General features: G+C 39.8%; 4 protein-coding genes and 1 long non-coding RNA gene across 12 annotated transcripts; 2 read left to right on the top strand and 3 right to left on the bottom strand.

Annotated features, from left to right (window-relative positions):
• Window positions 1-7,190: 7,190 nt before the first annotated feature.
• On the bottom strand, window positions 7,191-40,616 carry CEP95 (centrosomal protein 95). 3 transcript variants are annotated; one of them, XM_006199320.4, is made up of 20 exons: window positions 40,391-40,616; window positions 38,779-38,907; window positions 37,547-37,654; window positions 35,560-35,670; window positions 32,766-32,871; window positions 31,248-31,363; window positions 22,959-23,090; window positions 22,019-22,212; window positions 20,217-20,329; window positions 19,900-20,029; window positions 19,122-19,275; window positions 14,242-14,381; window positions 13,285-13,374; window positions 12,320-12,449; window positions 11,383-11,552; window positions 11,195-11,269; window positions 9,983-10,135; window positions 8,200-8,346; window positions 7,808-7,879; window positions 7,191-7,527 (listed from the first exon to the last, which is right to left on the bottom strand). In XM_006199320.4, the coding sequence occupies exons 1-20, from the start codon at window positions 40,488-40,490 to the stop codon at window positions 7,351-7,353; spliced, it is 2,547 nt and encodes an 848-aa protein (XP_006199382.3). In that variant the 5' UTR covers window positions 40,491-40,616; the 3' UTR covers window positions 7,191-7,350. The 3 variants fall into 3 exon arrangements, with proteins under 3 accessions (XP_006199382.3, XP_072795523.1, XP_015090687.2); XM_072939422.1 differs by having other exon boundaries at window positions 22,019-22,209; XM_015235201.3 differs by lacking the exon at window positions 12,320-12,449 and having other exon boundaries at window positions 13,281-13,374.
• Window positions 40,546-47,941, top strand: DDX5 (DEAD-box helicase 5). 4 transcript variants are annotated; one of them, XM_015235204.3, is made up of 14 exons: window positions 40,546-40,682; window positions 41,306-41,484; window positions 42,673-42,838; window positions 43,189-43,285; window positions 43,364-43,497; window positions 43,611-43,676; window positions 43,918-44,059; window positions 44,138-44,298; window positions 44,500-44,672; window positions 45,019-45,129; window positions 45,351-45,412; window positions 45,504-45,563; window positions 46,803-47,027; window positions 47,235-47,941. In XM_015235204.3, the coding sequence occupies exons 2-14, from the start codon at window positions 41,441-41,443 to the stop codon at window positions 47,636-47,638; spliced, it is 1,845 nt and encodes a 614-aa protein (XP_015090690.1). In that variant the 5' UTR covers window positions 40,546-40,682; window positions 41,306-41,440; the 3' UTR covers window positions 47,639-47,941. The 4 variants fall into 4 exon arrangements, with proteins under 4 accessions (XP_015090690.1, XP_015090691.1, XP_006199381.1 ...); XM_015235205.3 differs by having other exon boundaries at window positions 40,631-40,756; XM_006199319.2 differs by lacking the exon at window positions 40,546-40,682 and adding an exon at window positions 40,863-41,017.
• Window positions 47,942-50,420: 2,479 nt separating this feature from the next.
• Window positions 50,421-116,787, top strand: POLG2 (DNA polymerase gamma 2, accessory subunit). 3 transcript variants are annotated; one of them, XR_012059791.1, is made up of 11 exons: window positions 50,421-51,136; window positions 54,604-54,730; window positions 54,845-54,950; window positions 55,750-55,923; window positions 57,414-57,554; window positions 59,578-59,658; window positions 61,876-61,976; window positions 63,697-63,814; window positions 66,888-66,978; window positions 89,531-89,621; window positions 116,677-116,787. XR_012059791.1 is itself a non-coding variant. In XM_072939424.1 (10 exons), exons 1-9 carry the CDS (start codon window positions 50,572-50,574, stop codon window positions 66,945-66,947), a joined length of 1,473 nt encoding a protein of 490 aa, XP_072795525.1. In that variant the 5' UTR covers window positions 50,421-50,571; the 3' UTR covers window positions 66,948-66,978; window positions 73,115-73,328. The 3 variants fall into 3 exon arrangements, 2 of the variants coding, with proteins under 2 accessions (XP_072795525.1, XP_006199380.2); XM_072939424.1 differs by lacking the exons at window positions 89,531-89,621; window positions 116,677-116,787 and adding an exon at window positions 73,115-73,328; XM_006199318.4 differs by lacking the exons at window positions 66,888-66,978; window positions 89,531-89,621; window positions 116,677-116,787 and having other exon boundaries at window positions 63,697-63,899.
• Window positions 73,383-89,675, bottom strand: MILR1 (mast cell immunoglobulin like receptor 1). The gene is made up of 9 exons (XM_006199503.4): window positions 89,500-89,675; window positions 85,717-85,986; window positions 82,377-82,661; window positions 80,686-80,796; window positions 75,329-75,418; window positions 74,750-74,806; window positions 74,554-74,622; window positions 74,056-74,136; window positions 73,383-73,713 (listed from the first exon to the last, which is right to left on the bottom strand). The coding sequence occupies exons 1-8, from the start codon at window positions 89,585-89,587 to the stop codon at window positions 74,084-74,086; spliced, it is 1,023 nt and encodes a 340-aa protein (XP_006199565.3). The 5' UTR covers window positions 89,588-89,675; the 3' UTR covers window positions 73,383-73,713; window positions 74,056-74,083.
• LOC140686336 (uncharacterized) lies at window positions 91,562-97,700 on the bottom strand. Its single transcript, XR_012060071.1, has 2 exons — window positions 97,278-97,700; window positions 91,562-91,845 (listed from the first exon to the last, which is right to left on the bottom strand). It is a non-coding gene; the product is annotated as an uncharacterized lncRNA (long non-coding RNA).
• Window positions 116,788-118,432: the final 1,645 nt, after the last annotated feature.

Genomic DNA, 118,432 nt, shown 5'->3' with positions numbered 1-118,432 from the left:
CCACGTAATTTCATGGGGGGCAGAGGTGGAATAAAAGAGGTGGAAATTTCGCTGCTTAAAAAGAAGTTGAGAACTACTTGTGTAGTTTCTACATGTTTAAATTTACTTCATTCAGCCAAATTTGACCGATACATGCAAGCTGGTTATAGTCGTAACTGTAGTGCTGATGTGCTCATGCTGATCTTTCCTTCCCACTTGGTTTTCCTACTGCATTTGTAGGAGTACCGAAGAACATCTTGAAATATACAGAAAAGGTTTCTCTACTGTTTGAGAGTGGTTTTCATGTTTCACAATAACTTACTGGTTGCAGGTCTATCTCTTTTGTATTAAAGCACTAGCTCAGTGTAATTGTGCCTATTATAATCATTCAGTAAAAAGTACATGATGAACACTTTACAGCAATCGTAACTGCAGTAATAATGAAATGCTACTCATCATAATGTACAATATAAAGCAGGCAAATACCATCGCTTTTTGAGTGCCTTTTTAACTTTAATGACTTAATAGAGCTTTAAAAGAAAGAAATTACCCTCCCTTACAGTGTATGATATCACCAATATAATTTATAAAAACATGATGATTGATTTAATTTCATTTTTGAAATTATGTTACCTGATTACTTCCAAATAGGTGCTAAGCAAACAAACCCCCCCAATGTGTCATTGAACTTTGGACTTGCACCTCATGTTTAATGTGAATATTTATTTCCACATGTCCCTCTTAGCTGGGTTTTTTCTAATCCTTCCTCTAGTTGTGTTATTTCAGATATGTGATGTCACATTTCCATCCATTGCCTTTCCATCATGAATGCTTAATTATGAACAGGGGTTACTTTGTAGAGCTCATATGCAGTACAGAGGTGAGGGTCTTGTTTCAGAGGGTCTTATTTCTTGGTGTAAAGAGTTTTTAAATAGTGCTGTGTATAGTGTACATTTTGTTTTGCACATAGTTTGTTGCCCTGAATGGGTTTTATTTTTACCAAGTCTTTTACTTTTTTCCTTGTATTTACAGTCCAGAGCACAAGTTTCCTTTCTTTTAAATGCAGTGTAACTTGCTTTATTTTACAACACTAAGTCCGCTTGCACTTCTCGTGCATTGAGCTGAGTGCATTGATGGGAGTTAGAATGTTCCAGACATCTTTACGCAGCTCCTTCTGCTTCTGTTTTCAGCTGCAGCGCAATCAGTGGTGCCATTTGTGGTATTCAGTGTACTTACGTTTAGGATGATGGTTGTACCAAGTGCTGAGTTGTTGTTTCTAGATGTAATTAGTTCACGTAATGTAATATTCTTCCTTCTCTCAAACTGACTTTAAAACAAAGTTTTATCATTTTCATTGTATTTGTATTTATTACAGAGTGTTTTAGCTTTGATATTCTTTGTATTTTCACTCAGTTGTTACATGAACTTTATCAATAACATCTGTATAAATGGTTTTTAAAAATTAACTATGTATGTGCCCATGCCGAAGTTGAGCAATAAAATGAATGCTGTTTGCACTGTCACAGCATCAAAGTTTTTAAAGAATATTGAGTTTATAATGATTTGTTTTGAATATATTTGATTGGCTCTGTGAAGAGTGACAGCATATGAGCCATAAAATGAGAAGTTTAAGATTCACGGGCCTCCCTTAGCTGATGCCTTTGCCACATCGCAGAGCCTGAGAGCTCAGGACCCTTTCTGTCTCCAGGTGGAGCCAGGAAGGTGCTTGTTGCCTGCAGCCGTGGTGCATCGGTAGGCTGGGAGTGTGGCCTGGAACAGTTGTCCGTCCAGGCGCGGGGGGCGGGGGGGCAGAGCTATGGCAGGGGCCTCATTTGCTACGTTGGTGTTGAGCAGTAAAACCCTCAGAATGAAAAGCAGAGATCAATTGCATTCTTCCAGGAAGCCATGACTTTAAGGGTCGTGATTCACAACTTTGTAAGTGTAGTGGATTAAAGTCCAGCTAAATACATGAGTGGAAAAAGGAATGGATACGATCATGTTTTCAGCCAGGAGAGTCTGTGTCAGTCTCTCTGCGGCACAGGCTATACTGAAAGGAATGTCTGGGAAATGCACTGGACGTGGTGGTGTATGAAAGCTCAGAGTGGTGTCCATTTTTATATCCTTCTGAAATGTATTTTTTTCCTTGTCTCATATTGCCAGTTTATTGGTAGTTATCTAACATTTATTAATTTTAGTACATTAAGGATCTCAGTATTATAATCTGTAATTTACCGGTAAGTTTGATTTGACTAATACGTGATGCTTCTCTACTCTCTGGTGACTTGAGAGGTTTGTGCTATCATTATAATGAAGGTTAACCTGGGCACCCACCTGCATTTGTTTGCACTTTATATCCCAAGTGCTTACAGCAGGATATACACAACAGAACAAGAGCCTAGTAACAGGGCAGAGGTAATTATACAGAAAGAGGGTTAAATCCCTGTTAATATTCTTAGCAAACAAGACAAATCAGATTTAAAGTTACATATTAAAAGGGATTTGCCCTAAATGTGACTCACTCTTTGTTCATTCAGCAGATGTCTGCTGTGCTCCTGCTGTGTGTCAGGGTCTGTACCAGCTGCTAGAGCTGTTGCTGTGGATGGTTGTTAAAAAACTGAAACTTCCAAATTACTGCTTCTAGTGTATGTCTCGGTAGAAGCTGAAGTTCAAACTTAGGCACTCAGAACTCAGTCTTTGTACACCAGGGAGGTCAGTCATGACAAGAGCACAGGGTTAAATACCTCGCCTCAGCAAAACTTCAAATTCCAGACTTGGTCTTTAAAACAGGTGGTTTTGTTCCCCCATTCCCCTTTCCCCATGGCACCTCAGATCCTAGCATAATCTTCTGTGGATATTTAGGCTGGGATTTATCTAGGTTATCAAAACAGAGCTGTAAACTTCTCTGCTGTCTCCCTTACAGTGTTTTATAAGGAAAGGAAGGGGAGAAGCAGCTGTAGCAGCCCATGGGGTGAGCAACGGACCCTTCCAAGATATTTCTCCTGTGACTTAAGTGTTCATGAAGTCTTCTGTTTTTCAGCCCAGGAATTGGGAGTAAAGATGAAGAGCACATCAAACTCAACCTTTGAGACCACTCACTTCTCCAAAGATGATGCTGGCCTGGCAAGAACGTGGAGAACCACTGAGACCAGAAGGACAGTTTTTTTTTTAATTAAGGTAAAACCGACATACCACATTATATCAGTCTTAGGTGTACCACATAATGACTGGGTATTTGTATATACGGTAAAATGATCAGCCCAGTTAGTCTAGTTAACATCCATCACCATACACAATTACAAAATTTTTCCTTGTGGCTTTTAAGATCCCTTTTAGCAACTTTCAAATATGCAATACATTATTAACTATTTTATAACTAAACCTTTGTACCTTTTGGCCCCCCTTCACCCATTTTGCCCACTCCCCACCTCTTGCAACCACCAGTCTGTTCTCTGTATCTACGAGCTCAGTATTGTGGGGTTTTTTCTTTACGTTGTACATATATGAGACCATATGGTATTTATCTTTCTCTGACATATTTTGTTTAGCATAATGCCCTCAAGTTCCATCATGTATGTTGTTGCAAATGACAAGATTTCCCTTTTTTTAAATAGCTGAATAATATTCCTTTGTGTATATATACATCACATTTTCTTCCATCCATCCATCCATGGACACAGGTTGTTTTTGTATCTTGACTGTTGTAAGTAATGCTTCAGTGAACATGGGTGCAGATGCCTTTTCCAGTTAGTGTTTTCATTTTCTTCAGATAAACACCCAGAAGTGAAACTGCTGAGTCATACGGTAGTTCTATTTTTAGATTTTTGAGGAGCCTCCATAGTGGTTGTACCAATTTATATTCCCATCAACAGTGCAGAGTCCCCTTTTCTCCACATATGCGTCAGTGCTCATTTCTTGTCTCTTTGGTAACAGCCAGTCAAACAGTTATGAGATGGTATCTCATGGTTCTGATTTGCATTTCCCTGATTACTGATGTTGAGCACCTTTTCATGTACCTGTTGACATTTCGTGTATCTGGGAAAAAAGTCTCTTCAGTTCCTCTGCCCATTTTATAATTGGATTGTTTGCTATTGAGTTGTAGGAGTGCTTTATGTATTTTGGATATTAACCTCTTATCAACTGTTTCATAAATATTTTCTCCCATTTAGTGGCTGCCTTTTCATTTTGTTGATGTTTCCTTTGCTGTACAGAAACTTTTTGGCTTGATGTAGTACTACTTACAGATTTTTGCTTTGGTATCAGATCCCCCCCAGAAAAATCATCACCAAGACTGATGTCACTGAGCGTAACTACTTTTGTTTTTCTTCTAGTTTTATGGTTCCAGGTCTTCAAGTCTTAAATCCATTCTGAGTTATTTGTGTATGGTGTAAGACAGTGGTCCAGCATCATTCTTCTACCTGTGACTGTTCAATTTTCCCAAAATTATTTATTGAAGAGACTGTCCTTTCCCTATTGTATATTCTTGGCTCACTTGTAAGTTAATTGATCACACATCATGGGTTTATTTTGGGCTCTCTGTTCTGTTCCATTGATCTGTGCGTCTGTATGCCAAGACCATACTACAGAGCTTTGTAATATAGTTTGAAACCAAGGAGCCTCATGCCTCCAGCTTTGTTCTTCAGGGGCAAAGTTTTAAAGGCAGTTCAAGTTTAATGGTTTTTAAGACAAGAAGAAACTGGTCAAATCTATCAAATTCTCTGGGTAATGGTTCAAATAACTTGAAAATGCCAGATAAAACATGTTTTCAGCATGTCTAGATTTGGGATCTAACAGATCCCTCTATAAGCTGCACCTTAAGCCCCAATTTTGGATTCCTTCTTTTGTTTATACCATTTCTCTTAATGATACCATCTTCTGCCCTGCCTTCTTTTTCTCCTCTGCCCTTAGCCATTTTTCAATGCGATTCCTCTTTCCATTGCAAATAAATTTCCCCTACATCCTTTGTTCCTTCACTGAAGGCTCTATTTTCCTGCATTACCTCAACTCTGGTTCTTCCTTTTCCTTCCTGTGTGTTGCAGAAGCAGCAGCTAATTCTCCAGTGCTCCATGTAATGCATACATTAATATAGGTAATATGTACATATACAGTATATGTTACAGTAACGCATATACACAGCTAAACATAATAGTTAAAAAAAAATCACTTAGAGGCTTTAAAAAACCCCAAACGTTAGTATCTTAAAAGTTCTCATTACAAGGGAAAAAATCTGACTGTAAGGTAATGGATGTTAACTAAACTTATGGTAATCATTTTGCAATACATGCATTTATCAAGTCACTGATATATAAAATTGTGTAAGTTTAAGGTGCATGTCATTGGTTATATCTCATTAAAATGGGGGGGGGGTGGCTGTTCATAACCCTTTTTCTCATCCCTAGGTCTTGCTTTCCAGAGGCCACTACTCCCAAATCTTCCGTCAGCGCTTCTAATATTTATTCCCACATTTCTAAATTATATAGTGACAGCGCTCTTCAGTAATTCTGGACATAGCCCCCCAACCTCCCCAGAACAGACTATTTAAAAACTGAGCTCACACCAACCACCTTATTCTGTCACCCTTCCACCCCAGCCCCCTGATACAGTTATAGTTCTGAACTTTTCAAATGTGTGATTATGATGAGTTTTTCCTGTGTTCCTCTGGGCAGACTGGCTTCACATATGATTCCCTCTCTACAGGCAGTTGCCACAACATCCCCCATTTGCTGAGTTACCACTTCGTTTGCTTTCTATTTTCTGAAAATATGTTGCATCTTTTATTTTTGTCTCCTCTCCTATTCTTTGATCTCTGCTTAGCAATCCCATCCCTTTCCTAGTAAATTCCTTCACCCATTCTTTTTGGTTATTCCTAGTTACTTAGTTTGGTAAAGAGCTGGCAGAATTAGCAACTTCAGAGTCCTTTTAAAACATTTTTAAGAAATTAAATAAGCATAATGATGCCTTTATAACAAATTCAAATAGTGGATTATATTAAGCAGAGTGAATGTTTATGTAATTTACCAGAGTCACACCTACTATTAATTGGGGGACTTTTTCAAGACCTTTTCTATATTGTATTGATTATGTTGCATTATATATGATACCCAGTCATACCACAGCTATTAAAATAAAATAGCATCACACTGTATAGTTAAGACTTGCTAGTTTAACTCAAGGATATATTGTACGTATCTTTCTATCTAGATGTTATCATTTTTGTAACATTTTAGAACTTATGTTCTAGCTCATGCATATCTAGCCTTATTTATCTTGTGCATTTTTCCTGTCCTTTCCATTGAGTTGTACACACACACACACACACACACTTTCTCTCTCTCTCTCTGCATATGTATGTATTGCAGCGTGTCTCTCCTCACGATTCTCTGAATTTCACTGATCCACCAACTCTTTAACCCAGGGAAGCCCGTGTGTGCGCAGAGGCCCTACACTGTCAGCTGCCATTCCAAGAGGGCAGCAGTTGGGACCACAGCACTGGACCACTCAGTTGCCTGCTCTTTTCTCCAGGATAATCAGATCCCACCCCATCATGCCTCCTGACCTCTGTCATTGTTCATACATGCCACTCTGTACATGCCCTAGTGTAAAGCACTACACTTCCAAACCTTTCCTGGTGCCTTCTGCCATTCTGTGGCTTTGATCAGTAAAGTTCCTGTATCTTCAACTGCTCTGACGCCCTCCTCCAGCTCCTGGCCTTAACCAAAGCCCTCCACTCCAGAAATGCCACCACCCCTGAGTGGGTCTTTTTCTTCATCTGCCCCAACACCAGAAAGAGGGTTGGTGTACTCTCGCCCACTTCAAGTCCACTGTGCTTCCTCCCACCTGGAATCACTAATACTCTTTTGCATACACACACTGCCTGGCCTTGAACCTGCTGCCTCTCCCAACTGACAGAAGCCATAATGCACAAATTCTCATCTTCCAGCTTCCATGTGAAAGAGCTACACAGGTTTACCACCGTATCTTTAACTCTAATTAATTCTAACCCTAATGACAAGCCTACACGTTAGCCCTTTTCTGAATTAGAGATTTTTTCTTTCTTTTTTTTCTTTTTTTGGTCCTCAACTGCTGTGTTTTACTGTCTTCTGTTCACCTAGAGCAAAAGGCTTCAGGAGCTGGTTGCTCAATCAAAGCTTGTTAATTGCACTTTTAGTCGACTCCTTTTAAACTTTTAGGTCATAAATTCAAAAGCAGTATACTTTAAAAAAAACCCAATTTTTATTTAAAAAGTTATTTCATAAAAAGTATTGGAATGAATATATAGGTAAGTCATTTAGAAATGATTCTTCTGGTTTAGACTGTTTACTGGCTCGATTTCTAGCTCTGCCCTGGTGAAGCCCTCACTTTCTAAGTCTGGCCTCACAGGAAGGGATTTATACTGTACTGAAAGGAAGCCAGATGAAGCCGAGATTTAAAACGTTCGGCTTCCAGTTCCCGGAAGAAAGCATCGTCGTCACTCTGCGTGATCATGTACTGCAGTTGCTGAATCTCCTTCTCCATCTTAGATCTCAGCTCCCTCTTCACCTTATGTAACATCTAAAAGAGAATTCATGTCATCCTGCTATTCACAACACTGATCCCTCATCTATTTTTATTCCCTCTCCACTTTCCTGCTCATCAAGCTTCTGCAATAATTTTAATAATTTAGCAGCAGCTCTTCCAGAGACCCAAACAGGTAAAGTAAAAATCACAGAACAAATGTTCTGAATTGTAAGTGGATCTTAGTCTCCTCTCCATTCCCCTTGCAAAGTGTAATACAGTTGTTTTCTATTTCTTCAAAATGTAAATAAATTATTTCTAGCCTGTTAATTATTACCTGGGCCTGGGATTTCTCTCTGGCTTTGAGTTCTTGACGTTCCTGTGATATGGCTTCTGCCAGCAATGAAAACTGTTACAGGGAAGGAAAAAAACCAAATCTTAAACATTTGTCTATAGTCCAAATATAACAATTCTTAGACCTAATTAGTTCACAGGCTTAAAAATCTTTTATTTCAAAGGAAACAGGGCAATATAGATTCTCTACTATGGTCAAGCACTAGCCTATTTTATTTTAAATTTCAGTCTTGAAAATGGGGTCAGTCCAATCTGTATAGTGACAAGTTCTGAGTTAGTATGTGGAGGTTATTGTTCAACAGACTAAGCTGATGTTTGACACAGGGAGGTCAGGACTAAGCACATCAGAATGTACACTAGCAGCAGTGAGCCCACCTGGTCTTTATAGTAGTTCTCCATTGAGTCCAGTTCATTCTGGTGCTGCCTCTTTTGTTCATCTCGCTTTTCTTTGGCATAGTTTCTTAGATCTCGTAATCTTTGCTTTTGAATCTGTAAACCTTCTTCAAACAGTTTCTTAAATATCTGTCAATTATTTAGTCAGAAAAGTAAAGTTATGCTAAACTTCATGGAGGAATATAATTTTGCTCAGGTGGAGGTATATATACTGATTGTTAATTCAGAGAGATTTTTTAAAGTAACAGCTTTATTGAGATATAATTCACATACCATAAAATGAACCCTTTTAAGATGTATAAATTAGATTTTAGTATATGCAGAGTTGTCCAACAACCGCCACTAATTCTGGAACATTTTCTTCATTCCAAAAAGAAACCCCATAACCATTAGCGAATACTCCCCACTCCCCCCGCCAGCAACCACTCACCTACTGTCTATGCCCACGGGGTCGCCTGTTCTGGACATTTCATGTAAATCGTTATCACATAGTATGTGGCCTTTTGTATCTGGCTTCTTTCACTTGGCATAACGTTTTCAAAGTTCATCTATATGGTAGCCTGAATCAATACTGAAGTACTTTCTATTGCCAAATAATACTCTATTATATGGATGTATCACATTTTGTTTATCCATTCATCAACTGGTGGACATTTTATAAATATGGCTATTATGAATACGCTGCTCTGAACATCTGAGTTATACTGCTGAGTCACATGTTTAACCTTGAGGAACTGCCAGCTTGTGTTCCAAAGTGGCTGCACCATTTTACAACCCTACCAGCCCTGCATAAGGGTTCCAGCTTCTCCATATCCCCACCGACACTTGTCTTTATTTTAGCCACCCTAGTGGGTGAGAATTTCATTGTGGTTCTGATTTGTATTTCGCTACTGACTAATGGTGTTCAGCATCTTTTCCTCTATCCCAAAGATTCTTTACTGCTTTTAGAAAAGAATTCTCAAGCACTCACGTATTCAGGACAAGAACCCCAAAGTAGAAACAAATGCTGCACCTACACGTGTGCATGACTGAGGGCGATGTGGTAACTAGGCCACAGGAAAACAAATTATTCAAAGGATTTGGATATGCTCACTTGTCCTGCATTGACTAGTAAGGCTTCTTGATCAAAGTACAGCTATGCATTTATCAGCCAGCCAGCTGTGTTACCTTCGTGTCAGGTTACTTAACCTCTCAAAGTCTTGGCAGTATCCTCCAGAAACAAGGATAACAGTACGACCCACCTCAGAGTATTTAGTCCAGTTGTAAGTATAATCACCTCAATGTTTTATTCTAGAGATGAAATTTATTGCCAGTCTGGAATCCCAAAGGACTAAGTATTTGAGCTTGATCAGGATGAGACAGCAAATACCTTGTGGAAAGATCTCACAGTACATCAGTCCTACATTATTTTCCTGATTTTATGTGGAATCCTAGGTCATCTAATCACATTTTAAATTCCTGCCTCTTATAACATGCTCCCAAACCCCTAAAGCAGTTGTCCTGGAAAAATACGTACATTCAGGAAGTCAGAGGGAATTAAGATCTCACATTAAGACAAGAGCAGCAGAGATGGAGAACAGACTAGCATGTACTGTGGGGCTAGTAAAATGAGGTATGGACAAGTCAGAGTTCAGCCAGCATTTAGGACTTGCATTTGGATTTTGGATTCAAACTGGGACAAGAGTCACAACAAAGAAGGTAGTCCTAAAAGGTAACAGATAAATTTTACCTTCTTAACAGGGCTGGAAAGAAAAGCCATAGTTACCATTTCTTCTCGGGTCCTCATTCGCATCATTTTTGAACGCAGCTGAACTCTATAATCATCATAATATTTTCGGGCACGAACAATCTGCTGCCGATTTTCTTTTATCTTTGACTGGGTCAACTTCTGTCTATGAATGCGATCCTTGAAGTCTTGCTAAGAAAGGGGAAAAGAGGTAAGGACAAGAAGAAGACAGACTCTAGTGTTATCTGTCCCCACTCCCCCCATGATGTCTTCAGGCAGTAAGCTAGGCACAGAGGGCCACTGGCCTGCTGCCTGGGCACTGAGTGTATAAACAGGACTGTCAGCCCCCAGAAGCCAGTGTTTGGTAGATTCGTTACCTCAGTCACAAGAGCTGCCCCAATGAACCCCCACTGCTGCAGAAAGCAGCAGTGATCCTTGTGGAACTGAGAATCTCATCTCCCAGTTACACCAGGGGTTGCCTAAGCCATGCCCAGGTGCTAGCTTAAAAGGAGTAGCAAACTGGCACTCTACAAGACTTTCAAGCAAAGCTTGGGTTAACAAGGGCATTTATGTCAAAACTAAGGAAATGAAACACTATCTTAAGGTAGTGAGGATGAAATGAAGTCCTGTACATGAAGCCTTCAAACTAGGTGTTTTCCTTTCCCCCACACCAAAGTCCCACATGCAGTTCCTCAGATGGCTTCCCCTTCTTTCTCTGGAACTTTCTCTTTGCTTATCTCTATACTTAATCTTTTCCTCAGGCTCATTGTCTTTGACCTCTGTCCTCTCCATGATTCTCAGAGGATAATATACTATGTAGGATTCTCAATCCAAATTTTAGTGGAGCCATAAACCACCTCAGCTCTCTATTTGGGATCTAAGAAAGATGGGAGAGAACAAAAAAGCACTAAGTTATAACCACCTGGTACCTCAAAGAGGCCATAGAGATAGACCTAAATTAAAATCTCAACCCTGCCTTTGCTGATTACAGTGGGACCCAGGGCAAATTAACATCTCAAGACCTCAGGTTTTCATTTCATAGAAAAATCTGTTACTATAAAGACCAAATGAAACTGGATACAAAACACCGGGCACCTTCCCCCTTCATCAATATTGGTTAAAGACAGATGCTTCCACAGATCAGTGTTAGAGGTAAGAGTCGGTAGGATTATTGCCCAGCTGGTACAAATAAAAGTTAATGATATAACTTACAAATTCAAAATTACAATACCCAACTTGCTCTTGACCTACCAGTCTCCTGTTATGTTCACATTCTTTCTTGACAAGTGCAGTGAGGAGGTCATGCCTCCTCAAGGCTTCTTCTATCTGTAGATGGGACAGAAGAGAAGGAGACTAATAATGCTATTCACTAGATTCTCAAGGATCAGCTCTGCCCCTTCCTGGTTTATATTCCTAGGCTTAATTGACAGTTAACTTACTTCATCCTGGAGTTTCTTCTTTGATTGATTTTCTCTATGTGCATCTCTTTTGAGCTGTTCAATCTGTGCAATTTGCTGTTTCCACATTTTGCTTAGTGTTTGGCCAGAAACAGAGAGAAATGGAAACTGCTCCAACATCAGGGGCAGGAGACTGTGTTCATTCACTTTCACTGCAAGGTAAAAAAAAAAGATGCTCTTAATCCAAGAAACTTGCTGACAGTTTTTAAGAAGAAATACCATCTCACCATCCTGGTAGATCAAAACTTATCTAACTGATGTGGCTTTGAGCCTGAAAAGAACAATTCTAGAAGTATGTTACTACTTTTGCATTCCTTCTTTGATTGGAATAAGCCAACTCCTAGTAAGAATGAAAACAAGCTCCACAGTTCTGACTGATGACATGCTGGCCTTGTGAAGTCCGTCCTGACTGCTCAGCTGACTCAGTGTCTGGGGTAGATGCTCTGTGTGTGGTCAGACTCCTCAGCCCTCCTGGGAGGTAAAGTCTCTGTCTGATGGGATGTAGTTAGAAGGCCAGGAGTCTTTTAAACTGCACCCTGGTGCCAACTGTCAATATACCAAGAGCTGGACAGGCTTTCTGCTTCCTTTGGAGCATCCCTTTGGTTCTACCAATCTCCCAGAAACAAAGAAAAGGCAACCAGCATGAGTGAGCAGAGAGAAGCTAAAGCTGGAGCAGCAGGTCACAGCCCTAGCATTCCTCTGATGCCAATATATTGGTGCATATTTAAGAGTTTTAAATAAATGCCTTATTTAAGAGTTTTAACTCTCTTTACAGAAATCTAGCATATGGCAGTGATAAAAGCAAGAACTTTCTCCAGCTAACTGGTGGATGTTAGTTTTCAGTGCTGTGTCCTTGGAATGCAGCACACACTTTCAAAGGATGCCAGTTTTCCATAAAGTACAATTTTGTGGTTCTTACTTGGAACTGCTTTATTTGGCTTTGGCAAGCCACCTCTTGGACTTGGAGTTGTGGTTTTTTTAGAGTAAATCTTCCAGGGCTGACTACGTTTTGGAGTTCCTTTATGAACAGTTTCTCTGTATATTTTTTCCTTAGAAGCAGATATAAAACAGAATAGAAATGAGAGAAGTCTAATAACTCTTCCATGCATCATCTTAAACATTACATACTGACAAAAATAGCTAACATAATCCCCAGCCAAACCACCGCACTTCGAACTTCTAAAATCTGGTTAGTATTTACCTACTCTAAGTTAAATGCATCTTTTGGTTTCTGGCATCCCTTGGAATTTGAAAAAGCACTGAATCTTTTTCCTGTTTCATAGTTAGCATAGTCCCACACCCTAAATACAGCTTCTAATAATGTTTTGATGTACTTGCTTCTTTGACAACTTTCTTCATGTAGATTTTAAAAGTTCTTAAACAATGTTTAGTAATACCCATACTGTATTTTATATCCTGTTTTGCTTATGAACATTTTAGCGTAAGCATTTTCCCCATACTTTCATTTAGTTTCTGTAAGTATTCTTTAAAAGGTAATGAAAACTTATGCTTTGGGTTTCTTCCAACCAGGCACAGAACTGGGATTTCCTGTCTTCTTACTTCTCCCCTTTAACTTTTGAGCCTAGACTATCTTTTAAAAGCCTTGGTGAACTGTGAAGCAATAGAACCTCTTAAAAACTGATGGAAGTTTTTGGCAGGAACAAAAAATGCTAGTATTCCTTGGTACCATGTCTTGCTACATTTTAGCAACTTGGCTACCCTGTGAATAAAAGAAAATCCCACATCGTGAAATGAAATTCTGCCTTTTTCTAAGGGGCTAATGATTATTAAGGCCCTGTTGTTTTTTCCTTTTAAAAAGATTATTTCTATACTTTCCAGTGGTCTGATCAAATGGCATTTATTACAGTAGAGACTTTTACCCACTGTTTCCTCCTCCTCATTTATTCTTGGAGGTCCAATATTCTCTTGAACTCTATTTCTTCTTAGTTCCTTTTCAAATGCTTCAGTTATGGCCTAGAGGAGAAAAGGCCATGTGATATTATAGTTATTAAAAACATACAAATGAAAATGAAGGAAAAAAAATTCACCCAAGATTATGCTATTCTACTTTTTTTAAAGTTCTTTTCAGGCTATATATCATAAATATATATTACTTAGCAGATATGTAATTGGGACATAAAACTATATAATTTTTTTTTAATGGGGGGAAGTAATTTAGGTTTATTTGTTTATTTAGACAGAGGTCCTGGGAATTGAACCCAGGAAATGTTTGAAATGTTTTGCTATCCCCCTGAGTGGAAGGTGCAAGCTGAGTTACATACTGAGTATGAAACATGTTAGTATAAGATACCTGAATTGGTTTCAGTTTTTTACCAATTTCACCAATGTTGTAAAACATACTATAGCAAACAACTTAGGTGTTCTAAATTCATGCTGCATTTTAGGATCCCTATTTTCAAGCAGAAAGTCTTCCTCAGTAATCATACATTTCCTTGAATCCTAACTCCCTCTCATTTTTGTCTTGGGCACTTGCATCCTATCTGGATCTCAACTGGTGAGTCACATGTAATTCACCTCCAATTCTCCTCATTTCTAAAGTTCTCTCTGAAAATACCAGCCTACTTTGATCTACTTCTAATCCACTGGAGTACTAGGCTATCTCTGACAAGATTACTCTTCTTAGAGCTTCACGAGTGTAAGTTTTATGTTCCCTAATGGGGGACATACAAGTGTCACGGGATTTTATCATCCACTCAGCTCAAGAATGTGAAATGCATTTTAAGCCTTTAATCAACATGCTGCAGCACGTTCACTGTAGCATTTGGCTGAAGGTAAATGGTAACGCCTGCTGCCCAGTGGCAGTCACGAGATGGGACGTACCTTTGCTTGGAACCGGCGGGTATCTGCTTCTTTTGGCTTTCGCTGCCTTTTCCTCTCCATTTGGAACTGTTTGTTTTTGTTAACTGGAGATGGAGAGAGTGAATGAGACCGGGAGGGTGGCTTTCTACGTATGGCAAGTCCTACAACACAAAAGAGACACGTACCATTAGGTCTGAGAGCCAGAAATGTTAAGTTGGCAACCAAATAGTTGGTTTTTACCAAATCCTAAGAGACTGTGAATGTGCTAAATGTACTCTGTTCTGTAACTAATTTCTGTTTGTTTGTATGTTTAGTCATACTAAGCAAACAGACAAATGCACACAGTTATACTCAAAAATGTCTCAGAGAAGTACTATGGTTCTATATTAAACTTTGGGTTGAAAAACGGAGCAACATGTGGAATGCCTGCTGCACACAAAGGCGCTTTTTATATATATATTATATATATAGTTTACGTGTATATATATACACACACACACACTAAGTACCCCTGTTGGTGGAGGCAGAGACAAACGTTAACCCATCTGAGCTACGTCTGCTATTCCTTTACCTATCTAGGTCCCAGGGAGGGGATGTAAGCATGTAACATACCTTATTCTTACAGAGCAGCATGCTTATAAGCAAAAGTTAATGTAGTTCAGCATTTTTAGGCAGTTCCGTTCTTTCCTACTTAGTGATCTAGCTTACTTCCACACTGCCTAAGATACCTGACAAATTACTTCTCTCCACAAACCTTTTTATGTTCCATTGTCTATAGATATGCTTGGGTATCTGCTAGTTGTGAAGAGGGGAACTCCATGCCTTTTTGAAAAAGTGAATAATTCAATATAAGTCAAGGAAATTAACCTTTCTATATAAATTTTCCCAGGGAATTCAAATGTCTGATTTTAATCTTCCTTTTCACTCTTTTAATTCGAATCTTTCAAATTAATTTAGAATTCTAACATGTTAAAGAATTCTAAATCTATTTTAAATGATATTTTTATAACATTTTACTATGTCCACAATGTACTCTTCTTCAGAAACTGAAGACCCAATTTAAATAACATTTTAACTTACAATGTGTTTTCAAAATGTGGTACCACATACATGTGTATAGTAAAGGAAACATGTAGGTTACTGGCTGAGGGTTCCTAGAAATTACCTGAGTCAGATTTGAGGGACGAGAGGTGAAATAATCAAGAGAAGGAAAGAGTATTCTTGGAGTTAAAAAAATGAAGTTAAGGAAGTTTTGGATGAAAAATGAACTGTTGCATTTCCAGCGAAACAAGGGATGACCAAAGGAGATAAAACTGAATAGAAAATACTCAAATTTTAGTCGGTGGAAGACAGAATAATTATTTGAACAAAGAGCAAGAAGCATCTGCAAGGATGTGGCAAACCAGAAACTGTCAAGCGTTGCTGATATGATTAGAAACGCTTTGGAGAGGAATTTGCAATGGTGAAAAAGTCTGAAAACTCTGACCCAGCAATTCTAGTAGATGTAGACCCTAGAGAAACTTTTGCACATGTTACAGGTTGTTCATTGCATTGCAGAGTTATTTGTAGCTATGAAAACTGGAAACAATCCGTATGGCCTGCAATAGGGGAAATATGTGTATGTATATATAAACACACACTCATACAAATGGGGTACACTGTATGAACTTAGTTACACAGTAGTTAAAATGAATGAACTGGAAGAATCAACATAGACTTCTAAAATAACGTTAACAGAAAAAAAGTTGCAGAACACTGTATACAGTATCTATGTAAATTAAAAAAAAACATAAAATGGCACATTTAGACAAGTAACACACAAGCTGGTAAAGCATAAAGAGGGATGAGAGGGCTCCAGGTCAAGATGGCACCACAGAGGCCCCGGACTCACCTCCTCCCATGGACACTGATGTCTATACTACATACTGAACAATTCCCTCCAAGAGGAATCCAGACACTATCTGAGTGACTTACACACATCAGGTAAATGAGAAAAAACACACATCAAAATGGGGTGTGGCATACCCTCATCTACTAGGAGCCATTAGGAATGAAGAAAGTGGCTTAGACAATCGAAGATTTGAGAGACAACCAAGAGTTAGGGATGGGCTGAATGCTAAGATTCATCTCCTGTGCAAGACTACGCCTTCAAGACTGAAAGAATGGCTTTTTACATAATGCTTTTTAATATACACGGAATCAAGAGAAATGAAGAAACAGAAGAGTATGTTCCAAATAAAAGAACAAGATAAAACTAAAGAAACAGATCTTGATGAAATGGATGAAGGATTTACTTGATAAAGAGTTCAAACTGATGGTCATTAAAGTGCTGTGAGATCAGGAGAACAGTGCATGAACAAAGTTGAGAATTTCAATAAACAGAAAATATAAGAAAGTACCAAACAAAACAATTTTTAAATAAAAAATTTGGAAAACTTTTAAAAAACAAATCATAGAGCTCAAGAGTATAATAACTGAACTGAAAAATACAATAATGGGGTTCAACAACAGACTAGATGAAGCAAGAAAAAGAATCAGCCAACTTAGGACAGTGGAATTCACCCGAACATAAGAGAAAAAAGAAAAAAAGAATGAGAAAGGTGAAGATGACTTACAAAACACCATCAAGTGGACCAGTATTCACTTTATAGGGGTCCCAGAAGAAGGGAGAGAGAAAAGGGAAGAAAGCTTATTCAAAGAAATAATGGCTGGAAACATCCCTAATCTAGGGAAAGAAACAAGACATTCAGATCCAGGAAGACCAGAAACTTTAAAATAAAATATATTTAAAGAGACCCTCACTGAGACACATTATAATTAAACTATCAAATTTGAGAGACTCTTGAAAGCAGTAAGAGAAAAGCAACTTGTTACATACAAGGGAGCCTCCATAAGACTATCAACAAATTTTTCAGCACAAACTTCGCAGGTCAGAAGGGAATGGCAGGATATATTAAAATTGTTGGAATAAAAACTGCCAACCAAAAATACTGCTACAGGAATGGCAGGATATATTAAAATTGTTGGAATAAAAACTGCCAACCAAAAATACTCTACCCAGCAAAGCTGTCCTTCAGAATTAAAGGAGAGAGAAAGAGCTTTCCAGACAGCAAAAAGCTGAATGAAGAAGTTCATCAATATTAGAACAGCTTTACATCAAATACTAAAGGGACTTCTTCACACTACACTGAAAAGGTGCTAATTAGTAACAGGAAAACATATGGAAGTATAAATCTCATTGGTAAAGATGAACAGTTGAATTCAGAATACTACTGTAATGATGGTGGGTATATAACATACGAAGTCTAGTACGAAAGTTAAAAGTAGTCAAACTATAGGTATAATAATTTGTTAATGGATACACTAGGGAAAAATGTAAACTGTGACATCAAAAACAAAATGTGATGGGAGAGTAAAAATGTAGAACATCAGTATGCATTAGAACTTAAGTTATTAGCTTAAAACAGACTGTTATAAATGTTTTATATAAGCCTTATGGGTAACCACTTAGCAAAAACCTGTAACAGATACACAAAACATAAAGAGAAAGGAATCCAAGCGTACCTTAAGAGAAAATCATCAAATCACAAAGGAAAAGAGCAAGAGAAGAAGAAAGGAACAAAGGAATTACAAAACAGCCAGAAAACAACAAAATGGCAACACTAAGTCCATACCTATCAGTAAATAAATGGGCCAAAGACACAGTAGCCGACTGGATTAAAAAAAAAAAAGACCCAATTGTATGCTGCCTGTAAGAGACTCACTTTACCTTTAAAGACACAAACTGAAAGTGAAGGGGTGGAAAAAGATATTCTATGCAAATGGAAACCAAAAGAAAGTTGGGTAGCTATACTTCTGTCAGACAAAGCAGATTTTAAGACCAGGACCATAACAAGAGACAAAGGTCATTACATAATGATAAAAGGGTCAATTCATACATAGAATATAATGTTTGTAAGTTTTTGTACCCAACATAAGAACACCTAAATGTATAAAGCAAATATTAACAGACCTAAAGGGAGAAATAACAGTACAATAAAGGTAGGGGACTTCAGTACCTCACTTTCAACAGTGGACAGATCATCCGGACAAGAGATCAATAAGGAAATACTGGACTTAAATTACATGTCAGTCCAGGTAACAGACATTTAAAGAACACTGTATCCCAAAGCAGCAGAATATACATCCTTCTCAAACACACACAAAATATTCTCTGGGACAGATCATATGTTAGGCCACAAAACAAGTCTTTGAAAATTTAAAATGACTAAAATCGTATCAAGCATCTTTTCTGTCCACGATGGTAAGAAACTAGAAATCAATCACAAGAAGAAACTGGGAAATTCACAACTATATAGAGATTAAGCAGTATCCTACTGACCAACCAGTGGGTCAAAGAAGAAATTTTTTAAATCTTGAGAAAAATGAAAATGGAAATACAATACCAAAACTTATGGGATGCAGCAAAAACAGTTCTAAGAGGGACGTTCATAGCAATAAATGCCTGTATTAAAAAATAAGGATATGAGGGGGAAGGGTACAGCTCAGCGGTAGAGCATATGCTTAGCATGCTCTGGATTCAATCCCCAGTACCTCTATTTAAATAAATTAATAAATAAACCTAATTATCCCCCCAAACCAAAACAAACAAAAGACAAAAAATAAGGAAATGATACCCAAAGTCAAGCAACAAAATAAGCATATGGAACTATATCAAACAAAAGGTATAAAGCAAACATAACATCTGCTACTTCTAGATGGTAACAGTACCAGTATTCGATATTATTTCTGATGCTTTCTTGTATTTCTGAAATACTTAAAATGAGAAAGCCACTCATTAGATCAAAGTGGCTAAGTAAGTGGTTCCCAGGGACCTCCTCATCGTGGCCTGAGACAGGTACCTGGCCTCCGCTTCTTCGGCCCACACTCCATGATGCTGTCACTATGCTGAGAAAGCGTCTCATCGTCTCCACTCTCCACCTCTTCATTTACAGTATTCTCCTCTTCATAGCCAGCCTTTTCTTTAATTTGATCACCCAGGGCACTTTTTAACATCTATTGAGAAAATTATTTTTATCAACTTTCATTGATTTCAGCAGAATGCATATTGGAAGTAGACCGATAAAACCTTTTAAAAGCTTTCTCTGATAATTAGGCATACGTTTAGGTACAAGTTTTTAGATGCTTATGCACAGTTTTAAGAAGATGATATATATCAGTGCCACGAACTATTCAGAGTAATAAACTTAAGAGTAAGTCACATAGGGATTTAATACATTTTTTCAATGATATCCCCCAAACTATGGTATTGTACTTTGTGAAAGTCAGCCAGCCATCTAATTTTATACCAAATCTGTCTTTAGTGACAAAGGGAAACTATACAGATATTATCTAAATAGAAATGATTTGATGTAATCATTTATATTAAATGATTCAGTTTTCATCAGAATTCTATAAAAACTTGGATAAATCTGTACCAAATTTGGTCATATCATAAAAGGCTAGGAGATCATTTCTCATCCTATGTTCTACCTGCTTGACTTACAGAAGACTTTCACAGTAACTAAGACACAATTAACTTTCTAGTACCTTAGCTTAGCTTTCACCTTCAAATGAAAATCACTTAAATGCTCACCAACTATGGCAATCTCAGTACAGATTTAAAAAAACAAGACTTGCCCAATCTAGTTCAGAGAGGCGCTGAGATAGTTTCTCTGATACAGCATGTAATTCTTGTTCTGTTAACCTTTCTCCTGCCCTCTGGGAGAAAGGTAAATCCCAGGATGAGACTGCAGCTCTGTTTTCATATCTGTAATAAAAGTGACCATGTGACATTTAAGTAGACAAGAGTACATTACTAAGTTCAAAACAACTATAATATGTGCTTTACCAAATATTTCATACTATTCTCATAGCTAAATTTGGAGAGTATATCCTTAACTCTTCAAATCTCTTTGCAAACAGATTATAAACATTGAAGCCTACAGTAATGTTACCTTTTTCCTTTGGGAAGCTTCCTTGTCCTAGGGCCTTGGACCTGGGCTGTACATATTTCCTGCTTGCTATCTTTAGGCAACTTGGAAGTTAAGCAAGCTCTATTATCTGGTTCCTGTTAAAAAGAGAACAGAGTTGATTTGAAAAATGACACAAAAATAGTAAGATTTGGGGTGCAAGGGGAAGGGAGGACCTATGGCACACAGCAAAGTCCCTTCGTTCTCCATGGTTTTTTTTTTGGAGGGAGTAGGTAATTAGGTTTACTTATTATTATTTTTTTTTAATGGAGGTACTGGGGATTGAACCCAGGACATCCTGCATGCTAGTCATGCACTCTGCCACTGAGCTATACCCTCCCCCTATTCTCCGTGTTTTGCTTTTTTAAAAAAAAACATTTGTCAAAGCACTCTATTGATCCCCAATGCAAAAGGAATGGAATAATGTCTACAAACTTGCACTCAGAAAAAAAATGCGGCTCGGGATACCATTCAAATATAAAGGCAGGTAAAGTACATGTTCTCAAATATGAAAATTTACACATTACAGCTATACCTGGACAATGAAAAAAATGATCAAATGACAAGTAGAGAGCATTAAAATCATTATCTTTCATATCAAAAAGTCAATAGAAACTGTCTAAAACTGAAACAGTTAAAGATAAAACTTCCAAAATATGAAAATAAATTCAACATTTTAACAGTTTATTTCTCAACCTTAGAAGGAATCTTATAAAAAATATTTCTTATGGTAAAGAAACACCTGATGTTTAACCTCTTCAGTTTCACTTCAGTAATTTTTTCTTTTATTTAAATTTAATAGTTTTTAGTAAATAACAAGTATAATCACATTAAAAATTTTTTTTAATTGAAGTTAGTGTCCCGCTTGAGAATTATTTCAAAGCGAGTATTCCCACTTAACTGCTACTCAGGTCACGAAACAGAGTATTACCAGCAGCTCGGAAGCCCCTCACCATCCCCCAAGCCTCCTCCAAATATAACCATTACTCTATAATCCCTTCTTTGTCTTTATCCATCTACCCTTCTGGCTAAACAGATGCACAAAAATGTTTAGAATGATGGTCATCTAATGCTAACTGAACTTTTTCTGAATTGTCTGAATTTTTAATAATGAGAACGTATCATTGTTTATAAATTTACCCTTGGTATATACCTGAGTGTTCTTGTTTCTAGGAAGATAGGGACAGGATGACATATAAGAAAGGATTCTATTTTCAAAGAATAGACGAGTGGAATCAAATAGGCCAAAATATTAACAGCAGTTCATGCTAGATAATAGGAATATGTATGAAAAATTATTTTTCACACTTTCTTATAACTTCGAAAATTGTTAATTATTTAATTAGACCTACAATATGGTTCTGAAGCTAGAATGCCTGAGTTCACATCCTGACTCTGTGTGACCTCAGAAAAGATACTTAACCTCTCTAGTTCAGCTTCCCCATGTGAAATTACAAATGGTACCTACTCCAGAGCTGCGCTGCAAAAAGTAACTTATTCAATACCTGTAAAGTACTTAGAACTGTGCCTGGCACAAAACAAACACTCAGTATGTGTTGACTCTTACTGTTTCCCCTTTTATACATCCATCCCGTCCCTGTCTTCCTAAGTTAAAAACATCACGTGCCCACAGAGGTAAGTTTTAAGTACAGTGCTCTGATTAGTGCAGTTACCCTTACTACCGTTCTAGCAAAGAAATTTTATTTATTTATTTTATTTTTATTTTTTTAGCAGAGACATTTTAATCTATAGTCTCTGTCCAATTGAAAGCAAGCTTTTCCACTTACCAGAGAAAATGCTGTGCCCTGTCCAGTAGAATTCATGGTAGGGGAGCAGTGACTTGAACGCAAGTATTCTTTTCCTATGGGGCAGGGAGCCCGAGGCTCTGAAGGGTGGTAAGGCGGATGTAAAGGAATAGCTGATCGGATAGGCTCCCCTAACTTCCTAGCACTTGGAATCATATCCACAGAAGGAACTTCTGCTAGACAAATTAAAATGGACATTAAGATGAAACTAAGAAATAAATCACGTCATGTATACACATACCTATAGAAACATGTTCACACACACTACTTAGAAATGTATTTTCAACTTGATTTTTAAAAAAGCACACAAAAAACAAACAAAAAAAACATACCAAAAAACCAATTAAATTAGGTACGCATCCTCAGTAAACAAGTAGGAATCTAATTAAATCAGGAAGAAAGTAATTTTAATGTTATTGTTATAAAAATGTTCCCTAAAAAGTTATTTTAAAATATGAAAAATTACTAAGAACCTAAATGGCTTGAAGAATAGCTATATAAATTATGGTTCATCCACATATGATAAAAACAGTTAGCCAATAACAATAATTTTGTATAATACTAACCATATGAAAATCCCAGAGATAGTAAGAAATGAGAATATTTTTCAAGGTATTATAATACGAAGACCACCAACTGATATATTAATTTTTCAGAGACTCTTACTGTCCTAAAGTCTTTCTTTGAAAGGATTTATATAATAAAACAGTGGATGCAAAACATGTGACCAAAGACCAGCTTAAGAAGAAACCCAAGCTCATAATTAATAGTGAACATTTATAAATGAGGTCATGTAAAACCAAAGAATCACATTAAGCGTAGAGCAACGAAAGTAAAAACCCTAATAGCAACAGAACTGTCTCAGGAACTGTCTCCAACTCACAGCAACAGTCTCAAGAATTCATAATGCATTACTACTTACTGTCTTCAACAAAGGATGTCCTGCTCTTGGACAAAAAACTAGAGGAGGGAGGGTTCAACATTTCTTTATGTGAGTTAGAACATGGTAGGGTTGAAGCTTTTTTAGAGTGCATTTCGTTAGGGCCCTGGGCTCCTGGAAAAGAAAATATTAAGGACAAAAATTTTTTGCTACTGAATGTTATAGTAAAAGCCAAGAGTTTCGTAAAAGAGGATAAAAATCTGAAGAACGACATAATCATAGAAATATGTTGGTCTGATTGCTTGAAATAACAATTACTTGTAATAACTATCAGATAGCAAGGTGTAGTTCTGTAGCCCAGAATCATTCATACAGTTTAAAGGCAGTTTTACACAATGTTGCGCACCTTTGCTTTAAAAGTAGGTGCCAGAGTTGTAGAAATGCTGACTATTGCACAGGTGTATCTCTGAGCTAGAGGTCCTGGCTGGTACCATAGTCAAAAATTTATAGGTCAAACAAATTGTTTTGTTTGTCTAATTTTTGAAAGCTTAATATTTTGAATCAGCTTTATAATGTTATTAACATAGAGAGCTATATTAAAATAGCTCTGAAACTGAGGTTACTATCCACTTTGCTCCCTTGGAAATCTACAATACACAAACTCCTCATAAACAAAATGGATTCTTGACTTCCCCTCTCTAACCTTCTTCAATGTAACGAAAGACGTCACCATAAACTAATTCCTCACTTTGAAGGTATGAGAATGTACCCTGAAAACTCACTGTTACAAATATGGTCAACTGATAAAATCACTAAATACAGAAAAACTTACCTTGTACAGATCCCCAAATCCACACAATTTATTCCAAGACACTGTACTTTCAAATTTTTGACATTCATCTGATGTCTTTTAAAAATCAGCAGATACGTTTTTTGTGCTCCTTTACCACAACGCAGTACAACATGACCATTTTTTCACATCAAAAAGTTTTAAATACGTGAATTTCTCTCCATAACACCATATTTTACAAGAATATCATCTAAGACATAATGTTCAAAATTCACAAGTTGGTCCACAGTTTCTCTACTACCTGACACTGAATTTGTCATCAGTTTGACCCCAGGCTAATTAATTTTTATCGGGTCCATTTTCCCTTCAGTTCCTTGAATGACCATTTCACATGCTCTTTCTTTTTGATGGAAATTGCTCCTAAAATCTCATGCTTAGTTATCATCTTGAACTTTTAATTTGTCATACTGAAAGTTACACACTCAAGTATCTCTCCATAACCTTCAGATTGCTTTAGAATGTACTGGTTTATCACTGAAGAGATTGTGAACTTCTCTACTATAAGCATTAATAAAACTTCAACTTACAAGTATCTACACAGTAAATACGAAATACCTCATTTACCCCCCCCAAAAAAGGGGGTGAGGTGGTCCTCGGTAGAACAAATGGGTGTAAGTGGTTAAAAGGTACAAACTTCCAGTTACAAACGTATTAAAATAAATAAGTATGGGGATGTAATGTACAGTATGGTGACTGTAATTAGTTAATACTGCAGTGGGAGTGCCCCGGGTGCTGAAGGCCTCTCAGACTCCTCCTCACGGAGGAGTCTAGCTCACGCCACCTATAGAGCAAGCCCCCTCATTACCCCCTCCCCCACTCAGAGTAGTAGAGTGGCAGTGCTTCCCCCCAGGGGCTGGCCAGATTTGCATCATGATGAGAACCGGCTGTGCATCCTGTTTACAAGGTGTTTACAGAGGAATTTCTCCTCCCCTTATATAAAAGGTTTAAGGAAGGGAGATCAGCCAAGACGGCAGAAGAGAAAGACCCTGCCTGAGCTCACCTCCTCTCACGGGCACACCAAAGTCACAACTATCTGCAGAACAACCATTGATGAAAAAGCCCAGAACCTACTGAAAAAGATTTTCTACAACTAAAGACACAAGGAATCACAATGACGTGGGTACAAGGGGCAAACTCGCGATATCATCAAGTCCCACACCCCTGTGGGTGGCGACCCACAAACTGAAGAATAATTACACTGCAGAGGTCCTCCGGAAAGAGTGAGAGGTCGGGCTCCCCAGCCTGGGGGCCTGCATCAGGAAGATGAGCCCCCAGAGCACCTGGCTTTGAAGGCCAGCAGGGCTTACTTCTGGGACTCCCAGAGGGCTGGAAGAAATAAGAGATTTCACTCTTAAAGGATGGAAACAAAATCTCACACATTCTGGGAAAGCAGCAAAGGAAAAGCAATAAATAACATACAAGGGAACTCCCAAAAGGTTTTCAGCAGAAACTCTGCAGGCCAGAAGGGAGTGGCATGACATACTTAAAGCGATAAAAGGGGAAAATCTACAACCAGTAATATTCTACCCAGCAAGTTTCTCATTCAGATTTGATGGAGAGATCACAAGCTTTTACAGATAAGCAAAGCTAAAAGAATTCAGCACCACCAAACCAGCTTTACAAGAAATGTTCAAAGAAATTCTCTAAGCAAAAAAGAAAAGGCCACAACAAGAAACATGAAAATTCCAATATGAAGAAAGCTCATCAGTAAAGGCATCATACAGTAAAGGTAGGAAACCATCCACACACAAAGCTAGAAGGAAGGTTAAAAGACAAAAGCAGTGAGATCATCGATATCCACAATAAGTAGCTAAGGGATACACAAAACAATTTTATGTGAAATATGACGTCAAAAACAGTAATCATGAGGGGAGGACAGCACAAATGCAGGGTTGTTAAAATACATTTGAAAGAGATCAGCAACTTAAAAGAATCACATATATATAGACTGTTATATAAAAACCTTATGGCAACCACAAACGACAGATCTGTAATAGATACACACAGAAAAAAGAAAAAGAGATCCAAACATAACACTAGAAACAGCCATCAAATCACAAGAGAAAAGGGAAGGAAAAAAAAACGTATGAAAACAACCCTAAAACAATGAACAAAATGGCAATAAGAACATACATATCAATAATTACCATAAATGTAAATGATCTAAATGCTCCAATCAAAAGACAGAGTGGCTATATGGGTATGAAGACAAAACCCATATATGTTGCCTACAAGAAATTCACTTTAGATCTAGGGACATACACAGATGGAAAGTGAAGGGATAGAAAAAGGTAGTCCATGCAAGTGGAAATCAAAAGAAAATCAGGGTAGCAATATTTACAGCAGACAAAAGAGACTTTAAAGACTGCTACAAGAGACAAAGAAGAACATTATATAATGATCAAGAGATCAACCCCAAAAGAAAACATAATTATAAATACATACGCACCCAACACATGAACACTTAAAATAAATATTAACAGACATAAAGGGAGAAATTGACAGTACTCCAATAACAAACAGTAGGGGGCATTAACACCCCACTTACATCAATGGACAGATCATCCAGACAGAAAATCAATCAGTAACACTGACCTTAAATGACACATTAGACCAGATGGGCTTAATAAATAAACAGAAAACATTCAAACCAAAAGCAGCAGAATACACATTCTTTTCAAGTGCACATGGAACATTTTCCAGGACAGATCACATGCTAGGGCCACAAAACAGCCTGGGTAAATTTATCAAGCATCTTTTCCCACAACAACGGTATGAGATTAGAAATCAACTACAAGAAGAAAAATGCAGGATTTCCAGTCAAGATGGCGGAATAGTAGGACCATGAGCTCTCCTCACCTCACAACTGCAGCAAAGCCACAAATGACCACTAAACAACAATCGGGGAAAAAAAAAGACTGGAACCTAGCAAAAAAGATCTTCTTCAACCGTAAAAATAAAGAGGGAACCACAGCAGGATGGTAGGAGGGATGTGCTTGTGATATAATAGGGCCCCATACCCCCGTGGTGGGCAACACACAAGCTGAAGAATGATTAAGTCACAGAGGCCCTCCCATAGGAATGAGAGTTCTGAGCCCCACATCAGGCTCCCCAGCCTGGGGCTCCGGCATTGGCAGGAGGAGGAGACCCCAAGACATCTGGGTTTGAAGGCCAGTGGAGCTTAACTCCAGGAGCCCCACAGGACTGGGGGAAACAGAGTCTTCACTCTCCTGGGAAGTGTACACAGACTCTCACGTGCGCTGGGTCCAAGGGCAGAGGCAGTTATTTCACAGGAACCTGGGCCAGGACCACCTGCTGGTTTTGGAGGATCTCCTGGGGAGGTAGGGGATGGCTGCAGCTCACCCAGAGGACATAAAACCTGGTGGCAGACATTATGGGAGTGTTCATCTACATGAGCTTTTCTGGAGGCTGACACCATGATTGGATCTTTGGCACTAAGACCTAGCCCCACCCAATAGCGTGAAGGCTTAAGGGCTAACAAGCCTCAGGCCAAACAACAGATTGGGTGGGAACACAGCCCCACCCATCAGCAGACTTCCTGAGCCACAGATGCATCTACACATGGCCCTACCCACCAGACGTCCAGGACCAAGCTTCACCCAGCAGTGGGCAGGCACCAACTCCTCCTCCTGCCAGGAAACCTGCTTAAGCCTCTAGTCGAGCCTCATCTACCAGGGGGGCAGATACTAGAAATAAGAAAACAATAATCCCAAAGCCTGTGGAAGGAATCCACAAACACGGGCCAGACTCTACACTGGGACCAGCTGGACCCTGACCCTTGGGTGACAAGAGAGGAGTGTACTTCTGGGACACATAGGACATCTCCCACAGAGGCCACTTCTCCAAGGTCAAGAAACATTACTAACCTACCTAAAAATACAAATAGAAAGATAGACAATATGAGCTGGCAGACGAGTATCTTCCAGGCCAAGGCACAAGATAAAATCCCAGAAGAAATAAGTGATGAGGAGGAAAATATAATTTGAAAAGACACATGCACCCCAGTGTTCACAGCAGCACTATTTACAATAGGCAAGACATAGAAACAACCCAAATGTCTATCAACAGATGAACAGATAAGATGTAGGGGTGTGTGTGTGTGTGTGTGTGTGTGTGTGTGTGTGTGTGTATGTATATATATACACACAATGGAATATAACTCAGCCATAAGAGAGAGTGAAATAATGCCATTAGCAGCTACATGGATGGACCTAGAGATTATCATATTAAGTAAATTAAGACAGAGGAAGACAAATATCATATGATACCATTTATATGTGGAATCTTACATAAAAATACAAATTATATTTACAAACCAGAAACAGATTCACAGATACAGAAAACAAACTGCGGTTACCAAAGGGGGAAAGGGGCGGGAGAATAAATTAGGAGTTTGAGATTAATAGATACACATTACTATATATAAAATAGATAAACAACAGGGTCCTACTGTATAGCACAGGGAACTATGTTCAATTTCCCATAAGCTATAATGGAAAGAATCTGAAAAAAATGTATATTGAATCACTAACACTGTAAATCAACTACACTTCAATAAAAAATAAAATTAAACAAACAACTCAATTAAAAAATGGGCAGAAGATCTGAATAGACATTTTCCCCAAGAAGATATACAGATGTCCAACAGGCACATGAACAGATGCTCAACATTGCTAATCATGAGAGAAATGAAAATTAAAACCACAGTGAGATATTACCTCACACCTGTCAGAATGGCTATCATCAAAAAGAACACAAATAAATATTGGCAAGGATATGGAGAAAAGGGAACCCTTGTACACTGTTGGTGGGAATGTAAATTGGTGCAGCCACTGGAAAATAGTACAGTGGTTTTTCAAAAAACTAAAAGAACCACCATATGACCCAGCAATTACACTCCTGCTACATACATATCCAAAAAAAATGAGAACACTAATTGAAAAGATAAATGCACCCCAATGTTCATAGCAGCATTATTTACAATTGCCAAAATATGGAAATCACCTAAGCGTCCATCAACAGATGAATGGATAAAGATGTATATGTATATACATATATAATGGAATACTACTCAGCCATAAAAAAGAATGAAAATATTGCCATCTGCAACATGATGGACTTGAAGAGTTATTATGGTTAGTGAAGTAAGTCAGAGAAAGACAAATACTGTATGGTATCACTTATATGTGGAATCTAAAAAATAAAACACACTAGTGAATATAACAAAAAGGAAACAGACTCACAGATACACAGAACAAAATAGTGGTTAACAGCAGGGAGAGAAGCAAAAAAACAAAAAAACAGTAGGGAGAGGGGCAAGACAGGTATAGGGGGATAAGAGGTACAAACAATTATGTAGAAAATAAATAAGCTATGAAGACATATTACATAGCACAGGTAATACAGCCAGTATCTATAATAACTATAAAGGAGTGTAACCTACAACTTATATAATACTGTACATCAACTATAGCTCAATAAAAAAATTTTTAAGAAAAAATACTGTATTGTATATTTGAAAGTTACTAAGACAGTACATTTTAAAAGTTCTCATCAGAAGAAAAAAATTTCTTTGTGATGACAGATGTTAATGAGACATATTGTGGTGATCTTTTCACAATACATATCAATATAAAATCATTGTATCATACACCTGTAAAACTAATACAATACTATATGTTACCTATATTACAGTAAAAAAGAAAGATTTATAATCCTGGAATTAAAGCCTAAATGAAATGTCTATAAATGTGTATGATGACACTTATCTGATGACTTAAATTCAACTATAAAAGGAAGTTACCATAGAACATCAAACCCAAACACCTTAGCCTAGCTTTACTCTCAACTTTTCCTCCTTTGCTTTAATTGCATTACAATCTGAATAGTTAAAATCTGAAAACAACTAATTCACTTTTTACAGGTGGAACCTCTGTACATGGCACTTGCTATTACAGAACACCATTTTTAAAATCCCCATTCCCTTCCATCTGACTCTCTGCCTTCAAGAAACATTCCTGCATTACCTACAGTCTGGTCATTCCACTACTTCGCCCATCCCTGTGGCAAGTTCATGTCTTTGGTCAACTCTCTGAACTTCCAGACTTAGGTTCAAACGTAATTCTTTGGAATGGAGTGTCTATTTCTTGGAATCAGAGTATTAATGCTGAAAAGGATTTCAGAGTTGGTTTAATTGAACTCTTTAAATTCATACTTGAAGAAACAGGAGTTCAGAAAAGGATCATATCCAAAGTCACACAGCCAGTAGCAGGGTCTTGATGACAGTGTTGCCCACCTGATTGGCAAAATTTAATGTACTTCATTCTACTCTAGCATTCTTGTTCAAACATTCAAAAAAATACTTACTGTGGGCCTGATGTTTTGCTAATTTCAATTATGATGAATAAGAAAATTCAGCTGAATAATTTTATCATATATTTCGTTATTTGTCTTGTTTATTGACTGTCTCCACAGCTAGAATGTAAGCTCTATGACAGAAGGGATTTGTGTCTGTTTTGTTTACCACCGTATCACCACTGACTGGCATAGGGAAGACACTAAGTAAGTATTTGCTGAACCAATATGAGGTGGCTACTGTCCCTGGAACTCACAGTTTACATAATAGACAAACTCAAAGTTACCGTGCAATGTGAGAATGATGGTACTGAAATAAGGTGAAAAGGCCACACTATATGAATACAGAGACTCAGAAGCCGGGCTATGTATAGAGGGGATTTTCCAAGAACAGAAAGAAAGAGAATCCCAACAAAAGAAACAACAAGAAGACAAGAGAAGAGCAAGGCAATCAAGGTGGGAAGAGCAGGGAGTGTGACTGGTTGGAGTAGGGAAAGGTGAGAGGCTCAAAACGGGCCTGAAAGATATTCAGGCTTATTGTGCATAAGCAGGAGACTGGGATATGGCCTGAAGCCTGGAAGGAAAACTGCCACTGGATGTACAGACTCGGCTGAAACCATAAAAAAAGTGAGTCACCCAGCTCAGGGAACTGCACTTCAGGGGTATCCTGAGTATAATCAGGCTGTTAAGCTGCATCCAGAATTTTCTTCCCAAAGTATCAAGTCCTGCATGTTACATGACAAATTTGCATCCACCTATTTGCCCATGTGCCTGGGCCTCCACTTGACTCACTTTGGACAACTGTTCCTATTTAGTAGGTAATAGTGGTATTGTAGAACTTCAACTCTGATGTCCAGTTAGGACCCTTTCTTCTCAACTTTAAACACTCCTACCAATATATGTACATACATGCATGACTGGGACGTTGTGCTGTACACCAGAAACTGACACATTATAACTGACTGTACTTCAATAAAAAAAATAAAGAAGAATATGAAAACAAAACAAACAAATGAAAACTTTAAACACGCCTAAGTATAACTATTTACATTTTCATAGCTGTACACTGAATAACAATAAATGATATTTAAAGTTTAATTACTCACCATTACTTCTTAGAGAAAACGTGTGTGCTGTGTCTCCAAGTCTAATTATTTCACCAGCAGATTCTGCTTCATCTCCATCCCAAGAAGGGCCCAAGGCTTCAGAGGACAAGGAGCACCTGAAAGAGTTCCCTCACTTACTCAGGGCCTGGCCTGACCACAGACGGCCCTTTCTGTGAGGACCCCGAGAGCAGCTTTAAGCAGCCTGCCTGTGGGTATTCAGAGTGCTCACTGCTGTGTGCAGAAAAGAGACTTTCCCTTCTGCTGCTTATCACCTTGTTGCTGTTTATCTGTTTTGTTCTGACTGACATATGTACGGTGGAAAAAGCTGTGTATAAAGTGTCAAAAATTAAATGTATACGAGAATACACACAGAGAACAACAAACACTGGTTACTTTAAGAGTGTGGAAGTGAAGGGAACTGAGTAGGGTATTAATTCATTAAATATCCCTGTAGTTTCATTTTTGCACTTTTTAAAAAATCTAATAATGAAAAATAAAGACAATTCATCTTACGATGGTCTCCCTTTAAGACACACTTTCCACAATGTACTATTTCTAAACAAGGCTTCACCTGTGCTTTTCAAACCACGACAAACTCCATTAAAAAACTGATAATCAGATATTTAAAAGAAAGTCATAGCATCATGTTCAACCTCTGCTTATCAGAAATACAATCAAACCTCTAAGGACACTTTATTTTGCCTATGAAAGTAGCACAAATTTTATAACTCTGATATTGGTCATTGATACTGGTTCATGAGGGCACTGTAACCTAGCACTTTTATACCGCTGGTGGGTGTATAAATAGTCACAGCCTTTTTGGAAAGCAATTTGGTGACTTTTAATAGCCTTATAATATTCAAGTCTTTGAATGTAACTTAAAGATATGGGTGGGAGGAGGGTGGAGAAAGAACAAAGGTATGTACCACATTAAAAAAATAATATAAAAACACAAAAACACCTACAGGAGTGGTTTAGTAAACTATAACGCACCCATATGAATGGTATGTTATACAGGGATTAAAAATGATTTCAGAGTTTATCAACTTAGGGAAACGGTTTGTGAGTTAAATTTTTAAATGCAAGAAATAAAATTATATAAACAGTATGATTAAATCCAAAAAAGAAAAACACAGTAAAAAGACTAAAGGACAACAAAATGTTAACAAGCAGCTATTTACTTCTGAATGAGAGTTCATCTTTTCTTTTTTTTGCTTCTTTTTTACTTCTCTGCACTTTCCAAGTTTTCTGCAAGGAACATAAACTACTTTGATGATCAAGGGAAAAATTTTAAATTAAGTAGGCGGTTAGTGCTGAGAATGAAGTATTATACACAGCTCGAGGGTCTTAAAACCCCCTTAGGGAGGTCTAAAATACGAGAAGTTAGTAAAATTTTCACATTAGCTTTGTTTTTTGTTTTGTTTTGCTGTCATTCTGATACATGGTGTGCAATTTTAATTCTTAGTAGAAGGAAAAGCATAACTTGTTTTGATTAAATTCATTGACATTGAGTGCTACCTCTCAAAAGAAACTCTTTTCCATGATGATCTGGATTCTTTAGTACTTTCTGGCTCTTCCAAAGGTTCTCCTTGATAGGTTTCTTTAAAACTCTGTCCAGTTTCACCTGTTCAGAACAGATTAAAAACAACACAAAGGAAACCTCAAGTTAATGCAACTGTTTCTCTACAGGGGGTGGCCAGAGGGAAGGACAGTAAAGTACCCTCAACCTTTTCCTGGTAAACTGGGCTCTTGTGAAAGTAAAATTAAGAACCAAATCATTACCTGCAATGAGCATGTACTAGCTGGATAACAAAGAAGCAACATAAGTATTGCTTTAAAAGCAGCGTCTACAGTTGTATTAGTAGTGTTTTATTTTTTTAAGCTAGGTGATAGGTTCATTTATTACTTTTTAAACCTCTTTACCTGTAAGGGATGTTTGAGGCAAGATGACTAGGGCGTGGCTTAGAAAAACATGACTGTGTTAGCCTACCTCAAGCTCCAAGACAATCTTGCCCTAGCCTCAGAGTGAGACCACATCAAGACGTGGATGAAATTTTCCTTAAGACTATCACTCTACTTTCTACCCTAATATACTTGAGAAATACACTTTCACAGCGTCTGTAATGCACTAGGGGAGTGCTATGTGGGTGAAACCTCCTACAATTCAGATCGATCCACTGGATTTCCATCCCACTTCTAGGGATTTCCTGTTTAAGCATCCACCTTCACTTTTTTCTATTTCTATATTCACCAAGCAATATTTTAACATTAATCAATATTCACTGTGTATTTACTCTGGGCTAGGCTCAGTACTAAACTATTTATATGTATCTACTTACTCAACCTTCATTACAACCGTGAGAAAATTTCAGAGGAGAAAACTGAGGCTTAGAGAGCTTCAGCCATACAGTGAGGGACAAAACTCGGTTACACAGTGAGGGGCAGCAACTGGCCCACAGTCGGCCTTCTAATCCCTTGCTCTTAAGTGGTAAATGATAATGCTAGCTCAGGTACCAGGAAGAAACTGCATACCTGACATGACTAGTGGTAATAAAGATTTATTTCCCATTACTAACTGGCATTTTGAAGATTCTGGTCAACTCTAGGTAAATACTGCTATAGAAACCTGGACCTGCAAAGGTGAATATCAGATTTTAGAAAACATTATCCACTATGGTACTACCACATAGGGAGCCCCCATCTGGGCAACTCCCTACAAGCAGCACTAAGCTTAGCACATACTACTGACCTCCCCCTGCGAAGGTCCCCTCCCTGAGCATTTCATCATCCCCAGCTCACTTGTAAATACCTCTCAGGTCTGTCCTCCTCCCTCCATTTCCATTGCCCATCATCCCTCCCTACCTGAGGTCAACCACTACACTGTAAAAACCGCCTCTGTCATTAGAGCACTTCAAATTAATCTCTTACAGGTGGTTTTCTTCCTCCTACTCTTGGCTGCTAAAATGATTAAAAAGTCACAGCGCATCGAAATATCTACTGGAAGCCTTGAATTAGGTGAGTTTTACATGTCATTCCCCGCCCTCCTTTTCCTACAATGTTTTTATTCTATTTACTTATGGCAGTCTCCCTGACTTGAGTTTAGATTCCTTTAAGAGCCATAAACATGGCATGCAGCTTTGACTCTTCCCAGAGTACCTATGTTGGTATTTAATATATATTAAACACTCAAAACTCAAAAAGTTTTTGAAACAGAAAAAGAAATATCCAGTGTGGCAAGCCTTTCAATCTTTCCTTCCAGGACTTACCTCTGTAAGCTTTTAAATCTTTTCAGCAACAAAGATAAAAGTTAGAAAACTATCTCTGACTAAAAAGTTTAAGATTAATTTCAGACATTATAATCACAGCATAGATCTCACCATCAACAATACAAGAATTAGGAATGACAAGCCTAGCCCAATTTTTTTTTTTGTCTTCATTTGTATTAGAATTTATATTAACTGCTATTGCTACTGAAAACTTGTTTTGGATAATTTTACAATAATAGCAAACCAATTCTCAAATGGGTCATATATTATTCCAACCATGATATACAGTGTTATTTACCTGACCAATCAAAAATTAAGACATATAGGATTTTTAAAATTTTTGCAATACGATAAATAGCATTGCATGAAGACCTTCAAGCATCTAACTTTTTTTGGTATTACTTCCTTTGAACAAATCCCTAGAAATTGGATTAATGGAGCCAAAGATTATGAATAGCTCTGATACACTGCTGATCCAGTTTAAATACCACAACTCTTTTGGAAAATAATACGGCCATAATAATCGTTAAATTATCATAAAAAACATAAGCTCAAAATTTCACACAATAAACTATTACAACCTGGGGAACTGAGTTACTTAAGGAGTAAAATAAAAAATATCCAGGATGTCACAAACCTAAGTGTAGGCTGAAGACAGAAACAAACCAACTCTTCTTGCTGATGCCTCTGTACTATTCAAATTTGTAACAGAAATGGCAGTTCTAATATAGGAAATTCTGAAGTAAGTAATTTCATGTAATAGGACAACAAGCAATTTTAGCCAGAATTTAGCTTTCTATTATAGATTAGCTTTAAAGTAATTTACAAGCAACTTCCAAATTGACATAGGACATGATGACAGTCTAGGAGAGAGTTTTCAAGCACATGGAACATGGAGAACTGAAATTTACTTTACAATAAAATGTATTAGATATACTGTATTAGTGATTCTAATTCTTATGAATAAAAATAGGCAAAAGGATAAAAGGCAAAAAGGGACATAACATAGACTATAAACCAAACCAAATTTTTATTCTTAAACTTACTTTTCTCGTGAGATGTTTCACTGATGTGTTCTGTAAGATACTCCAGCAACCCATCAAATATTTCTAGAAGATTCTTAATAGATTCTTTATCTCCTTTCACTATATTTTCTCCTGAACACAGAATACAGAGCTATTAAAAAAATTAACCAAGAAATTGAAAGCCTCATGTTTTTGAAATGGATATAGCACTGTGAAAATATTGTTCAAAATACGATGATTATAAACTAATCCAGGAGAAACAATGATATTATAAATATTAAAAACATTATTGATTATTTGAAGCTTAATTATATCTGAAGAAACAAAGGGGATAATCTTGAATAGTATGTTTGATAATTCACTGGCATAGTCCTTCATCTCTCAAGAAGCAAAATATGTGGCCTTAAGAAAAGATTCTCTAAGATCTATACCAAAATACAAAGCAACTAAGCACAACTTTATTAGGCTGGTTAAAAAAAAAAAAAAACTGCAGTTGGGAACACAGTTTCAGATTACGGGATCCTACTTCTAGACAGTGGTTTGACCTGAAGACAACAGCAGTAGAGAAATACAAAACAAAACCAAAAACCTTGCTGGGGTACTTTCATCCACAATTCCTAATTTTTTTAATTTGTTAACTCCTATTCACTTTGTATAGCTCATGATATTTTTAAATTAAAAACCAACCATGGCTCCCTGCTTATAAAACCCTTCTTAATCTTACTTCACCCCCAACCTCTCTCATCTTACCTCCCACCATATCCACCTTATATCTACAAACTAATCTTTAAAGTGTTCCTAGCACAGTACCTGGCTTATCATAGATTTTTGATAAATTAATTGAAATGTTGACAAGAAATGAGCTGGCAAAAGCATGGAAACTTGACATGCTTAATGCCACCTAAAATGGACTCCCGTCAACATCAGGTATGGATGGAACCTAACTCCTGAGACACTTGAGTTGTCCCTTGGGAGATCATGACTGGCATGAGTTCAAACCAGTATGGGAGAGGCAGAGTAGAAATTCTGTATTTGAGATAATCTAGCCATTCATAACCTCGGTCATGATGCAAAACAAGCCTAAACCAGAAATTTGATATTTTACAACACTACTAGTAAAGCTAGTCAATGTTTGAGCAATTTTTTTTCTGTTTAAAACAATTAAACAAATCTTGTTTTTAAGCCCTGTTTTCTAGCTTAACAAGATAACACAAGCATACCCCAAGGACATACCCAGGACTTCTGGTTTCCAGGATAGGGAGCGTATTCTGCCAACCCAGCAACTAAGACTGCCCTCCAGAATGCAGTGCTTCACCATGCAGGAGAAACTGCCTTAAACAGCTCATAAGGAGTAAAAAGTTGCTTTGCAGTCTACTGGAAGAGGTAAGCAGTTTTGCAACGTTCTATGGGGTAGGTATAAGTTGTCAGGGGTAGCTCGGCATTAAAAAGTTCTACAAACAGACACATCCTTGGTATATAGTATGTTTATACAGTAAGTACAAATACCAGAAATTGCCCTACTAGGGCAATAAAGCCATTCCAAATTGCACAAGAACAGGGAAACCCCAGGATTATCCACTAACAAGGAACACTGTACATAAAGAGCATTGTCAATCATGTTTTACAGCTACAGGGTAGTGCCCTATATGGAGCTATGATAATTTATTTAACCTGTCCCCATTAATGGGTATTTAAGTGTTTCTACTTTTTAGCTACTACAAACAAGGAGCAAGGCAGCTTTAAAGTAACACCAACAGAAAAACATACCTCAAACTACCAGCTAGGATTTTTGTATCTCAGGCATTGCAAACTCAAACTCAGTGTTTGACTCTCCTGGAAAAGCTCTCAAGGATGGATGCCTTAACTATACCAGTCAACTGTCTTGACTCAGTCTTGCTGGTTAGTCTATTTCACAAGCTTACTCATTTGGTTAAACAAAGTCTAGGGTTCTACCTAACAAATTATTTTAGTAAAATGCAAAGTTATCTAATGTTAAGTATATACTAACCTGTTATGTGAGACAAGCTGATCTGCAGGTAATCCAAAGCCAGTGAATCAATTACTGCTTGTACATTGTGAGCTTCATCTTCTTGATTCCTGGGAATAGCTATGAGGTCTGTGGGAAGAAAACTACGTAATTTTGCAACTACCAGAGTCCAAGTTTCCATCTCTGTCTCTGATCAGGCCTCTTAGTAAGGTCAACTGCTACAAAAGTAAGCTCGGCCCAAACAGAGCAGGCTATCAAGTATAGATAAATAGAGCCTGAATTCCACACAGTAAAACCTTTATTGGTTGGGTATTTATTGACTGAATATGGTTAAATATTTATCCAACCATCACACATGTAAAAATGCTCTAAAATAAGCACCATAATAAAGAAAAAGAGGTCCCTAAATTCATGGAGATGCTAATACGCTAAAAAGGGAGGCAATACATGAGGTGAGACTTCAACCCATTAACATGGGCTGCTTTCCATGAGAGAAAAAAAACCCACAAGAAGTGTGAAAGGAGGGTTCTTGTACATCCTGTTAAGGCAGCCTATTAGAATTATTGGCATAAAAGTTTAAAAGATCAGTACAGACCAGAGTGCAGAAAGATTTTATCAACTTAAATTTGGAGTTTGGTATTTGAGGAAGTCGAGTGTTTGGGGGAAGAATAAAAAAAGTATTGTAAAAGCCTGGTCTAATAACTACACGCCTCTGAACTCTCAAGAGGGTTGAGACTAGCATTAACGGTACCAGCTAGAGGCCATCCCATTATTCCCGAAAGTGAAGGGGGCACTGACTCACAGTAATAGAGCAAAAAGAGAGACTACAGATGCTAAATGGCTATAAATTATACAAAGAAACAGAAGCAGCAGAGGAAACTGCTGGATAATGACTCTGAGATATTTAACCAGGGACATAATACAAACACCAGTTCTTATCTATATAATTGGTTAAGTACCAGGACTCAACAAGTTTCCAAATTCCAGTCCATTTTAGAACATGCAAAAGTGCATTTACAGAAAGGGTGTGACTTTGACAGCACTGGGCATGATTAAATAGTTGAGAACCAAAGCTGTTATTATGGGTAGGTCTCATAAGGTATACTTTAAATCAATGAATGCAACATTTAGATAGAAATAAGATGTAGACAAAAGAGAAGACTCTAGATCTTATATATACTACAAGCTCTAACTAAAGGCACTAGAAATTTCTAGCCTAGGACACTATTACTTTCACTTTTTAGTTACCTTACCTGGTACCTTTTCTCCCAAAATGGATTGATAAAGAGCAATAAAAACATTAGCATCACAATCTTCTAGTTCTCGAATCCTGAGATGTATATGACATTTCAAAAGAAGATTATTGGCAATGGTTACCCACTCTGTTGGGAAAGGGAAAAGATCAGCCTTAAATAGTATCAGAGAAAGTTATATACATTCACTTAAAAAACAACTCCCACAAAAAGGGACATTGAATTCTGTAGAAGATAAGGAATTTGACTATTAGAGAATTTCCAAGGCCCTCCTGGGCATGATTTTTGAAAAGATGTATTTAAATTCTTGGGGTGATTTTCAGAATGCTACAATTTCAATGTAGTCAAAACTATAATTCAAATCCAATTTTTACTATTGCAACCTAAAATCTTAAAGTATTTATCATAGTTCTTATTTTACAAGCCATACATAGGTCTTTTCATTTAAAACATATTTACAAGTAAACAGAAATATTACGTCATGAACAAGATGGCTTGTTAATGATAATCTGAGATTACTACTAACTTGTTAATCGATGTTGCTTCAAATTCCCAGTAGCATTAGTCATGTTTTTACCCAATTATCTTGTGCAAGTTGGAATTTCTCTGGTGCCCAAATAGGTGGTGATTAACTGACGCTGTTAAGAACTGGAGTAATGAAACCAGCACTACTGCATTTGTTAAGCTTTTTTAAAAATTATATTTGATGTATATGAAAGGCAAATATGGGAGTATACAGAAACGTCTCCAAATTCAGAGCTACCACATTACCAATATGGTCGAAGTTTCCAGTGTTATCAGCCCCCTTACCCCAGATATTGTTGGGATTAACAAAGTTATTTCACGAATTTCTTGACCACAGGTAATTTAGAAAGCTTGAAACATTTGTTCCCTTAAATGACTGACGATTAAGGGGAAAGTTCTTTTATTCTGTGTTTGTTATCTTCAGTAATGTTCCAGCAATAAATGCGTGTGTTTATGTATATGTGAGACTGTCTTCAAGGCACATTCTCTCTCTCTCTGCCCATGCCCACTCACAGCTGACCAAACCATGACAACTGGTTTGAACGCTGTCCTGGAGAAAAGGATGAAAGCGTCCTAAACAAATCAATTCGCTTTTCATAAGCGGTGCTAGACAAAGCCGGTAACTCTAGAGAGCACTAAAGAGAAAAGTCCACCCCTGCTCTGCTTTGGCAAAGGCATCAACAGATCTTAAGTGTGCCAGTTCCCAAAAGTTCAATACAGTTGCTGGCACGGCCAAAGTCCCCACAATGCAAAAGCGCAGCCCGCCAGTAGTTGGATTCCTCAAAGAAATACCAGTCAGCAGTTTCTGGCTGCTCTTTTTGCAGACAGGATGCGGGAGTGCTACGGGCCTCGCCGAAGGGCCCTTCTATCTTCCACCCCAAAACTGCGCTCGACAGCCTCGAAGCGGACAGGGCGCAGGGCGGAGACACCCTATCCAGAGAACCCGCCGACTACGACCAGGTGTCTGTCACGAGCCCCGCCGGCAGCCCAGACCCGCCCGAAGCCTCAAGATAAAATGGGAAAGGGTGTTTGGGGACTTGCACTGGACTTCAGTCCACACACACCGGGGCTCCGGGCCGAGACTCACCAGCCTCTGAGCCGGCCATGTCGCGGAGGCACGTCGCCGCCGGACTTCCAGGCCGCCGCGCGCAGGACGGTGTCCGGGAAGGGCCGCAGAGCGCAGACATAGCGCCGATAGGAGGGGGAACCACACCAAAGCGCCGGGAAGGAGGGGTGAGAGAGGGAGGGACGTTAAAACGGCTTCTCGCTGCTGATTGGTCACCACAGGAGCACTTCCTTTCGCAGCGCGCGCCAAAGCGGCGGTTTGCGGGCTCTAGATACCATTCTCCTCCTGTCAGACCCCGCTAAGGGGCTCTAGGGTGAGTGAGTTTGACAGTCTGGGTGACCCAGGAGCCCCGGCTGGTCTCCTGGAGGCTTTAGCACGGAACTTCCGGTGAGCTATTTTGTTTTGTATTCCTCCGCCGACGCCAACTGTGGAAGTAGTGCGAACAGTTCATTCGGTGGGCGGGGGCAGCCACGTGACAGTGTCAGGCCCCGCCTTCCGGTATCGCTAGGTTATGGGCGTGAGTGCTCTATGGAGACGTAAACATCTCCGAGTGGACTGTGGGTTGACTGGGGCTGTCCATTTTGCTGTCTGGGCTGGACCTGGAAAAGGGCGGGGTGTCTTCTTTGATGTGTGGAAGACGAGAACAAGGTGAAGCCAAGAGCGTGCAGACTGAAGCAACCCAGTGGTGGGTGGGGGCCCACCGTTGAAAAGACCGAAAATCCGGCGCCTCTGAGGGAGGGGTCGGGGGGAGGGGCGAGAACATGGCGGATCCCGGAATGCCGACGGGCGTTGCGGCCTCTGCGCAGGGGCGGAGTGATTAGGTCATAGAGCGGCTCCCAGCATTCTCTGCGGCGGAGGAGGCGGTCCAGGCTATAAAACCGGCTGCCGGGACGCGGCCGGCACCTCATTCATTTCCACCGGTCTCTTGCCTGGCAGCTCCTGCTCCTGTCATCGCCGTCTCTCCACCGCTGCCGCCCCCGCAAGGCTTCGCCGTCGTCGAAGCCAATTCCAGCGACTTGTCGCACCCAGTTCTCTCCGCTTCGCTTCCCGCCAACCGCAACCATTGACGCCATGTCGGGTTATTCGAGTGACCGAGACCGCGGCCGGGATCGAGGGTGAGTGTGGGAACTGACCTGTCAGGCCCGGCAGTGGGGGATGGGAAGCCGATGAGGGTAGCGGGGGGCGGGGTGGCGGTGGGAGGTTGGCTGCTTCTGTCTTTCTTTGGGCCTCCTCCGTCGACGGTTTGCGCCATTTTGATATTTGTTCTAAACTGACCGAGAGTTCCCTGTTAACGGTCCTCAAGATCGCTTTTTGTTTGGGAGGGCGTATCGCGGCCTCGATTTAGCAGCTGTTGGGAGAATTCTGAGCGTGTTTCGAGGGGAGGAAAGCGCGGTGCTTCGAGGTGGACGAAGTCGCCGCTGTTAGGTGCACCCTTTCGGGAGGTGTTTTAGGGGTCTCGGGAATTCTGTGGGTGCCGAGGGGGCCGCCTAGGAAGCCGTTGATGCGGCGGGGGCAGGAGGATGGCCGGCGCCGCGGGAAGCGGCCATGTGGCTGAGCCGCGAGTACAAAATGCCGGCGTCGGACATGGCGGCGGCGCCTTTGTTACCCCGCCCGGCGGAGGAGCTCAAAATGGCAGCGTCGAGAAAATGTGGCGCAGAGAGAAATGCGAGACAAAGGGGGAAGCGCCGCCCCAGCGGGAACGCCGCCCGGCCGACTCCGCCCGGGCCGGGACTCCTCCCCCGGTTGTCTCCAGCTCCTCCTCCTTTATTCTCGCGTTATATAATTTTCCTACCTTGATCGGGAGCCCTTCTGCGGGTTTCCTCCCAACTGGTTTGCATAAATGTCTCCGAGACCACCTTCCTTGTTCTCTCTCTGCCTGTGCTGCTCCGTTATCCATTAAAACCGAAGCTGCTTTGCTTGAACATGGCTGATAACATCGCTGTTAAGCTTGTTCGTTCTTTATTGTCTCTCGCAGATGTTTAGTTCTTAAGCTCGTGGGAAAGACTGGTATCTTACTATCTCATCCAGCTGTTCTCTCTCCTTGTAATCTGAGCTTCTAGCACTTGGGCAGGCAGTTTTCCGACCTGGTAAATCTCGGGTGGTTGATTTGGGTTCAGTAATGTGTACTTGGTACCATGGGAAATAAGAAGGATGTGGTGGTGTGGGTTTTCAGAGAATTGCCATCACTAAGGACAGCACTGAGTCTTCCATCTCCAGAAGTCTTTCATTGATCTTCAGCATGTGTCAAGGGTGGTAAATCTGTAACATGTTTTAAGATGTAATTTTTTTTTTTTAAATTTTAGGTTTGGTGCACCTCGATTTGGAGGAAGTAGGGCAGGGCCCTTATCGGGAAAGAAGTTTGGAAACCCTGGGGAGAAACTGGTTAAAAAGAAATGGAATCTTGATGAGCTGCCCAAATTTGAGAAGAATTTTTATCAAGAACACCCTGATTTGGCTAGGCGCACAGCAGTGAGTAACTTCATGTGGCTTCATCAGGCTATAACTCAATGAATTTGCAGTAAATAAAAGTGACTAGGAATGTCTTGCAAATGACCAAACTTGAGGAACTCATGCTTTCCCAGTAAGTTTTATTGGGGAAGAGATGCCTCACTTTTGGAGATAGGCACGACTTCGATTTTTCTGTATTTAGAATGGTTGGTGGTTCTTGTCCTACATGAGGTTTTCATGTGTGGATCCAGATTTTTAAAGGCCATCTTAAAGTAGCTAATCAGCTGTACATTTAGGGGCCTGTCAGTTGCATTTTTACTTAAGGGGAGTTGTCGTGAGACTTAGCTGTATTTTTATAATTTGTCTTGTAGCAAGAGGTAGAGACATACAGAAGAAGCAAGGAAATTACGGTTAGAGGTCACAACTGCCCAAAGCCAGTTCTGAATTTTTATGAAGCGAACTTTCCTGGTAAGTGCAAGTTTCTGTCACTTTTTTTAAAATTCCATTTTTTTGGCATTATAATTATTTAATTATCAATAATTACAGCAAATGTCATGGACGTGATTGCAAGGCAGAACTTTACTGAACCCACTGCTATTCAAGCTCAGGGATGGCCAGTTGCTCTAAGTGGATTGGATATGGTTGGGGTAGCACAAACTGGATCTGGAAAAACGTTGTCTGTAAGTTCGGGAGAGCTTTTGAGTTATTCTGTGATGTGTGCTAGAGAAAATGGGTTGGGAATTAAACCAAAAGTATTTTAATATAACTTTTGTTTGCTTTCCTCTTTGAACAGTATTTGTTGCCTGCCATCGTCCATATCAATCATCAGCCATTCCTAGAGAGGGGTGATGGACCTATTGTAAGTATATATATGTAGTCTGTAACTTTGGGTTAGAAGTGTAGAGATTCATAGAATAGGTAGCAAAAGTCAATTTGTGGTGATTTCAACTAGAGACATAAGTTATCCCGTTTAGCTGGAGACATAAAGCTTATTTGGGTATTGGACAGCAAAATAAATTATCTGCTTTTATAACGGTAATAAATCAGTACTTTGGAACCCAGGACTCTTCTCAAAGCTGTTCCACTTTCTCTTTCGTTAGTGCTTGGTGCTGGCACCAACTCGGGAACTAGCCCAACAGGTACAGCAAGTAGCTGCTGAATACTGTAGAGCATGTCGCTTGAAGTCTACTTGCATCTATGGTGGTGCTCCCAAGGGACCACAAATACGTGATTTGGAGAGAGGTGAGTAATCAGTTACCTGTCACTGATGGTGCTAAAAGTTACAGATGTGATGGTTAACATTTGTGTGTTTAATTGAAGGTGTGGAAATTTGTATTGCAACACCTGGAAGACTGATTGACTTTTTAGAATGTGGGAAAACCAATCTAAGGAGAACCACCTACCTTGTCCTTGATGAAGCAGATAGAATGCTTGATATGGGATTTGAACCCCAAATAAGGAAGATTGTGGATCAAATAAGAGTAAGATGCCCTTTAAATGTCTTATTTCTTTAAACTTGGCTCTAAATTCATTGTTAGAACGTATAATGTTTTTTATGTATTAATTATTTTTAGTAGAGGTACTGGGGATTGAACCTAGGACCTCAGGCATGCTAGTGCTCTGTCACTGAGCTATACCCGACTCCCTAATGGTTTTTTTTTTTTAATTCAAAAAATCTTTAGCCTGATAGACAAACCCTAATGTGGAGTGCTACTTGGCCAAAAGAAGTAAGACAGCTTGCTGAAGATTTCCTGAAAGACTACATTCATATAAACATTGGTGCACTAGAATTGAGTGCAAACCACAACATTCTTCAGATTGTGGATGTGTGTCATGATGTAGAAAAGGATGAAAAGTAAGTCTTAACTATAAAAACAACTTTACAAATATGAGCCACAGTTGCGTAAGTTATCTTAAAAGTGACTTTAACTTGAGTGGAATCAGTGTTAATTTGAAATTAAGTCTGTAAGTCATTCTGAATTGTCTTGCTTCCTTCATTCAGGGAATTGGTTATCACTGTATTTACAGAATTCCTATAGAAAAAAGTCTTGGAGTTTATTTAAAGACTAAGGGTAGAATTATTTAAGAGGTTAAGCAGGTGTTTCCTTTTTGACTTGCAGCCATGTGAATTAAAGTTGGTATTTTGCTAACCATAACCATGAACTTTTAGAATTCAGAATTCTTTTTTTTTTTCCCCCAAGACTTATTCGCCTAATGGAAGAGATCATGAGTGAGAAGGAGAATAAAACCATTGTTTTTGTTGAAACCAAAAGAAGATGTGATGAACTTACTAGAAAGATGAGGAGAGATGGGTATGTGGGCTTCTTCCATTGAAGCAGCTGTATTAGAGCTGAGTTTAGCAGAGGGGCAAATTGTAATCACTGGTGATTTGAGTTTTATAGATGGGAATAAACAGGTAGTATAGTTAAGACTGTACATACATTATTTCAAGTGAATGAAATTAAAAGGGTCTGACCTTGATAAAATCTGAAATTTTAAATGTGAATCTACTAATAGAACTTCTTTAATTTAGGTGGCCTGCCATGGGTATCCATGGTGACAAGAGTCAACAGGAACGTGACTGGGTTCTAAATGGTAAGTATTGCAAGGGAAGGGTTCTTTTTTCCTTCAAAACCTATAATTCACTCCCATCAGTGATCTTACATATATATGCGTTCTTTTGTAGAATTCAAACATGGAAAAGCTCCTATTCTGATTGCTACAGATGTGGCCTCCAGAGGGCTAGGTTAGTACAAACTCGAATTCATGGCTTGGTTTTCCAGAAGATCTCCATATAACTTTTTAAAGAAAGTTTATTGCTTTCTTTAACCTCTGCATTTTTTCTAAGTTTTTTTCATATAAAGGTGCAGTCTTTGTGGCAAGGCCTAGGCATGACAATCGGAGGACTCGAGGGGGATGGAGGACTAGTGATCGGCTGGCTGCTTCCAGTCGATTAGAGAGGTGAAAAGCTGAAAGTGTGCCAGTAATCTTCAAAAGGCAGAACATACCACCTCTGCCCCGTAAACTGTTCTCTCCCGGGGGAAAAAAATGGAAGTTATCCTCACAGTTCACTGCCGTGGTATTTCTTCTGTCCCATGCTTTGCATGACTGCCATGGTACAGCATTGTTTCAGAATGTTCACTGTGATCTGTGGGTCTTTGAGTTTCAGTGAGTTTGCTGAAATGTCGAAGAAATATTTCCAAACTTCAATGTTCAATGAAATTTTTGTTCAAGTTTGAAATGGAGAGAGCAGCTTTAAAAGGTACTAAGCCTTTTACAAATTGGTGAGTACTGGCACATAAGATCTAGAGCAGGAGCAACTTCTCACACTTAGTCAGTGGGAAAAAGTGCTTTGAAAGTTCCTCCCTCACCTACACAGTAGTCGTCATGTCGAGACCTGCCAGAGAGAGAGACACATTCTCAAGTGAATCCTGGCTTCTTGGAAGCGCTTGCCTAGACGAGACACAGTGCATAAAAACAACTTTTGGGGGACAGGTATGTTTTTCTTGCAGCTGCGGTTGTAAGGTCTTGGCAAGACAAGCAGTGTGGCCAGAATTTTGAACTTCTGATAAGTGTGTAATGCGAAGGACCACGTACATTTTTGTTTAAAGGTCCTCAAAATGAGCACACAAGGAGGTTGCTGTGAACCTTCAAGTGGCCCTACTGCGCAGAAGCATTCAGATGTCACTTGATGATCTGTAAGGGGACTTGCTAACGTGGGAATGTAGGAAATATACACATGTCCTTTTGGCAGGCTCATCATTGGGTGGGTAATAAGGCATACAGATGATGTGTGTGGTTTTTTCCCCCCCTTCTCTCAACCTCAATGGTATTCCTACAGAGAATGGATAACCATTTTAACTGTATTTTTTGCAGCCCATACCTTCTTGGGAATACAATTGTCTAACTTTTTATTTTTGGTCTGGCTGTTGTGGTGTGCAAAACTCCGTACATTGCTATTTTGCCACACTGCAACACTTTACAGATGTGGAAGATGTGAAATTTGTCATCAATTATGACTACCCTAACTCCTCAGAGGATTATATTCATCGAATTGGAAGAACTGCTCGCAGTACCAAAACAGGCACAGCATACACTTTCTTTACACCTAATAACATAAAGCAAGTGAGCGACCTTATCTCTGTGCTTCGTGAAGCTAATCAAGCAATTAATCCCAAATTGCTTCAGTTGGTCGAAGACAGAGGTTCAGGTAAGACCAACCTTTGATAAAAAATGTTGGTAGTTTCGGGTCACGTAATTGTCTACAAATCCATTTAAGTGGGATTGGCGGGTGAGTAAAATCTTCAGTGTGGAACAAAGTTTAGAAAATACTTACAGGTAGAGCTGCCTAATCCCTTCTGTGTTAGTAATGATTTCAGCCATGGAAGTAATCGGTTTGCAACTTTTCTCTTAACAGGTCGTTCCAGGGGTAGAGGAGGCATGAAGGATGACCGTCGGGACAGATATTCTGCGGGCAAAAGGGGTGGATTTAATACATTTAGAGACAGGGAAAATTATGACAGAGGTTACTCTAGTCTGCTTAAGAGAGATTTTGGGGCAAAAACTCAGAATGGTGTTTACAGTGCTGCAAATTACACCAACGGGAGCTTTGGAAGTAATTTTGTGTCTGCTGGTATACAGACCAGTTTTAGGACTGGTAATCCAACAGGTACTTATCAGAATGGTTATGATAGCACTCAGCAGTATGGGAGTAATGTTCCAAATATGCACAATGGTATGAACCAACAGGCATATGCATATCCTGCTACTGCAGCTGCACCTATGATTGGTTATCCAATGCCAACAGGATATTCTCAATAAGACTTTAGAAGTATATGTAAATGTCTGTTTTTCATAATTGCTCTTTATATTGTGTGTTACCAGACAAGATAGTTATTTAAGAAACATGGGAAATGCAGAAATGACTGCAGTGCAGCAGTAATTATGGTGCACTTTTTCGCTATTTAAGTTGGATATTTCTCTACATTCCTGAAACAATTTTTAGGTTTTTTTTGTACTAGAAAATGCAGGCAGTGTTTTCACAAAAGTAAATGTACAGTGATTTGAAATACGATAAATGAAGGCAATGCATGGCCTTCCAATAAAAAATATTTGAAGACTGAATTAAGTGGAAATGGTACTTTATTTTACATATATGATGTCATGTAAAACTTGGCTTAGATGGTTGGTTTTTGTTTTGTTTTTGTTGTTTTTTTTTTTTTTGAATCATAAATAGACTGCTCCTTTTCATAATATAGTTTTGGAAAGTGGGGAGATCAGAAGGCCCTTCTTAACAGTGATCTATTCTTATGGCAAGGATTAAAATGTGGTTGATTTTAGGTTAAACAATTTTAGGCTAAACTGCATAAAGGTTTTCTGTCAGTACCTCCCAACATCAGGTGAGTCATCTAACTGTTAGAATGGTGAAATGAGATACTAGAATATAATAGGGAATAATTAACTGTAGCCCCACGCACAGACTGCTTAGTGTGAGAACATGGATGACTTTGTTCCTTTTGCAAAATTTGTGATTTGGAAATCTCCAAATTAACTTCAGGAGATGATACTTAAGCTCTTGGCTGTATTGTGAACTATAGAAATACTGAACAGTCAAAAGACTACCGTTTAAGATGGTTCGCCAAGAGCTAAATTTGAATTTGTTTTTAGTGCTGACATTATAGAAGTGCTAGTCTTCACAGGCTTCCTAGGGCTCTTAACTGAGGTCACTCTGGGAGTCATGAATGTCCAGTAATTCAGGGAACTCTAGAGGACTTCAAACTGTAAGGTCTATTCTTACTCAGATGAATGCAAAGGAAAAACTTTAATGGTTAAACTGGAGGAAGCCATGTTACGAAAAGCACAGTAACTATAATACAGTTCCTTTTGTTAGGGTCAACGTGGGTTTTTTGCTAAGAAGATTTACAACATGTAGCTTTAGATTTAACTTGGGCTCACCAACCTTTCTGATCATTTTAATGATGACTAGAAGTAGGCTTGAACATCTTCCCAGTGGGTCTGATACATATATTTTTTTTTGCAAGGAGAGGAGGTGTCTTCATGAGGTTTCATTTAAATTCCAATTATTAAACAGGCTTTAATTGGTGTTAATGCCTTATCTCAAATATAAAACTAGAATTTTTCTGGGGCAGGATAAGGAGTGGTATTTTTAGGACTAATAAATTGAAAACTGGTTCAGCTCCTAGTAATTGAACAGTTTTCAATAGCATGATTAGTCAAATTCACTATGACTTTTAAAAGAAGCTTTTGGGGTAGGTTGGAGTATTTATTACATATTTTACTGTTTAATGTCTTAACATGAGCCTTTTAATTTGTAAGCACATTGAAATGATTGTGGGGCTGTGGAAAACATTTATCTATTTACCTTTGAAGTAAATTTTAAAAGACAGTCCACTTTTTAGCATGTGTGTTGTGTCCAGCCTGTGGTTGTCTTTAACTAATAAATGTGGTTTTTCTCCCCATTCTCTCTCATTTATTTGTGTGTAGGCCTCCTCCCTGGTGTTTCCTGGGTGTGGAAAACACATAAACGTTGCTTAGCTTTGCAGTTAATACGTTACTTTACAGCAATAGTGTTTGACTTTCTGGGGCTTTTTGTTTTTGTTGTTTTTTGCAAACACTTGCACACATTCTTGCATTGAACAATTTTCTGAACCTTTCCTTTGCCAGCTTAGACGTGATGAATTTTAACTGTCTCCATATTCTGATAATTCAGTTGCTAAACTGCTACTCTAAATAAACTGCCTCTTCCAGGTAGTCTAGCGGAAAATAGAAGTATGGGTTAATCTTTGAAGGTTTCTCTAACCACTTAAGGGGAAGCTGAAAGTGAAAATCATGAGCTTTGGAATGAGCCATTTTCCTCCATTTGGACTGTACCACTTTACCACTGTTTGGGCAATTTTCTAAAGGGCTCTAAGTGTTAAAATGGAGATGTAAAGTCGCAAGCTTGCTAGGGAATCCCGGGTCTCCGTTTTAAACGGGTTTTCACATTCTGTTGCATGTTTGGAAGGGTCGCCTGGCTAAACAACTGGCTTGTTAACCGGTGCTTGGTTTTGTGTGCCTCCGCATTAACCTTGGAGGGTTTAAATCTGCTGGGCCCTTCTCAGCTGTTTGTTCCCTGACGTTCCCAGATGATGGAGATGCAGTTGGTCCAGGGCTGCCCTTTGAACACCAGTATGTAGAAGGACTGTATTCCATCCCTCCGCGTCACAGCCCCTACCTCACACCTTGCAACCCCCCAGTAAAGAACAGGACAGCAGCAGCTTCTAAGTAGAGATGCAAGGAAGGCCTGGGCCTGTAAACCGGCATTAACGACTACAACTTTTAAAAGGGGAACCAAGGTTTCCTTTTGTGGACATTTAGATTGAGAAGGTTTATTTAGATGGTTAATTTGCAGAACACCTAAGTATTTTGATGTCTGACTTGCAGAGAAAGGAAAGGAAGATAAAACTGACTCAATAATGGCAACGGCAGAATAGTGAAAAGCAGATGGGAATGGTATTTACTGGTGTCGATGAGGACAGATAACCAATTAGTGGGGACCAGGCCCCACTGACGCAAGAAGAGGTGGGAGGCTCGTGGTGGCTGCAGCCTGAACGCAGTGACGCACTTCCGTGGGCGGGGCTGGCCGCACGCACGCTTCCGTCGCGCCTGCGTGGTCTCCCCCGGGCGGATGGTTGTGGCGGTTTATTGGGATCAGCCAGCTAATAGGAGAGACGGTGCTTTAACTCCCGAGGGCAATGCGCCCTGGTGCAGCCTTCAGGACCTGCCATAAAGTCTGCAGGTGCCTACTGTCCGGGTTTGGGGGTCGGGGAAATGGGAGACAGCCGGAGCAGTTGACTGAAGGAAGCGGCTCCGTCAGAGAGCCCTTGAGGTCGCACGCGGAGCTGCCCCGCGGGAGCGAGCCGAGAGACGCCCCCGAGTCAGGTGGTGAGGGGAGCGAGGCGCTAGTGGACATCTGTCAGAAAAGGCATTTCTTCAGTGGCATCAAGCGGCAGCTTAGCCGAGATTCTCTTCTGAGCGGGTGCCACCCCGGCTTTGGCCCCTTGGGCATAGAGTTGCGGAAGAACCTGGCGGCAGAATGGTGGTCTTCGGTGGTGGTGTTCCGGGAGCAGGTCTTCCCGGTAGACGCCCTCCACCAAGAACCCGGCCCTTCGCTGACCGGGGACCGTGCCTTCAGGTTAGTTTCTGCAGAAGCGCTACGGGAAGTCTTGCAACAGAAAGATCTGAGTAAGGAACAACTAGTAGCATATCTTGAGAACTTACTAAAAACTTCTGGGAAGCTACGGGAGAACCTTCTTCACGGTATGCTTCACGATTTCATGCTTCAAAATAAGTGTTGGGGTGGAAAAGCAGTCTCGCTCGATTCCGGAAATTGCAAGGGCCCTTTGTTTATGGGGAAAGGAAGTTACTTGGTTCTCATCTTGAAGTAGATGGGTTTATTGACAGTGCTGCTGCCCTGGAGAAAACTGGTTCATGGGACCGTTACTGTTCCTTAAAGAATCTGGCCCAAGGACCTGATAACGCTCTCGGTTTCACAGGGCAACCCTAGAATTTTGCAGTTTAATTGAGCAGCCTTAGTATAGGACCATGTGTTTAAATTGAACCGTGTGTTTGAATTATTTGTTCTTTGTTACTAAAATGCTTATAAATACTTACACAGTTGAACGGCTTCAATTTTACAAACTATAGACTAATCAAGAGCTCATTTTTTCTAGAGCAAAAAGAAAACGCCCTCCGCCATTTTTTCTTACCGAAAACTGATCTACAATCTGTTGTTTGAAGAGCCCTTTAGGTAATTTTTAAGTTGACAGAATAATAGGACTATTCAAGCTTTGTAAGTGATTCTTGAGTGAGTGTTTGTAGGGCACCATATGCCTTTAAAGTCAAACAACACATGATAGCAGAGATTCTGAAAAAAAAAAATTCAGGTTCTTTACAGGACAGACTTGCTGCCACAGCGTCTCATCTTTGCAAAAGCTATCCTTGCCATTTTTCATTAAGCCATTTTTTATGAAGTAATTTAAAATAACCAGTGTCTGTGGTTCTCTGAAAATTAGTACCTATGTTGTGACCTTTTAAATATTTAATTAATAAAATAAAGCAAACCTAAACTAGTGAGTAAATATGACAGTTTTGACTTGTACTATTTTAATTATACCACGATGGTTTTACTTTGGAGGAGTTAAATCACTGGTCATTACCGTGTCCCCAAACAAATCAATCTTTTCTTCCCTATTAGAAAATGAAACGTAGTTCTCTTAGATTCATCAAAGCATTTATTCATGTGCAAGACATTTTCTTGCCTTTAAGAAACTTAAATCTACTTATTTGCCAAATCTTTAGGTTGTCTAGTGTTTTAGCTTCTAAGTACCAGTTTGCTATTTTTTTCTCTGCCCACTGCCCTTGCCCTCTTTATTTCATGTCTGAATTACTGTGGTAGCCTCTACTTAGGAATGGTTTTTTAAAATTCTCAGCCATTATGTCTTCAAATATTGTTACTACCCCATTCTCTTTCTTCTGTCCTGCGACAAATTACACATACATTAGGCTCCCCACCTCCATCTTGCTATCAGCTTTCTTGAACACATTAATCACATTTTAAACTATATCTGATAAGTCACATATGTCTGTTTATAGTATTTGTTTTTCTCTGGGCTTTGGGTCATTTGGACTTTTCTCTTGATATTGTAGGTAATTTGTATGTTAATTGTAGAGATAAGTTGAGGCTGTGGGCAGCATTTTATTCTACCTAGGAGGGTTTACTTTGGCTTTTGTCAGGGAGCTAGAGTGGGAGCATATCTTCTTAATACAGTCTGGGATTAAGTTTATTGAGGCTGGGCTTCAGTCTTTATCACTCCACTTCTACTCTGAGAGTGTAGCCCTTTGACTGTCTCCATTGAACAGCTAAGGTGTTTACCAGGGCTCCTGCTCCTTGTGAGCCAGGAACTAAAAGTTTTGTACTTCCTAGCACCATACAATGTCTGAAATCTCTGCTTAGTATTTCATCTTCTCAGCTCTGCTGCTTCAGATTTTAAAGCAGCACTAAATATTGCGTTCATCTCTCTGCTCTTCCCTTCTCTCCAGATTTTGGACCCTCAAGTCCTTACTGCCTTGATAGCAATCCCATGTCTTTAAGCAAAAAATTTTTTTTAAGTTTCTTGACCAGCTTTTCTTGTTATCAACGGCTGTTACCAGAAGTGGAAATCTCAAATCAAGTAATTTTTGAACACAGTGTTGTCATTTAATGGGCTGTAATCTAAGGAAAGCTATTTCCTATATAGTATAGGATAAAGCAAATAGATTGATGGATAGATTTAATAGGAACCAAGATTTTCACTGTAAGAGAAAAGAGATATAAATATTTTTTAAAAGGCAAGGATAGACTTTGAATGTTAAATTTAGGTTGACTATCAGTATGAACTCATGATTTTTTAAAATAAATATTTCCTAACTAACTCTTCATTGAAAGGGTCTAGAAGCGATTACGATAGTAATGAGCACAGCTAGTACCCAGAATTTGGTTTCTAAAAGGAACCAGTGCTTGGATAAATGGCTCATTCCAGGTCTGGAGCAGAGAAAGTAAAGGTGACTTTGGGACTGTTTATGGAGCTAGAAAGCAAAGAATTACTAGAAGACTAGTGGGTTTATGTTAAAAGGCCGCAGATATTGACTTGAAAGAGATGTCCACTGACTAAGTTTGGGACAAATTGAATATTAAAGTAAATATTGATGGTAATGGATCTGAAGACATTAAGTAAAATTAAAAATCTAATCCATAGTGTTAAAAAATAAGTAATTGTAGCTGCTGGTAGAAGGAGGAGGTGGAGAAAGTTGATGGTTTTACAGAAGCTATGCAATAAATGTAGAAGGAAAGATAGATTAGAAACATCACCATTTTATGATTTTTGTAATCCCCAGTATAATAATCAATTCAAACAAGGACTATCCATGGATTCTAAAATATTGGGTGGAAGATGGGGAATGGATGTCACTACCTTAACTAGGTGATCAAATCTGGTTTCATTAAACGTGAGATAATTTGATATTATGTTCCTCCTGATAGTATGCAGTAAGACATACATACATACCAACTGGGTAGTATTTATTCCTGCTAAACAATGATTAGCCCAAATTAAATCATAACGAATCATTCAGACAGATCTAAATGTGCAATAATCTATCACTGGTCTGGGCTCATATCAAAAGTCAATGTCATTGAAAGCAAAGTTAGAAGGAGGAGTCAGGGAGAATATGCTAGAGTCGAGGTGATTAAAGAGACCTAATCAAAATGCAGTGAATTGACCATACTTAGGGAGAAAGAGAATAGCAATAAATGGCATTTTGGGTGACAATTGGAGAAAATAGAGTATCGACCATATGTTAGATGAAAGTTTGATATGATTAATTTTATAGTGTAATGGTGTACAGAGAATAGTTTTAATTTTACGAGGTGTATGTTGGAATGTTCTGGGGTGGACAAGAAAAAAAATGTGGCAAAATGTTGACAATTGGCGAATCTAGGTAAAGGGTTAACAGATATTTATTGTACTGTTCTTCAACTTTCTTGTAGATTTGAAAATCTTCAAACTAAAAAGCAGGGATAAAGTACCTAAAATTAAGTAGTAGTCAATTGGGATCTGCCTTAATAGCTCCATGCTACTGTACTTACTGCTGTGTTAGCATTATACTATTCATTTGTCTATAAATTGACCAAAACGATTCGGGTTTATAGTATAGATTTACATGATGATTGATTTATCTTTTGACAGGTGCCTTGGAGCACTATGTTAATTGCCTGGATATGATAAACAAGAGGCTACCTTTTGGCCTTGCTCAGATTGGAGTGTGTTTTCATCCTGTTTCTGATACTAAGCAGACACCTGATGGTGTTAAAAGGTACACAAAAAATGGGCAGATAACTTGGCCTTGTATTTAAACAGTCACTTTCACTTTGGGATAGATTATATAATTTTCAAATAAGTGATTATCTGATATTTCTGATATCCAAAGAATCGGTGAAAAGACTGAAGCTTCACTGGTATGGTTTACTTCGGCAAGAACTGCAAGCCAGTGGCTTGATTTCTGGTTACGTCATCGACTTCTGTGGTGGAGAAAGGTACTACAATAATTACCCCTAATTTAATCATGAATAGGCAAATTGTCTCAGTGTGTCAGAAGTAATACTTCTCTATAATAAATGAAATTTTATAGACATAGCTATGTTATATTTATGAGCTATAATAAATTAGCAAATACAAATAAAAAACTCTTTATAATGATTTTCATTGTTCCATAAAACAAAGTTACTTTGATAAAGACATTTGTTGATCTCTCGTCTTGCTCAGAAACTTGTATTGGTAAGACTTTACATTCTAAGTAAAGTTCAAACCCCCCACCGGCATTCATGGCTGGCGTAGACTCTGACCCTTGCCCATTCTTACAGTTTTAGCGTTTGCTCCCGACCTCCACGAACTCTCCATATTAGTCAGATGGTTCTATAATTTACATCAAGTTTTAGGGTATGTTGAAAAATGAAGGAAGCATTTTTGTCTTGCCATTGTCTTATTTCTGTAACTCTTAAAATCCCCAAACACCCACCTAAATGGAATGATAACAATCAGGTTCTTCACAGAGGGATAAGAATGGTGAACATGTGATGCTCTCTTCTTTATCCCGCTTGGTTCGTGGTTCCTTCCCCTGGTATCACCACAGAAAGGCTAGATAGCATCAGCACTTTTTCTCTGTACTTCTTTCAGATAGAAAAACAATATTTTTAGCAGTACATTTACTCGTATTTAATTGAACTTAATTTTTGTTTGGGACTTGACCAGTTTTATTCAGTTGCTGCAGGCAACTTTAGTTTTTAATGTTTATTTTAATAAATTAATAAGACAAACTTAAATTTTCTTTTCCAGTTTGCCATGAGTCCATCTAACTTCAGCAGCAGCGATTGTCAGGATGAAGTGGGCCGAAAAGGAAGCAAACTCTACTACAATTTTCCCTGGGGAAAGGAGCCAATAGAAACCCTGTGGAATCTAGGAGATCATGAACTTCTACACATGTATCCCGGAAATGTGGCCCAATTACATGTACGTTTTACCTTGAGCTCCTTTGTGTCCTCTACCCAGATTCTCTAACTGTGATCACTTCTGAGCCAGTTGAGAGTAAACTGTAGACATGGTGCCCCCGATCTCTTAATACTTCAGTATGTACATCTCAAGGACAAGGTCTCACCTACATAATTGCAATGCACCATCAAAATCAGGAAAGTAACAGTAATCCACTATGACCATCCAATTCACAGAACCCTTCAAATGTAACTAGTTATTCCTATATGTGCTTCATAGGTCCAGGGTCCAATCTAGGATCATGTATTTCCTGTAGTTTTCATGTATCCTTAGCCTCCTTTGAATGAACCATGCTTTTTACCTTTCCTTGTCTCTTATGACCTTGACATTTTTGAAGAGTACAGGCCAGTTACTTTGTAGAATCCCTCCGGTTTGATTTTCTCTCATGTTTCCTCATGATTTATGTGTTTTTGCTCAGAATGTCATAGAAATGGTGCTGCTCTCTTCTCAGTGCATCATATTAGGAGGCATGTGATACCAGTTTGTTGCCAGTGATGTTAGCTTTTATCACTTGGCTAAGATGATGCTACCAGGTTTCTCCAATGTAAGGTTGAGAAGTATTTAGTACTTACTAATTGGTGAGTAATTAATGTCTTTTGTGGGCAGATACTTTAAGACTATGTAAATAACCTGTTTCTCACCAGATTTTGACCTACGAGTTGCAGCATCCATTGATTCTTGCCCAAATCAGTTATTACTATGAGGGTTGCCTTATGGTAATTTTTTATTGATTTCATCATTCTAGATTTACTTATCAGTTTATATTCTGATTGTATGAATCTAAAATGTAATTTTAAACAACAAAAACAAAGCATAAATACAAAACAGAAATAGACTCATAGACACAGAATACAAACTTGTGGTTGCCAAGAGGGCAGAGGGTGGGAAGGGATAGATGAGATTTCAAAATTGTAGAATAGATAAACAAGATAATACTGTATAGCACAGGGAAATATACACAAGATCTTATGGTAGCTTACAGAGAAAAAAATGTGACAATGAATATATATATGTTCATGTATAACTGAAAAATTGTGCTCTACACTGGAATTTGACACAACATTGTAAAATAATTATAAATCAATTAAAAAATATATAAAATGTAGGATATAATATGCTTGCAACTATTTTAAAATCACGCATGTGCTTAGATAAGGCAATGGGCACATTTGCTCTATAGTCAAATTAACCAAGGTTTGGATCCCAGCACTGAAACTTCCCAGCAGTGTTATCTTGGATAATTCAACCTGTGCAACTTTAGCCAGGTTAATAATGTGCTTATTTTGCCTCTATATAAAATGGAGTAATAGTAAATATGATATTTTGTGAAAATTGTGAAAATTCCATGAGACAATGCTCAAGAGAGCTAATAAAAGTGTTTTACGTTTAAAAAAAATGTAATTTTAAGAGACAGTTTTGCTAAATACTTTTTGTTCTACTTTTCTGTGAAGGGCCGAGATGGACGAAAAAATGTGATTCCTTCTGTTTTATCTGTAAATGGAGATCTAGACCGAGGCATACTGGCCTACCTCTATGATTCGTTCCAGCTAACAGAGAACTCCTTTACAAGAAAGAAACATCTTCATAGAAAGGTGCTTTTTGATATTTCATAGATAGACTTGGGAAACTAAAAATATATATTTCTCCCCCCTTTTCTATCTTAGTGTAATTGGTTTGTAACATAAACTCTGAGTAATAAATTTTTAGGACAAGTAATTTAAGTATTTTTCAGTTTTTTTTAGAATCTGGCCACAGGAATAGTAAGCAGGTTCTCACAGAATGGAACAAGGAGTCCCTGTTGGGTAATCCCAGGGCCGTTTCTGTTTGATCTTGGGCCACTAGACAGCTGTCTTGGATTCTTAGCCCCTGAGGCTTTCTATTAATGGCTTCCATTTGTGTCAGAAGCTGAGCATTAAGCAGGAGTAAGACAGACCAGCAAGACTTGTGGTATTGATCTCTCTGCTTCTGATCTGACCCCAAGTGGTTGATCACTGGATCACAGAAGCTAGACATAGTTCTGGTCAAGGGAAAGGCTTATTTTAGGATGTGCAGTTTGAGCATTTTTATGGGCTTAAAATCAAGAGAGAGGGTTGAAGCTCTAGGAGAGAAATGACTCATGGAGCAAGATTTTTGAACAGGCAGGAAGGATCAAGACAGAATCAAGAACACAAGTGGGGGGATTTATCTTAGAAATGAGTTAACTGAAACAGCAGGCAGGAAAGAAACAATGGTATAGATATAAATAGGCTACCAGTGCTGGTTAGCCCATAAAGGAAGTTTTACTCATATCCTCTGTTTTCTTGGAGAATTGGGAAGCAAGATTATTAGCTTCAATTGTGGCTGAGTAGGGGTTTAAGTGGCAAGAGTTTAGAATAGTCACATTCCCCTTGAATATGAAAAGAAGTTTTCCCAAATCAAAAACTGTAACACGTTGAGTGCTCAGCTGGGGTCAGACACCATGAGTTTGTAGCCCTACTCTGCACAGTGATCTGTTATGCAGCGCTCGTTTAGCCTGGTGTGGCCACTTACAGAATTGTTCTGGGGGTTGGGATTTACAAGGTGTGTATAGCAAACGAACAAGGCAGATCCTTTCTTTTGCTTATACCCCACATCCAAACCATCAGCAAAACCTATTTGACTCTATCTTCAAAATATATCCTGAATCTGACCATTTCTTACCACCGCCACTGCTTCCACTCTGATCTAAACCATGATAATCCCCCTGCCCCCCTAACTGAGTGGCCCTTTTAAAAGGAACATGCTCCTCATCTCACTCAGAGGAAAAGCCAAAGCCCCTGAAATGTTTTACAGACTCTCCTTTTTGACCTTCTACTCCTTTCCACCTCACTCAGTCTACACCAGCAGCACAGACCTTGTTTCTAGAACATGACAAGCGTGCTCCCAGCTCACAGAATTGTCATTAGTTCTCCCCTGTGTCTTGAATGCTCTTCCTCCAAATCCACATGTATTGTTCTTCAACCCCCTTTCAAGTCTTTGCTCAAATGTCACCTGAGAGAGAAGACTTTCTCTTACCACCTTATTTAAAATTGCAAACAGCCATCCCCCAACTCAACTCTTGCCAGCACTTCCTGTCTTCTTTTTTTTTTAGCACTTACACTTTCAAATATGTTATTTACTTACTTATTTTATTATCTGCTTCTCCCATCATGAAGGACAGGGATTTTTGCCCCCAGCACTTTGAACTGTTTCTGGTACCAAGTAGCCATTCAAATGTTTGTTGGATGGATGGATGGATGGATGGATGTGTAGAGTGATAAGTTCTGGCAAGAGAAAGTGATAAGCCATATGGCCCAGGCTGGGAAGGGAAGGCAGTAATGCCAGGAAGGGTATTTTGTCTAAGAGAAAATGGGAGTTATCAGAAAATGGGAGAGCATCAAGTAAACTTATTTCTGCAGAACATCTAATTGGAGAAATCTATGAGCAGCTGAATATACTCGCTGATACGTCATTACATGATTTTTTGTAACCTCAGCCAGCCTCCATTTCACACAGAAAATTTTAACTGTTGAAGAAGCTCCATATTTGTTAGTGCTTGTGTTATATTTAAACAAGATATGCTTCCCTTTTTTCCCCCCTCTCTTTAAATTGTTTTAGGTGCTTAAACTTCACCCTTGTTTAGCGCCTATTAAAGTTGCTTTGGATGTGGGAAGAGGCCCAACAGTGGAACTAAGACAGGTGGGTTAAATGAGTTTTAATGTAATGATTTCAATTATAACCATTATTCCAAGTAAATGAGTAGTTTGCCATTTAAAGTTTTATTTTGAGTCATTTATTTTAAAAAATTTTTAAATTAAATAATGAACTGTGGATAAATACTGTGGTTAATTATAGATAATTTTAAGTATAGAATATTAAAGAACTGAATACAATTCAGTGGATTTTGCTGTTAATGTCATTCCCAGTCATAATTGCACTTTTTTTTAAATGATTATGCATAATTTTGGTAATGTATTTGTACAGTTGTCTATTGAGTTATTTCTAGCCCCCTCCCCTTTTTAACTTAACACTTTTGATACTTGTTGGTATAAGCACAAGTTCTAGATCTGAAATCTTATTTGATTTTTGTAATCTATCTGGTCAAATTAAATACTCTTTAAAAAAAGCCAGGACCCTTTCAGCAGTCATTTCTGCCTGGGTGACTCAGACCCATTCAGAATCTGAGTGGGGACACTAGAAAGATGGACCCAGCTTTCCCCAGCTCCAGTGGAGTGGCCTGGGAGGTGCGGATCCTGAGCTCAGAGAAAGGGAAGATAATGGCTTAATTTCTGCATTTCCCCCAGGGTCCTGAAGGAGGCTTCCCACCCCCCTTTGCTGTAGGTCGTAAGTTCCTAGGGTTTTTTTGCTTGAAGGTCAAAGACTCTGCTCCCTAGATTTTTGTCACTACCATTGCAGGCCTTTTTTGGTTCTGTTTTTGTTTATAAGAATATTAAGTATTTTGTGCCTTTGGTATTTTACCAAAAGAGTAGTGTTTTGTATGTCTTAATCTGTTTTTAACTTTTTCCCTCATCAGTATGACAGAGAATCCTTACGCATGAAACTTTTTGGGCTGTGCTAGAGTTTTTGTGGGTTATATACACGGGGATGGGATTTTTGGACGAAATGAATATGTATCCTTAATTTCACTACATCAGTTGGATTGCTCTCCAGATTGGTGGCACCTGCTCGGGCTCTTCCGTGGTGTGAGGGCTCTCATTTTCCCATGTCTTCACCTGCACTTAATCATGCTTAGGGCTTTTTCGTTCCTTTTCTACCTTCTGTTAGAGCACATTGTTTTGCTGACAGCCACTAACTTACTAAAACTCATGTTTATTTTTCCCTGTTAATTTCTTAGTTTTATTAGTATCTATATTCTCATCTACCCCAAAAATATCATGTACTTTAACACCCATTTACTTTGCTGTGGTCTCTCTGGGAACTTGTTAGAAATGCAAGTTCTTGCCAGACCTGCTGAATCAGGAACTCTGGGGTGAGGCTGAACCACCTGTTTTCACAAGCCCTCCAGGTGATGCTGATGCTAAGTTTGAGGAACTCTAACTCAGGCACACCTCCCCACCTCGCCACCATCTCACCCCCTCCCCCATTTTGCCCTTCCCCCTGGGGCATTTGGTAATGTCTGGGGACATTTTTGGTTGTCACAATGTCAGGGAGGGGGCTCCAGGCAGTTAATGGAGGCCAGGGATGCTGCTAAACATCCTGTGTCAGCAGTGCCAATGAGAGGAATCCTGCTTTAGGGTTCTAGATTGTTTAAAATTTTTCTTTGTTTTGCTTCACCATTGTTAGAAAAAAACAATAAAGTGTGCTATGTCATTTACTCATTACTTGTGTGTTTCCAGTTGGCTTTTGTCTCCAGCATTCTAATCAGTCCTTCTCTTCTTGAAACATTTTCTTAAAAAAAAAAAAAAGAAACATTTTCTTTAGTTGGCTTTAGGAGTACCACTGTCCTGGTTTTCCTCCTCCTTTTCTGGCTCTTTCGTTTCCTTCACTAGCTCTTCCTGACACTGTAGTATAACCGTAGGGCTCAGCTCTCAACTCTCAGATGAGTTTAGGGTTAACATAGCCCTTTGGACTTACCTGTATTTTTCTGATAGAATCTGTTTTGCTTTTGTTTATTTTTGTTTTGAATAATGATAGTGATAGTAAAAATCCTTACATTTAGTATAAAATTTTCAGAGATTTGCATTTAGTATTCAGCTTTGCAGTGCTTAAGTTCTTCAGAGGAAGTGTACAATCTGTAAGTATACAATATATAAATTATCAACAATATTATCATGTAATTAGAGGAATTTATGCCCATTTTAAAGATTGAAAAAGATGATTAATGGTTTCACAATAATAGGTTAATAACTCTAGCTACTTTTCTTTCATATTCAAAGTTTTTGTATTTTTCCCCAGGTTTGTCAAGGGCTGTTCAATGAATTACTAGAGAATGGAATTTCTGTGTGGCCTGGTTATTTGGAAACTGTGCAATCCTCATTGGAACAACTTTATTCAAAGTAAGAATTGTCTTTTTTGTCACTAAAAAATGTTTATTCAGAGATTTTGATTATGTGATGTTTCTTTATGAGTAACAAAGTTCTTCTAAATATGTATATATAATGTAATTTAAAATTATTCCTAACATTCCTGTTTACAGAACCACATACCTTTAGTTAATTGCTACAGCAGGGGACAAAACTCATCAGGTATATTTGAGCACATACTATGTGCAACTTCAGGACTTAAGATCATGAAGGGTGTGTACCTGAGTCTATCAGTTTATCAGGGATGGAATTATATGTATTGGATGCATTTGCTGAATCAGGACTGAGGGAAACTTGTGGTTGATTCTAAGGCTGAGTGGAAGATAAATTCCATTCCAGAGAATAGAGAAATAGTTTTCCCAGTGATCTGCACCTCTGTTCATCTGATTACTCAAGACTGAAACCTGGATGTTGTCCTCAACTCCTCCCTCTTCCTTATTGTTCACGTCCAGTTCATCACTAACTGTTGTCATCTTCCTAAATATAGCTCACATACACATCTCTCCATCTTCACTACCACTATAGTTAAGATCACCAGTATCTTACTCCTTAACAGGATTATTGAAATAATCTCTTAATTGATCTCCCTGTCTTTAGTCTTTTCCCTGGCTATTTTTATTAACATCTATTTTTTAATAAAGTAATTCATTCTTCCCTACTTTGGGTTTATTTTGTTGAGTTTGTTTTAGCTTTTTGTGTTGAATGCAAAATATGTTGAAAACATTTTAGGTGAAAAGCTGTGAAGTTTAGTGTTTTGCTTCTCAGTTCCCTTGTAACTTGTTAAAAATACACCTTTCAGATGATGTCATAAGAAAAATAGGTCTCTATAGATAAAGCAGCTGATGATTTTATCATGTATAAAACAAAGGGATGCTTGAACTTTCTAGTGTTCTCATGCTCTAAAATCTTATCCTTTGAGTCATGTGAACATTGTCAAGTTACAGTTGTTCTTTATATGGTAAAAGCTTTATTGTCCCAGGATATTTTTATCCAGATATTTATTAAGCACCTACTATGTTTCATGTACGTTGATATAGCAGTAAACAAGCCAGAAACGTTTCGTGTTTTCATGAAGCTTATATTCTAGTGGGACAAAATAGATGATAGACAAATAAATAGATGAATAAGAAAATTTCCGGTGGAGTCCTACAAAGAAAAGGAATGTTAATGAGATAATGTGACTGGGTAAACAGAAAGAAGTCCAATGTGGAGTATATTTATTTAGTTATTGCTGAACTAGAAACTATAAGTTACTAAATTTTATATTAAGCATGATTTTGGTGTAATTTGTTGTACACTGATCTTAATATTATAGTAGTATTGGAAGAAAGTTTAGTCTAACATAATTTTCTTGGATTGTATTCAAGTACCAAAAGTCTGAGGTCGTTCTGAGGTTCATCCATACTGTCACTCCAAATGGTGTGTTTAGGTACCAGTGTTTATTTCTGTTTTTATTTTCTTTTATGAGTTTCCAGCTATTACAATAAGAAGTCAGAAACCTTCTGAAAATTTTACTTTGACAGTTCAGAAGCTTGAAAAATGTGTTTATGGGTTCTACTCTCAAGCCCTGCTTTTGAACTTTGTGAATGTTGAAAGTGGCATCGACTCTAAAGTAACTAAAGCTGGTAGTGTGCTGAATTTACAGTTTATATTTGTGCTCATGTTATTTCAGTTAACTACGTTTTTTTCTTAGATATGATGAAATGAGTATCCTCTTCACAGTGTTGATTACTGAAGCTACTCTGGAGAATGGATTAATACATCTGAGAAGTAGAGACACCACAATGAAGGAAATGATGCATATATCCAAAGTAAAAGACTTTTTAATTAAGTATATATCATCAGCTAAGAATGTATAGACTTCAATGTTTGTATAATAAATATTCTCCTTTCCTACTCTGGTTGTCTTAGATTTTTCTTTAGCCCCTTTGCACTTATGAAGTGCATGTTTTTGGTGCTTTTTTAAACTTAGTTTTTATTATTTGTATTTCTTCATGTATTTCATGGTATCAGGAGTATGTTGAGCTATAGGAAACAAAACTACTGCTATACTGGATTAAGCAAATTAGAGTTTGTTTTCCTCATAACAAGAAATTGAGGGGGTAGACTGTCAGGGCTGGTACAGTTGTTTCCTCTGTGGTAGTTAGGGACTGAGGCTCTTGCTGTCTTTCTGTTCCACCATCTTTAGTATGTTGGCTTTTATCTTTATGCTTGTTGCTTCTTGGTCACAAGGTGATTGCTAGATTGTTAGCCTTCTCTTCCATACCTACTTAGGAAGAAAATCAGAGACAAGAGCTGGACAGCCAAGACTCTTCCCTTTTTAATTAGCAAAGTAAAAGCTTTCCCAGACATCCTTATCAGAAGACTTACTACATTTTAATTATCAGAACTGAGTCACATGGTCATTCCTAGGCCAGCCATTGTCCAAGGAAGTGAGAATACCATGATTAATTTGGACCAAGCACAGTTTATCCCTTGGGGCCACAATAGTGTCTTATCCTCTCTGAAATGGGTTTTGTTATCAGGAAAGAAGAGGTCTTTATGGAGTCTGCCACATGTATGCTGTCCAATATGAAAGATTAACCTAAAACTAAATCTTTAATAATTGTAACATTTATTGATTTTTTAAAAAGCAAGCTAAAATAAATGTTGAATGGCATAACCTTATATTACATACTATTTCATGTCTGATTATAATAGATATGTTTGTAAGAAATCTTTGAACTTTATGTACTGATTGTGTTTGTGTTATACTGTTACCAACCTGACAAAAATTCCAGCTGATAATTTGTGCAAAATGTCTTGAAATGTTGGCTAACTTGTCTCAGTTGACTTTACTTCATAGGTTTTTACTTTAGGGTTATTATTTTTTGTTTTGGAGGAGAATTTCAAACCCAAACATATGCCAAATAGTACAATTAACCCCGTGTACCTGTCACTCACCACCAACAGCCATCAACCCGTGCCCAGTCTTGCCTCACCCTCCCAACACCACCCTGCCATATTATTTTGAAACAGATTGCAGCTGTCATCTCATTTGTAACTATTTTAGTTAAGACTCTTGTTAACCATTCTCACACATAAAATTAACACTTGGTAATACTAAGGAATTATTGACAATTTCCTTGGGTGTGATAATGGTATTATGGTTTTATCTTTCTTTTTAAAAAGTCCTTATCTGATAGAAGCACATACCTAAAATATTTTTGAGTAAAATTGTATTATCTAAGACTTGCTTTTAAATTTAGCATAAAAAAGAGTGGTGGAATATAGATGAAAAATAAGAATAGTGCTGAGTTGTTGAAGCTGAGTAATGGGTACATGGGGGTGCATTGTACTGTTTCTTTTTGTGTGTGTTTGAGGATTTTAATAATAAAATTTTTTAAAATACCAATTCTTTAATGTCAGATATCCACTCAGTTTCCGGTTGCCTCATAATGTTGTACTGTTTGTTTGAATCAGGATCCAAATAAGGCCCTTTAATTGAAGTTGGTTGTTAGGTCTTTAACTAGGTCTTTAGTCTCTCTTATCCTGTAGATTTCAGCTCTCTCATTTGCTTGCACACTCTGTCTCTCTCTTTCCGGCTTTTTTTGTAAGATATTTGAGTTTATTGTTTTCTACTGTTTGGATTTTGCTTATTGTATCTTCTTGGTATAGTTTACCCTGTTCTTCTCTGTATATTTCCTATAGATTGGAAATTTAATCAAGAGGCTTGATCAACTTCAAGTTCAGTATTCGGGGGGCAAGGTTGTCTTATAGATTGTGTTCTCCTGTCAGGAAGCAGTAAATGTCTGGTTATCTCTCTCTGGGGGATGCTAGCAATTATTGACCGACGCCTAAATCAGTCAGTTCATTAGAGGTGGCAAAACGGTGATATTCTGATTCTATCTTCCTTCTTTATTTATTAGCTAGAATACTTGTATAAAGAAAAGCATCTCATCTACCATTTGCCTGGCGTATGGGAAAGGTGGAAGAATTGTTAGATTCGTCCCTTTTAGAGTTACTCTTTTTCATGCACAAATTGTCCTATCTTTGGCTACTAGGAGCCTCTTCAAGTTGGCCTCGAGTCCTTTTGACACAACTTCAGTAGTCCTTGCTAGCATCCTTGGTATCTAATATAGAGATTGTATATTTCAGAGTTTTCTCCAAGGAGCCCTGCTCCAAGGAGCCCTGGTTCCTTTTATTGGAAAACTGGAGACCATACTCTTGAGTGCCAAGGGTGCTCATTGTTAGAAGGCAGACTTTGTTTCTAGGCCTTTATAGTGTTCAGAGCTAGCAAATGTATGTGTGTATTTGTGTGTGTATACTCCCCCCCAATTAAAAAATGCATCATGAATTTATCAATACCTTCAATTCAAATTCAGGACCACAGAGTGTGTGTGTGTGTGTGTGTGTGTGTGTGTGAATTAGCTTTATTGGGATATGATTTACATACAGTAAATTTATCTATTTTAAATGTACAAATTATGAACTTTTACAGATGTGTAACCACCACCACAGTGACAATCTAGAACATTTCCATCATCTCCAAAAAGCCCCCTTATGTCCCATTAGGACTTCAGGGTTTTTGCTCACACATTTTTATCTCCTCCTACACCAGAAATCCCAATTCTCGAGAATGCTGATGGTGATAAAATTAGAATGCCAGGCCACACAGCTGTGCCTTTGCTATATTTCACCTTAACCACAGCACTCTCAGAACTGCAATACCAATATTATCTCCATGTAGCCACTTAAAAGTTTAAATTTCAATTTTGCAGTTTAGGTACAATATTTATTTATAATATAACCGTGAGAATCTAAAAATTTTTTAAAATTATTTTTCTGAAGAAAATCTCAGCCCTGCCCACAGGTACCTTTATTTAAGGTACTTTGTTTTCTTAGGGGCCTCAGACTTCACAGGAGGATTGTGTTCCTGATCTCAGGTCAGCTGAACTGCACTAACTGGCAACAGAATGTTTACACTACAGTTGAGGTAAGTAATGTTGATGGAGGATTATCCAGATCAGAGTTGTCCGACTGGGTTTACAATCAGAATCTCCTGTGGAGCTTTATAAAAAATAAGTATATTTGAACCCTATCCCAGACAGACCTACTATTTCTTTTAACAGTGGGGCCCATATAAGTATATTTTAAAATATTTACGAGTCCAGGTTTCTGATGTTCTCCCCAGTAGTAAATATTAAATTTATCAGAAAGCTGCATACCTAGATGGTATTGTTTTCACAGAACTTCCCTCCGACTCAGTTACTTTTAACAAATTTTCTTTTACCAAATGCCCTTAGGTATTACACCACACCAGTATGTATTGAAAGATGTTATTAGAAGTAGCTCTATGAAACTCACTCTTGAGTTAGCCATAAGAATGTTCTTAAAGATACTTATTTGCCATGTTATACAGTGTCTTCCTATGAGGAAGCATGGGAGAAATTGCTCTTAGATTTAAATGCCAATAATAGTTATGCTTCTCCTCAGGCTGGTCTGTTATTATGTGTGTCAGGTATCTATTCATTTGGTTTATTCACAAAGGCTTTCTGAGCACCCAGTTCCCAGGGACTCCCAGTGCTGGGGATGTAATGGTGAACAAAATAGACAAGACCCTTCTAGGGGTGGGCATGTGGGAACAAACAATAAGCAAGTAAGTGCTTGGACAGTTTCAGGTAATTGTAGGTAGTGATGTGCTATGAAATAGCACAGGATGATGAGGGTAGTTAGTGTGCTTTACATGGAAGATCAGGGAAGTCTCTGAGGACATGACCTGTTGGCCGAGACTGAGTGATGTGAAGGAACCAGCTGTGTGAAGATCTGGGGCAGCACATTCTGGGTAGAAGGAAATAGTAAGTGCCAAGGCCTTAGGAGGAAAAAGGCGTGGAGTGAGCAAGAAATACCAAGCAGGCCAGAGCAGAGGGGAGAAGGGGAGAAGATGAGGTGGTCAGAGCCCACATTGCTTACAAATATGGGGGCCACAATAAGGAGTTAGAAGGCAGGAGGTGGAGAACGGTTTGAGCAGAGAAGGGACATACTATTATTTGGAAAAGATTGCTGTGGAGAGTGGAGTATAGAGGAGCAGAATGGAAGCGGGGAGACCTGCTACGGGCTCTGACAGTGCCCTTCCTAGGCCTGGCGAGAGGAGCCCCTGCCCTGGGCCCTGCTCTGGCCCTTCTCCAGCTGTGCCTTTCCCCATGGGATATGGGAGAGGCCAAAGAGACATACTTAGAGGTCACTGTAATCCTTTGGTGTCTAATTGTTCGAGCCTTTAAGTTTATGTACTACCCGAGATCTCAGTTACTATCTCTGGTGGTGTGCACTGAGGAAGGTCAAAGGCAAGGCATTAGTCCATGTCCCTCCAGGGCAGTAAATGAGAAAGACAGAAACATGGGCTTCCTCTGGTCAAGTCCACACTTTACATCGTTCAGGAGAAGCAGCACTGAGAGAAGGCAGTCTCCTTAGGTTGTAATCCCCCAGCCCTGGGAGCAGAAGGGGCAGAAGGGACAAATGCTTGAAGGCAGCTGGTCAGAGCACACCTGTTTGCAGCTCTTCATCCTAGCAAGATTTCTTGCTGCCCTGGTGTTACCTTGCAGATACTACCTTTTCCCAGTTCCCTATTGGCTTGTTGGCCCCTTCCTTCCTTCCTTCCTTCCTTCCTTCCTTGTTTTAGGTTTATTTATTTTATTTATTTATTAGTGGAGGTGCTGGGGATTGAACCCAGGACCTCATGAGTGTTAAGCAGGCACTCTACTGCTGAGCTATACTCTTCCCCTTCTCCTTGTCCTTTTTCTTAATGGTTTGTGAGAACTCATTGTATATTGTGGAACTTCATACTTTATTGCAGACGTGGGCGCAAAAATATTTTCCCCTAGTTTTTCTTTTGACTTAGTTTATGATTTTGAATGTAATTTTTAAATGTTTCATCAAATTAAACCATCATTTATGTCTTCTGGATTGTGGGTCATATCTCGAAAAGACTTTCCGTCTTAAAGATTATTATAGAATTCCTCCTGTTTTATGCTAGCATTCCTGTGCCTTTATTTTAAGTATTTTAATATTTGAGCTATCTGAATTTATTTTGTAAAGAATGACTTCCAACGTATTAAATGTGGTTCTCAAGTTTTTACAGTATGTGGAATAACCCATCTTTTCCTCATTGATGTAAAATGCCGTATTTTTCATATATTAAACTCCCATATGTATTTAGATCTATATCTGGACTTTTTGTCCTGTTACATCTACAGTTTTCTACTAGTCCAGCCATATATAAATACCACACTTTCAAAATCACGGTAACTTTATCTGTTTTCAAACCTTAAACACCTCTCTGTCTTCCTTTCCCTCCTTCCCTCTCTCTTTCTCTTTCTCTCTCTCTCTCTCACACACACACACACACGTTTATTCATGTTTCTTGAATCCCACACCCTTTCTCATCAAGTATATCATGTAGTTCTTCCAGTGTGAATGAGAATGGAGAAACCTCCTTGTCCATCTTTGTCTTAAAAAGTCTTTATTTCCCCCTCAGTCTTGATTGATATTTTGGCTAGTGTGGTAGCTATTTTGATTGGCTTTCTTAAGCCACATCGTAACCCTCCTTCTGTTTGGTGGGGTCAGAAACAACACGATTCCCCTGCTGTCAGGGTGTGGCTGTGAATGTCTTCCAGCAATTAGATGCACTCGCCTAGGACCTGAAAAGTGGAAGGGAGTGGTACCTTTCACTGCAAAGCCAGTGTCTGCGGTGACAGCTCCACACTCCACTGAGCTCCAGTTTCTGGGGGCAGCAGCTGTGGCAGAGGCAGCAGCGATGACAGTAGCCACAGTAGTTCTCTGGTCTCCATATTGTAAGAAATGGAAAAGAATTTAGCAAGGTTGTGGGTACAAAGTCAACCAAGAAAAATGGTTGTGTTTCTACATATAAACAACACGAAGGAAAAATACAACTTACAATAGCATCAGAATATCAAGTACTTAGGACTAAATCTAACAAAAGATGTGCGAGATGTTTATGCAGAAAATGATAAACTGCTATTGAGAGAACTGAAGAAGGCATAAACAAATGTTGAGATACTTTTAGTTTGGAAAACTCAGTATTGTTAAAATGTTATTTCTCCTCAAATTGACCTACAAATTCAATACAATGTCAATCAAAATCACTACTGTGTTAATTTTTTTCTTTAAGACAATAACAAGCAGACTCTAAAATTTATATGGAAATGGAAAAGGTCAAGAATAGCTAAGACATCCTCACAAAGAACAAGGTGGGAAAATCGCTCCTCCAGCTATCACAGTGTATTGGAAAGCTGAGTATGGTATTGACACAAGAGACAGAACAATGAAGCAGAATCCAAAGCCCAGAAAGAAACCCACATGGATATGAACATTTGATTTGTGACAAAGATGACACTACATTTTAGTCGGGAAAGGACAGTCTTCTCAGTAAATAGTGCTGGAGCAACGGGGTATATCCATTCAGGGGAGGGGAAAGAAGTATGATGCCAATTTCACATCACACAAACAATTCCAAATGGATGGAACCTGAAATCTGAAAATCAACTAAATAAGCCTTGAGTAGGTAGTAATGTAGGGTAATACTTGTGTGACCTCAAATTGAGAAATATTTCTTCATGTGGACATATATACACAAAAAACAATAATCATAAAGGAAAAGGCAGACACATTAAGTCCTTAAAATTTCATCAAAAGTTACCATAAAGAAAATGAAAAATCAAGGTACAGAGTAGGAGGACGACTATTAAAAAAATAAGAAAAGGTCAAAACAGCTCAGTAGAAAAACAGACTTGGTACCTCAAAATAAGCATTTCATAAAAGAAGAGATCCAAATGACCTATGAATATAGGAGATACCCACAAGAATGGTTAATCTAAAACCGCAGTGCCAGCGTTGGTGAAGATGTCGGGGAATGGGAGCGTCCAACTGCTCATGGGAATAGAAAGGTGGTAAACCGACTTTAGAAGAAAATATGGCATTATCTACTTGGACTGGAGATAAACGTCCCCCGTTTCCCAGTACTTCTACTCCTATGTATAATCAACATAATTGCGTACACATGGGAACCAGGAGCTGCATTCATAGCATAAGGGCATAGCTGCATTAATAGACCCAAGCTGACAACAACCCAAATGTCTGTCAGCTGTAGAATAGATATATTATAGTATATTCAGACACAGAAATGCTATTTAGCAAGGAAAAGACATGAATTACAACTAGATGCAGCAACATGAATAAATCTCACAGATACAATGTTGAGCAAAAAGAGCCAGACAGAAGAATAAATGCTATACAATTCCATTTATTTAAATTCAAAAACAGGCAAAACTTAAAGTGGTGCCTAGGAATGCATAGTTAGGTTATAAAACTATAAAGAAAAGTAGAGGTGTGATTCCCATAAAAGAGGAGTTAAGTTGGGGAGATGGGGTTGTGATTGGGAAGAGCCATGCAGAAGGTTTCTGTGCTGCTGGCAATATTTCATCACTGGTGTTCACTTGATATAATTTATCAAGCTGTAGATAGATATTTTTGTGCATTTCCAGATAGTGTATGCTCTATTTCACAACAACAAAAAAATTTAAAGAATATGTGGATTTGTAAAAAAACCAAAGTGAAACTTCTAGACATGAAAAAAACCTAACTATTGAAACGAGAACTCATTAGATCCTCTTCCCATTCCTTTTCCTCTTCCTCTTCTAAACAATTTAATCCAAAACCATGGGGCTGAATGTCTGTGCAGAGGGTAGCCACAGTAAGTCGAGGTGAGTAAGGACTACGTGAGGATAAGTACACAAAGCACTTAACAGTACCTGGAACCTGGTATGTGCTCAGCCCATGGCAGTTAATACTTTTGTTGTTATAGTTGTTACAAAGGAAATGAGAGAGGGCATAGCAGCCACCAACCACATCCTCTGGGCCTCACCTGCATCTGAGGCCTCACTCACTTTGTGTTGACAGTTTCCTGCTTCAAGTGTACAACGCATATCCAACATTTTCTGCCCGGGGCTTTTCAGTGCCCTGGGAGAGATGCCAGTGGAAGCCCACTTGGAATGCCCACATGCACAGCCTAGAAGTGGGGGAAGAAGAGGAGGGTATAGCTCAAGTGGTAGAGTGCATGCTTAGCATGCATGAGGTCCTGGGTTCAATCCCCAGTACCTCCATTAAATAAATAAATCTAATTACCTTCCCCCATGAAAAAAAAAAAAAAGTGGGGTAAGCATTGCCTCACAGCAGCTCCATGGTGTAGATGTTATTTCTCTCTCTCCTCCTCCTCCCCCACATCTCTTCTAATGAGGAAACTGAAGCCCAGAGAGTTTAAGTAACTTACCCAGAGTCACACAGTTAGTACATGACTAAGCCTGGATTATGCTCAGTCTGACTCCAGAGCCCCTACACTCTTACCCTCTATGATATACCGATTTCCTCCAAATAAATGTATCAACAGAGAAAAGGGGGAAAATATGCTCACGAATGCTGCTTTATGACAACACATTCCTCAGATTCATCTGGACCTGTGTGTGCAGTATCCCTTCCCCCCATGAAGATGCATTCCCATAGCCAGTGCTTCTGCAGTTCTTTGCTGGGATTTAAGTCCCAGTTCAACCACTTACCAAGCTGGGAGTGACCTTGTAAAATAAACTACCCCATCTGAGCCTAAGTTTCCTTACCTGTAAAAGCAAATTGATAATATTGGCCTTGTAGGATGTTACACAGAGTTAGTGTCTAATAGCTGATAGCTATGATTTTTCTAGTCAGAGATCCATTGTTGGGAAGACTGAAGACAGGTTCAGGCACCCCCCCTCAAGAAGAGCCAAGCAGAAAAATTGGGGCCAAGTTATTTTGTTTGTCTGGAAGCCCAGAAATGTCTCCTGGTTTTTATTGGACTTTACTTATAACTCCTAGGTTGAGAGATTCAAACCAGAAATTATTTTGTCCCCTGTAGTAGGCTGAATGGTGGTTCCCCCAAAAGATAAGTTGTAACTCCTGGAACCTATGACTATCACCTTAATTTGGAAAAAGGGTCTTTGCAGATGTAATGAAGTTAAGGATCTCAAAATGAGGCCACCCTGGATTATCTGGGTGGTTCCTAAATCTGCTGACCAGCATCTTTATAGGAGAAAGGCAGAGGGAGAGAAGGCCATGTGAAGAAAAGGCAGAGACTGGAGTGATGCTGCCGCAAGCCAAGAAGCACCAGAAGCCACCAGAAACTGGAAGAGGCAAGCAAGACTTCTCCCCCAGAGCCTTCAGAGGGAGCACAGCCCTGCTGACACCTTGGTTTTAGATTTCTGGCCTCTGGAACTATGAGAAAATAAATTTCTGTTTAAGCTGCCATTTTGTGGTAATTTATTACCACAGTCCCAGGAAACGAGCCCATTCTCTCTATTCCCACAACTCAACCTTGGGCTGTCCTCTGTCCACAGAACACTGATGGGAAATGCATCACATAAAGGCACACCTTTGACAATGAGCTAAATCTTGAGGACTGAGAACGTCCACGGAAATCAATATAAATATTTTTGCAGGCTTCCAACAGCTGAGAGCAAATTTTAATGGTGGTGGATAATAAATGTGTACTTGTTGAATAATCTTGCCTTCCTCTATGGTGAGTACAGGCGCTGTTTTTTTCAGATGCATTTTGAAGATCACCAGTTTTTGCTTTAGAATTTAGACATGGTTTTTGCTTTGTGTGTTTCCTTCTAAATCTTCAGTGGACCTGGGGATGGGGGAACCAAAAGATGATCATTGTAATGCTTCCTGGATGCATTTATGAAGAGCACAGTGGTCTAACACTGATTCTTTATTAAATGATGTGGGAGCGGGGAAAATGGTTCATGCCTAAAAACAGCAAAAGCATTTAAAACCTGTCATCAGTCATGATTGCACCTGACAAAACTGTTGTCTGATGACAGCATTGGATGTACCTGAATGAGGCAAAGGAACAGTGTTTAAACGTGAAAAACAGTAAGTCACTTTCAGTAACCAGGTGAAACATTTTAAAGTGTCAAACAAGTTTACTTTTTCTTTATGTAAATCAGCTTTATAAAAAGCGTCTTACCCTGAGTTGTAGTTTGTATCTTTAAATCTCAGAAAATGAGTTCAGAATAGACATATCTAGTTTTACAGTCATAACAGGCTTCTGAAATGTAAAAGACAAAATAATTCAGTAAACTTAGGATACATATCCATAGAAACTCTTAAAAAATTCTATTTTAGTAGCTGGTAGTTGGGCCTGACAGAACCAAGCATTAACTGTTTTTTTTTCCTGGACTATATTTCAATAATTTATTCTTGAAAATGGTTTAGAAGTGCACCTTCATCCTCCTCTCTCGATTTTTTATATGATACTCTCCCCACCACACCCTTCCTTCCTCCCCACCCACTCATCTGATGAAATTTGTTAGGAGCCATGGTACCGGTTGCTATTGGTTTCTTGGGGTGTGCATATTGTCCCCAACCACCCCAACCTTGGGTTCCTAAAGCCTGGGAGTATGGTGGCCTCACAGAGACCACGGTCCCATTTTGATAGCGTCTCTTATCCCAAACTGTGGCTCACCCTGATCTCTTGGTGCCACCTGCCTGAACACAGGGGTGACATAATGTATCTCCTGGGAGTGTCCAGTCCCTGGGTAAAAGACAAGAAACAGAGTTATTGGGCCTGTAATCCAAATCTCTGATCACTTGAAGGCAGTGGCTTAGCCAGCTACCCTCACAATGGCCTATAGCCTCTGGGCTTTGCAGAGAGGACTTACCATCTTGGGCTACGGGAACAGACTGCTTTGGTTCTAAGCGTGGCACAGATTCCTCACCTGTAAAATGGGAATGGTATAAATTGGGATTAGTGGTGTTTGCACCAGACAGGGCAGATAAGTTGCTTAGCACTGTGCCTGGAACATGGCCGGCGCTCAGTCGACACTGGCTGGGATTGTTCTCATTGTTGGCCAATGCCCTGGGTCTGTTTACCATAAAGCAGCAAATGATGCCAGCTTTAAGAGGTGATCATAAAAGAAATTAGAACACAGTGTGGATCATTCTGAACTGATAGAAAAAAAATCTCCAAGATATGTAATTAAGTGAAAAAAATCACGGTGTAGAATGGCATATCTATGACATGCTACCACTACTACCATTTATTTAGATGCTAACAAACACATGAAATGTCTGTAGAAGGATTTAAAAAACTGTTGCCCTTGGAAAGTGGGATTGGCAGTCAGGGGTGGGAGGGAAGCACTATACTCTGCTTCTTCAATTTTTTTACCCATATGTCTGTATGACCTTTAAAGAAAAAGAAAAACCTAAACCAACCAAAATACCCCAAAGAGTTCTCTCACCTGCTTGGTTTTCACAGATATTTGCGTATATTCCAGTTTCCATGGGTCTATTTCCGTAGTCTCTGGGTACATTGTCTTTCATAGCTTTTCCTACATAAATTGATGGAGAGTTATTAAATTAAATCAATTCAGCCACATTTTTTTCTCATCTCCTCTGCCAAGGAGCAGAATTCCCCAAAGATCTGAAAGAAAGAATGACCTGCTCCAGTGGCCTAAGCTATTGCCTGTTGAAAGAGAAACATAGGCTCAGCAAAGAGTCAATGTCATCTGCTTCTCTAAGGCAGGAGCCCTTCTGATTTATTTTCGCAGCACTGCACAATGACACCCTTTGCCTATCAGATTATGCTTGAGATGGTCAGAGACACATTTTCTTTCCTTCGCTGAAAAGAATAACCTATAAAAAAGCTGTGTATATCTGCAAGAGGTAGTAAATTACCCAGCTGAGTTCTGTTTAGCCCTGGCCAGTACTTAAGAATGTTGATTTCACTTTTTGTAAGACCCCAGGCTTTATGTAGGAAGAGGAGACAGGTTTTTAAAATGTATGAGATGCCATACATTTAAGAAGATTGAAATCATGTCATACATCTTTTCTGACCACAGCAGTATAAGACTAGAAATCAACTACAAGAAAAAAACTGGAAGAAAAAAAAAGACAAACACATGGAGGCTAAACAATATGCTACTAAACAATCAAAAAGTTACTGAAGACATTAAAGAGGAAATAAATACCTGGAGACACATGAAAATGGAAGCACAATGATCCAAAATCTAAGGGGCTCAGCAAAAGCAGTTCTAAGAGGGAATTTGCAATACAAGACTACCTCAGGAAATAAGGAAAATCACAAATACACAACCTAATCTTACATCTAAAGAAACTAGAAGAAAAAGAACAAACAAAGCCCAAAGTTAGTGGAAAGGAAAGGAATAATAAAGATCAGAGCAGAAATAAGTGAAATAGAGACAAAAAGTAAACAATAGAAAAGGTCAATGGAACTAAGAGCTGGTTCTATGAAAAAACAAACAAAATTAATAAACCTTTAGCTAGATTCAACAAGAAAAAAGAGGGCTCAAATAAAATCAGAAAAGAGAAAGAAGTTACCACTGACACCACAGAAATACGAAGGATCATTAAGAGATTACTACAAACAATTATATGCCAATAAAATAGACAACCTAGAAGAAATGGATAAATTCATAAAGATGTACAATCTCCCAAGGCTGAATCAAGAAGAAATAGAAAATATAAACAGACCAATTACCATTCAATATGAAATTGAATCAGTAATCAAAAAACTCCCAACAAAAGTCCAGGACCAGATGGCTTCACAGGTGAATTCTACAAAACACTGAAGAGGAAGGAATGCTTCCAAACTCATTCTTCGAGGCCAGCGTCACCCTGATATCAAAACCAGGTAAAGAAACCACAGAAAAAATTACAGGCAAATATTACTGATGAACATAGATGCAAAAACCCTCAACAAAATGTTAGCAAACCAAATTCAACAATACATTAAAAGGATCATACACCATGATCAAATGAGATTTATCCTAGGGATGCAAGGATGATTCAGTATCCACAAATCAATCAATGTGATAACACCACATTAACAAGTTGAATAAAAATCATATGATCATCTCAATAGATGCAAAAAAGCTTTTGACAAAATTCAGCACCCATTTATAATTAAAAAAAACCTCTCAACAATGTGGGTATAGAAGGAACGTACCTCAACATAATAAAGGCCACATATAACAAGCCCATGGCTAACATCATACTCAGTGGTGAAAAGGAGAAAGCATTTCCTTTAAAATCAGGAACAAGACAAGGATGCTCACTCTCACCACTTTTATTCAGCATAGTATTGGGAGTCCTAGTCACAGCAATCAGACAAGAAGAAGAAAAAAGGAATCCAAATTGGAACAAAAAATATAAAACTTGTCACTGTTTGCAGATGACATGATACTATATATAGAAAATCCTAAAAACACCACCTAAAGACTATTAGAACTAATAAATGAATTCAGTAAAGTTTCAGGATACAAAATTAATATGCAGAAATCTGTTGCATTTCTATACACCAATAATGAACTCTCAGAAACAGAAATGAAGAAAATGATCCCATTTGCAGTTGCACCAAAAAGAATAAAATACCTAGGAATAAATCTAACCAAGGAGGTAAAAGAACTGTACTTAGAAAACTGTAAGACACTAGTGAAAGGAGTTGAAGATGACACAAACAAATGGAAAGAAATATCATACCCATGGATTGGAAGAATTAATACTGTTAAAATGACCATATGCCCCAAGGTAATCCACAGGTTCAGTGCAATCTCTGTCAAATTATCAGTGGGATTTCTCACAGAATTAGGACAAATAATTCTACATTTTATATGGAAACACAAAAGAACTTGAATAGCCAAAACAATCCTGAGAAAGAAGAACAAAGCTGGAGGTATCATGCTCCCTCATTTCTAACTATACTACAAAGGTACAGTAATCAACACAGTATGGTACTGGCACAAAAACAGACACATAGATCAATGCAACAGGATAGAGGGCCCAGAAATGAATCCACACTTATCTGGTCAATTAATCTACAACAAAAGAGATAAGAATATATGATGGGGAAAAGACAGTCTCGTCAATAAATGGTGTTGGGAAAACTGGACATATGCAGAAGAATCAAACTGAACTACTTTCTCACACCATCTACAAAAATAAACTCAAAATGGATTTAAGACCTAAATGTAAGATCGGAAACCATAGAACACCTAAAAGAAAAATAGGAGTATGCCCCTTGACAGTGGTGTTAAGGGAAACAAAAGCAAAAATAAACAAATGGAACTACATCAAACTTGCACAGTGAAGGAACCCATCAACAAAACAAAAGGCAGCCTACTGAATGGGATAAGATATTTACAAATGATATGTCTGGTAAGGGATTAATATCCAAAATGTACAAAGAACCTTATGCAACTGAACATCAAAAAAAAAAAACAATTAAAAAACAGGCAGAGGACCTGTATAGACATTTTCTAAATAAGACACACAGATGGCCAACAGGCACATGAAAAGATGCTCAACATCACTAATCATCAGGGAAATGCAAATCAGAACCACAATGAGATATCTCCTCACACCAGTCAGAATGGTTACCATCAAAAAGATAAGAAATAACAAGTGCTGGCAAGGATGTGGAGGAAAGGAAACTCTCGTGCACTGTTGGTGGGAATGTAAATCGATGCTTCCAACTGTGTAATACAGTATGGAGGTTCCTCAAAAAAATTAAAAATATAATCCAGCAATTCCACTTCTGGGTATTTTTCTGAAGAAAACAAAAACACTAATTAAAAAAGATACATGCACACCTATGTTCTTTGCAGCATTATTTACAACAGCCAAGCTATGGAAGCAATGAAAGTGTCCATCAACAGATGAATAAATAAAGAAGATGTGATATCTGTATACAATGGAATACTATTCAGCCATTAAAAAAGAATGAAATATTGCCATTTCCAGCAACATGCATGGACCTAGAGGGTATTATGCTAAGTGAAATAAATCAGACAGAAGAAGATAAGCACCATGTGATTTCATTTATATGTAGACTCTGAAAAAGAAAACAAATGAACAAACAGAAAACAGAAACAGGTTCATACATACAGAGAGCAAGCCAGTGGTTGCCAGAGAGGAGGGGAATGGGTCTGAGGCGAGTGAAATAGGTGAGGGAGATTAAGAGATACAAACCTCAAGTTACAAAATAAATGAGTCACAGGGATGAAATGTACAGCCTGGGGTAGATAGTCAATAATACTGTAATATCTTTGTATGGTGACAGATGATAACTAGACTTATGGTGGTCACTTTGTAATAGAAATTTGAAGCACTGTTGTGCACCTGGAACTAACATAGTGTTGTAAGTTAACTTCATTTTAAAAATGCTTTATGTTACAAAAAAGTTTTGATGTATAAGATGTATACATTTTGACATCTATTTTTAGGTTTTCTGTCAATTGAGTCCCTGCCTTCTCTGAATTAGGACCCTCTAGAGATGGAAGAAGACCAAGAGCTGAACATTTATCACTTAGTTCTCTCCCCAGTTCTGACAGTATCTCCCCCACAGCCCCATTCTACAGGTCAGAACGCTAAGGCTCAAGCAGGGGAAGGAGCCCCCTTGGCTCATGCCCCTTGGCTCGCTGGCAGGTGCCGGTGCTGAGACCCCAGCTGTCTTTTGTGCAGACCTCAATATTCCTCCATACTTGTGTGCCAAATGTAAAGGCCACTTTGAAATCTTAACTAGGGGTCATAAGATGTGAATTGTGAAAAGTAGTAAATGGGACTTAATGCAGCACTTAAGGCAGGGCAGAAAGGAATGAAGCTCTTGTCTCTCTTCATGCACTGAGCTTCCCCCCAAGTGGCAGACCTGGTGAGGACGCTAAAAAATACAAAGCAAAGTTCTGGCCATCAGGACACATGCAGGCTTCGTGCAAAATGAAACTGTTTGGCCTCTTGTTAAAAAATTATTGAGATTTGTACACCCACGTTCAAAGCAGTACTAGTCACAATAGCCAAAAAGCAGAAGCAGCCCAAGAGTCCATTGATGGATGAATGGATAAATAAAGTGTGTGTGTGTATACATCCATACATGTGTGTGTATGAATGTGTACGTGTATAATGGAATATTATTCAGCTTTAAAAATGAAGGAAATTCTGACATATATACAACACTGATGAATCTTGAGGACATTGTGCTAAGTGAAACAAGCCAGTTACAAAAGGACAAATACTATATGATCCCATTTCTATGAGATTTCTAAAGTAGTCAAGTTCATGGAAAGTAGAATGGTGGCTGCCAAGGGCTGAGAGGAGAGAGAAATGGATGGAGAGTTACTGTTGAACAGATACAGAGTTTCAGTTTTGCAAGATGAAAAGAAATGGATGGATGGCAATGGTTGCACAAACTACGAATGTACTTAATGCCACTGAGCTGTATATCTAGCAATGGCTACGGTGGTAAATTTTAGTGTTGTGCATATTTTACCATGTTTAAAAAAATAATTTTTTAAAAAGTGAAAAACACGTGCTAAGAATTTCAAAACAGCAACAGAGCATTAAACCCTCTCCCTAGCATGGAGCCTTGTGTGATTGCACAGGTCACACACCCACGAACAATCTCAATAAGGAAGCCTTCACCAGAGAAAAGAGAACTAGGCTATAAGTAAACCAGCCAGAGGAAGTCCTTCACTACCTTCTCCTTTCTCCTCTTTTCATTTTCTTTACGTCTCATTTCTGATTCCCTTTTCTGTCCGTATCCAAAATGCAGGGGAAAGAGTGGAAAAGCTCCCATGACACTTACTTGCTTTGTACTTTGGTAGCATCCACAATGCCAGGATTAGGATTATTACCATTAGCACCAGTAGTAACCCTGGAAGCAGTAGCTGCAGGCAGAGAGGACAGCTGTCTCCACCTAGAAGAAGACAGCATTCACTGGTCACTGCATAGCTTTCTTTTCCAACGACATTCAACTGTGAAATGTCCTGGAAAGGGCAATCACAACCGTCTCCCAAGTGAACCAGCGTATCGTGCACCCCGGGTCCCTGTTCTGCTGTGGAGACCTGCAACTCTTGATGAGAAGTTCTTAAGGCAAGAAGGTCCACAGGGGTCACATGTGAGGAAGAGAAAAGCAGCACAGCACTTAGCAGACGGATTACTGACTATGTTGTTAGGGTCATAAGCCTCAGAACAGCCTGGCCATTTATTGGGTAAAACCTTTAATCATCTTGGCATGATTTATGTCACTCAAACAGCTACTACTTGTTGAGTATTAACTATATGCAGACATTGTGTTAAGCACCTTACAGGCATTGCCTTATTTATCTCATTGGTATTACTCCCATTTTATAATTAAGTAGAGTAATCAGAGAGGTTAAGTGACTTTCCTAAGGTCACACAGCTAGTGAATGGAAGGGCTGTGATTTGTAGGCAAAAGCCTGACTCTGGATGGAGCCTGACTCCAATAGGCCGCCTCACTTGTTAGAACTTACTGAACTCCCAGGTGTGGGCTCTGTTCTTCTGAGGATGAGGCCAGGTGAAGTGTTCAATGCCCAAGCGTACCTATTACCCTTGTTTACCTAATTTTTGTTCTTTCTCCTTTCTTGACCCGATGTCCCTTCATAAGACCGGTTTAAATCAAGAATTCTCAGACTCCTTATAAGTTCTATGCTGCAAGATGGCATCACAGAGAGAGCCAGCCCCAGCCCCGGCCTCCCCACTTCCCACCCAGGCTCTGACCTGTACCCTAAGGGGTCCCACGTACATGTGGACCTCCCACCAGCCTGCATGGCCAAATGCTGTCCCCCAACCCCCTCCATCAGTGGTCCCTCACTGTGGTCCACCCTTGGGAGGATGAGCTGGGAAAGAGACTTGTGCAGGCCCTGGAAGTCGGGTTCTGATCTGATTGGTATGGAATTGGGGTCTAGGTACCCAGAGTGAGACACAGAAAAGTGGGGACATAGGGTCCAGGTGGGCACATCCCCATGGCTTATGGGAAGATTATGGGAAGGCACATGGCTAAGACGCACCAGAGTAGTGTCTCCCAAAATCCAAGGCTGCGCACCCTTCTTGCTCCCAAGCTAAGGACAGCACTGGAAGCCTAGACTTACTAAGCATTTACAATGGGGCAATAAATAGCCAAGTTGGTGGGTACAGGTGTTAGAAATCAATAAAAAATGATTAAAAAAAAAAGCAAAAAACATCGAGACCCAGTAGCTTCACGAGAGATGCAAAGTCTAATGTGACTGCTTAGAACTTGTGCAGAGGAAAGTCAAGGCAGGAAGTCTTAGTACGAGGTCCCTTCCTGCCCCAACTTCGAGGCTTTTCTATTGTTCCTTTACGTCAGAAAGCAACCCCATTCAGAGCATGTGGACCCTACAGAAGGAAAGGCACTTAGAAGCAGGTGGGTAAAGTGGAAAGTGGGTGGGCAGAGAAGTAGCTGCAGTTTCTGGAAGCAAATCCAGACCCTGTTGAAAGAGTTCAGGTAGCTCTTACCTGTTGAGGGTATGGTGACAGGTTGACTGTATTTTGCATGGTCAGGCAATGTGTTTTTAGCTTCGCACTTATACTCTTTCCCTTCTCCACTGTTATTGTTGGTTAAGTTAAATTCGGCAGGCTCCCTTACATTCTTGGAAATAGCTGGTGATATGGTGATGTTTTTTTCAAAGAAAGTATAATTGATGGGCAGAGAGCCATTGAATGAGATGCATCGCAGCATTATATATTGATCTGTTTTTGTTTGAATGACACTAATGTTCAGCACTGGTGCAGTCACTGGGTCTAGAAAAATGAAAACGTATGTTTAATGGATAAGCAGATTGGGTTCACTCACTCAGTCCACAAACATGGATGGACCCCCTACTCTATTTGGCTGTTGACCCAAAGATGGGTGACACCCCTCTGGAGAAGTCAAGAAGCTCATAGGAAGCTCCACTGGGGAAGATCAATGGGTATGTGGTTAACCCCGTGCAGTGTGGCATGAGCCAGGTTCTGAGAAAGCCAGAAGGTTGAGGGCATCTCTCTGCTTTGAGGAATCAGAGCACAAACTTGCCATTCATCAGAACTCACAATTTGTCTATGGTTGACAGTGAGTATAATTTTGTCAAAGGTCTCGTTCTAAGTATGTAGTTGAGAGGTGCTTTTGTTCCCAATAATTATAAAATTACAGTGTTTTTGTTAATCAAAGAAATCTAAAAATATTATCTTTTCTAACAGTAGTCATTTATAGAATTCAGCTGTGCAATTATCTTCTACTTCCTCCCCAAAGGAGGAAGTAACACTGATGAATAGATTCAAGGGAAATTCTTGACCAGAAGTGAGTGGGCTTGGTAGGCTCTGTCAGATCATACCCTACTTCATGGGAGAATCCAGCAAATAATTTATTTTCTAATTCATTAATAAAACAGTATTCCAGGAAAAGAAGGATAATTGTTGAGTATCCGTCAGGTGTTGCAGTCCCTACTCAGATTATCTCATTTCACTTCACAGCAGGACTACAAGGTCGACAGCATCATTCCCATTCCACAGATGAGCCAATTGTGATTCAGAGAGGCCACACCACTAGTCAACGGCAGTGCCAGGGCCAACTCCCAAGCAGATGCTTTTGTTTTTAACAACATCAGTTTGGCATAGAAACAGTGAAATATGGGGGCCATAATATAAGTTAAATCAAAGAAAATAATTTAGAGTCCTCTTGCTTCATCCTGCCCCTGAGCAGGAATCCCTGTGGCAACATCCTTAACAGAGTGGTACCCAGTGTTGGTGGCCTCAGAGAGCAACTTTGTTTGGGAACAGCACCAATAGGATGGTCTTCCTACGGAACTGAAATCTAGCTCCTGTAATTTTCAGCAAGGATGAACTGAAACATTCACGAGGAGCAGAGAGCATGGACTTCTCTCTGAGATAAGATGATTCAAACTAGAACAAGAATTGATATGTAAGGTGACTGGAAAGATGTACACTTCCCTGAGAGTTTGTAAAAGGCCTGGTAAAGGACATCACAGTATCACGGTGATCAAGGGAAGGGAGTTGTAACTCAATAAATTAGTATATTTTTTAAATTTCAGGGAGTTCTTTAAGGGTCATTCAGTTGCCACTTTCCCCATAACACTTTTCCTAAATCCTCCAGGCAGATTCTCCCTCCTTCTCTGCCTCCTCTAGCACTTGGTGCCATCCTCATATTATTTTTTCTGCCTCTTGTTAAATGATGCACTTCAAGGGCTCCTGGTCACCTCAAATGCAATCTGTTTGAAACTGAATTCTAGTTAATCTGCAATCAGTAGGCAGATAAACATACATGAAAATCCTATTCTTTGTAAAAGTGTTTTCATTTACTCAGACATTCATTCTTTTTTTTTAATTATTAAAGTACAGTTGATTTTCCATGTTGTGTTTCAGGTGTACAGCAAAGTGATTCTTTTCCATTACAAGTTCTTACAAGATACAGAATATAGTTCCCTGGGCTATACAGTAGGTCCTTGTTGTTTATCTACTTTTATATATAATAGTTTGTATATGTTAATCCCAAACTCCTAATTTATCCCTCCCCCCTTTTCCCCTTTGGTAACTATAAGTCTGTGTTCTTTGTTTGTGAGTCTATTTCTGAAGACTTGGGTTTTTTTTTAAACAATTGATTTAAGGCTTCAGCCTCGCACAGGAAGCTAGTGGTACACAAGTTCCCTGATGCCCAATCTGTTGCTCTTCCTGCCATATCAGGCTGCCCAGTCCAGCAGGAATCTGACCACCGGAGAATATTATCAGCTAGGGTACGTCTCTCTCATAACCCACTACATCCCAGACCGTGTGTGCATGGTCTTCTTCTTCTCATATTTCTTTTACAATTATGGCTTCTATTCAGATTGTGGTCAAATTTGTCCGAATGTGGTTGGTTCTAATCCAGAGCCCATGGCATCCCTTAAAGTCCTATGTAGAAATTTACATCTGTAGTCTCATGAGCACTTCTCAGGGCAAGTATCTATTGCTGTCATTAGATTATTACAGTGGTTATAACCTAGAAAGCTGAGAATGGTTGACCTAGAGCAGAGGTATCCAATAGAATTTTCTGCAGTGATGGAAATGTTCCTTGTCTATGTTGTCTGATACAGCAACTGCCAGACACTGTGTCTATTGAAATGCAACTAATGAGACTGAGGAACTGAATTTTTAATTTCATCTAATTTTAATTAACTTGAATTTAAGTTTAAATAACAACATGTGGCTAGTGGCTGCTGTACTGGAGAGTACAGATCCAGAGAGTCACTCAAAGATTTGATCAGTTAGCCAGGGCTCCCACATTTAGAAAACTCCAGCTACAATGTCACCTTATCAAAGTCACCTTCATGGGTAAGGCCAATGATGCTAGGTTGTGAGAGGCTTGGGGTGGGAAGATGGGAGAGAAAAATACAAAAATAATAAAATGTGGTTGGGTGGGAAGAGTGCTGGCCGATGGCCATTGCAAAGGGAGGGAGGTGGGAAGAGCCTGGGGCTTTGAAGACCCTTGCCATAGGGTCCAATGTTGATTCTAAGACTTATTTGAATCATTAGAGAAAAAGTCATTTTTGCCTACACAATGAAAATCCTAGAAAAGATCTCAACAATTTCCCAAATTGTTGATACAAGGCTTTTTGTCTTAGACAATCAGCCTATTATTTATTATTGGAAATAGCCAAAAATCTTTGGGAGAGAAAGTGAAATGGAACTATTAAGAAATAGTATCTCAGTGACATACTCTCCAGGCTCTTGAGTGACTGTTAGCAAGCAGATCAGAGAGAGCATCCTGGGACAGGAAAGAATCCCCCAAATCACAGGCCCCCCAAGTAACAAGCACTCTACTTACCAACAAATACGAAGTTGAACTCACGACTGTATTTGGAACAGTTAGAAACTTGGGCTTTGCATTTGTACGGGCCCAAATCCTGGGCATCTGAGATCCTTAGGTTTAAAGTCATGGGTTCACCTTTTCTATCCTGGATTTCCAGGTGTTTCTCACCCCGAAACAAAGAATAGGTGATCTGTAGTGATGTGTTCTGGTTGAAACAAGAGAGAGATACATTCTGACCCCTCACAACTGCACTCGTTTTTGAGTGCAAATTTGGAGAAGGGAATTCTGGAAAACAAAATAACACAAAGAAAGTCCTTGTTAACATCCATTGATAATAACTCAGTGGTTGTCCAGCCACATTTTGTGGGTCATGGTGGTGGAGACCCTCTGTTCCTGGCAAAACTTCCACAGATGGGGAGCGGAGGGTGTTTTTGCCTGCACAACCAGGCTGAACAATGCGTGAGGAAAACTTAGGACCTAGAGAGGCCCCCCCGCCAGTGAGAGATGGGTGGCCTTATCAAGCTCCTTTGCGCTGGCTAGGAACTGGCTGCCACTCATAGCTAGAACACCAGTTGCAGACAAGGCCACTCTGTGAGCATGTTGGATTGAGACAAAAACAAGTTGACTCCATAATCACGTCTGAATGCAGATGACGACATGAACATAGTCCAGAACACACAAATGGCCCAATCTTCCTCTAAACTAGCCCATAGGAGTGACTGCTGCTTCTTTATTAGTCATAGCTTTTGCCTTGCGCTGCTCTTATCTTTTAGGAATTACTGATACCCAACCATAGTGTTATATCTACCTCCTGAAAGAATCCAATTCAGAGTAAAGTCTGCTGCTTTGACTCTTCCTAACATCACCTCACACAAGTCCAAATCTTACCGGAAGACCTTTCCATCACCCTCTTGCTGGGACATCTCACGATTCTCATGCATGGTATGCAATTTCTCTCAAAACTCAGCTTTGTTCAACTACGTGTGTGTCCCTGGTGATCTTTGGCTGAAGGACATAATAGTTTGTATCTCTAAAAGATCAGGGTTCTTCAGTAAACAATACCATTATGACACCTAAAAATTAACAATATTTTTAAAATATTATCAGATATCTAGTTAGTGTTCAAATTTCCCCAGTTGTCTGATTTTTCTTGTAGGATCCAGAATGGTCCATTGTAGTTAGCTGATATGTTTCTTACATCTTTTTTCATTGATAGACTTTTCCATTTCTTTTTTACCCTCTGCAGTTTATTTGTTGAAAATAGCAAGTTGTTTGTTCTGTAGCGTTTTCCATGGTCTAGATTTTACTGATCACATTTCCATGGTGTCCATGTTTTCTGTCCCCTGTTCAGAGGCTTGATAAAATTCAGATTAGCTTTTTTTTTTTTTAGCAAGAAAGCATCATAGGCAGTAGTGTGTCCTTCCATGAAGAGCCACATCATGTCTGATTATCTCTCTTTTTGTTTGTTAGCAGGCTTTGACAGTATTCAGCCAGAAGAATTATTTCATTAGAGTGTGCAAAATGGTGATACACTAATTGCATGATTCCTTCTTCATTTGTTATCCAAAATTATCTGAAGAACAACCCCATTGTCAACTCTTTGGTTACACCAAGGTAGAGTTTGCATAGAAAAGTCAGGATAGATGCTTGATTCTCTCACATTGTTGACCAATTTTGAAAATAATGGTTTCCTAGCACCTTATAACAGTGAGGTATTTTTCTTTTATTGTTGTTAATATTTTTTTAAGAATCATCATGAACTCATACATTTAAACATATTAGATCCATTGCAAGTGTTTTATTCTTATTGTCTCATTTTTTGGCTATAGGGAAACTGGCTCCTGTGTCTTTTTGCCACAATCCCAATACTCTGATCGCTTGTGTGCTTGTATTTTACTATTTAAAAATGTCAAGGGAAGAAATAACCCTCATCAGAAAATCTAATGTAAAAAAATAAAATTATAAAGAGGGGAGGGTATAGCTCAGTAGCAGAGCACGGCGTGCTTAGCATGCACGAGGTCCTGGGGTCCATCCCCAGTGCCTCCATTAAATAAATAAACCTAATTACCTTCCCCCCAAATAAAAATTAATTAATTAATTAATTAAAAATAAAATTATAAAAGAATTAAGAGGACTATAGGGAAATGTTTTCATATCACCTGCTTGGAAAAGGTCTTCCAAGCAAGGCACACAAAATAGGAGCCATAAAGAAAAGACTGAAAAAATTAACTATCTTAAAACTTTAAAGTTCTCTATGGCAAAATTAAGACAAGTGACAGCCTAGAAGAAAATACTTAAAACATAAAAGCATAGGATTCTTTTTATATACATAAGCCGACAGCAGATTAATAACTAAACAAAACACAATCAAATAAATGGGCAAATAATATGAATAGGTAATTCCCAGAAGAAGAAACAGTGCTGGGGCTGAGGGATGGCTTGAGTGGAGGAGGGGTTGAGGCTCCTCAAAAATGCCACCAACCTCCCTCCTACTCTTTGATCTGGACGATTGATGTTTTCTCAGCCTTATGTAAGCTCAATGTCACAATAAGATCTCCCCTCTCTTTCCAACTAGATAGCAATCCCTAAATGTCCTTTATATGGGAGTGCTAGAGATTTCATGGTCAATAAATATGAAAAAGATGCACAGCTTTATGAGTTGTAAGGCAACCACCAATTAAAACACTGAGGTGTTATTTTGTGCTCATCAGATTGACACAAATTCAAAAACTAATTGTATCCATGTTAGAGAGAGGGTGGGAAACACACTCATCCATCTGCACGGTCGCTGGAGCAGCATGCTGGGAAGGCACCTGAGCAGTACCTGTAACAATTCAAATGGACATGCCCTTGGACCCAGCAATTTCACTTCTAGGATTTTATCCTACAGAAATGCTCTCACACTTGTGTCCACAAAGCATGTTTCATACAAGGATGTTTACCGCACTACTGTTTCTATTACAAAGAATAAAAATGGAGCAACCAATAAGGGGATGGTTCAGTGAATTATGGCTGAGTTCCATTATGAAATGCCATGCAGCTGTTGAAAAGAAGAACTAAATCTATATCTTCCTCCTAGAAAGACGTCTGAGATACATTGCTAATTTAGAAAAAGGACAGGTCACAGAAGAGTTTGTTTACTATGATACCAAAACGAAAAGGACTGTTAATAGTGGTTGCTTCTGGAAGTAAAGAGGGGCAAGGGACTGGGGGGCGGGGATATAACAGAACTTTTGTATTTTATAGTAACAATGACCTAGGCTGGCAGTCACTGATGGTTCACTATTCATCAGGTGCTTGTCTCAGTCTTGACAACCACCCTCCCAGGGAGGCTCTTTTATTATCCCACTTCATAGAGGACAGAAATTAAGCATAAAGGGATTTCCTCAAGTGCCCAGGCTGCCAGCTAGAAAATGGTAGAACCAACGTTAGGACCCCAACAGGCTAGCTCTATGAAGATAAACTGCCTCCCAGCATATATTTCTAGTGTTGCTTGAATTATTTTACGATGATTGTGTGTTTATTTTCTAATTTAAAAAACGACAACAGAGAAAGAACCACTTCATTGTAAAAAACAATCTCAATATTTTGTCTCTGAGTCTCAGGAAAAATTCTCCAACCCTTTCCCTAAAAATCACTTCATTTTAAACAGTAGGTAATGGAAAAGACTTTCCTCTTTGGTTGTTCATCTCAAAGCATAGAAAAACCTGTTCACGAATTCTTGTGTTTACAGCCAGCCATCTCTCACCCTTTCTGTGAAAACAGCTTTAGTATGAGAGGGAAGTAAGTCAAACTTACCATTTGTTTTTCTCATTCTCTTGCAATCCAGTGCTGCTTTTTGAACTGAAAGGGAGAAGAGGAACACGAGAAAACTCTTTTTCCACATGGCGTTTTGATTTGGAGATTGAAGCCTCAAAACGGTAAGTGAGCCTTGTATGTGACACAAGGGAAAAAAAATGACTCCAAAGAACAGTTTGTTCAGGAGGCCCCACATTCTCCTGAGTGATGTCAGGGAGGAGAGTGAAGGAGGCGGGGTGGCACCCAGGCGGTATGTCGCTCAGAGAACTTCCTCCTTTTTGATCAAGTTAAAGAAATCAGAGTTATGTGGACAACCGTGATACAATATGACTGGTTGGGGTGACCTTGTGCTCCTCTCAGCAGAGAGAGATGTGACAGAGGTGCCTCTGATTCAGGCCAACTGGGAAGTTGCAGTGGGAAAATTAAAAAGTATTGTCTTTATGTAAACCCACCTGATCGTCTCTCTCTGGATTCGTCCCGTGTCAGAATGAATTGAATGAAAGTTTGGTTTAGTTTTGAGAAGCAGCATTGACTGTCCAGAGAGACACATGGAAACATGGTGGCAGAAATGCCAGATTGTGTTGAATGCTGGTTCCTAGGCCCCACCCCAGGTTTACTGGGAATGAAACCTGGGACTCTGAATTTTAACAAGGGACCCAGTGGTCTCAGAGTCTGAGACCCGAAGTGACTTGTGATTCACTTCTACCCGATCCAGAATTCTCATGACTCTGCAAAATGTATGCCAAAGCAAAGCCACACATTTTGCTTCCCCCAGCCTGAAGTGGAGAGTAGGAAGTGGTAAGGGGTCCGAAGTGACAGGAGCTGTGACCAGGCTGGGCCGCTTGGGTTACTGATTCTTGTTGCCACCCAGGGTTGGCCCTGTCGGTCTCTTGCATTCCTGTGGACAGGTGTCCTTTCTGTGAGGAAGACAGGTCCCTGCCCAAGTACCCGTTCTTCCAGAACATCATCCAACCTCAATATTAACTCACTCCAGGTGCTCCTTGCTCAGGCTTTCCAGGTCCCAGCCTGTGGTGGTCCTCATTCCCAACCCGACACCTGGCCATCACTGGGGGTCTGACCAGATCCAGGGCCTGCTGCCGTCACCCCTATTTCCTCCTTGTCTGGCCACCACTGTCTGGAAGCAAATCATCTTATTTAGCCTTCAGTTCATAAAAGGCCTTTTTTCCCTTCTAACGGTAGAAGTTACTCCTCAGGCACTGACTCTTCTAACATAGGTGGTACTTATCGATTGACGGTGATTTCATACTGTGATATTGGTATCCATTTCTTTCACCAGAGAAGAGGGAGGGAAAAAGCCCCACAAGTTTAATTGAGGTGGGATGACCCTCAATGCCAGAATTTCTGCTAAAGGAAATTGGAGGTTTCGTTTTTGAAACTTTCCACCAGCATCTCATCCACCCTGGCCTGAGTGGAGGGTGGAGCTGGGTTCCTGAGAATAGTCATGCCTGAGAGAACAGAGGGCCTTTCCGAAAAGCTGACGTGTCAGGGGCATTTCTGTGTGTGGTACTTTCAGCTGGGGCAGGAAGCTTGTAGACTGCTGCTTGGACACAAAAACAGCAAAAGAAACCAGAGGAAGAGCTCCTTAGAGCTGTTAGTAAACATTGCTAAGAGTACTTTAGTGAGGCCCTGGAAAAGGAACATAATTTGTCAAAGGCTACACAGTACATCAGAAGTGATGTCTCAAATGGAAAGGGAAAAAGTTCATCCATGGACCTGGCACATTCCTTAGGTCCCAAATCATGGCAAATCCGCATAGTCGTGGTCCACAGTGATTCACCATATTGATAAGCTTGATGACAATAAATATAGTCAAACAATAAAGTTGAGATTTCTGTTGTCTAAGATCTTTACACTGATAATCTCATTTAATCCTTACAAAACCTCTATGAGGTGTGCACAGGTATTATTAAAAATATTTAACAACCAGTAAAGTAATATGAATATATAACTCAATGCATGGATCAAATATTTAAAAGTATATTCCACCACCCCTGCTTTATCTCTAAATAAACTAATCTATATTATAAAACTACTCAACAAGTGATACACATTTTTTTTAATTGAAATATAGTCAGTTACAATGTGTCAGTTTCTGTGAGTGATATAAATTTTTGAGCAAGTCATTTATAAACCTATTCTCATCATTTCCAAAATTGTGTTGATGTTTATAAATGGTTGGTGTCGTCTTTTGAGACAGGGCTCGCTGTCTGAGCTGTTCCAATGAATTCCTTGAAACTGGTGGCCACTGGATGATGTGTAGTCCCAATAAACTGATGATTTCTCTTCATGTCAGTGATACTGTTCCTGGTGTTAAATCCTCAACCCCTGATGAACAAACCAATAACAGTGATAAACATTTTAAATGTTCCATCCCTTATAATGCTGTTTGAAATTTTTCTATATCCAATAGTTCTATTATCTTGTATTTCTAAATCACAAAAAATCATTTAATCCATTGGCTTAATTTCATTTATCCTTCCTCAGAACTTGACACATACCATTTGGTAAAGTGTCAGGATTCTACAAATTTACATGAGTTCTACAAATTTTAATGACTTTAGTAAATGAATTTAATTAATTAATTAATGCATTTATTTTGCAATATCTTATTTTTTAAATTGAAATATAGTTGATGTACAATATTATATGTTACAGGTATATAATATAGTAATTCACAATTTTTAAAGGTTATACTCCATTTATAGTTATTATAAAATATTAGCTATATTCCCCATTTTGTGCAATATATCCTTGTAGCTTATTTTATACCTGATAGTTTGTACCTTTTAATCCACCTCCATCTTGCCCCTCCCTCTTCCCTCTCCCCACTAGTAAGCACTAGTTTTTCTCTACATCTGTGAGTCTGTTTCTTTTCTGTCACATTTACTAGTTTGTTGTATTTTTTTAGATTCCACATGTAAGTGATATCTTACAGTAGCTGTCTTTCTCTGTCTGACTTATTTCACTTAGCATAATGCCCTCCAAGTCCATCCATGCTGTACACCAGGAACTAATATAACATTTTAAATCAACTGCACTTCAGTTAAAAAGCAAACAACCAACCAGCCAACCCATTTAAAATGTGGGCAGAAGACCTGAATAGACATTTTTCCAAAAGAGGAAATGCAGATGGCCAACAGGAACATGAAAAGTTGCTCAACATCACTAATATCAGGGAAATGCAACTCAAAATCACAATGAGATTGTCTCACAGCCTGTCAGAATGGCCATCATCAAAAAGAACACAACAAATGATGGCAAGGATGTGGAGAAACAGGAACCCTTGTACACTGTTGGTAGGAATGCAAATTGGTGCAGCCACTATGGAAGACAATATGGAGGTTTCTCAAAAACCCAAAAATAGAACCACCACATGGCCCAGCAACTCCACTCCTGGGCATATATTTGAGAAAAAACAAAAGCATTAATTCAAAAAGATACATACAGCCTGCTATTAAAAGCAACATTATTTATAATTGCCAAGATATGGAAGTATCCTAAGTGTACATCAACAGATGAATGGATAAAGAAGATATAGCACATATGTGTAATGGAAAATAACTCACCCATAAAAAAGAAGGATATTTTGCCATTTGTGGCCCTTCATTCACTTATTTTTTCACTTCAAAAAGCAGAATTTTATAACTGGCATAAGCATTTCCATTACATCAAAAACAACTGAATACCTAGAAATAAACTTAACCAAGGAGGTTACCTATTCTCTGAAAAATGTAAAACGCTGATGAAGGAAATTGAAGATGATACAAAGATATGGAAAGATATCTTGTGCTCTTGAACTGGAGGAATCAACATTATCAAAATGGCCGTACTACCCAAAGCAATCTACAGATCCAATGCAACCCCTGTCAAAATACTCACAACATTTTTCATAGAATTAGGACAAACAATTCCAAAATGTATGTGGAACCATAAAAGACCTCAAATTGCCAAAACAATCTTTTGTAGGTCTTTTTTTCTCTTTCTTCTTTTTGTTTTCTTTTCTTATGGTTTGGTGACTAGAGAAGTTCCTTTAACATTTATTTGTTGTAAAGCTGGTTTGGTAGTGCTGAATTCTTTTAGCTTTTGTGTATCTGTGAAACTTTTGATTTCTCCATCAAATCTGACCAGAAGCCTTGCTGGATACAGTATTCTTGGTTGTACGTTTTTCCCTTTCATCACTTTAAATATGTCATGCTACTCCCTTCTGGCCTATAGAGTTTCTGCTGACAAATCAGCTGATAACCTTATGGGAGTTCCCTTGTATGTTATTTGTTGCTTTTCTCTTGCTAATTTTAATATTTTCTCCTTATCCTTAGTTTTTGTCAATTTGATGACTATGTGCCTTGGTGTGTTCCTCTTTGGGTTGATCCTGTGTGGAACTCTCTGTGCTTCCAGGATTTGGGTGACTGTTTCCTTTCCCAAGTTGGATAAGTTTTCCATTATTATCTCTTCAAAAATTTTCTCAGGTTCTTTCTCTCTCTCTTCTCTTTCTGGGACCTCTATAATGTGAATACTAGTGCACCTCATGTTGTCCCAGAGTTCTCTTAAACTATCCTCATTTCTTTTCATTCTTTTTTCTTTTTTCTGTTCTGCAGTAGTAATTTCCACTAATCTGTCTTCTAGCTCATTGATCTGTTCTTCTGCCTCATTTAGTCTATTCTTGGTTCCTTCTAGTGCATTACTCATTTGCGTGATTTTATTCTTCAACTTTGTTTGAGTATTCTTTATACTTTCCAACTCTTTTCTAAAAACTTCACTCTATGAATCTATACTCCTCTTGAGTTCTCTGAACATCTTCACCATCATTAAACTCTCTTGGATAAACTGCCTATGTTCTCATCACTTATTTCTTCTTCTGGGATTTTATTTTGTGCCTTGGCCTGGAAGATACTCGTCTGCCACCTCATATTGTCTATCTTTCTATTTGTATTTTTAGGTAGGTTAGTTACATTTCTTGACCTTGGAGAAGTGGCCTCTGTGGGAGATGTGCTATGCATCCCAGCAGGACACTCCTTTCTTGTCACCCAAGGGTCAGGGTCCAGCTGGTCCCAGTGTAGAGTCTGGCCTGTATTTGTGGATTGCTTCCACAGGTTTTGGGATTGTTGTTTTCTTATTTCTAGTATCTTCCCCCTGGTAGATGAGCAGGAGGAGGAGTTGGTGCCTGCCCACTGCTGGGTGAAGCTTGGTCCTGGACCTCTGGTGGGTAGGGCCATGTGTAGATGCATCTGTGGCTCAGGAAGTCTGCTGATGGGTGGGGCTGTGTTCCCACCCAATCTGTTGTTTGGCCTGATGCTTGTTAGCCCTTAAGCCTTCAGGCTGTTGGGTGGGGCTGGGTATTGGTGCTAATGATCCGATCAAGATGTCAGCCTCCAGGAAAGCTCATGTAGATGAACACTCCCATAATGTCTGCCACCAGCTTTTATGTCCCGTGGGTGAGCTGCCACCATCCCCTACCTCCCCAGGAGATTCCCCAAAACCAGCAGGCAGGCCTAGCCCAGGTTCCTATGAAATCACTGCCTCTGTCCTTGGACCTGGCACATGCGAGATTCTGTGTATGCTTCCCAAGAGAATGAAGTCTCTGTTTCCCCCAGTCCTGTGGGGCTCCTGGAGTTAAGCCCCACTGGCCTTCAAAACCAGATGTCTGGGGTCTCCTCCTCCTCCCAATGCTGGAGCCCCGGGCTAGGGGGCCTGACATGGGGGTTAGACCTCTCACTCCTGTGTGAGGGCCTCTGTGACTTATTCTTCAGCTTATGGGTTGCCCACCTCGGGGGTATGGGGCCTCAAGCACGCCCCTCCTACCATCCCACTGTGGTTCCCTCTTAATGTTTCCAATTGAAGATCTTTTTTGCTAGGTTTCAGTCCTTTTTTTTTTTTTTTTTGATGATTGTTTACCAGTCAGTTGTGGTTTTGTAGTTGCAAAGAGAGGCAAACTTGGGGTCCTACTACTCCTCCATCTTGACCAGAAATCCTTAACTTAATTATTTTTACTTTGCCCTCAAACTACAAATGCATTTTTATATAATAAATTTTTAAATTATTTAAAATATATTTTTCTCTTGGAATTGATACTTTATTTTGATTTATTACAAGAAGTCATGCCATATTTCTTCATTTTTATAGAATCTTCCACTTATGTTTCATTTATCAAATTAGTCTGATAAATCTAAATGTATTAAAATAGCCACATGAAAAGATGTTCAACATTACTAATCATCAGGGAAATTTAAAATCAAAACCACAATGAGATATCACCTCACACTAGTCAGAATGGCTATCATACCATCAAAATGATAACAACTAACAAGTGTTGACAAGGATGTGGAGAAAACGGAACCCTTGTGCACTGTTGGTGGGAATGTAAATTGGTGCAGCCACTAAGGAAAACAGTATGGAGGTTCCTCAAAAAATTAAAACTATCATATAATACAGAAATTCCAATTCTAGGTGTTTTTCTGAAGAAAACAAAACACTAATTTGAAAAGATATATGTACCTCTATGTTCATTGCAGCATTATTTTTTTTATTAAAGTATAGTCAGTTTACAGTGTGTCAATTTCTGGTGTACAGCATAGTATTTCAGTCATACATATACATACATATATTTGTTTTCATATTCTTTTTTATTATAGATTACTATAAGATACTGAATATAGTTCCCTGTGCTATACTGAAGAATCTATTTTATATATAGTTGTTTATCTATTTTATATATAGTAGTTAGTATTTGCAAATCTCTGTCTCCCAATTTATTCCTTCCCACTCTCTTTCCCCCAAGTAACCGTATTTGTTTACTATGTGTGAGTCTGTTTCTGTTTTGTAGACAAGTTCATTTGTGTCTTTTTTGTTTTTTTTTTTAGATTCCACATATCATATGGTATTTTTCTTTCTCTTTCTGGCTTATTTCACTTAAAATGATGATCTCCAGGTCCATCCATATTGCTGCAAATGGCATTATTTTATTCTTTTTATGGCTGTTCAGTATCCCATTGTATAAATATACCACAGCTTCTTTATCCAGTCATCTGTCAATGGACATTTAGATTGTTTCCATGTCATGACTATTGTGTATAGTCATTGCAGCATTATTTACAACAGCCAAGCTATGGAAGCAATCTAAGTGTCCATTGATAGATGAATGGATAAAGAAGATGTGGTATATATACCCAATGGAATATTACTCAGCCATAACAAAGAATGATATCTTGCCATTTGCAACAACATGGATGGACGTAGAGGGTATTATGTTAAGTGGAAAAGTCATACAGAGAAAGACAAAAACTGTATCATTTCACAGATATGTGGTATCTAAAAAACAAAACAAATAAACAAACATAACAAAACAGAAGCAGACTCATAGATACAGAGAACAAATTGCCAGATTGTTTGAGGGGAGTGATTGCCAGAGGGGAGTAGGTGGGGAGGTGAGTGAAATAGGTGAGGCAGAATTAAGAGGTATAAACTTCCAGTTATAAAATAAATAAGTCACATGATATAATGCACAGTGTAGAGAATATAGTCACTAATATTGTAATAACTTTGTATGGTGACATGGCAACTAGCCTTAACCTGGTGATCATTTTGTAATGTATACAAATGTAGAATCACTATGTTGTACCCAAGAAACTAACATAATATTGTAAGTCAATTATACTTCAATTCTAAATTATAAATAAATGAATTAAACTTAAAATTTCTATTAGAATATCACTAATTAAGGATAAGTCTCCTCCAGATGTTTCATTTTCCAAAGATCTTACCATTTCCATTAAAATGAACATGAATAAAGACTTTGCAGTTTCCAAGCTGTGTGGCTGCAGCACCATAAGCTCTCCCTAAGACAGCCTTCCAGTTTTCATTATCTCGATTGCCAAGTCTTGAGGTATATTACTTAATCTTTATTTGATGAAATATGGTAGATTGAAAGTTTATCAGGAAAACACTTTAAGTGATTGGCATGATTCACGTGTTTAATTACATCACCCAGAGATGACTGTGGAGGGTTTGACACTATCTGTCTGATGACAGGTTCCTAAGCAACAGAGCCTGAGGTGGGACTCTTGAGTAGGTGATTTATTGAGGAAGTGATTGAAGAAGGGAAGGGGGCTGGTGAGTAGGACAGGACAGGGGAAGAAACCACACAAAGATAAGGGTCCAGCTGAATTTGACCTACTGCTTGCTCTCATGGGGAGATTTGGAATGTGAGTTGTATCATGGGGTCTGATCCATCCTCTGGCAAGGGAGCTGGATTTTTACACCCCACCCTCATTGTTGAGTCATTGGTCATGGGCCTGCGGGTGGTGCACAGAACCACCCAGGTGTCTCTGGACAAGCAAGCTGACCTCCAGGGAGGATGAGCCACTCAACACAGTCTGGAGGAGGAGAGCTGGGCCTGCCCAATAGCACTCGCCCACCACCAGACTAAAGGGTCTAGAAACAGTTTGGAAAATCTTGGCTGAAACTTTAGATTGCCCAGATTTCCTCTCTACCCTGCTCTAGTGCTCCTACTCTGTACAAAATCCAGAAAGGTTTTCATGAAACATCACTGAAACCATATTTCTCAACCCTGACAGTAAAATGTGGGTATAGTATTTCACATGTTCCTTCCCCTTTAAGAGATGAACAAAACCCAATAAACTATTTTTTCTTATGTATATATTTTTTTATTGAAGTATAGTCAGTTTACAATGTTGTGCCAATTTCTGGTGTACAGCACGTTTCAGTCATACATGAATATATATATTCATATGTATTCATTTCATATTCTTTTCATTTATTCATTTTCATATTCTTTTTCACCATAGGTTACTACAAGATATTGAATATAGTTCCCTGTGCTATACTGTATGCACTTCTTGTTCCAATAAACTATTTTTGGAGACTTAAATTTTACATTTTAAGTAACTTAAAAATACATATTAGTTCCTCAACCAACTGCAACATATGGATTTTAGTTGAGCCCAGATTTGAACAACCAAGCTAGAAAGACCTTAGGGGTAATGTGAATACTGAGTGGATTTTTGATGATATTAACATGTACTGTTAATCCTTTAGGTGTTATAATTGTACTGTGATTATGTTTAACCAAAATAAAAGAGTTCTTATAAAAAAATACATGTTAGGGAAATAGTTGACACTTTGGGGGAAATGATGGAAATTTTGTTGCCTTAGTTTATAAATTTTTCAAATTTGTTTTCTTATTGCCATAGTTACATTTTACAATAAGCAGGACCATTAATTTAGGTCACAGTGATACACCCATGCTTTTTATTCTTTTTTGAAATTCTATTAATTTCCTGTCTAAAAATAAGTATTTAAAACTCTACATAAGATTGCATTAAAAAAATTCTGATAGCAGTTTCTGAACATTATCACTTGCTTTATAGATACAATTTTGATTGTAAAATTTCCAGAATTTTTATTATTTCACAGACCTGTGTGAAACAGATTTAAGGTATTCTTTTCATTATTTTTCTCACTGGGATTGTAGAATTTATTAAAGCAATGAGCTTCGCCAGAACAAAATTATCATTCTGATGAGATATATTTAGTATTTTCAGTTTTTCACATCATAACTTCTCAGCCCTATTTGTTCCCAACATAACTTCTGAGTGATGTTCATGTTTTTTGGTGATAATAATCAAATTGTTTTTCATTCCAGAAATAGAAATCATTTACTTTATTTTGTACTGCTGCTTGTACAGTGTAAAAAGACAGTCTGGGCTGTTCTGATTTGAGCAGAAGATGTTCTGGGCTGCAATTCACTATTCACTTCATTTCTGATTTGTTCCCACAGATTCTGTACTCGGTTGAATAGTGCCCCCTAGAATTCATAGCCACCCCAGAACCTTAGAATGTGAGCTTATTTGGAAACAAGGTCTTTGCAGATGTAATTAGTTAAGATGAAGTCACACTAGTGTCCTTAAAAGAAGGCAGCTTTGTGATTCCTTGTAGGGGCTAGGGCTGGCAGAGACTCTGATAATTTCCTCTTGTTCTCCGGTTCTCCCATATCAAGACGGCTGGGCTGCTGCAGAGGAGGGGGCTCCATCCCTGGACTCCAGAGTGATGCCCCCTCTCAGGGAAAGGGGTGCTAAGGATTCTGGGGAGATCCAGTCAGTTCACCGGCCAGTTGCCAGCCTCACCTTCCTTGTCCTGATTCTTCCTGGGACTTGTTCCATCTGTTCACAGCTGTGAATAGTGAGCTTTGGTGTCCCTGCCTGGTCTGGGCCAGTGACCTCCCAGTTGTAGGGGGTCACTACTCAGGAATGACACCATGTGAGTGGATTCCCCAAGGTCTTTCCTGCCTCTCTGGGTTTGCTGTGCTCTCAACAATAGTCTTTCAAGGACCAACAGGGAAGATCTAGCACTTACTGAGTACCTCCTGGCCAGGGGTCAGCCCATCAGATGGGCCAGATCAGTCCATCCTCATAATAACCCTGTGAGTTGTTCTGTTTCACAGATGGGAAAACCGTTCAGGAATAGAACGAAGTCTCCAGCTGGTAGATGCAGATCTGGAATATTAACTAAGATGCCTAGCCACACCTAGCTGTGGTAGATAGCTTGTCTTTAGTTACTTAAATTATAGGATGTTGTTGACATTGTTCTTTTGTTACACAGCTATATTGCAATATAATTTACATACTGTAAAGTTGAAAGTATACAGCTCAGTGATTTTTAGTATATCCACAAAGAGATGCAACCACCACCATGGTCTAACATTAGAAGATTTTTATTACTCTGGAAAGAAATCCCAAAAAGATGAGATATTTTGGAGCCATTTTTTTTTAAATGAGGTAGTTCTCTATGTATTTAAACGAAAATATATTCCTGATGAGCAAAAGGTTCAGAAAAGCATGTTGCAGAAAATATATAAGATATCCTATCTGTTCCTAATAGTACATATATATACGCATACCTACACTTGTTTATGTATTTGTTCATTCCTTTATTTGTATATCCATAGAGTACTATGTCTAGAGAAAGGAATGGGGAAGTTTTATTTTAAACACTTTTTAAAGTATTTTTATGCTATAAATTTTATATAATATTTTTACATCAATGCTATGTTTCTCCTAGAAATAATAATCAAGAGTGAAATAATCAATGGGGATATCCAAAGCTGATAAAGAAGTGTTAGAAGTCACTGGTATAAATTTGAAGGTGGAAGAAATGATTTGTGTGTGTGTGTGTGTCTAACCTAACATTCCATTAGGTGGCGCCATTGTAAAATTTCTGTAATTTCAAATGGGCTATGGAATGAACACACCCATTAAGTGTTCCTGCCTATAAAATTATTGTTTTTGCTTGCTTTTCTTTTAAGTCCCTTGAAAAAGAAAAAGAAAGTTAAAGCTCCCTTCAATAATAGCCTGTTATTTCAAGCCAGTGAGGGTAAATGAAATGAGGTGCTTATTAAAGGAATTTAGTCATTAGATGAAAAATACTGTCAAATGCATGTGAAAAGGGCACTTGGGGGCAAGTAATTTTTTCTTAGTCCAGTAAAAATTCACCACTGATACCCTGGTTACCAGAAGTGCAAAATGCTGTCTGCTACTTTGGAATTTCCCATACTCCTGTGCAGGCTGGGATTCCTACCTTTTTTTTCTCCATCAACAACTCCTTCATTATTCCTCTTTCCTAAATCACATTATTGGGAAGATATTATCCAAAATAGCATTTTCTGGGGTGAGGGGAGGAGATAAATCAAAAAATTGGGATTAACATATACACACTACTATGAATAAAATAGATAACCAGCAAGGGCCTACTACATAGCACAGGGAACTATATTCAGTATCTTCTAATAACCTATAATGGAAAAGAATAGACTTACATGTATACATACAACTGAATCACTTTGCTGTGCACCTGAAACTAACATAACACAGTAAATCAACTATACTTCACTTTTAAAAAGTCTGAAAATAAAATAAACAAAACAAAACAAAACAGAAAAAGAAACTCCAGAGAGCTCTCTCACTTCTTCCCCACATGAGGACGCAGTGAAAAGTAGGCCATCTGTGAACTAGGAGGTGGGCCCTGACCAGACACCACATCTGCCAGCACCTTGATCTTGGACTTCCTAGCCTCCAGAACTGTGAGAAATAAAAGTGTGTTGTTTAAATTTTTTTTTAAAAAAATAGCATTTACCAAATAGTTACAGACTTTTCTATTTTCTATTTATGTATGTATGTATTTGATTAATCGAAGTTGCTAATAGACAAAGGGACAGCCTTGCTGGCTTGATAGAATTCCAGCCAAAACCTGGAGGAACTTGAACTGGGTGGTGAAAACAAGGGCCTTGGGGTCAGCCCCCTGACCAGCCGTGGCACTGTGGCGAGTTATTGTAGCTGTACCAGCCTCTTGGGACTGAGCCACAGTGCATATAAATCACACGTTGCTCTACAAGAAACGTCAGTTACACCATCGGCATTTTGTTCAGCATGTGCTGCCTTATCTTAAGGCAGCCACTTGGATTCTGTTGCACTGACCTACCCATCGCTCACCCCAGAGCTCACAAGTTGGGCGCTGGGGGTCTGGGTTTACCTCCGGGCTGACAGTGATGCTCACCAGTGCTTCTCTTCCCTGCTTGAAATGCTCAGATCGCCCTGTTTATATTGTTGGTGAGCTAAGTAATGAGATTCTTAGTTTTATAGTTTTGCAAACTGTCACTGAAGCATCCACTTTGAGGGGCCATTTTTTGTGAAATCCTCTGGTTCTGAAATAGTACCACAGAAGAGTAAAGAGCCGAGTGGAATGTTGGTTGATGAGTCCTTTTCATTCAGAAGGATCAGTTTGCAGATCTCAGGTGGGGTGAATCTGAAGAACAAATTATCGTAATTTTGACAGTTGGTCAGAATTTGGAACCCGGATTGCTTAGAGCCAGACCTACCAACAGATGGCTTCATCTCTACCAGGGACGGGTGCAACTATGCCAGTTCTGAAAAGGGAACATGCTCTTACTGATTGCAAAATGCAATTCTGTAGGCAAACTCCACAGATAAAGGAAAGTTAATTTTCCTTCACTGGAGGAGGTAAAAAAATTCTCTCCTGTAGGAGGGAGATAAGAGGAATTTTTCTGTCTCTGCTTTTAATGGTATTAGTGTGACTGTTTTGTGTGTGTTGATAAGTAGGTGTATAAAGGGCTTCCAGTTCTTTACTTGGTGGCCTCCTTAAGAACAGGGAAGTGTTATACTTATTTGTGTAGCCCCCTGCCCAGTCTGTGCAGAGCATTCATTGCCCACCCAGCTGATGAGAGCTGAATTGCTGGGCAGCAATTAGCGAGGGGGTGAGGTGGGCATGACTTTGGAGTTTGGAGCACCTGCCAAGCAGAGGCCTGTTCAAACTCCCTGGTTTACCCTGCAGTGTTTCTAACCCTGAGCTCTTGCTCTCTGCAGGCCCCTAGCTCCAGGAAAACAAAGCTATAGTGACTATTTAAATTTCTTACACTGATGACTTCTATGGGTTCCTGTGCTGGTGAGTTTTTTCTTTTGTTTTGTTTTACAGTTGTATTTTGCCAGAGGTGAGAGTGGGGAGGAAACGGAGAGGGTGTACAGAAGGGAAAACTGTACTTTTCTTTAAGCATCAGTATTATTCTAGGCACTGTGCTAAGTTTAACAGCTAAGTATCATTTACCTGCCATAAAATTCACCCATTATAAGTGTACACTTCAAAGACTTTTAGTTAGGATATGGTGGTCCTAACTAATAGGATGACCAGTTAAGTTTGAATTTCAGATAAACAGCAAGCACTTTTTTGGTATAAGTATGCCCCTATGCAATATTTGGGATATATTTACACTAAAAAGATTATTGGTTTGCTTATTTGAAATTCAAATTTAACAGAACATCCTATATTTTTATTTGCTAGATTTCAGAACTCTGTATTTCGTAAATATGTAGAGTTGAGCAACCATCAACGCAATCTGGTTTTAGAACATTCCCATCACCCCAGAGTTCCTTCTTGCCCATTTGCCGTCAATCCTTAATCCCTCCCCAAGTCCCCGGCAACCACTGGTCTGGGCAAACCCGGAGAGGCAGGAAAGACCTTCATCAAATCTTTATCAATTTGATGAAGGCAGAGGAGAGGGAAGGGGGTTATTTTTGTTTTTTGTTTTTTATTTGTTTTGCTGCAAAAAACAGCAAATTGTTTCCATTTGATTCAAGGCTTGAGAGAGGGGTCCGGGGTGGTTAAAAAGCTGCCTAGTGGCTACAGAGAGAGGTTTCAGCTGTTATACAACTTGGTATAAACTGTATTTACACACAGAGTTTGGTTTCATTTTTTTCTTCTGAGACCACAGAGAAGGCTGGCTGCCCTACATGGGGTTTAATTTGTCTTTTGCCGCACACCTCACAATATGGTGTGGTAAATTCTGTGGGACCCGAGAAAGCAGGCCTCTGAAATGCAGTCATGCAGGTTATTTGAATCTCTCGGTGTTTATACCTGGGTAACCCAGCTGTGGTGAGGGCTGAGAGCCTCCTGGCCTGGCACTGAGAGTGGGGACCCTTTCCAGGCCCAGCCACGGCAGAGCAGGAGGAAGGGAGGGCTCTCAGGCGATCGGAGGGGGCCATTCAAGGATGCTGCAAGCTACACTGGCCAAATGCTAATCCTTGGCTACCTGGGTCCAGTCTTGGAGTGTCTTAACTAAGTGAAATATTACATGTCAAGGTACCTCACACCATGCCTGGTGTGTAAACGTAGTTAGAAAACACCCTCCCGTGAATTCAGCGTTCATTTGACACATGTTGCTGAAAACACACTAAGTCTTCAGCAGCCAGTGTTTACTGAGCAATAGCTGTGTGCCAGCGTTTTCTAAATGCTTTATGTGTGTTGACATCTAATCCTCACAAACACTGTAAGGCAGATACTGTCAACACCCCCATCTTGCTTATGAGTGGAGGTTCAGAGAGGTTAAGTCCCCCAAAGTCACACAGCCAGTCTGGGCCTAGCAGAGAGGCTTTTCTTACTGCTACTCTATTCTGCCTCATAATATGACGTGGTAAATTCTGTGGGAGCTCAGAAAGCAAGGTGTTTGAACCACGGGGAAACCTTCCCAGGCACCTCCCCTGAGGAGGTAGCTGACCAAACAACCAAGGAACAGCATTCCAGTTAGAGGGAATGGCATATGCAAAGGTAAGCAGCAAGAGAATGTGGAATGATGAAGAGTAACCAAAGAGGCTTGGGACAAATGACATTTCAGAGCATTTCAAAAAGACTGGAATTTTCCTTGGGGAAAAATAGTCTAATTTTAGCAAGGGAAAGAGTCTCAGATGAGAGCCCTGGGGACCTTCAGGAGCGACTTGCAGCAACTGTTTTAACTTGCTGAGTTGTCTCTGGCCCATTTCTCTCCCTCACCAGGCCTGTTCTTCCATTGAAAAAAAGGCTAATAATACCTGTGTGTGTGCTCACATAATAGAACCCAGAATCGTGTAGGGCTTAATGTAGGTTAAAGAATAATGTAGGTGGCATACATGGAGAAGCTTTCTGGTTGGTATGTGGCCACCCAGGGGTGATGTACTGCTGGGCCCGCCTGGTCACCCAGACACCTGTGCCTGATGTGCACCTTTAAGAGAAGCCGAAACCCCTTCCCTTCCACTCTCAGTGGTGGAGGATTTTCAGTGCTGATTTCCATCTAGCAGAGACCGCCTCTTTCTTCCTCTACCTGTGGCTCAGCCTGGAGAGGCCGGCACCAGGCATCTAACCAAGTCCGGAGCTGAGAATGTGTTTGCAGGGACCAGAGGAAAGGAAAAATCCTCTCGCCGAAGCTCCCTCTCTGGCTTCCTGGTGATTTATCACTCTGGAAACGGAACTCCTTTCCTCTCTGCTGCCGGTTGGCTGGGGTGGGGTGGGGGGCGCATTGTCAGTGCTGTTGCCGCACAGATCAGAAGTTCCTTCCTCTTTCCTGTTGCACAAATGCCACAGTGACCACCGTTGTCCAAGAACTGCGGCTCACACCTGAAGAGCTGGATCTTGGGAAAAAACAATCTCATTTGATTCCCTAGGGGCTATGGGGGCCTTCTGGGTAAGCAGTGAGGGCCTGAGAACAATGCGGGTGTGAGAACAATGAGCCTCCAGGGCCCAGTGGGGGGCCCTGCTTTCCCCTCCCCTTCCTTCAGCTTTCCAGCCGCCTTAGAAAAATAGATTGACAGGCAGACCCAGGTAGTCCATATTGTTAGGTGGCAGAAAAGGTAAGCTCAGAGTGCCTTTGTGTGGGCAAAGCCGTCTCTGAGAGCGGGGCAGATGTGATTACAGGCAGGGCAGAGCCCCCTTACACTTCCTGTGCCCACCTACCTGTGGAGATCCCAGGAGAAGCCTGTTCTTGGAGGGCAACGTTTGCAGATGGAGAGCAAATGTGGATACAGGGGAAGGGAGATGCAGATGCAGGCAAGGTGGGTATTCAGAGGAGACTGCACACAGGTTCACGTGAGTTCTGTCAGCTGGACGCCTGAGGAGAGCCGGCTCTACTGGGGTCGGTCCAGCACTCAGGCCGTTCCTTAAAGGCCAGTGCCTGGGCTGGAGCACCCTCGGGCTGACATCACACTTACCGGGCCTGGTCCCGGGTATAAGGATACAGGGTAAGTGGTGAGTAGGGGTCCTAGAGACAATGAAGAATGCTGAGATAATGTCAGGCCCACTTGTTGGCTGCGGGGACAGGTCATGGCCAACCTCAGGGGTCTTCTCTGTAGGTTGACCTAAGGGATGGCTGTAAGCCTCATCGTATTGGGGGGAAAGAGAGGACTGAGGGCATTAATTTCACTGTTCAAGAGGTCCATCAAGAGTAAGTGTCTGGATGAAACTGGTCTTGAAATTATCCAGAAAAGAAACACTTCACTTAGGAGGAGCTGGTGCATTTCAGTGCATCTCTGGAATAATGTTCAAAACTACCCTTTACCTCCTTGAACATCCAGATCTTTCCCACGTCTTTCCTAGGTCTCAGAATATTCCTGTTCTCTTTCCATCTAGAATATCCTTTCATTGGGGAGAGGATTTCCAAGGTTCTTCCAGATTCTAAGTAGCAGTGTTAAAATTCATGTTTTATCTTTCTCAGCATAACCCCTGGACTCCAGGGGAGCCCCAGCCTTTAGCGAAAAGCAGATGGTGACAGAGTTGGTCCTGCCAAATACCTTCAGAGCAGCTCAGCTCACTTCTTCCTCTTGGTATGAGAGAATGAACCTCTTTGAGGAGGACATTCCACTTCTCCCTGATTATCACTGCGTGCTCAGGGACCAGCAGAAGTGGGAGACTTACGTGCAATGGTCAGCTTCCTCCTCACTGCCCCGGAGGTTCTCGCTCCCCATGAGACCCCACGGAGAACTGGAGGGGCTGCCCAATGCAGTAATCCCCCAACAACACCTGCCTCAGGGAGCATCTGAACAGCACTTGAACCCTGTAGGGACAGGAAACTGGTCCATTTTTTACAAATAGAGACTTATTTTGAGGTAATAGTAGATTCATGTGCGTTTGTAGTAAATAATACAGAAAATGATACCACTCATATGTGAAATCTAAAAAAGGGGGTGGGGAGGACACTATGAGCTCATCTACAAAATAAACAGACTCTCAGACAGTAAACAATATTATGGTTACCAAGGAAAGAGGGTGGGAACAGATAAATTTGATAGTTTGAGATTTATAAATGTTAGTTACTATATATAAAAATAGATTTTAAAAAGTTTCTTCTGTATAGCACAGGGAACTCTGTTCAATATCTTGTAATAACCTTTAATGAAAAAGAATATGAAAAGGAATATATGTATGTATATGCATGACTGGAACATTGTGCTGTACACCAGAAATTGGCACATTGTAACTGACTGTGCTACAATTAAAATAAATAAATGTGTGTGTGTGTGTATAAAATATAGAGGGATCCCTTGTGCACTTTACCTAGGTTTCTGCAGAGGTAACATTTTAATGTTACAGTATAAAACCACAGGACATTGCCTGTGTAGGTTCATGTACCCGTCACCACAGTCAGCACACAGTTTCAGCACCACAAGGATCCCTCATGGGGCCCTTTATCTCCATCCATACCCACTTCCTTCCCTTTCTCCATCCCCAACCTCTGGAAACTGCTAGTCTGTCCCCTGTTTCTAAGATATGTTATTTCAAAGATGTGATGTCAATAAGATCATATCTGGGGGACTGGCTTTTTTCACTCAGCCTGTTGCCCTGGGGACGCATCCGAGTTGTTGCATCTCTCATTTGTTTGCTCCTTTTCATTGCTGAGGACTATTCCATGGTGTGCATGCATTATTCAGCCATTCACTGATGGACACCTGGACTGATTCCAGTTTTGAGGGAACGCTGAAATCACAAAGCTGCCATGAACATTCAGTTACAGATTTTTTCGTGAACATACTTTTTTAAAAAAAAATTTCTCTGGGCAACTGGTTCATTTTTTAAATAGCTAATTAAAGATCCTTGAGATCTGTGAGGGGTCACACATTTGATACCCACGTGTGTTCTCACGTTCTCAGTACTGGAAATGTTTATACAGGCTCCTGGCTTGCTCCTAAATCACATGAATGTCCCGTCTGTCTAAAAGCACTGCTTCCAGTGCATATTCTCATTTTTTTTTGGATGCATCTATGTATTTTAATTTTGTTTAATCGGGTAATGAAGCTGTAAAGAAACAGGAAACATTAAGACAGTTGTATAGAACAAATTGAAGGATTACATCCTAAAATAACCTTGGTAAGTGAATAAATATTCATATTCTGTGTATTTCAACTTTTTTAGGCTTTGACCTCTTCAGCCTTTGTTCTAAGCTGAAGATTTTCCTACTGTGGGGCATTTCAAGAAGTCCTGAAATGTTTTTCTTCCAGACGGATCAGGCAAAAAGTTAAGGGCTCAGCCCTGAAATCAGGCAGCCAGCGTTCCAACAGACTTTACCACTTAAACCAGTCGTGGGATCTTGAGTCTTGTTTCTCTGCTGTAAAATGTGGGTTATTCTAGCATCCAATCCACAGAATTAAATGAGACAATCCATGAGAGGTGCTAAATGCTCAGTAACTGTTTGCAGACACCCCCTCTCCAAATCTCTTGAGAACGACGCTTCAAAATCATTCACTGTAGGTTGTTTGAAGGGGGTTGTGAGGGAGGATTGTATAAATTCCCAAAGAAAAAGTCGCCTAAAGTCTTCTACACCTGGTTTCTCCCTGGAAGACCTGACCCCGCTGCCCCTCTCAAATCAACTGGTCAACCTCCCTCTGTCGCCTTTGCTCTCAGATGAGCCTCTGTCTTCCTCCAGTAGCTGTTTAGAATTCTCTGTGTTTCTCTGGGGACTTTGGTCATTCTGCCGCCCCCAGCTGGCACTGTATCCCCCAAATATGAAGACTGTGAACACATGGGATGTGCTTTGCTTCCCTTCTTGGTGTTTTTTGGTTCCTGTCATGCTAGGCTGTTTGGTTGGTCGGAAGGATCTCAGGTTTCCACCACAGGGACTCAGATGCCTCTTCATGCCATCTGGCCGGTTATGCAGGAACTCCATGGCCCTTCTTAGCATCAAGCCGGGAACTGTGATTTCAGCCGAGCCGCAAGCAACAGAGGCCACTTAATGACCTCTGTGATGACGGCAACTGTCTGCTTCCTTTGTCTTCAGCCCCAGTAATCAGCGGGAACACTGCTCTGACTCATGGCGTTGGTTTGGACAGATCTTTATCTTCTAGTTGCTTTGTCAGTAAGATGAAGAGATGTGCCGCAGCCAGTTTTCCCCCAGAGGGAACAGGAGTGGCTTGCGCGGCTGCTGGAGACCTCAGGAGCCGCCTTACAAACCTGCCTCGTGGCGCGGGGGCTGTGACTGCCCTACATCGGCCACAGGGCACCCCGCAGCCCTCTGGAAACATCACCCCCCTCTCTAAGCTGTCTTCAAAGACCCTTGCAGAACTTTCCCTCACTTGCTGTGCTACCGAGTTCTAACTAAAACAGACTTCCCTATGGTTTCTACCCAAAGTTAAAAAAGAAGTCCAATTCCTCTTTCACATAAGAACAATGCAGTTCTTTAAAGATAATTATCAGATACTCTTTCAGCTCTTTCCTTTTCAGTCTTAACATTCCCACTTCCTTCAAATGCTCCTCTCCTGATGCGTTTGGAGGTCTTTTTCTCAGTGTTCTCATCACCCACCCATGCGCTTTTGGGCGTCCCCCGCTGAGCTGAGCATGTATGACAGAACGCAGTGGGACATCTCCTCCCCTCTGAGGCTTTACTTTCATTCATGCTGCCAGCTGAGGTGGTAGCCGTGTCCCTTTCAAACTCCTCAGTTCTTCTTTTCCCCATGCAGTCTGTTGAGCTTTGAGGAACTAAGACCGGGAGCGTAACTTTAAGTTTCTGTTACGTCTGGCCCTCTGTTCCCTCCCAGTGACATCCTTTTGACTACGGATTCTGTTCTTTGGCCTCTTACCTATCCCTACCAGCGTTGTCATCCAATTAGCGTGCTCCCCAGTCCTCTTGTAATTCTGGAGAGGGAAGAAGACAGAGCCACGTGCCACTCCACGATGAATGATGTCCTTTGACAAAACCTCTTTGGATCCCACAAATGGCAGATACCACATACTTCTTCATGAGGATCCCCGGACACACATGGTCAAATGTCTTGCTGAAATCCAGAAACTCTATACCTGCAGTGTTCGACCGATTCAACAGTCTGGTAACTCAGGCCACAAACGAAATCAGGTTAATTTGTCCTGACCTATTTTTCAAAGATCTTTGCTGGTTTCTGGTCATTTCTACTTCCTGCCTGGGAGCTGCAAGTGCCCTCTACCAGCACCTGTAGGAGTTCTGCTGTGATCCGTACCTGTTTGTTGGGTGCTAAGATGCCACTTCAGTCCCTTCACTGAGCACCCTTCCTCCTGCCCCACCTCCTTCATGACCCAGGCCTCATCTAGCCTTTCATATGTAGCCTAATCCTTCCTGGGTGTGACCCTCACTGGCAGCCCTGTCAGGTCTGGCCTGGACTCCCCATTCTCCACCCTTCCCTACCATAGAGACCTGGGCCTCCTCCGTGTGTGTGTGTGTGTGTGTGTGTGTGTGTGTGTGTGTATTTGTGTACTTTATGAAGACTTTGTTGAAGTTCTACACACAATGAGAGCCATAACTCACTAGGAAAAGATTTTAGGGGATGCTTAGATGCAACAGAAAGTTTTTACACACCTAATAAATAATCTGCTGGGGTTTTGTTGAGGATGGATATCAAGGCCCCTGAGATCTGCGGTTTTAGGATTCCCTATCCCTACCCCCACCTCCTTTTCTTAAACACAGGACATTTTCTGGGTTTCAGGCTAGACACGAGAAGGGGACAGTTTTGCCCCTTACACCTCCATCACTTGGAGATCCAGCCCAGGAATAGCACCACCCTGCTTGGCCCAAAATCCTGGGGAGGTGAAGCCTCTTAGGCAGGAGCCATTGTTTCCTTTCGGAGCAGGGGATGAAGAGATCCCCCGAGAGCCGAGAAGAGGGGGCCCTCGCAGCCCCTGGCCTCTGCTTCCTCTGCTGCTCCCCTAGCCAGACTTCCTGTTGAAACCAAAGTGATGTGTGATCATGATAACAAGTAACCATGCACTTCTGCTGAGTCCATGAAAGCCAGCTGGGCACAGACAAACCTACATGGACACTGGACTGAGAACCACCCCGACTGGTAATGTTTTAACTATTTTAAAGGTTTTTTTTTCTCTTAAATTCCCAGAGTCTATGTGCAGAAGTGGACAAGTCAGAGAGTGATGATATGGACAGGGGCCATTGTCCAACATTCTTGTCTCTTACCTTCTATGTTTTCTGCTGCTCCTCTTCAATCCTTAATATTGAAATATTAGCAGGAAGGTGGATTTCTAAAGCCCAAAGCTTTAGGCTTAAGAAAACAGGGTGGAGAAATTGCTGCCATCCTTCCCTGGGCCACCAGGTGAGGCTCTGGCACTCGTAGAGGTGGGAGTCTGTAGGCACTGATGGGTGATGTGAGGGATGGGGACAGTGTTCCTGTTGGGAAGTCCCCTGAAAGAGAGGACTAGGCTCCATTAAAAATGCCTTTTAAATCATGGACAGTGGACTTTAAAGAAATCCCAGATATGCAGTGGCCAAGTCCCACCTGCAAGGAAGGGAAACTGCCCAGACCACCCCCTGGGATTAAAGTGTCCCAAGCTGGGGGCTTGAAGAGACCTGGGGCTCAGGCTGCTCACAGTATAGTTTCAACTCATTGGAGATAAAGAGTATGAAGGAGCCAGGGATGGGGGTGGGGATGCCGAGGCGATGGTGCCCAGAGAACCTAGTCAGTGTTTGTCAGATTGGTTTTGAGTACATTTAGCATTTGCTCAGCAGCCAACTTAAAAACAAACTTCTGAGTCAAAACCTGATAAGCTGAAAATTGCCTGTGCTTTAAACCAAAGTCACTTTTTGTATCTAAAATTCATTCTGCTGATCCCTAGATAAACTGTGACCGTTTCCCACCTCCTATTCCAAGAGTTGTTCCTGGCAGGGTAATTTCTCCACAAACTTAGGATAAGCCAATTAGAGTTTCCTCTTATTTTAGCAAAGTTGACTTCATCTTGGGTAGAAGGAACAGAAAAGGGAGGATAAGGACAAAAAATAGTCCATTATTTATTAGTAGTAGTGTCATTACTGCAGTTTATCAGCACTTTGAGAATTTATCATGATATCTAAGACATCCTCATGAGGAACCTCATATCCTCATGGTGAAGGATGGAGTAAACAGTAGTAGAGGAAGGGGATTTAGAGCTTGCAGAACATATATATCAAAAGAATTTTGATTATGATCAGCCTGGGGCAGGTCTCCGGTGGAGTACCATACGACTCTGTCTTCATTCTTCTCCTACTGAATATTTTTATTAATAAGTTGGATTAGGACTCAGGTGACCTTCTAATAACATCTGTGGATGACTCAAAGCTGGGAAGGAGAAGTCAGAGGATAGAATCAATTGTCAGAAAGATGGATAAAGGCACTGCCCTGGAGGTAGCTATCATCATCCACCTTAAACCAGTGAAGTAAACCGAAGAGCAATACCCAGGGAAGGCCAGCTCTCACTCCCAGGAGGCGCCTCTCTCCCAGGAGGGGCTTCTCAGCAGCCTGACTCTGTTGAATGATCAGTTGATGGGGTAGCCTCCCCTCTAAACTCCTCAAGGGCAAGGCCAGGCCTTTGTCCTTCCTGGTGCTTAGCCTGGTGCCCTCTAGGACTGCGATGCCATTCCCTCTGCCCGGCCATCCTTGCTGTTTCATCCCAGTTGGGCCTGGCCTGGGAAAGAGTGTTCCTGACACTCTCTCCTGTCTGCAGCCCCGTTTCCTCTCGTGTCCTTTCAATAACCTAAAAAAGCAAAAATTGGAAAATGGACTGCTTCAGCCCCCAAGACCCGGTGTTTCTACGAGTGGCTCCAGTTTAGCAGAAGCTTTTTTTTTTTTTAAATTGAAGTATAGTCAGTTTACAACGTTCCGTCAGTTTCTGGTGTACAGCATAATGTTTCAGTCATACATGTACATACATATATTTCTTTTCATGTTCTTTTTCATTATCAGTTACTGTAAGATTTTGAATATAGTTCCCTGTGCTATACTGTAGAAATTTGTTGTTTATCTGTTTTTTATATAATGGTACCTTCAAATCTTGAACTTCCAATTTATCCCTTCCCACTCCCTTTCCCACTTGATAACTATAAGTTTGTTTTCTATGTCTGTGAGTCTGTTTCTGTTTTGTAAATAAGTTCAATTATGTCATTTTTTTAGATTTCACAAATAAGTAGTATCAATTGGTGTAGTCATACTACATGAGGTAAGCCAGAGAGAGAAGCATTCTTGAAACAGACTGCTTCCCAGAAGGGGTCCTGAGCGAGGGTTGTCAGATGAAACACAGGATGTCCAGTTACGTTTGCGCTTCTGATAAACAACAAATAATTATGAGACATCCTTATGCCAAAAAGTAACTTGCTGCTTCTGTGAAATTCAAATGTAACTGGAGATCAGGTACTATTATTTGCTCTCTCCGGCGGCCCGATCCTGAGCTCACCCAAGGTGGGATCAGAAGTGATTATCAGGATCCTCTGGGGAGGCCTGGCCTGGCCCATTTCCAGCCCTAACCACCTCTCACCTAAGGGGAGAATATATGAGTGGGCTGAGGCTGCTACCCACTCAGGCCCCGTGGAGGACCAGGCCCCCCAGACTACCACACACCCACTTCTTCCTTCACGCCTGTGGGCTTCTCAGACCCTAGTCATCTCTGCTGGTCTCCGGCCTGCCCTCCCTTCACGGCTGAATCTGGCCTCCTTGTGCTAGGAGCTGACGTTGGCCCTCTCTGCCTCTAGCGAGCCTAGCTCAGCGCTGAGGCCAGCATCTGGAACAAGTCTGACACCATGGCCTGTGCATGGTCACCTTACCTGATGACCGTTTACATCTGGCTGTGCTTCCAGCTCATTCACTCACTTAGCAAATATTTCTGCAGGGCCCACTATATCACAGACATTATGTTGACTGCATGGGCACTGCAGTGAGCCCAAGAGACCCAAGCCCATCCTCATGGAGCTGACAGTCTAATGGGGGAGATGCTTCTTGGGGATCATGTTGATACGTATGGGATTACCAGCAGTGATGGGTGCGATGAAGGGGCAGATGGGGAGCTTTGAGAACAGGCAACCGGAAGCCTGTTCTGGTCCAGGAGTCTCCTTTGAGCTGGGCCTGGAGAGGAGGAGTTACCTAGATGGGGGTGGTGGGGGGTTAAGAAGAGCTTTCCAAGCAGAGGGGTAGCCTGGCTGCAGGCTGATGGGGCAGGGGGCAGGGAGTCTGATACTTTCCAAGGCTGAGGGGAGGCCAGTGTGCAGGAACCTTTCCACCCACTTCATCTGTTCCTGTTCTTGCCCAAAGTCACACGCAGGACCAGTTACATGATTTGTGGATTTATTGCAAAATGAAAATGCAGGGCCCCTTTAACAATATTATTAAGAATTTCAAGATGCCACCCACAGGGTGTTAAACCCAACATGGACTGTTCTGAGCACAGGGCCCTGTGCAATGGCCCAGGTCACACTCCTGAGAAGCTGGTACTGGTCTCATGAGTCGTGTGTGTCAGGTCATGGGCAGGATCTGAATCTTCTGCCCACGAAAGTACTTTATAACGTCAGTTACTGAAGGCCCCAGAGCAAGCCAGATAGACATCAGCAGGTGGATGTGACTCTTGAGAATTGGTTGATACTTCACCTTCTGGCTGTTTTGCCGTCTGTAACAGGGATCATGATACCCTCTGTAAAGGGCTGACAGTGGTCCCCTCAGATACCAGGTCCTAATCCCTGGAACCTGTGAATTCTACCTTATAGAGAAAAATGATCTTTACAGATGTGATTAAATTAGGGATCTTGGGATGGGTGGATCATCCTGGATTATCTGAGTGGCCCCTAAATGCAATCATAAGTGTCCTTAAATGAGAAAGGAGATTTGACACACAGAAGAGAAGGCAATGAGAAGACAGAACAGAGGTTTGAAGACGTTGGCCTTGAATATTAGATGGATGCAGCCACAAGCCAAGGAAAGCCAGCAGCTGCCAGGAGCTGGAAGGGGCCAGGAGCAAATTATCTCTTGGAGCCTCTGGAGGGAGTAAGGGCATGTGGCTCTGCTGTCACCTTGATTTCAGTCCAGTGATACTAATTTTGTATTTCTGCCCTCTGGAGCTGTGAAAAAAAAAAGTTTATATTATTTTAAGCCTAAATCTACAAATCTACTTTCTGTGTCTTATCGATTTGTCTCTTCTGGACACTTCATATGAATAGAATCATACACTATTTGGCCTTTCATGCTTGGCTTCTTTTCACTTAGTGCGATGTTTTCAAGGTTCATCCATACGGTGGCATGTATCAGTACTTCACTCTTTTTATTGCCAAATAACAATCTGTCATATGAATATACCCTGTTTCGTTTTCAGCTGGTGAACATTTGAGTTGTTTTACTTTTTGGCTATTTTTCATAATGCTGCTGTAAACATTTGTGTACAAGTATTTGTACAGACACATTTTCATTCCTTTTTGATATATACCTGAGAGTGGAATTGCTGCTGGGGGAACTGCCAGACTGTTTCCAAAGTGGCTGCATCATTTTACGATCCCACCAGCCTTGTGAAGATTTCTACATATCATCCTCAACATTTATTATCGTCTGTCTTTTTAATTACAGCTATCCTACTGGGTGTGAAGTGATATTTCATTGTGGTTTTGATTTGCAACTCTGTAATGACTAATAATGTTGAGCATCTTTGCAGGTGCTTATTGGACATTTGTATCTCTTCTTTTGAGAAATGTTTATTCAAGTCCTTTGGCCATTTAAAAAGAAATGGTTATCTTTTTGTTGTTAAGTCATAAGAGTTCTTTAAATATTCTGAATCCTTATCAGATGTATGATTTCCGAATATTTCCTCCCATTCTGTGGATTGCCTTTCAGTTTCTTGCTGGTGTCCTTTGCAACACAACAGTTTTTAATTTCAATGAAGTCCAATTTATCTTTTTTTTTTCCTTTTGTTGCTTGTGTTTCTGAGAACAGAAGGCACAAATACCTATTGAGTGTTTCACTTCAGTGCCTGGGACATGGTGAGGCTCTTGCCCCTCTTTCCAGACCAATTCCTGGGCCACTTGGGGAAGAAAAGAGCAGACCCCTTGGCCCCTTGGGCCATTGTGCAGCTGACCTGCTGTCAGGGCAGACTCAGCCGTTAGGTGCAGGAGGTACAGTGCCAGGGCCCACAGTGCTTTTATAGGCCCATGAAAAAAACAAATTTTGGGGTTTTTTTTTTTCTTTTCTCTTTTTCTTTATTTCTTTCTTTTTTTTTTAAATTTTGGGGAGAGATAGTTGAGTTTATTTATTTTTTAATTGAGATACCGGAGATTGAACCCAGGACCTCATGCATGCTAAGCACACACTCTACCACTGAGCTATACCCTTAAAAAAACATCGTTTTTTTTCAATCAAAAGAATATAAAAGAATTTTTAGGTCAAGGAAATGTGTGTGTGTGTGTGTGTGTGTGTGTGTACATATATATGTACACATTATTTATTTATTTAATATATTCTTATTTATACCAATGAAGTTGTAAATATATATATATATATATATATTTTTTTTTTTTTTAAATGGAGAAAAGGGCCCTCAGCCATGAATCCTAATATAATCCTGCCTTTCTCCTTTCAGTGGAATGGAGGGGGCCCTCCAGCAGAGAAAGGAACAGCACTGTCCCAACCTGCCTCCCTTTTGCACTGCTGCCCACCTTTGCAAGGGGCCAGACTGGGGCCATGAGGACAGAACCTGGGTAAGCACTGAATTAGGGACTTTAAGCCCCTCCCCTTGAGCTCATTAAGACAGCTGATTTGCTAGAACAGCAATTCAGACAGGGCAAGCTGGGGCCCAAAGAGACCTACAACTATTGTTATTACTACTCTTGCTGTTTTTATTGTTACTGCGTTCTTACTGTGCTCTGCTGGTTAAATGTGCTTTCAAATGCTGCTCTCATTTGCTCTTGATAACAAGCCTGTGAAATGGGTAGAGTGGGCATATTATTCCCATTTTATTGGTGCGGAAAGTGAACCTCAAAACACTTCCGCCATCAGACCGCAGAGAAGGCGCTGAAACCCCAGGCTTCTGGTCTGTGTATTAGTACATGCACTTCTGTTCGGTGACTTTCAAATCTGGCAAATGGGGTATTAGTCCCACTCATAAACTTGCCAGGGTTAATTAGTCAGGACACCAACCCCATCCCACCTCCCACCCCCCACTATCACAGACTGGTCACATGTCGCAGGCTGGGGGAGGTGGCCAGTATCTTACTTTCTATCACTGTGGTCATGAAATAGATGGGAGGTTGGTCCTGCCTGGTGCCTGTAGCTCTCTGACATCACTGCTGCCTGCCTCCCCCACCTTTCCTCCTCCACCCACCCCTAGCTTCTCAGAAAAACCACTTCCTGAGGTTTATTCCACCAGGCAGCTTCTTCCGGCAATTAATGGATTGCTGTGATTTGGATTTGTGACATCCCTGGAATTTGAAGGCAGAGGCAGAACACATAGAAACCACTCTGTGCCCCTTCACCTGCCCTTTGGCTGCGAAGAGGAAGAAGAAGACAGTGCTGTGGGATAAACAGTGTCCTGGGTGGAGTGTGTTGTGCCTGCTGGGTGCGCCTGGGGTCTCCATCCTTGGCAATGTAGGAGTCAGTTTTCTTGATTAGTCACCAAGGAGTTAAAATATTCATGTGGAACCTTTTTTTTCCTTTCTGATTAAGGAATTCACTAAGAACCAGGGGAAGGAAGGGGGAAGGTATGTGGAAGCCAGACACATAGAAAAAGCCACTCAATTTCCTATTTTTAAAAAAGTGAAATAGAAAAAATTCCTTTTGTACATTTTTAACTTTTAATAAGACACTCATGCTTTACAAATAAAGAATAAGGAGCATAGTTATCTTTTCGAAGAATAAAATAATTGACGGAGAATATATGCTTCAGTTCTTATCTCTAAGTTGTTATAGCCAAGGCATAGAGAGGAGGAAGAGGTTTCCATGAGAGCTAGAAGGAGTGGTTTCCCAGGAAAGAGAATGAGAGGGAGACAGACAGGCAGACCCATGGAGAGTAGGTGAAGGAGGAAGACTCTCCCATGAGTATCCGCAAGCGCTGTGAAGGACCAGCCCAGTGCTGATCTGGCGCTGAGGCCCCAGCACAGGTGGCCCCACTGCAGCACTAGCTGGGCTCGGCTAAAGTGGGTACAAGCAGCCATATCAAATGATTTCCAACCCCCGAGGCGCAGCTTTTATTTTAAAATGCAAATTCTTAATTTGATTTTTAATAGGAATGCATTTACATGATTTATAAACTAAAACGGACACAGAGGTTTATAATGAAAAGTATACTGAAAACTGTAAAACACTGCTGAGAGAAAGTAAAGAAGACTTAAATGGAGAGA

The sequence above is a fragment of the Vicugna pacos genome, chromosome 16, assembly GCF_048564905.1.
Source record: "Vicugna pacos chromosome 16, VicPac4, whole genome shotgun sequence".
NCBI classification, from domain to species: Eukaryota; Metazoa; Chordata; class Mammalia; order Artiodactyla; family Camelidae; genus Vicugna; species Vicugna pacos.
This window is presented reverse-complemented; position numbering and strand designations above follow the sequence as displayed.

Coding starts and splice junctions, on each gene's coding strand:
- DDX5 (XM_015235204.3), top strand. CDS start 41,441: ATGTCGGGTTATTCGAGTGACCGAGACCGCGGCCGGGATCGAGG. Junction 43,498..43,610: donor GATCTGGAAAAACGTTGTCT/GTAAGTTCGGGA, acceptor CTCTTTGAACAG/TATTTGTTGCCTGCCATCGT. Junction 44,060..44,137: donor AATACGTGATTTGGAGAGAG/GTGAGTAATCAG, acceptor GTTTAATTGAAG/GTGTGGAAATTTGTATTGCA.
- CEP95 (XM_006199320.4), bottom strand. CDS start 40,490: ATGTCTGCGCTCTGCGGCCCTTCCCGGACACCGTCCTGCGCGCGGCGG. Junction 38,908..40,390: donor CATGGCCGGCTCAGAGGCTG/GTGAGTCTCGGC, acceptor CTTTCCCAACAG/AGTGGGTAACCATTGCCAAT. Junction 13,375..14,241: donor CCCGCCGGTTCCAAGCAAAG/GTACGTCCCATC, acceptor TTTCTCCTCTAG/GCCATAACTGAAGCATTTGA.
- POLG2 (XM_072939424.1), top strand. CDS start 50,572: ATGCGCCCTGGTGCAGCCTTCAGGACCTGCCATAAAGTCTGCAGGTGC. Junction 54,951..55,749: donor GACTTCTGTGGTGGAGAAAG/GTACTACAATAA, acceptor TTTCTTTTCCAG/TTTGCCATGAGTCCATCTAA. Junction 63,815..66,887: donor AAATGATGCATATATCCAAA/GTAAAAGACTTT, acceptor TTGTTTTCTTAG/GGGCCTCAGACTTCACAGGA.
- MILR1 (XM_006199503.4), bottom strand. CDS start 89,587: ATGTGGAAAAAGAGTTTTCTCGTGTTCCTCTTCTCCCTTTCAGTTCAA. Junction 85,987..89,499: donor GAGAATGAGAAAAACAAATG/GTAAGTTTGACT, acceptor TTTGTTTTCCAG/AATTCCCTTCTCCAAATTTG. Junction 74,807..75,328: donor TATCTGTGAAAACCAAGCAG/GTGAGAGAACTC, acceptor CCCATTTTACAG/GTGAGGAATCTGTGCCACGC.